The sequence below is a fragment of the Lutra lutra genome, chromosome 9 (assembly GCF_902655055.1).
Source record: "Lutra lutra chromosome 9, mLutLut1.2, whole genome shotgun sequence".
NCBI lineage: Eukaryota > Metazoa > Chordata > Mammalia > Carnivora > Mustelidae > Lutra > Lutra lutra.
In genome coordinates, this window is record NC_062286.1 from 70600086 (window position 1) to 70744264 (window position 144179).

General features: G+C 35.2%; 1 long non-coding RNA gene across 2 annotated transcripts; it reads right to left on the reverse strand.

The window, feature by feature from the left end:
* Nucleotides 1-50241: 50241 nt before the first annotated feature.
* On the reverse strand, nt 50242-98384 carry LOC125110038 (uncharacterized). Of its 2 annotated transcripts, XR_007130424.1 has the most exons (5): nt 98341-98384; nt 95652-95731; nt 64278-64369; nt 54666-54725; nt 50242-50540 (listed from the first exon to the last, which is right to left on the reverse strand). It is a non-coding gene; the product is annotated as an uncharacterized LOC125110038 (long non-coding RNA). The 2 variants fall into 2 exon arrangements; XR_007130423.1 differs by lacking the exon at nt 54666-54725.
* Nucleotides 98385-144179: the final 45795 nt, after the last annotated feature.

Below are 144179 nucleotides of genomic sequence, written 5' to 3' on the forward strand. Positions count from 1 at the left end.
TACCAAACCCTGAAAACAGACAACAACTAGAATATGCTTTTGAGTTATAACTGAGTACCCAAAAGGAATAAAAAAATAAAATGAAAGCAGGGAATAAGAGTTAATTTTGATTACATTCTAAGAAAGATAAAAGCAGCACAAAATGTCAGTGTAAAATTGGACCTTCCTATCTACCACTGAGTTGGGAGCAGATGCCTTTGTGGTGTTCATACCTCCTCACCCCATTCCCATGTGGACACTGCAGTAAATACTGTTTAGCTTAGCAGTCTATCATTTTCCCTGTTCACGTCTCCATTTAGAAAGGTAAGATTTTGCCCCTGGCTTGCTGGACTATTGCCCTACATAAAGATAATTAGATTCTAACAGAACAGAAGCTAATTTGTGGGTTTAATATAGTGCTGCTTTTAGATAGTAATAAAATCCTTTTCTAAAACACTAAGTGCACATCAGCATTAACATAAATCAAGCAGTTTCTAGTCTCACATCTGAAGGGTGTTTTTCATTATTTAAATCCCTAGAGATGGTACAATATCTATGACTACCTAATAATTCTCTGTTAGAAATTCAGATGGCACCACTTTACATTTGAGTTGGAATCCAGAGGGTTTTCATGAATTAGAAAATGTGGACTAACTTGGTTTGTTTGGTCTGTGCTTTTCACTTTTTAGTCTTAACAGAAAGAAGACTACCAAATCATTGGATTTCCAGAATTTAAATTGCCATATTAACTATTGACTTCATTTATCTAAAATTAAGTCACATTTTTCCATAGCAATTAAAGAAATGTTTCTATACTATGAAATGATTTTTATCTGATATGTGGAAGTTATCTTTCATTTGGCATATTTTTGATAATCTAACATTAAAAAAGTGTAAATTCATGTTCCTAATAATATACAAAAAAGATATGTAACATCCATAATACCCACTTACTCCAGATTTGTGACTTCATGACGCTGAACGGTCAGGTCATTCATGGAGTTCTCTATCATGCAAAGAATATAGGTGAATAGTCGCCTGGTGAGGATTATTTTATTTCATTGTATTTTTCTCTTTATACTGCATGGTAAATATACCGAGATTGAACTATGTATTTTGGAATCATGATCAAGATCATTTGCATTCTTTTTTATTTTTATTTATTTTATTTATTTTTTTTAAGATTTTATTTATTTATTTGACAGAGATCACAAGTAGGCAGAGAGGCAGGCAGAGAGAGAGGAAGGGAAGCAGGCTTCCTGCTGAGCAGAGAGCCCAACTCGGGACTCGACCCCAGGACCCTGGGATCATGACCTGAGCGGAAGGCAGCGGCCCAACCCACTGAGCCACCCAGGTGCCCTGCATTCTTTTTTAAATGGCATCATAATTTTACAGCCCATCTACAGGAAAATTCAGATCTCAGATGGAGATAACATTTGAAAAGGATAAGCCCACCACTGGGCTATAATCATAGAATATTACTGTTGGAAACATAATAAATACAATGTGGTCTTACCATGCATCACATTTGGGTCTAACACATTTACCTCAAAATGCTGCATCATCCTATTCCATCTTTGAACATACTTTGTCATCTAACGAGTATTTATTTATTTTTTGCTTTTTGCTTTAACAACTTTATTGAGGTATAACTGAATGCATTTAATATATTCAAAGTATACTTTTGGATAATCTTTGAAATAAGTATACAAGTATTCATGAAACTATAATCACAGTCAACATAATGAGCATATCCATCACCCATTCAAGTTTCTTGTACCACTTTTGGTGATCCCAACCTGTCCTCTTCCCCCTGCCTAGTCTCTAGGCTTGGTTCACTCTCTATCCTTGGGAGAAAGCATTCAATCTTTCAACATGAAATAGCATGTCAGCTGTGTGTTTTCATAAATATTATTTATTGGGATAAGAAAATTTATTTTTACTCTAAGCTTTCTACGAATATTTTTTTTAAATCAAGAATTGATATTACATTGAAATTTCTGTTAAACTGATACTGCATTCCAAAGCATATTTGGTCATGATGTAGTATCACTTTTACAAATTGTTAGATTTTATTTTCTAAAGTGTTGTTAAGAGCTTTGCATCTCGGGGCACCTGGGTAGCTCAGTTTGTTATGTATCTGACTCTTGATTTCAGCTCAGGTCATGATCTCAGGGTTTTGAGATGGAGCCCAGAGTCAGGCTCCATGCTCAGTGGGGCATTGGCTTGAGATTCTGTCTGTCTCCCTCTGCTCCTCCCCCTAATGTCTTTCTAAAATGAATAAATAAATCTTTTTTTAAAAAAATAAAAAGAACTTTGCTCTTATACCTATGAGAGCTATTGGTTTGTAGTTTTCTTATTTGTAATTATGTTTTTTGACCTTGACATCCAAGTAGTACTGATCTCATATAGTGAGTTGTAAAGTTTCCCCTCCTCTTTAATATTCTGAACAGTTTATATTGAATTGATATTATTTCCTCCTAAATGTTGCCTAGATCTCACCAGTGAATTCATCTTGTCCTGGAATTTGATTTATTGGTCCATGGATGAATAGTGGGTTATTTAGTTTCCCAAACTTGTTTTTTCTTCAAGAGACCTATTGTTGATTTTTAATACATACCCATTGTGGTCAGGGAATATACTTTGTATAACTAAATATATTGAGACTTGTAAAATGTCCCCAAATATGGTTTATCTTAGTTAAGCTTCTGTGTCCACTTAAAAATAATGTGTATTCTAGCATTATTGGATGAAATGTTTTTTGAATGTTAATTAGGTCAAATTACATGATAATATTATTTGATATTCTTTATGCTTACTAATACTGTACTTGTTCTATCAATTATCAAGAGAGAAGTATTTAAATTTTTTACTGTAATGTTAGATTGTCTACTTCTTTTAAAGTTCTGTTTTTATCTCCTGTATTTTGAAGCTCTTTTACTAGGTACATAAATATTTAGGCTCTTTGTATTCTTAACAAATTGACCCTTTTATCATTATGAAATGAGCTTCTTTATTCCTATTAATATTCTTTGCCCTTAAATATATTTTCTCTGATATTTTATAGACACTCTTACTTTCTTTTGATTGGTTTCAGTATGGAATATCTTTTTCTGTCTTTTTCTTTTTAACATATTTATATCTTTTTATTTAAAGTGCATTTTTTGTAGTCAACATAGAACTAGGTTTGTTTGTTGTTAATCGAATCTGAGAATCTCCACCTTTTAGCTGGAATATTTAGGTGATTTAATACATTTATAAATATAGTTGGGTTTAAGTCTATAATCTTGCATTTATTTTCTATTTGTCTCATTGGTTCATTGTTCACTTTTTCTTTGTTGCCTGTGTTTTTGGGAATATATTGAATATATTCTATGATTCTGTTTTATCTCTTCAGAAAACTGATTTGCTACACACCTTTGTTATTTATGTAGTTGCTTTAGCATTTTTAAGATGTGTCTTTAACTTACCATGGTCTACCTTCAAGTAGCAGTATACCAGTTCACCTGTAAGAACCATTTTTCCCCTCCATAAAGCTTTGTTATTGCCGTGCATTTTACTTTACATGTGTTAAAAATTCCATGCTACCTTTTCTTTTTTGGTGTTCTTATTTGTTTAAACAGTATATCATCCAGTCTACTGTTTGTCAAACAGTATACCAAGGTGTTAAGCTGGAAAGCTGGAACAATCATAGAACTTCCCTCTTTTGTTTCCTGTGGCTTGAGGACTCCTTCATTGCCTGACGTACCTTTTCTTATAGTACACTGGTTTATAGTTTCTGTAAACTCTTTGGTTTTTTTCAAATGGGAGGGAAAATCTGGTCTCTGTTATTCCATCTAAGCCAGAAATGAAGAGCAGAGACAGTTTTGATTCAGCCACAGATGTTTTAGAACCATTGTATTTCAGAATCATTATGTTTCTCTATGTAACTTCCCCTATTGATTTTGAATTTATCTCCTGATACTATAAAAAGACCTAATCTGTCTTCTATGAACTAGTCTTTTAGTTAAAAAAAAAATGTATATATAGTAGGTCCAGTCTTTCTGTTTTCTACATGTGTCACTTATATAATTGTTTATTGTAGTTTAAATGTGTTTAAGGGGATCATCTGCATTATAACCTAATTTATGAAACTGGATATTTTTCTAGTCTTAAAGATTTATGTTTTAACCACTATAAGTCTAATATTGTGCTGGGTTTGGGGGGTTTTTTGGTATACATTTGTTTAAACAGTCTTCATAATTCTTCAGGTAATTATTCTGTCTTCTTTTTTTAGGAATGTATTTTAGTGACTCGTGCAGTGGATAATCTAAATGCACATCATTAGGAGAAGGTTAAATAAATTATAGCTTAGCCATACAATAAAATACTATGCAGCTATTGAAACTGATGGCAGATTTATTTTTATTGTCAAGGGAAAATATTTATTATGTTTAATCAAAAAAGCAAGTAGGAGAGCAGCATTTTATGCAGATTAAAAGTAAACAGAATATTAGTTTGATTTAAGTCTTGTTACCTAAGGGAAATAGATGAAAATATTTATAACAGTTTTGAGATGCTGTATCTATTTGTGTAGTTCCATACAAAGATGTGCTTGAGACATATTGGCTATACATCAAGTTTTATTTTATTGTTTAGTCTTCTGTTTGTTGTTTGATTGGCTTTTTTTGGTCCATGTGTTTGTAGGCATGTATGTCTGTGTTTCATGAGGGGTGTTCACAGTAAGCACACATGAATTACATAAAAATTATATTAAAAAAACATTGAATCCATTTTCCTTATGTAATTAAAAATTTAAAAAATTGAGTTTAATGGAAATGTATTTAGATAAACACATTCAAACTTTATAATTTAATGCATATTTCAGTTCAATTTTATTCAGTCTTAGTAATAATGACAAAAATAAATTTTAAGAACTACAAGAAATTTTTAATCTGAGTGAACTGTTCTTCCTACTTTTATCTCTTCAACTCAGCCAAATTTTATCTTCCGTATTACAAACCTCAGAGGTTCAGATGGTACAGGTTAATTTTCAATAGCACAGCTGAATATTTTGGGGCTCATCCAAGCTGAGTCTTTGGAGACTCATTGAGCATTGGTGTGTGTTGACCCTGTAGCTCTATTTTCTTCCTCCTTCTCAGCAGTATTCAAAGCTAGACCCATGCAGGCAGAATACTAAATAAGAGTATCCAGCCAACTTTTTAGGTTTTTATGTTACATTTTATACACTTACTTTAGTTTTTAAATATCTTTTATTATTGAAAAAGTTCACACAAAAACAAGGAGTGAGTTTAAAAATAAACTTAGAAAATACAGAAAATTATAAAGAAAATAAAAATTATCTATAAGCTTAATATCAGAGATGATTATAAATACTAGTTTCTGTATTCCTTAGATAGAAAAAATTAAACTAATTTTATTTTTGTTTTTAACCTGCTTTGCTTATTTCCTATCTTGTGATATATTTAACTATGCCACTAAGTTTCAAAAAAAGTTTTTAGGGACCGCTAGAATATTACGTAATTAATTTATTTTCTCTTGTTAAGAAATTAGGTTGTCATTATTATTAAAATAACATTTTGAAAAATAATTGGTATGTGAACCTTTGATGAGTTTTATGATTATTTTTAAGATTGAATATTTAGTACCGGGATTTATGGGCCAAATTATATAAATATTTTAAAGGTTATTATAAAATTACAATAACAATGTACATGTCCTGGAAAGTACTTTTTCTGCTTTACAGTGAATGTATTAATCTTACAAAATGCCCAGAAAATTCTCTGGATTGGTTGTATATGTATGTATGTAGGGGACTGTGACTTTTTCCAATCTTTTCCCTTACCAGAATCTTTGATACACAGAGAATATAATCAGTTTACCAAATACAGAGCTTATCATATACAATCTTGACAATCAAAAAAATTCCAAAATTCATTTTGAGCAAATATGATCGCCTTATATTGTGGGAGTACTGCTTATGTCTAACATCCCCAGCAAGTAGTAATCAATGAAGTCTAACTGTAGTTGATTACATATTCTCAAGATACTAAATGTGTTTTAAGCTAAGAACTGGAAAGTCTACATACTGCCACAGTGTCCACTGTTACTTGGGCATTATCTTCTAACTGAACCCATCCATCTTATTTCCACTTATGATGCTTATTCCAATTATCAGATTATACTATTTAAGAATCAATTTGTCATTTCTTAGTCTTCTTTTGGGGAAAGAAATCCAAGCTTTGAAAATATATATGTATTTTATGTATTTTTTAGAAGATGAGCACTTTTTTTTTTTAAGATTTTATTTATTTATTTGACAGACAGATCACAAGTAGGCAGAGAGGCAGGCAGAGAGAAAGGAAGGGAAGCAGGCTCCCCGCTGAGCAGAGAGCCCAATGTGGGGCTCGATCCCAGGACCCCGGGATCATGACCCAAGCCGAAGGCAGCGGCTTTAACCCACTGAGCCACCCAGGCGCCCCAGAAGATGAGCACTTTATTGTCTTCTTTTGCCCATGAAGGGAATGAGGAAAAAAAATATATACATATACATATATATTCCATTTTTTAATATTCCAATTTTTAATAACCAAAAAAAATCATCAAGAAAGGGGAAGAAAGGAACTATAAATCACCTTTGGATTCTTAATGGTAATGATAAATTTGTATTCTATTCTTTCTATACCAATTTGTTAGAAGTGTTTATAGAGAATCATTCTCAGGTGTCTAAGAAATGTAAATCTCTTTATTCTTCCATATGTGAAATTAGTTTCCATTTAAGCACTTCTCTATAGAGTGATGGCTCTTGATCAAGTTAAGATTCTTCTCTTTTATTTTTCAAGTGATTGGCTCTAATCTTCTGGGCTAAGATGATTTTGAACAATCAATGGAGAGAGGAGGAAGGGCAATGATATTTGGTGTTGTTACCCCATAATTCACATAATTTGGTCTTTTTCATAACTTCAGAGGCTCAACAATGGTAGTTGGATTAATTAATGTATGAATGAATAAATGAATGAGTGAATGGGTTATCATTATCCCTTTTTTAGTATTGATATTAGCATTGAGCATTACTAATTCAATATTCAGAAATTTTTGGTCTCTTTTTAAATATTTAAAGCCTTCTTATACTTATTATTATTTACTCACAAATCTGCCATTGGCATGGAAAAAATTGTATTTGAGTCAATGTCGCCTTTGGTAAAACTCATTTATATCTTTTTCTGAAGGACAATTAATGAGGAATAGGGAAATATCACCTGCAGAAAACTGTTTCAAAAGACTTTAGGCAGAACTTTCAGATCTGATTCTCAGGCAATATTTCAAAGTTAACACACTAAACCACTCATTGCAACACTGGAGATTTGACTTTTGTAACTCTTCAAATGATTCAACAATTGATATTTGACCCAGACATTGTAGAGTATGGTTTGTCTTTATTAAGACTGTGAGTAAGAATATTTACTTATGAAAAAAAGTGAATCATTAAGTTATTACATTCATTTAACTTTTAATGAAGAATTTGTTGTGGCATTTAGCTTATTTTAGTATACTTATATTTTTATATCTGGCTCTTCAAACAAAATACTTTAATCAACTTCTTCAAGATAATATATGAAAATAAATGTAGCACATGGTTAATAATATCAAGTAAAACACAGACATAGGAAAGGCAAACTTTGATGGAAGAAACAGTAGATTAAGTACTGATTTTGCTACCAAACTGCTGTTAAAATGTTTGAGTCTTTTCACTGACTGAACCTCTGTTTCTGTATACCGAAAATGACTTTCAAGTCAGTATAATCTTAAGTTACAGCTAATAGAAAAGGTCACTGAAATTAGATTAAACAACATAGGAAGTTTAGTTCACATACCTGTAAATTTCTGGCTTAGTATAGCTTCATGTAAAGCTTTTAAATAGTTCTGCAATGGCATGAAACAATGGTTTCCTCAACTTTTTCGTGGAAGTATGGATAATAATTCCTTCAGCTCTGTAGAAGTGGTTTTATCTTCTGATTGGGTGTGGTCATAGATTCATAAGGGCAAAGCAGTTTGGGAAGCTCATTCTCTTGCACTACATTGTTTAGAATGGAGGGTTTTTCCTTGTGTTCTAGACAACTTCTTTAGAATCAGATAAATGTGTTTGATTGTACCTGTGGTGAATTAAAGATGCTCATAGATACATGTGACACTGCTTCCATTACAAAATGATAACTCTGTCCTATCCCTTTGAAACCCAAGTGGAAGCTCTGGTACTTCTTTGACCAATAGAATCGCACTAGTGGTATAGAGCCAATCTCTGGGACCAGGCATAAAAATAGAGGCAATTTCTACTTCTTACCACTTGGAACATTCATTCTTAGACCAAGCTGCCAGCTTTGGGTAAGCCAAATTAGCAAAAGGCCTCTATGGCAAAGGTCTGAGGGTAGCTGATATCCTTGACTAATCTACCAGCCAACACCCTAGAAATTTTGCCAACCAGTTGGATGAACCATCTTGGAAATGAATCTTTCAGCCCTGTTAGAGATGCTGTAGCTGATACTTTGAGAAATAATGAAAGCTATCTCTTATAAAATTTACCTAAACTGCAAATCCATGAGTAGAATAAATGATTGGTATTGCTCTAAACACTTAAGTTTTCAAGCATCTTGTTTTATAGCAACACTTTCCAAAATACCACCAAAATACCAAAATCAATGGCACAGGCTGCCGTACTTTTTTTTCCCTAATTCCATGTGCTTCTTCCTGATGTACTATATAATAACTTCCCTGAGTATTGTTGGAATGCCCATTTTAATTGTCAGCTTCAATATTTATTGATACAATGTTTGATAACAGTAGCTTGTTTTATTTTCAGTGAAAGAAACCAAGAGAGTAATTTTTATTTTCACTATGTTTGCTTCAAAATGACATTGTATTCTGTCAAGTTATCTTGAATCTATTATTCAAATGTGTGGAATAAAACATATTGAAAATCGTATAAATGTTTATCAACATAAAACTTAAACTTTAATGGCATATAATCTGGGCTGCCTTTAGAGTATGCTGGACCTGGACAAAATATTCTGTGGCATTCTTTTCTATATAAATGATTTGAGCCACTTAATTAGCTTCTTCAACACCAGACTGGTGGCCTAGTCTCATACGGTTCTGTGAAAGATACTGTTCTACAAAGAGGGCCTGGCTACAGTGCTCTGAGGCAACCCATAAGCATGAATCATGAAGCTGCTAGGAATATCTGGCCAATTTCACACACAAAAGGAAGTGTTGAAGAGCTCTTCAGGGCCCACACTGACCCCAACCCAAATTTGGCACATGCTATCCAGATGGCACCATCAGCTTGACACTGTTCCAGACACCAGAAATAATATCAAGGAAACTATTCCAAAACATGTTGCCCCAGAAACATAAGATCTAAGGCAGAGGCCCTGCCACCTGCGTCCAAGAGCAGAACTGCCTTTAATCCATACAGTATAGTCTTACTTTTAGAGACTATATGGAAGGAAGTATGGTGTTATTATTTTCTTTTTGCTTATATAGTTATTTTGCTATCAAAATCACTGAAGAATTAACAGGTATTGGTAGTGTTATTTCCTGTAAATCCTGGTTGATTTTACCTATTACCAACTTATTTTTTAATCTTTTTTTTTAATGACATGTAATGAATTATTTGCCCCAGGGGTACAGGTCTGTGAATCATCAGGCTTACACATTTCACAGCACTCACCATATCACATACCTTCCCCAATGGCCCTAACCCAGCCACCCTATCCCAAACCCCACCCCCCCAGCAACCCTCAGTTTGTTTCATGAGATTAAGTCTCTTATGGTTTGTTTCCCTCCCGATCCCATCTTGTTTCATTTTTTTCCCTCCCTATCCTCCAGGACCACCCCCACCACTCAAATTCCTTATATTAGAGAAATCATATGATAATTTTCTTTCTCTGATTGACTTATTTTTCTTAGCATAATACCCTCTAATTCCATCCATGTCATTGCAAATGCCAAGATTTCATTTCTTTTGATGGCTGCATAGTATTCTATTGTATATATATACACCACATCTTCTTTATCCATTTACCTATTGGTGGGCATCTAGGTTCTTTCCATAGTTTGGCTATTGTGGACATTGCTGCTATATAAACATTCATTCCGGTACACATGCCCCTTTGGATCACTACATTTGTATCTTTAGAGTAAATACCCAGTAGTGTGATTCCTGGGTGATAGGGTAGCTCTATTTTCAACTTTTTGAGGAACCTCCATGCTATTTTCCAGAGTGGCTGCACCAGCTTCCATTCCCACCAACAGTGTAGGAGGGTTCCCCTTTCTCCCAATCTTTGCCAACATCTGTCATTTCCTGACTTGTTATTTTTAGCCATTCTGACTGTTGTGAGGTGGTATCTCATTGTGGTTTTGATTTGTATTTCCCTGATACCGAGTGATGTGGAACACTTTTTCATGCTTCTGTTGGGCCATCTGGATGTCTTCTTTGCAGAAATGTCTGTTCATGTCTTCTGCCCATTTCTTGATTGGATTATTTGTTCTTTGGGTGTTGAGTTTGATAAGTTATAGGTTTTGGATACCATCTCTTTATCTGATATGTCATTTGTGAATATCTTCTCCCATTCTGTCAGTTGTCTTTTGGTTTTGTTGACTGTTTCCTTTGCTGTGCAAAAGCTTTTGATTTTGATGAAGTCCCAGTAGTTCATTTTTGCCCTTGCTTCCCTTGCCTTTGGCGATATTTCTAGGAAGAAGTTGCTGCGGCTGAGGTCGAAGAGGTTGCTGCCTGTGTTCTCCTCCAGGATTTTGATGGATTCCTGTCTCATATTGAGGTCTTTCATCCATTTTGAGTCTATTTTGTGTGTGGTATAAGGAAATGATCCAGTTTCATTTTTCTGCATTGTGGCTGCCCAATTTTCCCAACACCATTTTATCACCAACTTTTTAAAAGAAATTTGTTTAAGGAGAGAGGGGTGCTTGAGTGGCTCAGTCAGTTGAGCATCCAACTTGGTTTTGGCTCAGGGCATGATCTCAGGGTCATGGAATTGAGCCTTGCATTGGTCTTCACACAAATGGAGAGTCTGCTTGAGATTCTTTCCCTCTGCCCTTCCCCCTACTCACATATGAGTGTGTGTATATGCACACACCCTGCCTCTCTCTCTCTCAAATAAATCTCTTAAAAAATCTTGTTTAAGGAAAATTATTTTATTCACCTATGTTAAATATGTTTTAAAAGTAATTCACTTCACCTGAGATAATATTTACACAAATATATTTATAGATATGTATATATTATTTATATTTACACATAAATGCATATATATGTACATATATATGAAATGCCTGAAACTTTGTATAATATTATCTTATTATAACAAAATGTATTTTTTTTTAATTTTACAACCAATATTCCCATATAATAACCCATATTCCATCCAAGAACATGGAGCTACAGATATACATTAATCTTGCCTGGCATCAGCTGAGCCTAGAACTGAAGACTGGAGCAGTATCCCCACTTGTAGAAATTAGAGTACAGATACATATTCCAACATAAAAAAAAAAAAAAGAAGGCGGAGCTACAACTTCTAATCATTAACCACATGCAAATCATTTAAAATTGTGAGCAGAGATGGCAAAGCATGTTTATTACAAGGATAATATTAACATGAATAAATCCTCTAGCACAAGTAATGCATTCATATTATTCAAATAGGTTAATATTTGCTAAGTGGTATATATCAGGTATATATCAGGTATATATCATTATTATGTTCAAAATATATATATTTACAAAGATAAATTCAAACCACACAGTTTCAGATTGTCCTATATAACCCCTACAGGTTTTAGAATATAATGTGAATTCTTTTGCAAAAGATAATATCAGATCATATCAGCCTCTAAGAAGGCTATTTTCTCCTCTTGATATGTTGAGGGGCACTAGCATGAAAAATCCTCTGATGGGCCTGATCTTCCCACTTGCTGTTCATGTAGAGGGAACACTGATATCTCCATAAAATATCATTCAGAGAAAAATTCTGCAAACTTTAAAAATAGTTCTAATGTCAGAAGTTCTAATTTCTCTTCTAAGTTTCATTATGAATATTGATGAAAATGTCTCAGTTCTGGAAATATTTGTGCCTGAGCAAAATATTGAATTCAATAGCATTCTGATTGTGACTTACAGCAGTTAATAGGAATTATTCTATTTAGATGTTTAAGAGGCTTTTCTCATTTCCTTCATCAGGTTCAATCATAAATGTCTTAATCATTCAGAAGACATTACTGAATTAGATTGCATTAACTGCATAATAACAGAAAAAAAGGGCAATATGGAAACAAACTGAAATGCTATTAGGAAGGAACTAAGCTCATTCCCTTTAATTTCTTTGTTGATTTGTTGAAATTGTGACCTCAATCAGGATTTTTGTTCTGGCTTATTCATCACTTTCTCTTCACTTTAGGAAACATGCATTTATGTTTTTGAGAGAGAATTATAAGGGTTTGATATGTGTTAGATCAGGGAGTCCAGACAACTGTGTGAGTTTAAAACTTACGTCAGATTCAAACTTTGATATAAGGCACAATAAGCAAAAATGAGGTAATATAATAGGAATAGAAATTCTTTGTCTTAACACTAGTCATGAATAGGAAGATACTGTTTTATGGAGAAAGGGAGGGATAGCTAGTGATGAACATTAGTGAGATAAAAAGAAGTGACAGTCTGCAAGGGTGGGCAAAATTAGACAAAAGAGACATCACCATTTTTTTTAAAAAAATACTAGTTTGTACAGTAAGTAATAGTGCATAACTGCTAGACCCATTAGTTATGTTCAGAAATTTAGAGCAGGTAAGTAATGTATAAATCCCCTATCTAATTGCTTATTCTTTTCAGATATGTCTGAAGTTCTAAGGGAAGTTACTTTAAAAATCACTTAGCTTGTTTCCAGTAGAGCCAAACCCATATTCTCAGGTCTTTTTATAGAAATAATACACCTTGCATCTCTGTTTGCTTCTCCAAAACGAATGCCTTACACTTGAGTCATTATCTTATCCAGAGTTACTTTAACATCTATTGCTTGATGCTTACAGGTTGGTTACACCATGAGTCTCATTTCCCTGAGTTCATTTCCCCAACATCATCTTGAAAACTCTCCCTGTGCACTACCTTCTTTATCCACACTAAATACCCTTTGGTTTCACATATTCCCCAGAGTCTTTCCCATCTTTGTTGTTTTCAGAAAAGGGCTCTGTAAATGCTTCTTGTGCTTAGGACATTTCTTTCCTTACTTTGTCCCATTATCCTCTTGCACATTTACTATTCCTTTCAGTAAATTAAAATTAAAGGAGTAGGATGTTTTTCATTCAAAATGCTTCATACATTGGAGTTAAAAAACAGTCTGGAGTGGGCTGTACATCTCTTAAGTTGAGATTTTGAGTAGCCCTTGTCACAGAACTGCTTTTTCTCTTTGCCTTTCAAAATATTATTAATGGGAAGTCCATTTAAGAATATTTACAGCAGGGGCGCCTGGGTGGCTCAGTGGGTTAAGCCGCTGCCTTCGGCTCAGGTCATGATCTCAGGGTCCTGGGATCGAGTCCCACATCGGGCTCTCTGCTCAGCAAGAAGCCTGCTTCCCTCTCTCTCTCTCTCTCTGCCTTCCTCTCCGTCTACTTGTGATCTCTCTCTGTTGAATAAATAAATAAAATCTTTAAAAAAAAAAAAAAGAATATTTACAGCAGAATATAAATCAGTAAACAAATAAGATGATTACAAATTGTGATGAGTACCATGAGTGTAATAAGCAAGGTGCCAAGCTAGAAGGAAACGAGAAGCCACTTTTTATGCATAATCAAGGAATACATTGCTATGGATATAATATTTGAGTTGAGACCTGAAGTTCAGGGTAGATCCAGCAAGGAGAACAGTTAAAGAAAGAGAATTCAAGACAAACAAGTAATAAATGAGTAAACCCCAACAGGAAAAAGGCACTGATACCTTTAAAATGCAGAAAGAAACCCACTGAGGCTGTAGGACAGTGCATGGGGAGACTATTACAAAATGGGGTTTGGTAAGGTAGATTAAGATATCAGATCACATAGATCATTGGGGGGATGAAGAGTTATCAATTTTTTATAAACACCAAAGAATGTTACCATTATATTTTAAACTGTAAAGAAATTACCTGGATTACATTCTTTACTTATTCCAAAGAATAGCTAGATTAAGAATATAACAATTAATGGGCTTTGATGAACCTGAAGAGTAACAGTGAAGTATATAGTATTTATGGGTTGTTTATCATGGTAACTCAGCCTAACAAAAGTATGCAGGGTAACTATTAAGTCTTAAAACTTTGAGATGGGAGAAATTTAGAAAGGGAGGGGTCAACTTGATGTATGGTGGTCTTGTTTACTTCCTGTTAATTTTTAAATAAAACTTCTCTACATATAAAAGTATATATTCATACATGTGTATCTGTGTGTACATAATAGCTGTCTTTCCTATAACCTTTCCTATGGGGTTAGACCAATAGAAATATGTCTGTCCTTCCTGTTTTCTTATTAGAGTGAAAAAGGACATCAGGCAATTCCTAGTTATGAATTTACACAACTTGCATTCCTTCAACTTGTTGATCCAAAATATATGAAACTTTAGCGGTGATAGGTAAAAGTAATCATCTTATATGACAGAGGGAGTTATTTTAAGACAGAAATTGGAATCCATCTAAATCAGCCATACATGAATATAAATGCAAGTGTTTAGGAAACTCTGGGGAACATTAAATATCCCCAATACTAACTTTACCTTGCATTGCCAGCAACCAGTTTTTATTCATAATTCTCTTCCCTGAAACTTTTTTCCCCTATTCTCACTAGTTAATCAGAGTATAGGAGAGTATAATATAATTGTGATGATTTCTTTCACAACAAGAGTCATTGTAATGTCCATGAGGCTGTATGTTGTAAAGACAATCATACCTAATTGTCTTCACTTTCAGTTTTCTCTTTGCTTTGTTTATTCACTAGTTTGGGAGAACAGTTTGTCAATATAAGATAATGAAACAAAAATCCATTTCCTTTTTAGGTATCAGAGGCAGAGTTGTTATTAAGCCAATAGGGCAAGCCACAAGTTTTGTTTTAATTTTCATATTAGTTATTATAGTCAGGAAAGGACCCATTGTTTTACATTCATATAAGTCTTTAACTAAAATAGAAGTTTTATAAATGTATTGATGTAACTGCCAGAAAGTTAAACAGAGGGCAACTCTCCACTGCATCATTTTGATTTCCACATTTATCTCACGACTTATCTTTAGGAATCCTTTGCTAATTTAAATCAGTAATGATCAGTTCAAGACAAATCAACAGCAATTAGTTTAGCACTTTGTTTTGCTTTAGAATCAATGTATATGAAACTTAGAGGACATAATCACATATAACAGAGGTTATCTCATAATTGTTAATCTGCTTTCCTAGTTAATTAAATGGGAGTGTTCTAATAATGCAAGTGAACTCGAATACCTTAGCACATTGAATGTTACATAATATGCTCATCACTCCCTCCTTTCACTCACCTCCTCTTTCCCTCCATTATTTCCTTCTCCTTTCTTATTTAGCTCCTGCCTTCCCTTTCATCTGAAATCTAAGCTGCTTGAGATCAAGGACTTTTACCCAACTGTACAGCCCACAATGTCTAACAGTGCAAATAGTAGGAATTTAGTAACTGCTTGTCCATGGCTTTGGGAAAAAAAAAATATTATCTCTGTATTCAACATAAAACTTTACTTTCTAATTTCCCCACTGAGAAGCACAAAAAGTGACATTTTCTGATTCTCCTTCCGTATCCACTTAAAGTAGTTCAGTCTGTATACTCTAGGATCTCTTCAATCTGAGTCATTCTATATTATGTCTTTATTATACACACTTAACCACAGCCTGACGAAGCTTTTCCTCCTGCTTCTCTTTCCCTCTTTCACTCTTCTTTTAGCTCACAAACTCCAACAGCTCTCTTTATGGGTAATAAAAATGGAAGAAAACCACTCTCTCTCCTATATATTTTTTTTTAATTTGAACATTCAAACTGTCACAGCAATATAACAAAGTTTTTAAAAATAGATGTTTTCTTTATTCACAGCAAGATTTCTATTTGCACACACATAAACACACAGTTGAATGGAAAAATCTCATGAAAAATTAACATGTATGCAGAACTCTAAAAAGCTACGTATACACACAAACAAGAGAAACCCTAAGTACTAAAGTTCAAATTTTAATTTGCAAAAATTCAAATTCAGCCTTTTGAATTTTAACAGCTAGTAGTCAATATGATTTTATGCAGTCATTATTCGTTCATGTTTAGCACTATTTTCCATACTGCTTGCTTTCAGAAGGGACACCATAGAACATAGAAATGGGCTTTGAACTTGACTAGACCTTAGATACAATTATTTAGTTCTTTCAGGTAAAAGATGAAACAATGATATTCAGGGAAGTTGCATGACTTCTACCATTGTAAGATATAAGGCCATACTACAAAGCTATCAAAACATAAGGGGAACACATACACACACCCATATCCATACACACACACACACACACATACACAAAATGTTCAGATACCTTCTAATACATAATGAAACCTATTATTTGGTAAGTTATGTTTTTTAAATTGTGGTAAAAACACTTAACATGAAATCTACCCTTTTAACATATTGTTCAAGCGTACAATACAGTTTTTTTAACTATAGGCACAATATTGCACAGTAGGTCTCTAGAACTTAGTCATATTATATAACTGAAACTTTATACCCCTTGAAAAGCAATACCCTATTTTCCCCTTTCTCCCAACAAAATACTAAGGATTTTATTCTCTTTGATGCTATTAGGATTGTTTCTTGCTTTCCTTTTTGGATAGTCTATTGTTATTGTATGTTGTGTTAATTTTATATCCTGAAACTTTATTTGTTTATTATTTCTGACCTAACACTTGTTATTTTTTTCCCCCTTAGGAGTCTTTAGGGTTTTCTACATATAAGATCAAGTTATTTGCAAATAGAGACAATTTTACTTTTTCCTTTCTGATTTGGATGCCTTCTATTCTTTTTCTTGCCTGGTGACTCTGGTTAGGACCAGTGCTATGTTGCATAGGAGTCATGGAGGTAGGTTGATAAGTTAATATATATGTCAGCTAATGAACTTGTCAGTTTACCTCGTCTCAAGATTTAAAACAATTCTCCAAAGTAAGAATAGTTTTACTTGACCTATTAGGCGACTAAGGTCAAGAGAAAGTGAGATATTTGTGGAAAATCTCCCAGTTAAGAAGTAAGGGAGCTAGATTCAAACCCAGCAGCTAGGTCAGTATCTGAATGTCTCCAAAGTCCATATTTTTATATTACTTAATATTATCTCTCTAAAGAGATGAATTTTTATTGTTGTCAGTTACAAAACAATTTATTTCAGAAGATGTTAACTCTGTGGTGCAGAATAAATTCATGAGAGAAAAAGAAATGGCTTAATTAGTAAATCACGGAGTCATTAGGAAGACTTTCCCCAGAAATGTAATTTTGGAGCTGAGACTTCACTACCTTTTCTTTTACTTTTTTCTTTTTTACTTTTCATTTTGATGGACACCGTTTTAAGGTAGAATTTCATTTCTTATATCTGGTGCACGTCAGTTTGGGGAACATTTTTAAATGCCTCCAAAAAATTACCACTTTTTAAAAATACTTCTTATCAATGTATTTGCTACTTGATAAATTACATACTTTGTCACTTAGGTGGCACCAGTGAGTAATTCCATTGGCACCCAAAGTCTTTCCACAGTTTTGCCATTTGCTGAGATTCAGGGCTTTGTATCTGCTGGTTAATGCAGCAATGGTTTAATGTATTTAATGTAATCAGGGTTAATGTATCTGCTGTAATGCCTGGTTAAGTTTAATTCTGATTCTGTAACTGAACTGAACAGACTATGCTACTGTAGTGAGAAAAGATCTCTGAAACAGTTTATATTCGTGGTGATTCAGTTCAACTTATAACTTAATTCCAGTGTGTCCTTGAGCTAAATTTAATAGACTACCATACTGGTATTCTCCAGCAACATGGATTCAAGAGATAATGTTTAATTCTTGAGGTTGATGCATTTGTATCTCTGTACTTGAAAATCTTTGATTTTCTAGTATTTGTTCCCTTTTCTACATTTCATCTAACCCAGCTTTATTTTATACTCACTGTAGATCTTATACAAATGAGTTAGTTTCCTAAATTATATCTCTGCCTTCAATCCCCAGCTTATCTAATTTGTTCTTTTTTGCAATAGCCAGTGATAATTTTTCTAAAACACAGAAGTCAAAAAACATAATGGGGTTGCCTGGGTGGCTCTGTCAGTTAAGCATCTACCATCAGTTCAGGGCATGGTCTTGGGGTCCTGCAATCAAGACCAATGTTGGATTCCCTATTCATTGGAGAGTCTGCTTCTCCCACTTCCTCTCTCTCTGTACTCATTCTCTCTCTTTCAAGTAAAAAAAAATACACACACACACACACACACACACACACATATATATATATATATGTATATATAATGGTTCCATGGCCAACAAAATAAAGTTATAAAACTACTTTTCAGAAATATTTTCAGCAATATGATTAAGTACATACACAGGTAGACTCTATTTCTGTGAAAACAACTAATTTCTGGGGGGAAAAGTACTGTAAAGAACATTTACATCATTGAACTTAAGAAAGTAAAGCATGTGCAGGATAAAACTGAATGAAGATAGAAAGCCAGATAGATAAATAGGACATGAAAGCCATATTCACTATTGAAAGCATCTTCTGAATCAGGTTAAATGACCTCAAAGGAACAAGAGTGCAAGAGACAACATTCAAGGTGTAGCCAAAATAGGAATTCTGGTTGGAGACCCCCACCAGGAAGGCTAGTAATTTAAAGGTGTCCCAGGGATAAATACTTCTAAGAATAAATCTCTTTCCTATCCCAAGAAACACAAGGAAAATTTCCCATTTAAGAACTTGACACTAAGAATGGAGTGGAGGGGATTAATCTCCCTGTGATTTGAGAATACAGCACCACAATCCAAAGCTCACACAAGTAGTTTCTTTTCTAGCATCTTAATTTCACTATTTTAGCTAATGAGTTTTAAGATTATTTTATCCCTTAATCAGAAACAACATATTTTAACATTTTTAAAGATTTTATTTGGGAGAGAGAAAGAGAGCTAGCACAAGCATGAACCGGGGATAGGGCCAGAGGGAGAAACAGACCCCTGATGAGTGTGGAGCCCAGCGCTGGGCTGGATGTGGGGCTTGATGTGGGGCTTGAAGCGGGGCTCCATCCCAGGACCCTGAGATCATGACCTGAACTGAAGTCAGACACTTACCCAACTGAACCACCCAGGCACTCAACGTATTTTAAAATATAAGTTGAATAACCACTCAACATATTTTAACATAAAAGTTGAATAACTAGTCACACAAATTAAGTAGTGGACATTTATTGACCAGCTTGATCATCATCCATTTCCTATGATTCTGGCCATGCCACTCTGGTTTTTTCCTTAGGAAATTATTTCTCTCCTACTCTCAGTCCTTGTATTTAGGGTGAGACTCCTTTCACATACCCACCAATTCCCATCCCAACTGCAGTTCCAGATTTGGGTAACAAAAAATTTCCATTTTCTACAGTGCTGCTTTATTGTTGTGCATCTCATTTAGTTTGGGGACATAAGTTAGGATAATTAATAAGGTAACAGTCTGTCCCATGGAATTTATCCAGCTCTTACAATACATGCCTTCACATTCAAAGGCTACCAAATGAAGAAAACCTGACAAGAAGCAAAATCGGAGGAAAACAAGACTGAGTGATAAAAACAGACATAACATCCTAATAACAAAGACTGGGGCTCTTTGAATTCAGCATCATTTAAGGACAGGTTCAGGCCTTGAAACTTCAAGTTGCATGCCCTAATATATTCCTATTTCTGTTTAAAAATTTGAGTTGAGTAATTTGTGATGGAAGTAGACAGTTCGGTCTTATTCATGCTACATACCCAACACATGAAACAGTGTGTAGCACAGAGAAGTCTCTAAATATATGTGCATAAATGAACAACTAAATATTGATTGTCTGTGATCATCAGCATCTCCAGAACCCACCTCTGTTTCTTAAACAATTGACAGCTACATCAGGAAGTCAAACTTACCAGTTTTTAACTGAAGCTGTACTCCAGATTAATAGAGTCACTACTTCTCACTCCTCTGGCTGGCTTTATTTCTAAGTCACAGACAATAAAAATGATCAACCATTAACCACCTTCAGAACAATACAGATGTTTCTGAACTTACTTATTTGTGTAATGAATACCGAGTTCATATGGGTATGATACTATATTCTCCTTCAAGTCACCTTTTTAATTTCTTCAGTGATAGTCCTTAAGAAGAAAGGAAAAAGTAATAATTTTATAATTTCATAAATAAAATAGTATAATAGTATATAAATAATAAAATAGTATAAAACAACACTGAAAATGACTTATTCCTGCCCAAAAGAACTAGGCTAGTACAGTGTTTTTAGTGAATGCTGATTATTCTTTTACAGAATTATTTCGATGGATAAACAACCACCAAAATCACCTTAACAGTAGGCATTGGGCCACAAAGTTCATGAATGAATACAGCTCCTAAAGAATCAATAGACCTAATGGCCTAATCCAGTTGAGGTTTTTATTGCTTCTCAGCTTGGTGAGATTAATTTATAATCTTTTCAGTTCAAATTTAGCCGTCACTCACAGCACGGCGTTCAGTTTCACCGAGTAGAAATTACTTGATAGTCAACTTCATCTACATTTTTCTCTTCTCTGGGTTCCACTGTAGCAAATGATTCGTCTTTTGCTTAGCATCCATGCCATCCAAATTGTGATTGAGAGTTCCAGTGGGATTGGTTGTAAATAGAGGCACACAACTGCAGCAGATTGCCATCTTAAATAACAATAGAACCCCTGACTCCCACATGTTCTGTGTACTTGTGGTAAAAAAAGGAAACCTAGTGGGAAAATGGGAGCATAGGTTTGGATGGGAAGAAAATAATCAGTGACATTCTTATTAGGCTAACTATAGACATTAGCTTAGTTCATTCAGGGACTACTTGTGGACAATTCCTATGCCTAATTCATTGCCCTGCTATCTTAAAAGAATGAGCATTCTCCTCTAAAGCAGCATAATAAAAGAAATTTTATGAGAAAGAAATATAAGAAAATGCTTCTCAGGCAAAAGTCCTGTAAAATGTGTTATTTCTGGTTGAGAATTTGATTCAGAGAGGAATATTGTAAAAGATTTATAAAAATACTACTAATATTGGCAACACTGATGACTAGCATTTTATTGAGCACTTTTTTAAAAAAAGATTTTATTTACTTATTTGACAGAGAGAGAGATCACAAGTAGGCAGAGATGCAGAGAGAGAGAGAGGGAGGAGCAGGCTCCCTGCTGAGCAGAGAGCCCGATGGGGCTCAATCCCAAGACCCTGAGATCATGACCTGAGCCGAAGGCAGAGACTTAACACACTGAGCCACCCAGGCGCCCCTACTGAGCACTTTCCATACACCCTTATTCAGAGTTGTTTATGGTTGTTGATTCCATGCACTGGGAATCAGAAAACCTGAATTCTAAGCTGAGATCTTCCATTTACTTTTCAATGACATCTGTCTTCTCATCTTTAAAATGGCAATAAAACCTACTCTGTAAACTTCACAGTGTTCCACTGAGGTTCCAATGGATATAAATGTTAAGTCAGGTTACCAGTAAGAAGAATCATCATAGTCATTATTATATTCCAGATATGCTTCAAGCAGTTGTGGGGTAAGCTCTAAAGAAAAAGGAAATCTGTGTCTCAAATACTGCCCCTCCAAGTACTCCTCTGCAATGATGACAAAAACAAAACAAAACAAATCAAAACAAAACAAAAACCCAAATCTCACAGTATTCACTCCTTATTCCAGAGCCTCCTTCTACAACACTCAATCACCAAATTGTGGTTAGAACAGATTCTCCAGGGGGCCTGTAGTCATACATTTGTAGGATAGAGATGCTTTCATTGGCCAAGCTTAAAGGTATATTATCCTTTATAAATGTTGCCATCAGAGGGCTATTTTTTGCTAAGGTCTTTTGTATCTGCAAATGAGAATGGATTAAGCCATGAGCATTGTCTTTGTTGGCTTGATAAATAATATCAAGAATTATATTCTTTTATCTAAGATTTTACACACACACACACACACACACACACACACACACACACACCCAATCAAGTTAATTCAACCCTGTCTCTAGCTTACTGGAGTATATTTAGTCATCACAGAAATCACTCTGAAAGTGTTCTTTCCTTTTGGATCAGAAATATATTGATATAACTCAATTGCTTCTATCCTGGCATTCTTCATTTCAGTAGCTTCCTGGATTTGTTGTTATTGCTGTTCTGAAAGGTAATGGGGTCCTAAGGGAAGAAAATGTGTGAAGCAGCAAGGATTTCTAGAAACAAGGACTCCAGTTTGCCAAATATGTATGTCGGAGGTAGCTGCAGTTCAGTGTTAGTACTTGGTTGTTTTTGAGTCCTTATAGTGGCTTAGTATAGTGAATTAAGATAAGGTCACCCTAGAGTAGGTTTTGCAGAAATAAAGGATAGTTTTATTGAAGGCCAAGCTGCTTCTTTGCATATTTTACTACAACCCAATACAGCAAGTTTATCATTTCCTTATTTAACAATTTTAGAGGATATATATAGGTTTTTTTTTGTTTGTTTTTGTTTTTTGTTTTTTGGTATTCAGCTGTGTACCACTTGTGAAACAGAATATAAACTTGAATATATTGAAATAATGTAATCAGTAAACTGCAGAGTCAACAACCAACGAAACTGTGATTAGGTTTTTGTTACTGCATTTCTCCAGAGGCTTGCTGACAAGAATTTAAATTTTCTTTATCAGTATCTATAGACAGTTACCAATAAACTTAGCCTAGGAACTATTTATCCTTCAATTTGAGATATATTTAATCTAATTATGTATTCATATTTTTAGACACTTTTTGCCCTCAAGTTATGTGAGAAATCTTTGAGTAAGATATTGTTCAAAAAGTTTTGTTTGGGGAAAGGAGGAAGCTAAAAGAAGTTTCATGATATTCTATTATGTTCAGTCAAATAATCATCTTTTACCACTGTCATACTGAAAAAGTATGGTGATGGGCTATTTGAGTAAGAAATAGATAATAGTGTAAATAGAAGTCTTGTAAAGCTTTCTCTCTAGTTGAAGAACCAGAAAACAGATATAATAAGACCAAAAAGGCCTTGGTATCCCCTTTAGCTTGATTAGATAGTTATGTTTGTGACTATATAAGGTTGTCTTCCTGGCTATATGCTCTTTCCTCAAAACATTTACTTTAGAAAACCTTCTATCCTAAATTATTTCTTAGTCCCTGTGAGACACAAATTTTCTCCCATCCTGTTGCCAGTTTTACAAACAAGGATGTCTTTCCCAAGAACTTAGGAATCAATGCTTTGAAATGTAATCATTAAGAAAAACAGGGCCCTGTTGCCCAGTCTTTGTGGGAGTATAGGCCCCTAACTTTGATAAGCACCAATTAGCAAACCCAGATGGCCTAATCTCAATGACTGACTTCCTCTCTAACTTCCTCTAGTACTTTTCCACTAACTCATACCACTTAAAAATTACAGTTTTTTTTTTTAAGATTTTATTTATTATTTGACAGAGAGACACAGCAAGAGAGGGAACACAAGCAGGGGGAGTGGGAGAGGGTGAAGCAGGTTTCCTGCTGGGCAGGGAGCCCGATGCAGGTCTCCATCCCAGGACCCTGGGGTCATGACCTGAGCCAAAGGCAGACACTTAACGACTGAGCCACTCAAGTGCCCCCAAAATTCCACTTTTTGAATTCAAGCTCTTTCCCCTATTGAAATAGTCTTAAAGTCTTCTTTGCCAGTTTTTGTCCAGTATAATTTTTATTTGACAATATAAAATAGAATATTAAGTGGATGCTTCTCTCTGGCAGTTGCCCAATCTCTGAATTCCTTCTGTTTGGAGAAATATCAAGAAAGAAAGGCAAGGTTTTATCTTCAGTGATGAAAACTTGTAAAGGGATCATATCTTTTGTTTTCTATGTCCTTGACAGATAAAATGCTGGCCTCTGAACTAACCTTATCATGGCCTGCTCCCTGGGATTTTGACTCTGGGAAGATTATGCACATAAGCAGGAGCCAGTCTGAAAACCACTCCAGGAGCTGTAGTGATGGTGGTAGAGCCTGCATGCTATCTGGAGAACAGCAGTGCCACGAATAACCCTATGGCCATAACTATTTCCACAACCGTCAACCGTGGTTATGAAGGAGGGCAGTACTTTGGCAGTTGTTCTGGGTGCCCAATCTCCCTCAACCCCCATTAACTTTTGGACCAGGTTCTTCACCACTCCACCAATTCTGTGCATTTTGGGGTGCCTCTCAAATATCGTCAGTTCTCTGTATATTATCAAAAGTCATCTTATTTTGCTTGTAAGTGGAAGTGTAACTAATTGAGGTGATCAAGGCGGTAAAGACCGAAGTGGTTACATGAGACGTAGCAGATTTATCACTGGAGTTGTGACTCAGAAACCTGAACTCGACTTCTTGTTCTGCAGTTTTCAATTGTATGTGGGGTTGATCATCAGGTTATCCCCTCTATCTCTTTAATCCTCAGTTTCTTTATTTGAAAAATATGATGACAAAGACAGGATTCCACCAATCCCTGGTGTTCTCCGAGTGAGTTAGTGGCATTATTGTAGTGTTCCACGAGGTCAGAAGTAGGAGAAACCACTGAGTGATTTCAAGTAGCTAAAAAAAAAAGTCCCAAGCTTTTGAATCTTTTTCTGGCTAAATACAGAAAATTTTGAAAATATACATATAAGGAAATATTACCTATATATGACTTTTGCATTCAAGTATATTATAGAGGTCAAAGGAGAGGATATGAGTCAGAGCAGTTACCCTGGCAATGGCAGTACAGGCTGAGTTCATGGTTCCAATTATTAATCAATCAATTTTGTTATGAAGAGCCTGCCACAAATAAGACATTATGTAATGGGTGAGATTGGAGATAAGTAATGTTCTCCCTGCCCTTAAGAGATAAATACATGATAATAAATGCTACAACTCAAATTTCTCCCTCTCACCAATGCATATCTCTACCATGTATTTTCTGGGGCCTCAGAAGGAGCCTGATCATAGTCTTACCTCCCCATATGTCCTGATATAAAGGTATTAGCTAAACACATGGCTTTGGATTAGCTGTCATGGTATATTGACTCAGGTCATGAGTCTAGCATTTACAGACATGAATTCCAGTCTCGACCGAACTAATTTCCTAGCTTTTTACTTGAAGTCATTTACTTTTAATGAAACTTCATTTCCTTAACTACAAAAAAGAGAGGATAATCATATTTAGTGTCTAATTGTAGTATAGATCAAATGAATAATGCATATAAAAGACAAAGTTTTTAGTGTTCAATGAGTGTTCAGTGAAGAGTTTAATATTATAATTTTACATTATATATAAATTTTTAAATCATTTCTATGACTCATTAGGTAGCATAAGCTGGGAGTGTCAAAAAGCAAGAAATGAGCTCCTGAGGACCTGTGGAAAATCAGAAGACAACAAATCCTGCTTTAAAATTAATAAATAAAGATCCTTTGAGGAGGCAGGTGGCAAGAGGTAGCGAAGGATGAGAGGGAAATTTCTGATCCTGAAATTCATAGATATTTTAGAATTATCCCCCCCCAAGTTTGAGCTCAAGGAAAGAGAAAATTTACAAGTAAGTCTATATACGCTGTTACCTAGGAAACCAAGTCATGTAACATATGCTACAAATATCAGTTAAAAAAAGAAAAAAAAAAGTCTGGAGTGTGTTTCCCAAACCTGGAAGAACTATAGGATTTAGACGCATGACTTCTCTCATGTACTTCAAGGTAAAGCAAAAATGTGAGAACTTTTCTTTCTAAAAAAATATAAATTGCTAAAAAGTTATGAAACCCATTGATGTGACATTAAAAAGGGATCCAAAAAAAAATAAATTGGCTGTTTTCTTAGGTAAATGAAACTAAGACCTAGAAGGCTATAAGAAGACTAGCCCATAACACCATCCACCACCCCTCTATTCTCTCTTCCCTTTCACTCTTTCCTTTTTCTTGCTCATGTTCTCAGTCTTGCTTCTCTGCTTAACTGCTTTAACTTCTCTGCACACCTATTCATTTTCTTTATAGATGGGCTTTTTCCACTTTTCCATGTATGAAGTATTTCCTCTTTACCTCCATGCGTCAGATTTGCATGACTTAAATCCAAGCAAACTCAGACTGAATTAGTTTTCTTAATTCTAAATTTCTAAGAAAGAGAATCTGACTAGGCTGGTTTGCAGTAGTTATCTAGTCCTGATCAGTCATGGCCAGGAAGAAGACCCCTGTAGAATAACCATAGTTATGTTCTGTTTTACTTTTCTGGAACATAGGAACAGTAAAAGGTTGGGTGGATACATTCTCAGAGGAAAAAGTATTAATAAGACCTGGACCTGGCAGTCACAGCAAATGATGTTTACTTTTTGTAGCTTGAGTGGAATAATCCCATTTTTAATTCTGTTAGGATATTGGGAGGAAATTCAACAAGAAGTCAAATAATTTTTGACACACAAGAATTCTAAATTTACCTGGGAAAATGAAAGAAGACAGACCATAGGAGTAAATCATGGATCTTTACAATTAAAGCCCCAATAAGCATGTAAGAGTGAAATGATTCTTAAAACAAATTTATCAGAAGATGCAATCTTCACTAGCTCTTGCCTACTTTACCCTTATAATCAATATGGTTATCTTGTACTTTCTGCTGATCCATTACCCCAAAGTAGAAAATGAGGCATTTAATATAAATTCTGGACCTATCTTAGAACTTCTGGCTAGTGAAAATTGAATGATGCTGATTTACTCAAAAAGTTAGGTGGAATGTCTCCCTTAGAGATGTATGGAAAAACAAATTCCCTCAAGTCCATGAGGATCAATTAAAAGTGAAGAAAAATTGGTGTGTTTGTTTTTCATTAGACCAAAAAATCAGAAGGAAAAGTAGAAGCCCAATTTTGCAACAATGCTCATTCCTTTTTATAAAAATTAATATTTATTCAAGAAGATTTTTCAGGATCGATTCAGTTATAAAAGCCAGTATAATATATGTTAAGCATAGCCCATAAAAGCTTGGCAAACATTTAGGTTCTATGTGTTATATTTAGTGAGGAGAGCAATTAAAATAGGAAGTAAATAAACTGTGTATACATATCCTTCTATGCATACATACAAATGGATTTATTCCCCATTCTAGAGAAGAGGTTTAAAGGAGACATTCATATAAAAAAAAAATTAGAAAAGCATTGAAGATTATTTCAAAGAACATTTATGTTTCCTTGAAATGATTTCTTAATGGGATTTTCAGAACTCTGTGATGCTGAAGATGATCTAAGGCCTGAGATAGTAATATAATCACAGTGCTACATGCACAGGCCTTTGGTTACAAAGCAGGAAGCAGGATGTCTGTTCAGCACTATCCCTAGTAGGAGGATAATAAGATTTCTGTGAAAGGCCCATTCAAATTACAGCCTCTGTGTGCGGTTTCCTTTCATCACTTATTGATTGGTGTTGTAAGACCCTCATTTCTTTATGATATGTAAAAGACTACTGGAGAGCAAGAATTACAGTTCATATTGTTTCCACTTACACTTACCAAGTGGATTTAATGGACATGAAAGATTGAACACACTATAATAACATATTTCCTCATTGTTTAAACATTAATAATACTTGACAGAACTTCATACATGTTTTAATGTCCCGCTTAAATTTTTAATGATTTGAACATTCTATAAAGATTCAATAGCATCTTAAATAATATTTAACTAAGCATGGGAGAACAGTGTTTACAAAACGAAATACAGAACGCCATGCTATGCTGGCTTCGTACCACATTTTTAATCTTCCTGATCTTTGTTAACTACACAATTCTAATTTAGAATAAATGAGTAGATAGTTCATTTTGGCAAGAATGCAATAGCAGGAGCTGTAAAAGTCTTTTGAAATTCCCAGGGAATAATTATTTTACTATGCTTTCATCTGTAGAAGAGATTTGTACTAAGTTCTAATTGGAACTTGAACCTAAAACCATCTCAGCTTTGAGGTACACAGCAGAGTTATCCTGTGGAAATGGCATAATCAGTAATTTCATATCAGTGAACATCTCTAAACATTCAGTATTGTAAGAGCATAGCAGAGGTGGAAGAAAAACAGGACAGTTTGCAGTAAGGAGTGAAAGGGCATGCCTTTATAAAGACATTGAAGACATAATATACATGTGGACAGTTAACTGAAAAGTCCTAGTGATGATACTTGTTTTGTGAAATAAGCAATTTCCACATGTCCTGAAAGATCAAGGTTAGGCCACACCATTGGATCATTTGGGTATTTTCCTGGTGAGCTTCAAAGCAACACTGTTTCTACATTCACATATGTAATCTCACGGTTTAGCATTTCCTGAACTAAAGTGAGACCCATTTTCAAATAAAAATGCAAATATGCTTAATAGATACAATAGGGTTAAATATTTAAAATATATTTTCATTTTTGTCAACATACTCATGGGAGTACACAGTCAATGTTCTTATGGGAATGCTCGCAACCTCAAAAAATTGGTGTTTCTTCCTAATGGCCAGGTACCATGAAATTTGAACACAGTGCTGATTAGAGTTTAGTCCACTTAGGATTCTGCAAGGGTACTTAACCTGGAGTCCCTGAAATCACAAGAATTCTTTTGATAAAGAATTAAAGAGTTCCTGAACTTGAGGAGGAAAATGCTTACATCATTGTTTTCTGTATATTCCTCATTTCCTAGGTAAATGCTATGTTCCAAGTCTGTAGCATAGAATAAAGCCATAATGATGATGATGGGGTTTACCTCATAGGGTTTGGGGATACCTATAAAAGTATTTTAAAGGCTTGTCACAATGCTTGTTACTATAATGAGAACTCTACAAATGGAACTTATGTTTAATATTATGTTTAATATTTATTATAATGGTAGGCCTATCTGATAACTATTTTGCAAATGCCACACCCAAAATATTCAGATATCTCCATTAGACACCACAGCTACCCAACATGGATTAAGGGATGAAAATACCAGTCAGTGCATTAGTAAGGGAAACTATCATTGTTAACAGTTTACTTCATAACTCAGAGGAATAGGCCACTATCTCCTTGGAAATAGTTACCATCACCACAGAGATAATTCATCTGCAATTATTTCATGCCTTATTCTGCTTGCTGAGGCAGTCACATGAAGGGGCATAAAACCATTCCCAGACTAAATAAAGGTTAACTTTGTGTCAGTATTAGTCTGTGGTGGTATGTACACATAGATTATAAATTTAGCTTTGGCCATAGTTACAGGAAATTCCATAAGTCACTTCTTACATCATTTTATCAGAACAGGTGGTTATTGTCACCAAATCAAATGGATTAGTTTGAAAGTAGCTCTTAACTAAAATGTCATCAGAGACCTTTTCCACATAAATTTAAAAAAATACTAAATAGAATATCCTCTCTTAATTAGTCCTTGTCTTTCTTATCTACACCTACCCCTCCACAACACCAGGAAAAAAAAGGGTCAGAAGTTCTTGTCTCTTTGGGCACTTGCAAAAAAGCTAAGTCTACAATTTTTAAGTAACCGTGCCTTTTATCTTTGATGTTAAATAAATGAAAATTAGAGTTTAAAAGTATTCCCTTTATCAATTATCATGGATCTTACTTGTGGAACATAAAGAATAACATGGAGAGCATTAGAAGAAGGAAAGGAAAAGGAAAGGAGGAGAAATTGGAGGGGGAGATGAACCATGAGGGACTGTGGACTCTGAGAAATAAACTGAGGGTTTTAGAGGGGAGAGGGTGGGGTGATAGGTGAGCCTGGTGGTGGGTATGAAGGAGTGCAGATATTGTATGGAACACTGGGTGTTATATGTAAACAGTGAATCTTGGAATACTACATCAAAAACTAACGATGTATTATATGGTGACTAACATAACATAGTTAAAAAAAAAAAGTATTCCCTTTATTTAGCAGCAGATGCAATCTATATACCTACCTTTGTGTCATCTATCTCAAAAACTATCCATTTGACTTTTCATATGTTTAAAAGTCGTCTGGGGTGCCTGGGTGGCTCATTCAGTTAAAGCATCTACCGTTGGCTCAGGTCATAATCCAGGGGAGTCTCCTTCTCCCTCTGCCCCTCCCCCTGCTCATGAGTTTGCTCCCTTTCTCTCCTTCAAATAAATAAAATCTTTTTAAAAAAAATCTTCTGGTATTGAATACCACTGGATGCCTCTCATGCAAAAAAAGTGCATCTGTAACATATTTTATTAGACATGGTGAAAATCCTTCAGGGCATTATTTTATGTATATATCAACAATTTGAGAGAATATGAATGAAGACACAATTTTCTGGGAACATGTGTCAATATAATAGTCTCTGGGTCCTTTCTTCAGTTTTTATGATTTGCTCTGGTTTTTCAATGTACTTCTTGTGTCTGCATGATAAACACCATGATCACATTGTTCATAAATCATACATATAAGGCAGCCATCCTTAGATAACCTCAATATCAATTTATTTTTAAAAATTTACATACAAATTATTCCACGAGTATGGCTGCTGCGAGTAAGTCATGGATGGAATGTTAATGCTACTTTAGGTTTCCTAATAAAGTGATTTATATCCTGGAGTTCTTTAGTGAAACTTACATGTTCACATGATTACCTTAACATTCCTTCTTTGAAAGGTAAGCATGCATTAAACAATTAATTTCCACTGTTGCCACTCAAAATCCATTTGGAAAAGGAGACAGTCAATGAATTTAAAGGTGCCAGTGAATAATTAAATTTTAGCTTGATATTCTATTATAACATTTCTGTTTTCCTTTTTTTTTTCTTTTAAGATTTTATTTATTTATTTGACAGAGAGAAATCACAAGTAGGCAGAGAGGCAGGCAGAGAGAGAGGAGGAAGCAGGCTCCCCGCTGAGCAGAAAGCCCGATGTGGGGCCTGAACCCGGGACCTGGGATCATGACCTGAGCCGAAGGCAGGGGCTTAACCCACTGAGCCACCCAGGCGCCCCTCTGTTTTCCTTTTTACATTCATATGCAACTTTTATAATAGGTGACATATTCTGGGCCAATGAAATTCCTGCATATTATTATGTAAAATGAATTTGTTCCAAATTTAACATATAAATAACATTTTCAGTATCCTCTAACATAAAATACATACTTGCTAAAGAACTTTATCATGGGGCGCCTGGGTGGCTCAGTGGGTTAAGCCGCTGCCTTCGGCTCAGGTCATGATCTCAGGGTCCTGGGATCGAGTCCCGCATCGGGCTCTCTGCTCAGCAAGAAGCCTGCTTCCCTCTCTCTCTCTCTCTGCCTGCCTCTCCGTCTACTTGTGATCTCTCTCTGTCAAATAAATAATAAATAAAAAATCTTTAAAAAAAAAAGAACTTTATCGTAGTTGTGATTTATTTTAGGTTGAACAAAGTAATGTTTAAGTCCAAAGATCAAGCCCCTGACTTCCTACATTTGAATTTATTTGCTGTCTCTATTGTCTCTATGACCTCAAGGGTGTTGCTTAACTTCTCTGTGCCTCAGTTTTCTATATCTTTAAACTGAGAAAGGAATTGCTACCTACCTCATTTGGATTTTTTAAAATTAAGTGAGTTAATACTTAGGAAGCACACAAGTATATCCTGCTCACCATAAGTACTATGTAGCTATTTGTTAAGTAAATAAATACACTAAGCCTCAAATCAAAGTACCACATTTTATATACAAAAGCTGATTCTAAGAAGAGGTAATTCTGTTATTACATAAGAAACTAGCTGAAATAAATAGCAGATTGCTTTAATTGACAAAATGCCCAAGATCTTATCCATTTTCTTAAGAATGGATGGAGGCTTCAAGCTTATAGCAACTTTATTGTAAAAGGTAATCTCGGAATTTTCTGTTCCTTTTTCCACTAGAGTCATTATCTCATTCACTATCTCACTGCGACTCATCTACTCTTGTCCATTTACACATACCATATTTGAGTCCGCTCTATATGCTACTGAATGGCCACCCAGTCTATGAATAAAAACTTCAGGGTTTGAGATGCCTGGGTGGCTCAGTTGGTTAAGCGGCTGCCTTCGGCTTGGGTCATGATCCTGGCGTCCTGGGATAGAGTCCCACATCAGGCTCCTTGCTCGGCGGGGAGCCTGCTTCTCCCTCTGCCTCTGCCTGCCACTCTGTCTGCCTGTGCTCACGCACTCTCTCTCTCTCTCTCTCTGACAAATAAATAAATAAAATCTTAAAAAAATAAAAATGAAAAAATAAAAACTTTAGGGTTGGAGGGTCACTGTATCTCCAGGCTGTCATTCCACCTTTGCACAGTTCAAGGTTTCTCCCTATTTAGACAAAATGACTTTCTTCACTTCAACAAATACATTTGACATCCTTTCAAATATATGAAAACTGTTATTCAGCACCTTTCATTCCAAGCCTATTGTTTTCTTGACTAAACACACTCAGTGTTTTCAGTTGTTTTCAGATAGCATGCTGTTCATATTCAGTCTATTTTAGTACTAGACAGATCATGGAGGTGGAATATGAATGTCAAAAAATAGGAGAATTACATAGAATTAATAAGCACTGAAAAGCGAGCAATAGAGGAATTCTGGTTAAGATGATACCATGAATTTCCATTTAGATATTTTCCTACCCTATTGCCTACTCCAAATGCACACTAATGACAAATAATACATGGAAAGAGATTTTTAAAGAATGAGCTCAAAGGAATACCTGGGTGGCTCAGTTGTTAAGCATCTGCCTTCAGCTCAGGTCATGATCCCAAGGTCCTGTAATCGAGCCCCACAACAGGCTCCCTGCTCCGTGGGGAGCCTGCTTCTCCCTCTCCCAGTCCCTCTGCTCTGTTCCCTCTCTCTGTCAAATGAATAAATACAATCTTTTAAAAAAAAGAAAAAAAAAAAAGAATGAGCTCAAAAACAAGATAAAAATGTGTTGGGCCAAAACTATACAAAATACAAAATAGATATTAGTTATGATGCTGTGGCATAGTAGATTTGTGTCTGGAATCAGTATTGACCAGGAGGTAAGTTCCCATGGGGTAATATCTACTTCTAGTCAGAGAACCCAAAGGAAACTCACCTCTTGAAGCACTGAGGTAGGATAGAGATTCTAGGCAAAAAAAAAAACAAAAACAAAAACAAAAATATTTTTTTTCCTAAATCAAAATATTCAAACCAAAAAATCTGTTGGCTAACCTATTTTGTTATATCATATTGGAAGCGGTAGATTGAGTAAGGGATCTAGAAGGGGGGGAAAAAAATTACTTCTTGACCAGAAGGTGAACCAAACAGCTCATTGGCTCAATGACTGTGTTTGCAACATCCCACACAGTCATTACTGAACAAGATCTGGAAGCACCGTTAAAGATCTAGTTCAGGTTTGGGCGTTGGTAGGGCCAGTTAGAGGTCATCCTAAAGCTGCTTGGGAGGGCTGAATGAATACAGATGTAGAAACTAAAGTTCACCTTCCAATCCAAAAAACTGAGAGTCTGCAAAGCAAAAGTACAAGACGCATGAACAAATATTTCATCGGAAAAAGGAAGAAATGAAAGAAAAGCAAGCAGGAAACAACAAACGACAAAACACAAAAAATGATTAGAACCTTGCAAATGAAGATGGATATAATGGATATTACTGAAAAGATAGGATAAACTCTAAACAGAACAAGCCTGAAGAGATCATTAGGAAAAGACACACAGAAACAGAAAAATACAGGGGTGCCTGGGTGGCTCAGTTGGTTAAGCCGCTGCCTTTGGCTCAGGTCATGACCCCGAGGTCGTGGAATTGAGCCCGGTGTGGGGCTCTCTCAGTGGGGAACCTGCTTCTCCTTCTCTGTCTGTATTCTCTCTCTCTTGCTGTCTCTCAAGAAAATAAATCCTTTAAAAAATAGAATATACAAAGGAGTAATAAGCATGGTTTCAGAAATTGTGTGTTTATTAGCTCCATTTTCCTGACTGAGGTAACCATTGAACCAAAGTGTTACATAAATGATCTGTAGCCACACAGTTAATGGTTCATCAGAATTTGAATCCAGTCAGTGTGAATCCAAACTTTTTCTCAGGAGAAGCAAGAATAATATAAAAGCAGTATTTGTAGAGATAGTAGCTCTTAATTTTTCAGAACTAAAGAAGAAAATATGCCTCAGATCAAAAGCACTGAAAAATAAATAAACAAACTCAGTTCCTTAGCTGGATACCTTGTAGCGAAACTGCAGAATGGAAAAGGTTGACGAAATCTTAAAAGCCAATGCCACAAAAGAGATTACCTACCAAGGAACAATAGTTAGATTGACACAAACTTCTAGAGAACAAAGGAAGCCAAAGAGAATGGATTGATACCTTCACTTTCACCTTCAGAAGTTAACTGACAATCTGGAGCTTTTACTGAAGTAAATTCTTAATCAAGAATGAGAGCAACAGTGGGTTAAGCCGCTGCCTTCAGCTCAGGTCATGATCTCAGGGTCCTGGGATCGAGTCCCACATCGGGCTCTCTGCTCACCAGGAAGCCTGCTTCCCTTCCTCTCTCTCTGCCTACTTGTAATCTCTCTCTGTCAAATAAATAAATACAATCTTAAAAAAAAAAAAAAGAATGAGAGCAAAATGAAGACACATTCTTGTTTGCCAACATTTTGCATACATTTTTGCAAAAAGCAAAGGGAACTGAAAGAAAGGTTAAAGACGCTTAATATAAAAATAAGAAATTGACAAAACATGAGAAAATAATAGTCTTTATAATAAAAATAAATCTAACAAATACAGGCCATTTGAAAGTTAAATTCTCTAAAATGTGTCAAGTTTAGGAAAAGATGTATTTTCAATAACTATTTTGAGTACCTCAAGAATATAGAGAAGAATTAATCACACTGAATAGATAGGTCATGGCAATCATAGCTATCTGTCTGTACCATGGCCCTTACTCATTTTATATTGCTATTATTTTTTTCTTCTTCTAACCCAACTCCTTCTCCCTTCCTCCACCCCAACATAGTTATTCAAATGAATTTAGTATATCTGATATGTATTATGACATTTAATAATTAATTGCTTTGGTTAGCAAAGAAATACAAAAAAATATAATCTTTTGCTTTCAACTTTGCACAAGTGTAAAAAGTAGAGAGAAAGTGTGAGAAACCTATTAATTGAACATCTTAGTCCAAGAAAGAAATAAAAATATACACAGGGTAAGATTCTAAATAGAAAAAAAAATACTTCTCTGCCTACTTGTGATCTCTCTCTGTCAAATGAATAAATAAAATCTTTAAAAAAAAAAGAAAAAAAATACTAATGTTGAATAAATAAAATATCAATATTTGTAAAAAATATAAATAACTTAATTCATTTATTAAATGACAGATTCAGACTATATTTTAGAAAAAGAAAAAATTTAGTTCTATGCTATTTTCAAATAATATCATACAGAAAAGGATGAAATTAATGATGGAACATATCTTGTCTAGGCCATGCTACCTAAAAGAAAACTGGAACATCAAAATTAGTACTGGAGGAATTGAATTTAAGGCAAAAATATTAATAGGAGAAATCTATAGCATTTATAAATTTGTATGCAGTCCACAAATTAGCCATATAATATTCAAGTAAAATTGATTAGATTAAGTACTCTTTTAGGGTACTTTATTAACCAGTAACATACCCAATCAGTTGCTCTTAATCAAATTTATATTTCTTAAACAAAATATATGACACTGTTGGAAATCTTGCTATCCATATGCCAATCCACATCAACTTCATTTCTCTGATCCAATAATCACACCAAGCTGGATTAAAACTTATAGGAATTTAGCCTATACTGACTCTCAGAAATCCTCCTCTAGTGTTTGCAATATATTCATTTAAATAATCTTTTTTAGTTTATTTTTATTTTTTTATTAACATATAATGTGTTATTTGCCCCAGGGGTACAGGTCTGTGAATCATCAGGCTTACACATTTCACAGCACTCACCATAGCACATACCCACCCCAATGTCCATCACCCAGCCACCCTATCCCTGCCACCCCCATCCCCAGTAACCCTGTTTGTTTCCTAATATTAAGAGTCTCATGGTTTGTCTCTCTTCCAATCCCATCTTGTTTCATTTTTTCCTTCCCTACCCACCTCAACTCCCCGCCCTGCCTCTCAGATTCCTCATATCAGAGAGATCATATGATAATTTAGGGGCACCTGGGTATCTCAGTTGGTTGGGCGTCTGCCTTCAGCTCAGGTCACGATCTCAGGGTCCTGGGATCAAGTCCCACATTGGGCTCCTTGCTCATCGGGGAGCTTTCTTATCCCTCTCCCTCTACCTGCTACTTTCCCTGCATGTACTCTTTCTCTGTCTGTGTCAAATAAATAAAATCTTTTAAAAAAATCTTTTATTGGATTTTGTCTGGGATCTACATTAACCTCAATCATTTAAAATGTTCAGAGACCCCTTCCTCACCTTTATGAAAGTCAAAACTGCCCCTTTGTTTTCAACTGTTCATCCATCTCTCCCAATCTCCAAGATCCTTTAGTAAACAGAAACAGGGGGTTAGTAATTGCATTTCTAAGTACATATATGAGATTAATTTTTCTGGACCAAGAAAAAATTTTTGAGCATTGTATTTTTATTACAAACAATAGAGGAGAGGATAAAGCATATTCTTGTTTATTACAATAAATTTAGAATTTAACAAGGTAAAAAAAAACTTTTCATCACTAATGATGTATTCTTTTTAACGTCTCCTTAATATTTACCCATTAATAATATTCAATGTGAGAGCCTACAGGTAAACATTTTTGATATTACCTTTCTCTCTCCATATGGAGCTTATTTATTTATTTGTTCTAACCAATATTGTTTGACATTTTTCCTCAGATGGCTATATGTTTACTTTTAGGCACACTATGTATAAGTAAGAATAAGAATATAGGCTCTGAATTTAGAAAGAATATGTGCAGAGTGCTAGCTCCACATAATTACCTTCATCTCAGCTAATTACCTCATCTCAGTATATGAGGATTAGGTCAAACCATATATTTATTACACATTAAATTTGTTAACATCTATACGCCTCACTTTATGTATATGCAAAATAAGGATAACCTTTGGGGCGCCTGGTTGTCTCAGTGGATTAAGCGTCTGACTCTTGATTTCAGCTCAGGTCATGATGTCAGGGTCATCGGATCAAGCACCATGTCTTGCTCCACGTGGAGTGTGGAATGTACTTGAGATTCTGCCTCTCCTTTTCTCTCTCTCCCCCCCTTTCTTTCTCCCTCAAGAAATTAATTAATTTATTTATTAATTGTAACCTTCTATGGAGGTAATAAGGGAACATTAAAAAAAAAAATAAAAACCAAACAGAGTGTCTGGATCATAGGAAAATACTACTACAGTATAGTTACTTTCATTCTTTCTTTCACAAAATAGCCACCAGAAGATAAGTGTTTGAGAATTTCTTCTTTCTCTCTGACCATCCCACAAGTATATTCCAGAGAGGCAATTAGTGGATCTGTCCCTAGCTCTATTATTAAAAATCTCATTGCTCCAAACATAACCAAAATATGTCATTCCTTTTTACTGAGTTTTTTTTTTTTTACTATGGATTTATTGCAAAATCATTTCTTTAAATCAAGGGTTATGCATGCAAATGCTTTAGAGGCCAGGCAGATCTAAAGTGGACTTAGTGGCCCACTAGTTGGAATATTCCTACTGAGAAGAAGAGGTCTAGCCAAAGTAGCTCTGTGAAAATAGGTGACCATATTCTCTAGTTTTCTGTTATATTTAGAAGTGATTGACCCAAAGAAAGTACCCAGTAAATATTTGTAGATTAGGAGCACCTGGGTGCTCAGTCAGTTATGCGCCCAACTCTTGATTTCAGCTCAGGCTGTGATCTCAGGGTCATGAGACTGAGCCCCACACCGAGCTCCATGCTGGGTGTGAAGCCTGATTAAGATTCTCTCTCTCCCTCTGCCCCTCACCTCCACCTTACTCATGTGCATGCGGGTGCTCTCTCTTTCTAAAATAAAACATATATATATGTATATACATTTGTAGACTAAATAGACAGATGATATATGAATAAATAGAAAAATGATGGAATATATATTTTAAGTGTGTTTTAGTTTATATTTTAACTATAAATATGAAAAATAAATATGCAGTTCAAAAGTCAGATTATATTAAAACATATGCTACATTTTGCTTTCATTCCTATTCCTTCTACTCTGATCCCTGTCCTCAATGAAGACTGTTTATATAAATTTCCAATTTATCTTTCTGTTGTATTTTCTTTGCTAAGAAACATGTAAGTGTGCACATGTGTGCATGTATGTTTTACCGTCTTTCACACACAAAACATGAACATACTATATGTTGTGCTTTGAAACTTGTTTTCTTCACTTAAAACTGCATCCCTGGAAATCATATTTCTAGACTTTCTCACTATATTTTAAGGTTGCATAATTGAGTATGCCATAATTTATAAAATGTGTTACTTATTAATGTACATATTTGGACTTACTACAAATGTTTTACAAATACTGCTGTTACATTTACAAATGCTGTTACAAATGATAGCATTGTGTATATGTTGTTTCATATTTGTAGAAATGTAACTTCTGGATAGATCACTAGAAGCAGACCTGCTATGTAAGAGTAAATTCATGTACAGGTTTTATAGATACTGGTAAATTACTGACGTTGGGTTTTACTATTTTGTATTTTCAACAACAATATATGAGTCTGTTTTTTAACAGCTGCACCAATGGAGAGTGTGCACACCTTTGTATTTTGTATTTTTCTTATTTCAAGCTGTATTATCTTTTGTATGTTTAAAGAGAATTTCATCTTTGAATGCCCATTTATCTCTTTTTCCCATGTTCTACTAGGTTTTTCTTATTCTCAATCTAAAGAGCTCTTTATATATTTATGAGTTAATTTCTTGTCAGTGATACCAGTTGCAAATATTTTCTTTAGTGTTTTCACTTTGCTTTAAATTTGGTTCATATATTTGTCTGCTTATATTAATGTATTTGAATTCATCATTCCTTTCTTATATTGTTTCTGAATTTGGGTTAAAGAGTTTTCCATATCTCAGGTTACAAAGGAATTTATCCCTGTATTCTGTTAAATATATTTTTTAAATATAATTATATTTGCGAGCCATTTACATGGTACAAGAGATATAAATGACACTTAATACATTTTATGGATGGGTACCTTATTGTCATAATGCCATATATTTTGAATATCTATATTTTCTCCAACAATTGAGATACTACATTTAAAATACACATACAGATTTCCATTTGCTATTAAGGATGATTCTAGACTTTCTACTAGGTTCTATATTTTTATACTAGTATCATAGTGTTTAATTAGACTTCATGGTATGTACTAATAATATCTTATATTGCCTCCCTGATTGCCATATTTTTCAAGTTTTCCCATATATTTCACAGCTGATTGTATTATATCTTAACTCAAACATAATAACACTGTATATACATAAAACATTTTTGTCTTCCTCAGATTTCACTAACGACTTCCTCTCTTCCTCTGTTTCTCATTAAATAAAATGCTGTATTTTGACCAAGGTATAAAAATATAAGTAATATTTTTATAAAATTTTTATAAAAAATATTTTTATTTTATTAAAAATAAAAGTAACTTTGCCATTTTGCATTCCTACCAGCAATAAATGAGAGTTCCTGTTGCTCCATTAGCTCTTATTTTTGACTTATTGCTCTCTTCATTTCTGTCAATTTTTTGCTTCATGGATTTTGTCTCTTATTAGGTGCATATATGTTTATATATATTATATCTCTCTTGTGGATTGACCTTTTATTATTACATAATATCCCTCTTTTTTTCTATTGTTATTTTGTTGTTGTTTAAAGCCATCCCAAGCCTCTCATGTTAGCTATTGCATGGAGTTTTTTTGTTTTTTTGTTTGAGGGTTTTTTTTTTTCCCATTCTTTTTTTTTTTTTCCCCATTCTTTTACTTTCTGGTGTTACTTGCCTTCAACCTGAAGAATTTACTTTAGTAATTTTTGTAAGGAAGGTCTGTTAAGTGACAAATTCTATCCACTGTTAGCCCTCGCTAATTGTTAGCTGATTGTTCTATTGCTTTTGACAATAATTTATCCCTGAGGAATAAATTACTCCGTAGTCTGATTAAATTAAATTTGAGCTCTTTGAGGGGGTAGACTTCGAGGCCAGCCTTTGATGTTGTTCTGAGCCCCAAAAGGCTCATTTTATCTGTCTCTTTTTCTGATTTTCTCCATTAAACTTCTGGTTGCCCTGTGGTTTCACTTGTTGCTGTCACGGAACTGACAATCCTTTCTTAATTGCTTACCATCAATGCCCCCATTGTTTTTGATACTGCCCTTGGTCTTGAACTTCCACATTTCACTGATAATAAAGTCAGTCTCCTTCAAGAGAGCTGTGAACTATGAAGCACTCTGTTATTATTTTCCACTCCCCTGGGAAGAATCTTTGTGTCCCTGTTTTTGAGCAGGGCATGAAGATAGAGTGACAACTCTGATCTATAAGAGGGTCACTGAGTGGGGGCAGTATCCCCTATTCTGAACTCACGTTCTATTATGAAATTCTCTCCTATGACTAAGGTGAGGGTGGATAATTGGGGCACAATATTATCTGCCTCTACTGCATGGAGTAGAACTTCTCAGCTATGATTGGTAGAGGAGTGAAAGAAGTAAACCCTAGACCTGTCAGCTGATTTTTCCTAGAACAGATCTTTCACAACCAATTACTGGCAATATGTAGATGAGAAATGCTGGTAGTCTGCCATTTTGGGAGAGAAACTATAATTCTGTGCTGGGAAATGGGAGAAGAGGGAAGCCTAATTTCTTGGCTACATTTACCCAGAGTGGTACTTCTTTTTCTATGGTTATTTTTCCTTTGTCATGTTCTCTTATATTTATATTTATTTATATTTATCCATTTTTCATTAATTGGGTTGAATAGGGATTTGCTTATTTTAATGATTTTTTAATAAAGCACTGACTTACATTTTCTTATTCTTCCTAAGGCTTTTTGTTTTTACTCATTACTTTCTGCTGTTTTTTCCTCTTATTATAACATTTTTTCCATTTTCCTTCAGCATAGTTTTTTAATATTTTTACTTGAATATTTAATACATTACTTTTCATTCATGGATTTTTATTGACTTAAGTAATTAATGCTGTGAGTTTTCCTATAATGTCTTTTAAATATTATTTTATAAATTCTAGGATGTACTGATTTATATTATTATTGTTTTTTAAATTATTCTTAAAACTTCAACGTGTTTTTCTACTTTGGCCAAGAATTTATTTATTTCAGTGTAGAAAAGACTTTCTGATATTTTACCTTGTTATTAAGGTCTAGTTTTCTTGCAGTGTGATGAGAGATTGTTGTTAGTATTAATCTTGATTTATGAAGCTTATTAAGTTTGCCTTTGCAAGCTAATATATGATCAGTTTTCACAAATGTCCTATGTATATTTTTGAAAACGTGTGTTCATTATTCTCTAGTGCCAATTTCAATATATTATGAGATATACATTGCTACTTATGTTACATATTCTATATCCTCATTTATTTTTGTCTACTTCCCTTATTGGATTGAGAATAGTGTGTGAAAGACTACTAATACTATATATTTCCACTTACTTATTCTTGCATCTCCTGTGATTTCTACTTTTGGAATGAAGTTGCTATGGGATTTTCTGCATAGATGTCTCATTTGATGAATTAGCCAGATAGTGTATTTTATATTCTTGCTTATATAGTTAGCTGTTTTACTCCTTTTTTTAAAAATCCATTTTCAGTGTTTTTTATCTTATTCCCTCAAGTAGGGACCAAAGAATGACACTACATTTGTGTATTCTGTTTTAGGGTTTCCCTAATTAAGGACTAAAATAAATATATATCTATTATTCAATTTGTGCTTTGATTATACTAAAATAATTTCCACAGAAGAGTATGTTATATCTGTCTGGTAATGTCTACACTTAAAATAAGCTCCAAATATTATAGTATTAGTTATTATATGTTTAAACAACTGAACTGTTTGCTAATATAGCCAATTTGACCAACTGTCCAGATAAACCCAAACAATGAGTTTGTTACATCAAAATGCATTGCAAATACGTTTGCTCAGGACTCAAAAGGCACAGACACTGCCAAATTCATTCAGTGCAGAGACTAAAATGAACTTCTGATCTTACTCTTTGAAATATGGGCATTCCACTATAATTACCATCAAAATCATGGCAATAGTTAGATTGACACTTCAAAAGAAATACCTCTAGTTTCTAAAACACTATGCAACAAGCACTTTAAACATAGTGTTTAAACAGAAATCTTGATAGAAAGATTCTCTGCCTCTTGTATTTTAAAGTTAGTTTTTAAAAATTGACTTTTTGGAAGAAACTGAGGTGTCTGACTTTTTAAGCAAAAGATGCAGAGGCAAAAAAAAAGTCACTTTACTTTTATAGATTAAAAAAATTAAACAGTATAAACAACTAACAGATGTTCTGTTGAACATAGTATCAAGGAAAATATCAGGAGATTGTAAGCAGGAAAGACTATATATTGGCTTAGTGTGTTTGTTTTTATAAAACTACATTATTTATGTTCAAGTGTCAACACCTACACAACATGGTTCACTAGAATCACAATATATTTACTAAATGCCACTGGTGATTTTATGAGTACTTTTCTTTATTATTTGGGTTCATTCATACAGGTCATTCATATTAGCAGTCAGAATGTCAGAGTGAACTCATTAAATCTACCACTTATGTAATAACTTGCATTTCTCTGAGTGTCTGTGATAGAGTACTGTCAAGTGTTTTTTCAAGATCCCACTTGTAAATAATCATATTTTTCCTCACAAAATATCTATGTCAAGAATGAATTTTCCTTTCTTATATATGATTTTTATTAATATTCTGTTAAATTAATTTTCATTATTTGATTTACTACCACTTTTTCTTTTTTAAAAAAATATATATTATTTACTTATTGGAGAGAGAGAGTATGAGCAGGAAAGGGGGCAAAGGAAGAAGGAGAAGCAGACTCCCCACTGAGCAGGGAGCCCAATGTGGGGCTGGAACCCAGGACCCGGAGATCATGACCTGAGCAAATGCAGATGCTTAACCAACGGAGCCACCTAGGATCCCCTACCACCATTTTTTCAATCCAACATCTTCTGAACAGGATTAAGTTCAATACCAATGAATTTTTCCTAAATGGTGAGAATGTAGTACCCATACTTAATGCAATAAAGGCTGATGGTTCATCAGGTTATGGTTATAACAACAGCATTTTAAATAATTTGTAATGTAGATTGATGATCATAATAGATCAAGTAGAAAATTATAAGGGACAAGTAAGAGGTAGAAAATAATACTGAGTTGAAGAATATTGAAGAATAAAGATCCTAGTAAAGGTGAAAACATTTCAGCATAAATGAGGAAATGGGATACATGAAATCTTCAATTAAATCCAAACCATCAAATGAACCCATAGTATATTCCAAGTACTTTACAGTAGAGGGATAAAGATCTCTCTCTGTTTTCATTCAACATGTTACTATCACTGTTATTTTTAAGAAACTGCTATATGCTTAGAACCATGCTGGACATAGGCACTGATGAGGCAATGAGGAGCCCACCCTGGCATAACTCATGCATTTGCAGAGCTTACAGTCTGGTTGAGAAGACAAACATTAAACAAAACAGTCACACAAATAGATGTAAAAAAATGACAACAGTGTTAAGAGAGAAAAAGTATGTAATGTAATAAAAAGTAATAAATAAAAAGTATGTAATGCCCAGCGTGCATACAACAGGAGGGTCTGGATTAGTTTGAGTGCAGTAGGACTCAAGGAGAAGATTTCCCTAAGAAAATTTCAACAGAGCAGAGATCTTAATTTTGGCAAGGTTGAGGTAGAGTGTTCTACGTGGTAAGAATAGCATATACAAAGTTCCTCCGGCTAAAGCGAGGAGAATATTGACTACATATAAGTGGCTAAATACAGGCTCAAAGTGGTTAACTGACAGTCTAAGTTAACATGGTCAAAGGGGCAGGTGAAGCAGGAACTTAAAGTCCAGGTTAAGTAATTTACCTCTGTCTTGACTCTGTGTGGGAGTCAGCTTACACTGACTCTCCATGGTGGATTGTTCACATCTTTTGCCAACTCTTCACTCAACGATGTCATATTGCAGGCTTGAAATTGGCTACTATAGGAGTAACCTATGGGAATTTGGAACTCTACAAATTAGGGGTTTTTATCCTCCCCAAATCTTCCCTGCCAACTGATTGCCAAACACTTAACAGCATAACACTGCCTCCATCTTTCTCATAATAATGATAACAAACAAACAAACAAACAAGCAAAAACCTTGCAATCTTTTGAAATGGTGGCAGAGCTAAGGATGTGGGACAGGATCAAATTCATGTTTTGAAAAAGAAAAAGTACTCTGGATGCAGGTTGGAGAATGGACTGAAATGGAGATGTAGGTTCAGAGAAAACCAGTATAAAGCTCTTAGCAGTCTAGCACAAAGTTGGGGGTGGTGATAGGGTTAGAATTAGAAGAGATTTTCAACATTGTCTTATTTTCTGATTAAATCTAGAAAGCTCCAAATGACAGTGGGCACACACAAGGGTGATGATTTTATGGTTTGAAAAGGTGAATTAGAGTAATTTGAAGTGAGTAGATGAAATATGTACGTGATGTTGGGTGAGTTTTCAATACAAGAGCTCATGTTAAACACCAAACTGTCAGATGCTTGAATGGAAATGAAGTAGGTTAAATAGACTCTGAAATTTCCAATAAAAATACAATTCTGTAGGATGATATCAGTAGGGATAGAGAGTTGGATAAGTAAATATCATGGACTTCAAAATTGAAGTAGTGGTTAAATTATGCTAAAGATGTGGAAGCAGGAAACAAAGAGAATGCTGCTTTTCTCTTAATCTATGGAAGTTTTAGAGCAGTTGGAAAAGAAGAGGTGCCATTAAGAAGAAAATGAAAGGGGGGAAATCCTCAGTTCAGACAAAATGTGCATTGGAAGAAAAATATTGAGGGTATCTCCATGGCAGCTAAGTCCCAGCCAGATTCTCCATTTTACTTTGAAGCAAATCCTTTCAGAATCTGTCCAGTGCTTGGCACATTGAGGCCTGGGAAAAGGGACAGCCATTATTGAAAATTGGCTGAAAGGATATGCAGGTGGAGGGAAGAGAGACAAATGAGCAGCTGGAAAACACTAATGAAATGTTTGTAATGAGATGGTGGCTAAAACTCAAGAAATACTGTCCTACATTTCCCCAGATAGTAACTCCAAGAATAAAAAGTGATTACTTTTACTTCTTTTACCATTCCAAGCATTTCTTGCTAGAAGTTCCTTCTATAAACATATCTAACTTGCAGTACTCAGGAATTTTGGTAGAAACTTACCTTAGTATTTGCTTTGGCAGAGTAAAAGATGACACTTGCCATAAGTTAGCAGAGCATTCAGTGTCCTTAGAGTTGGAGATGATATCTGCCCAGTTAACAGAGCATGTGATTCTTACTCTGTTAGAAACACATTTGGGGGCATTTTCCTCTAACTCAGCACATACATCTCTGATTCTGATAAATGAGAATGTTTCTTCAATCATCTAGTTGGGTACTAATTTTTAGTTCAGAAATGTTTCAGACGTTTTAAGATCAAATCACAGAACATAATTGATGTGAATTAAAAAATTGTATTTTTTTAAAGTATGGCTACCCAAAGTCACAAACTATTTAGTTAATATATTTTATAATGTTATACTTGACTCACAAAGTTATCCAGAAATGCAATTTACCATGCATAGACTATAATCATTCTTCCTTTTTAAATATCATGTGTGTATGTATATGTATATATATATGTTTATATATAGACTACAGAAATTTGTGTGTATGTATGAATGTATGTGTGTGTATTTATATATATAGATATATATAAAAATAAAAAATATATATTTTTATGTGTACATATTTATATATAAATATATATAAAATATATATTTTATTGTGTATTTATGTGGAAATATATATGGAGAGAGAGAGAGGACGAGACCTTGACTTTTTTACATTAAAGTCTGCTATGGTTGCCTTAACAAAAGGGAAAACAACTATAATAGACATTTTAAGTATGAGCTATTTCAAAACATCAAGGAAGGTTTACTCCCATGAGTCTTCTAGAAGAATCTTCCTCAGTATATTGCAATACTGTGAAAATTTGAGGATCTTGCAGGAGAATATTTTTGTTTTTTAATTTTTTATTCTTTTTTTCTCTAATAACTATATTGCTTAGTTACTAAAGGGACATTATTAAAGTTTGCTAAACTTGATTAATCTAAATTATTTCTACCTTCCAGGGGTGAATATGAACAAGCCTTTATCTCCCTTCAGATACCTGGCAAATACAAACACAAAATGTTCAATCATGACATAAAATTTCTAACACTTTTCTTTTTTATGAACAAGATTTTTAAATCTGGACAAATAACAGTTGATTTAGAAGAGGGAAACGTCTTGAACATCGATATATTGTGTTTAATAATATTGAATACCAGTTTTGTTTTGTTTTATTTTGTTTTATTGAACACTGTTTTTACTAGATTTCTCTATACATTTTTTCTACTGACATAGATTTTATCCACACATGATGGAGACTTTTCAAGAACATGTCCCTGAAGTATTAAGATGTTACTATAATGTAAAATTACTAGAGTGATTCTTTTTGACAAGATGGTTATATGGTTAATTATTTTTAGCCTTTTTGTTTGATAGTTTTTTCTATAATAAACACTTCTTATTTAATAAACTTTATTAAGTAATAGAATAATTTGACAAATCAGTTAAAATGCCAACTGAAGTTCTTCATGCTGTTTTCTAGAACCACACTTAGTAAGTATACAACTTGTTTCCCATAGCCTTAATTTAAATAAAGTCAGCAGTTATGTAGCTCTTATGTTTTAGTCTTAGTTCTGGCTCAGATATCCATAAACCTTTTATTTTTATTTTTTTTTTATTTTAAAGATTGTATTTATTTAACAGAGAGAGAGAGAGAGATCACAAGTAGGCAGAGAGGCAGGCGGTGGGGGGGAAGCAGGCTCCCTGCTGAACAGAGACCCCCGATGGGGGTGTCGATCCCAGGACCCTGAGACCATGACCTGAGCCGAAGGCAGAGCCACCCAGGTGCCCCCACAAACCTTTTAATCCTAGCATGTGCAAGTGTTTATCAGCCATTCTTAATCATAATATCACCCTGGGGATGTATTAAAATTTAAATTCTTGAGCCATACCATACATTAAAAAATAGTATGTCCAAGAGAAGGCTTCATTTTCAATAATCTTTATAATTAAACTAATTTTAAAATACAAACTTTCAGGATGACCCAGACCACAAACCAATACTGGTTTTCATATATAGTATTTAGAGATCAATATTTTAAGCTTTCTAGACATACAGTGAGTATAATGGGATTTAGACTCAAATAGTCCCTTATTCAGAAACTGGCTTTGCTATTTGCCCTTAGAAAAAATAGCAGCCTTTCCAAGCCTGTGGATTAAATAGGATTCTATATAGGAGGGACTTACCTTGATCCACATTAAGTACTATAATGAAAACTACTTCCAGCATGGTAATAATTTCCTTTCTGTGTCTTAGATATGTGCATATTATTACTTAAATTTTAAATATTGAAATATAATATTAAAAGCATATAATTCAGTGCTTTGTAAGAGGGGTAATAATGAAGGTAATAATTAAGGAAGACTGGAATTCAAAATTTATGCTTCTTTATTTCACTTTAGTCATACCAAACAGCCCATTGCTTACTTTGTTTAGTTATTTTTATTTAAAAAGGAATAAAAATCTAATGCTTATATTTAAGATAACCTAAGCCAACTCTCCTGTCCTGCTTTAGGATCCTCTTAGTCCTTTTGCTGCTGCTGCTGCTGCTGCTGCTGCTGCTGCTGCTGCTGCTTCTTGTTTAAATATAGCTGATGCACAATGTTACATTAGTGCAGGTGAACAACATAGTGATTCATCTTCTTTATATGGTATGCTAATGTTTCTGTGTAATGTCACTTAGAAGATGTTTTTCTGAGGTTTGAAATCATACTTTGGAATTAATAGCAGAACCCGGCAAACTCTGATGAGACATGTTCAACCCTAACAATAATTTCAAGAATGTTTGTGTACAGAATTATCTGCCACTGTGGTTTATAATCCTTGCGTGTTTATTTTTCTAGAAACTGGGACTAACCTTGGAATTCTTGTGTTCTGAACCATTTTTTCCCTCAAAGTTATCAAAGTTTAAGAAATCTCAGGCATGGAGCTTCAGATCTGAGTATCAGTACAGGCTTGGTGTTGGCCACATCTTACTTTTGCATGTGTCACAATAAGACATCTCTGGCTAGTGACCAAATAAATGTTTGCATCTAAACATTACTACCCATTCCTTCTCATCCCCTTTTGTGCAAAAGAGCCACTTGAGTCTTTTGCATATTATCCCATCCTTTCTAGTCTGAGATCTTCTATCTATCTCCTTAATTTAATTCATTTCCAGGAAATGGTGTGTTTTGTCTGATACCTGGCACCTACACTAGTTTTTCTTTTACCCTTATTACCTTCCTTAATTGTCTTCTCTGTGAGGTTTGTAATTGCTGGGTCCAGCTTTCTCTTTATCTGTTCTACTGCCTAGTCATAGGATGTTTCTTGTTGTAAGGGAAGATGAATGTATATCCAAGTCACTCAGGAACTTTTATGCAGGTGTAAGAAACTTATGTCAAAGCGGCCACAAGATTGTTTAATAGGAGACGGACGAATGTAACTCCATGTTTACTGCTAGAAACCAAAGCTTTGTGTGAAATCTTGAATTTTGAATTTATTGGGGGCGTGGTAGGAAAGCTGTCCCTATCTGTTCTTTCCCTGATTCCCTCCCCTCCTTTCTGAACTGCAGGAGACTGAGCCACCTGGGGCTTTAGTGACTCCATCTCTGGGGAGTGTTTATTTGATGGTTGATTTTGCTGTGCCAGATAATTCCTTCCCCACTTGCTATTGTTTTGTAACACACATGCTGACCCTTTTCCCTTCTCTCTTTACCCTGGGAAAATACAATGAATAAATAAAAACTTATTGGTACTGAAAAAAAAAATACCTACTGTATCTAATATTAAAAAAAAAAAAGACAACAAGCCACAACACTGTGCAACATGGATAAGAATTGTGTTTTCCTATTAATTTTATAGTCATTCATCTTTGGCCTAATATATTCCAAGTAATTCTGGGCAAGAGGATACAGAACTGAGTAATTTCAACAAAGTCTGTATTCTCAAGGTGTTTACCAAGTTCTAATAATTTTGAAAAGCAATGAGATAGAGTCAGATGCACCTCAAATTGAGAGTTAGGATACCAGGGGCAAATGATAACTTTACCATTCTGTCTCTTAACCAATGTGGCAACATTTGATGGCCAATATTCCTCTCTCCTAATATTCCTATATTCCTAATCCTATGTATTCACTTTCTTTTAGCCTATATAATAATGCATTTTAAAATTACTTGAGTATTTCGGGGCGCCTGGGTGGCTCAGTGGGTTAAGCCGCTGCCTTCGGCTCAGGTCATGATCTCAGGGTCCTGGGATCGAGCCCCGCATTGGGCTCTCTGCTCAGCAGGGAGCCTGCTTCCTCCTCTCTCTCTGCCTGCCTCTCTGCCTGCTTGTGCTCTCTCTCTGTCAAATAAATAAATAAAAAATCTTTAAAAAAATAAATAAAATAAAATTACTTGAGTATTTTATTGCCTTCTTGCATTATTTTATAAAAATTAATATAAACCACAGACATAAAATTGCTGCTTCTATGATAAAAAGTATTTGAGAGAAAGATGGAAATCATTAAGTAATTTTAAAGTCTCCAACTTTGTTATTTTAAAAATAAAAATATATCACCAATGATTCTAACAGTTTTTAGCATAAGAAATATTGCAGAGATCTTTAAAATTAAGAAATTAAACAGTTATTTAAAATGAAAAGTTCACAAGCCCATTAAGCATTGCATTTGGGAAAGAAGAAATTTATTTCTAAGACCTTTATTAGTTGAGTAAAACTGGTGTTTAAATTTCTTTTACTTTCAGCACACTATTTATATGAAATATAAATTCAGCCTCATTGTCTCTTACTGATTATCTTCCTCATTCGATTGCAAAAGACTTCATCAGCCAGGTCTTCTGATTGTTGTATCAAATTAATTTCTTTCAAATAAGTGTCACTTCAGGCAAGCTGAGGAGTAGAAATTTCATTTTATTGTTTATAATTCAATCCTATAATATGTTTGCAAAAATGATTTATATATTGTGTAATTCTTGGGAAAACACATTTTACACTATCATTAAATATTTTATAGTTCTCTGGGAGCATTCCTGACCCCAACCCATAACATACATCTCTCTCTTGCTTTTTTACATTTCCCTTCAGACATGTTTTCTTTATAGACTGAAAATCCTGGCAATACAAACAAGGCATGTTATAAAAAGTTTCAAGTGTTATACATATATTGGCTGTTATTAAGTAGCTTTTAAATTAAGAACAAACAAAAAGAAATAAAACCTAATGCAGACCATTTAGATAATGTTCTGGACTTGTGTCTGATGTCAAACTGTTTATATCAGTATCTTCGGTAATTATCTGACAAAATGCGCTACTCTTGGGGAATATAAACATTTCTTCCTGTTTAGTATTCCTGTAAATGTATTTTGTATAATTTTGTGTATATAAAATCAGCCAAGCACAATGGAATATATTCCAATGTAGCATGAACCTAAATGTTACCTCATTTTACACAGAAATGAATCCTTTCCCTTTTCCACCCCCTTAGAGAAATTGTCACATTGTGATGAAAAGATCTAAATGTTTCTTCCCTGCAGTTGAGATCAGGGAGAAGATAACTATTCTGATCACTGCTGGTTCCAGCCCACTTCCCTCACCACCACACATTCAGACTCACAGGACTGAAGTGATGCTGGGAACTTCTGCCCACAGCCCACCTGCACCCTCCCTCCCTCACACATTAGCGTGTGTGGGCCCAAGCCATTTGAGTCATAAAAAGGGAGACAAATACATGGTCTGCAAGTCTTGTTCCATTATTTGTCCTTGGGGATTGTCTATCTCCTTGTGCAAAGGGAAAATCCTGTAGTGTGTGCAGTTACTTCCACCTTGTTCTGTCCTCCACCTCACTTCCTTAGGGCTGTAGGGGATTATTTCAGTTTGGACCAGCATAGCTCTCACATCACAATGGCTCAGAAGGATGAGAAAAGGTCTCCATCCCCCTGCTTTGCCTGTTGGCTTGTGCCTCTGTTGACTTAATGCCTCATAAGGTTAAATGTGCAAGTTTACATTAAACACAAGACCTCAGTTTTTCTGCTTTTCAACAATGTTTTCTTGAGTGGACCTAAGCCCAAGAAGATGTTTCTATATTCATCATGAAGGGCTGTGTTATATCTCCAAATATAAATTCATATATTAAATATTGATATGCTGGGTGAAGTGAGTTCAGTGGTGAAAACTGAAAACCTGCATCCTCGTTGCTTCCTTATGGCAACTAAGATCAGAGACCCTACATCAACACTTCTCTACTATTTGTTCTAGGAAATTTTTGCCCAAGAACATAAGGCTGTAAGTCAGTAAATACTTTTGTTAGTCTTAGGAACTCCCCCAAATTCTATTAATTCGAACAGTAGATTGTTAAACCAGTTTACTTAGGAGAGTAGCTTATACGTCTGGGTAGAGCTCTTCTTGAGACAGCTCTACTGAGCTAATTTACTTGCTTATCAAACAGCTGTTTATTCATTGAAACTATGTCTTCACTGTGTCCATCAGTTGATAAACTGTTATAATACAGTGTTTGGCCAATGCCAATGCTAATGCCAGTGAAATTGAATATGGAAAGACTCAGCTTAAACTATTACCACCCAACACTCTAAACCCTATCATTACCCACCCTTAATCTCCCCTTCTGAGCAAATACTAACACTCTGTCAAGGGGGTGGGGGGAGTGTTCCCTTACTGCAGAAATAAACTAGACCTTGCTTGATCAACAGATTATTCTGGTTGGTATTGGTGAGGAAATCAGTACATTAATTTTCTAGATCATGTGAATTTGGTAGTATAAGCAACTATCCTTAAGCTAGTCCTAAATAATAACAGTTAGCTGATTTTTGACATTCTAAAATTTAAATCTCAATTTTGAAGAATCCAGGAAAAAGATAAATGATAACCCTATACATATGACCCTACTCCAAGCCAGATCTCTCAGGCTGGTTTATGTGATCATAGACTTATCTTGTCTTTCTAGAGCAGATAAGGGGAAGAAAAAATATATATATAGATAGATGTATGTATATATTTATATATTTATGTATAATATACATACATATATTTATGTATATATTTTCCCATATTTTCCCATATATATATATGAACTTAGATAAGATTTTATAAAAGTGTTTTCTAAATGTTAGTGAAGCCTAACTGAAACAGAATAAGTATAGGCAATGTGTGAAAACAAAGCTGCTATTTTGCATTGAGGGAAATCTTGCCAATAGATGGAAAATGACTCCTAGACATCCTTTCTTGACCTAGGATTTTTTTTTTCATGTACAGCTCATGAACATGGGCCATTCATTGGATTAATTGAATTAGCAGCTCTAACTCATATTCTAAACTTTATCTCCAATAGATTTTGAAGATGGTTTGACAGTTTGATAGTTTATTTGTATCAGCCTGAGGTTCTTTACATAGATTCTGATATTATAAAACAAATGCCACAGCAAAATCAATTTCTCCCTTAATATCTCAGCTCTTTGAGTATTCTATTTCTTGTACTGTCCTAGAGACTTATTGTTTAGTGTTTCCCTGGGTAATAAAAATGCATTTTTACTGTGTGTGTGTGTGTGTGTGTGTGTGCGTGGGCGTGGGCGTGCATGGACTCTCTAACAGGCTAGAATCCTGTGCTTTCCAAATATAAAATATCTGTATTAGGGGTGCTCTTGTGAATGATATGAGAAGCAGCTTGTTTGTTTGTTTGTTTGTTTAATTTTATTTTCAAATATTCCCTTATGTTAAGTAAGCTGTGGTCTCATGCTCTGTTTTATCTTAAAAAAAAAAAAGTTTTCCTTATGTCTTTTTTGAGTAATTTTCCTTGCCAAAAAAAGTAAATATTTTTATTTATTTTTTAATCTTCTCTGGAAAACTAAAATGATCAGAGTGTGGAGACTCAAACAAAATACATGATTAACTTTGTATCACCATTGATTTAATTATCTAATAAATTACTAGAAATATTTGGACTTCTTAATGAGTTTTACATATCGATCAGTTTACATAAGTACTGTTTTGTTGTTTTGCTAGAATAATGTTGTGGTCTCAGAGTCTGTTGCTAGGAATTCACAGTTTCTACCATCTGCTTCTGTCTTCTGCATATAAAAACAATCACGTCTGGTTGTGTGAGTATGTGTGAGCGTGTGCATGCATGTGTGTGCCTCCGTCTCTGTGTATGTGTGTCTGTCTGTGTTTAATTCTAGAGGATGGGGGGAATCTATTCCAAATCTTTATAAATCGATGCTTAGCATTTGAAATGAAAAAGTTCACAATAATTTTCACACATATGCACTACCATTTTATTAAATGTATTCTGAAATGTTATTCAAAAGAATAGTAAGCATTGGGACTTCATTTCTTTTTCCACTTGTTAATTAAAATTTGGAACTTTAGTCCCTATATAAGGTAGTATGTTTCTTCTAGGATTGCCCTTTAAAAAAAACAACTAAATAAACCCCAGTATTCCTAGGCATCCGTAAAGAGGCTTATTCTGTTCTCCCCACAGTTGTTGTCTTATGATTCCAGCTTTCTTCTTAGTTCAGTTTGAGATCATGTCCTGATATTTTGTCATTGCTGTTATCCTTCTGTCATGATAGGTTATCTTTAAATACCTAAATTATTTCCCTCCTGTGATCTCTCCTATATCTCAGGAGCTAGAAGCCTGGTAATTCTGTATCTCAGGATCCCTGAGGGAAAGGTTCTAGGTTCCATATTACCAGTGAGAGACATTCAGGAGAATTCTAGCAAGTAGGGGAGAAGTAGAAGGAGTGACTGTGGCATGAAGCAGCAGCAGGTGTAGGAATTTACAGACCATAAACAAGAGATTTCCCCAGCACATTCTGATTTCCTGAATCAGTTTCTCTGGCCTTCACTCTGGCAGGCCTTCCTATTTCTTCATACTTAATGTTTTCATCCATTTAGAACTCTGCATAGTTTTGTTTTTCTGAGGGACCCCAAATGCTACAAATGTTCCTGGAGAGGCAAATTTTGCCATCTATAGTGATTTCATTATCCAAACAATTGACATACCTTGGCCTTGATTTCTGCTGAATAATCAGAGGCAAGTCTAAGACTATATCAAACATTCTGCTGAACTGGGCAATTAAAAAAAATTTTTTTTAATCCAATGGCATCTAAGTAAAATTCTGCCATATATTTTTTTTTCATGTAGAACTTTACATATACATTTAAGTATTGTTATGGAATATGAAACACTTTTTTGTTATAGAATATTAAAACAAAATTGAACAAAAATTAAAAATTCAATAGAGCTATCAGGAATATATCTTAGAGTTTAGTCCACAAGTAGATTCTGTTGCATTTATAACTGATGATAAATTAATGAACAGTGAAAATCCTTCCTGTTTTTTTCCTTTTACACAATGGTATTACTAGAGTAATTGTGCCTGCAGTTTGCTTAATGTTCATATTAAGCATTATTTTGTTCAAATTTTTTTCAATTTGTGGAGAAGAAATTAAAAATAGAAGAACTAATTAACACTTACTATTGGGCACCTCCATTTGTCACAGGTCCTGTGTTTCACATATCTTTAAATGTTTAATCTAGATAAATGACTTACATAGACAGCTGCTATCATCTGATTTCACAAATACAGAAACAGATTAAAATAGATAACTGATTTTCTCCATGTCAAAAAGCTAATTGGAATTAGAACCAGTATTTGAGCCAAGTTCTGTCTACTCTTTAACATGCCTTCCTTCTACTATGACAATATGCTCTCTCCTATGGTTTTATATGATATTTTGCCATAGAGTTTGGAAAGAATGATTAATATGTTAATTGGTCTGTTATAATCTCTGGATTCTTAAGTACAAAATATTACTCTAATCTTGGACAGAGAATATTTATTATAATTGTTTTTAAATTCAGGCAGGAAAATGAAAATATCTAGTCTTTAGTTCCTAAATCCTGAATTCCTCCAGAATAGGATATGAAGTCACTGGGTTATATGACTGAGAAAATTAGTGAAGATGCATGTATACTCAGAGCCATGGGATTTCATGATTGCATAATAACTACATAGCTGATACCCTGAGGGTTAAGTGGCACTAGTCACCTTAATCATAAAGAGTGCAGTAGACAAGGTACTTCTACTGGGAAATTCACAGCCTTCTAAGTCCTACATTAGGGACTCAAGGTACATTAGGATTCATTCTACCCAGAGGCTAAAGAGATGGATATTAAAGAATAGGCTTGAGGGGTGTCTGGGTGGCTCAGTCAGTTAAGCATCTGTCTTAGGCTCAGGTCATCATCCTAAGGTCCTGGGGTGGAGACCCATGTCAGGCTCTCTGCTCCACAAGGGGTCTGCATCTCCCTCTACCCACACCCCATGCTCTCTCTCTCTTGCTATCTCAAATAAATCTTAAAAAAAAAAAATAGGCTTGAGAGGAGGCAGATTCTTTAATCAGGAAGGAGTTCTGGAGAAATGTATGTGTGTGTATATATATAAATGAATGAGTTATTTATAAACAGACTTGGGATGAGAGCAATCGTAGTGTATTCTTGACTTTCTTTTCATCTATTTCTCAGTCATATGATAAATTTATTCCAGGTAGGTGAATAAATACCAGATGATTTCTCTGAGATTCCTGACAAATCATTTTATTTCACTTGGACTCAGTTTTTCTGTGAACTGAGAGAATTAAAATGTATGGTGTCTAAGTTTCTCCCAGTTATAAAAATTCTGTGGCTTTATGGTTATGTTAAAAAAATTATATCATTGTATGTCTTCCCTTTTGGACTAAGTATAAAGATGTGGGAAAAAAGACTATTTATTTGTTTGTTTTCCTGAGTAGTCATGTTTTACATATAGTAGGAACACAATGCCTGTATTTTGGAATTGAATCGAATTTCATTTTCTTGGAAACTAAGTTTAATTTGAAATCCATTCCATTCATTGAAGCCTGGGCTGTGAGCCAGAGAACTGGGCGAGCCTCTTCCTATTATCCTATCTGTGTTTCCTGCTCTCTCTCTCTCTGCCATACACACACGCAGGTACACACACACACACACACACACACCCCTCCAAGAGCCCTCTCTAGTTTCCTCATCCCCATATCTTATTCAAAGACCTTAATTATGTCACACTGGATAGAGGTATCATTCTCCTAAAATATTCTTTATTCCAAAATTTCTTGCTCCATTTTGTCCCATCAGTCAAAACTTCCAAGCAAATTTACTGAAGAAGTGAAGGGGAATAATCTCATTCGATAAATCAACTCTGTGCAATGAGTGAAAACCCTTTAATCTCTAGAATGTATTTAATTATGGAAATAAACCTTGTTAACCTCAGTAATGTGAACCTGAGATTGGTGACAACCCTACTATATAACAAAATAAGCTGACAAATGTCCTGAAATATAGTAAAAATTGGAGGATAATCTGGGTGCCTAGGTTCAGAGTTGGCTTCGGTAATAAGATCCTATCCCCATCTCACTTCCATCTTCTTCCCTCTTCAGTCTGAATCCACAAACTCTAAAAATGCCCTAAGTTTGACAGTGCGTTTCAAACTCAAAGTAAGCATTGTGTTAGGATGGCATCACCTGGCTGGGGATGATGTTTTTAAGTAATTATTTTTATGATTCATATACTTATGAGTGTGGAGAGCTTCTGTTTTTAGGAGTATCTCTGTAGAACACAACTATGCAAAGAGGAGGGTTTTTTTGAATGCTTATTCACACTTCAAAGCAGCCAATTTCTGTGTTATTTCATATTTTTAAAAAAAGTTATTTATCAGGATAAAAGATTGATAATATGAAAATATAAGCATTACCATTCTGTGAAATAAAACTAAATGATTTTGAAGTTCAAAAATGTTTTAACTGTAAGCAAAATCTACTTAGATAGATGGCAGCATAAAAAAAACCTAAAACATTAGACATTTGCAACCTAAAATATTAAAAAATCACATATGGGACACATAGGTGGCTCATTCAGTATCTACCTTCTGCTCAGATCATGATCCCAGGGTCCTGAGACCCAGTCCTGTATCAGGCTCCCTGCTCAGTAGGGTGTCTGCTTCTCTCTTTCTCTCTGCCCCTCCCCACTCATGCTCACTCTTTCTCTCTCTCTTGCACTCTCTCCTCACACAAATAAAATATTTTAAAATTTTTTTCCAAAATAAATAAATAAAAATGAAAATCACATATAAAGTAAAATGAGATTTAAATATACTAAGGATGGCATATGGAACACTTCAAGTGCTGAAGATAAATGAAACATTTTATATGTTGTGCTATTTTACTGGATACAAACCAAAATGCAATATTATGAATTATTTTTAAAGTCTGTGAATGAATCATCTGCCTTTAGGATGAAACCATGATTGTCTGGTGATTTTGCTAAATTTTAATAGTGTATTTGTTTTGTTTCATTTTTGTTTTTGTATTTGAGAAAGAATTTTTTCAGTATTGACTAAATTCACATCCCTGATATGAGGAAGTAGAGATGCAACATGGGGGTATAAGGGGGTAGGAGAAGAATAAATGAAACAAGATGGGATTGGGAGGGAGACAAACCATAAGTGACTCTTAATCTCACAAAACAAACTGAGGGTTGCTGGGGGGAGGGGGGTTGGGAGGAGGGGGGTGGGGGTTATGGACATTGGGGAGGGTATGTGCTATGGTGAGTGCTGTGAAGTGTGTAAACCTGGCGATTCACAGACCTGTACCCCTGGAGATAAAAATATATGTTTATAAAAAATTAAAAATAAATTTTAAAAAACGGTAATATGAGCCATTGGAAAGATCACTGAGGTTCAAATCGTGAACATAGTTTGCAAGTCAATACCTCCCCACTAAAAATCAGGATGACTTTAATAAGTTACTTAAACTTTCTATACCTCAATTTTCTTTCCTATAAAATAAGAAAATCAGTCTAAATGATTTATAAAAGCTCTATTGGAACAAAATGTCATTGATCAACATCACTTTAAGATGACTCAAGAGAACAACTTATTTGACAGTAGATCTGGACACTAAATATTGGAACATCTTTCAAGGAAAGAATAGTGATTCAGAGCTCAGACTTTAAATTTTAATCCATTTTTTAACTCTCTTTGTGGGGCTTTAGATAGTCAAACTTCAAGATAAATAAATTTAAATGAATTCGAAATATTTTCAACAACCCCAACTTTTTGAACAAGTGGAAATTAGAATTACCTGGGAAGTTTGTTAGAAATACAGACTGAGTCTTGAAGCCCAGCCCAAGAGTCTGATCTGGTAAGTCTTTTGAGAGGCCAAGGCATTTTAACAGTTATCCTCAGATATTCTGACCCAGATAGCAAACGGACACCACTTTGACAAACATTCTTCTAAACCATTGTTAGAGCAGCATCTGTATAAATTCATAATGGGAAAACAATGAATGATCATGGAACCATTACTAATACTAATCTTGTTTTAATTTCTGGTTCAATGCCAATCTCCAAAAACTATAATGACTCATGATGAGTCCAGGGAAGAAAAATGGTAGCTACCATTTCTGAACTTATCTCTCTACCCTTACCTAATATATATTTGACAAGAAACATTCTTCTGATTTATGGATTCTTAATTTTATTTCACCCAGTTTCTGACTCCACCTGTGTAATAAACAAAAGCCTTGTTTTTTTAAATTCTTTGTGAGAAAAAAGAATCAGTGTTTGGGGAATAAATCCCAGATCTAGGCTAAGGGATATAAAAATATGTCTGTAGAATATGAATTGGGACTTTAAAAAAAATTTATGTATTTGAGAGAGAGACAGAGATAGCAAGAAGAGAGCGTAAGTGGGGAGGAGAGAGAGAAGCAGGCTTCCACTGAGCAGGGAGCCTGACATAGGGCTCAATCCCAGGACCCTGGGATCTAACCTGAGCCAAAGGCAGACACTCAACAGACTGAGCCACCCAGGCATCCCTGTGTTGATACTTTTGTCTGCATTCAAAATTGTCACTTTTTTTTTTTTATTTGGGTAGTAGCACTCATTAATGACAATTGCAGAATAAGCTCGAGGAGGTTTCCTAACAGGAAAGTGGTAGACATAGTAAACAGTTTAAGCCAAACAGAAGTATTTCAGATCTACTTTATTGAGTATTCTAGCAATGGGAAACATTGAAAGACAGGTAGGCAGAATTTTACATTGGTTGTCTAAAATGCCCTCCCCTTGATGTGCATAAATGTTTAGACTGCTATTCAATCCAACACTCATCTAGATGCTGCTATGAAGAGATTTTGAAAATGTCATTAAGTTTTCAAACCAACTGACCTTAAAACAGAGAGATTATCCTGGGTAAGTCTGAAGTAATCAGGTGAGCCTTTAAAAGGAAATGTGAGACTTAACATTGAAGATGGAGGTAGCCACATGGCAAGGAATGCAGATAGGCTCTTGGAGCTGAAAGCAGCCCCTAGCTCATCATCGATAAGGAAATGAGCACTTTAGTTCTACAACTGTGAGAAACTGAGTAATGCCAGCCACCTGACTGCTTTAAAACACTCTTCCTTGGCCAAGCCTTCAGATGAAAATCCAGTCACACCAAACCCAGACTTCTGACCTATAGAACTTTGAACTAAAAAAGTTGTGTTGTTTGAAGTTGCTAACTTGTGGTCTTTTGTTACAGAAGCAACAGCGCATTCATACAATTGAGGAGTTGTTCAATGTTAAATCACATTATCCATTAAGGATTGCAAATTCATGATAAACTCCCAGGTCACAAGTTTGATATTTCATTGTGATTTTAGTGATAACTATCTTTCACCACCTTCTAACTTTTTGAAAATGTATAACTTGCCTGAAAATAGCTATGTTAAATGTATTAAAATGAATAGTTAATTAACTGAATTGGCCTATCATCTGGCCTTATTGTTATTAACCACTGTCACTTATATATGTAAGATCTTATTTAACATTTATAACAACATTGTGAAAAAAGTATTATTCCTATTACACATAAGAGGAAACTGAAATTCAGCAAGGATAAGTGAATTGTGTTCCACAGTCTTGCAACAAGTTAATGAAAGAATTTGGATTCAGAATATATCTTTTGATTCTAATTTCAAGACACTCTGTACTTTTCTACAGCTATGGCACACCCCAGCTATTTCAGAGCTGGAATTGTGAAGCTCTTTTATGGACTTGTTTAAGATGAAATGATTGATGTGTAATGTATGAGCCTCTTTACTGTATGCTCTGGAAATTTAAAAAAGAAACTCTGAACTCAGTTTATATTCATTGATATTCTTGGGATTAGAACAGAAGCTTGTTAGCAAAGAAATTTAAGTGAGATTATTTTTTGTAGCTTCTTACCTTATTCTGATCTCATTTGCTGAACTCACCCCTAACCCTTAGAAACACAACACAGACAACAGTCGACCATCCTAATTTTCTTCACCTTTATTGCTTCGAAAATTACCATCATTTGCACCAAAACAGTAGATGGAAATTCTAGTCACTGAGCACATCTCAACTAGTTTCTTTTTTTTTTTTTCCAAGATTTTATTTGACAGAGAGAGATCACAAGTAGACAGAGAGGCAGGCAGAGAAAGAGAGGGTGGGGGGGGAAGCAGGCTCCCTGCTGAGCAGAGAGCCCGATGCGGGACTTGATCCCAGGACCCTGAGATCATGACCTGAGCCAAAGGCAGCAGCTTAACCCACTGAGCCACCCAGGTGCCCCTCTCAACTAGTTTCTAACTAAACCTCACAGCAGTTAAGTATGTGGACATCGGACAGCATGGATAACCAAAGTTTGAATGTGAGCTCTGAAGTTTACTAGCTACAGAAACTTTAGCAGTTTAGTTAAAATTCTCTCTCCTTCATTTTTCTTCCCTGTGAGTGGGATGACAATATATCTATTGGCTAAGGTTATTATGAGTATTAAAATATTTAGTACATATAATACACTCAGAAAGTTGCATATACACAGTAAGTACTAGATATGTGTTAACCATTGTATTATTATTACTATTATTATTATCTAGCACTTAGGGGAAAGCTTAATTACTTATTTATATATTTAATGTGCTGATTTTTTCAGTGCTCTCCAGAATTTGAAATAAAAATCTGTTGAGGAGGTAATAATAATTCTCATACTGTGATTTTAATAAACCATTGAGAATTACCCTCTAAATGGAGATCATCTCATTTCAACCTCAGATCACCTTGTGAGGTATGTTACATATGTAAAGTTGAATTTAATTTACAAAGCTCTTCTTAAAGGATCAGGTTTGTTATAATTCATATTGTGGTTCATGATGTTATGGGACAAAATTTCCTGATTCTTTGGATTCAACTATATATTTTATGTAGACCAATCTATGTTAGCAAAGTACATAGACACAAGGATGCCTCTACATTGTACCTTGTAAGTAAAGTGAAAGAGATCTAAGTATCCTTTCAAATAGCTGGAAAATTATCAGCATCCAATCTGATGTTGTCTGAATTCTGAATTTCCAGTCTTCTGATTTCTTTTTTTTTTTTTTAAGATTTTATTTATTTATTTGACAGAGAGAGATCACAAATAGGCAGGGAGGCAGGCAGAGAGAGAGGAGGAAGCAGGCTCCCTGCTGAGCAGAGAGCCCCATATGGGGCTCAATCCCAGGACCCAAGCCGACAGGACCCGAGCCGAAGGCAGAGGCTTTAACCCACTGAGCCACCCAGGCGCCCCCCAGTCTCCTAATTTCTAAAAGGTGTATTCACAGATGTGATTCATCTTATTAGCTATATTTTAGAATACATCATTGTCAAGATTTTCTGGACTTGGATTCCCTAGGTCATCCTGACTCTCTGTTTCTTTCTGTCCTGAATCTTTGTCAGTGGGGATAAAAAAAAAGTTTGGTAAAGAGAAGAAAAGAGAAAAGAAAAGTCTTTTGATAGTGAAAGGTTTAAAATGGATTAAAAGATTTTTATTGGAATGTCTATTCATTAAGTGCATTAGGGGAAGGCACTGAAAAAAAAATCGATGTTTGACTTTTACTTTAACCTTAAAATGTCATTAAATTCCACACATGAAAAGGTTGATGCAAAAACCATTTTTACTTAATTGACAACACTTCCATTCTCTGTAGCATTTTGTTAAAGAAAGGGAGCCTATGTAAAAGGTGTATGATAGGTCAGACTGCAACTTGAAATATTTAGTGTTTAGGTAGGAGGTCTTTATGAGTGCAGACAGATTTAATAATTAATTTTTCCACTTTTTCCATGTAACTCATCATTGTTTTTTTCAGGGGCATTCAGATGAATACTTTTTATAGATTAAGCTGCATAATTTATGTTTGGGCATTATGACACTGTCCAGCCACTAATGGTTATTCAGTTACCTTTCACCTGTTTTCACCATGGTGCTAACCTGGGAGAAGTAATGATTTTGTCTTGTATTATTTTTGTTATTAATATGCCTCCTTGTCATAGTTATTAATAATGCAGAAGAAGTTGGCTTGTGGACAGAACATTAATTCAATTAGTCACATTTGCATACTTAGCAAAGGATATAACTTAATCCTTACAGCTGTGAAAAAATAAATCCTACTTTTAGAGGTGTCTATTAAAAAAGAATCCAATACTCTATTTCCCGTCAATGTTATGTGACTTCTGCTAAGTAAATAGGCATTAAGTTCAAGCTTTGTCTTAACCGCACTAGTTCCTAAGGTGATTTTTAATTTTCAGTTGGGCATTTAAAAATCTAACTCCAATAGATTTTGTTGGCAACATACTGCAAGGATACGTTTACATTCTAAAAATATACTTCTCTATTTTTGTTCGAATGTCAGAAGATAGACTATGATACCAAGTTCCCTTTTAGATGTGCTAAAAAGCTAAATTTTGCCATTTACCAAATCTACAAATATCCTGTGAAATTGCGGTTGGCATTTGTAACAGCAGTTTTCTGCTTGCCAATTTCATGAGCACGTAAGACATTTCATACCATACAAGAATGCATGGATTAAAATCAGACCCAGGGCTCCAAAATCTATGATACTTCCTGGGGGTAGGGAAAAACTGACATGGAAAATGGGAGAAAAAAAAAAATCATGGGCTTTGCAATCAGGAAGTTGTGGTTTCAAAACCCCGCCCTACCAATTCCTATTTTTGTAAAACTTGCCAAGGTATTTAGTCTCTCTGAATCTTAGTTTTCTCCACTGTAAAAGGGTATAAATGTCCTCAGAATTAGTGAAGATTTTAAGAATGATTTCACAAACGGTATAAGATGGAATATATACAATAAAACTCCAAGTGGTAAACAGCATATACTCAGTGAAGGTAGATTTTCATGTATTCCCTAGTCATCAAATTAAAATGGAAAATTATGTTACATTAAAAAGATATACTGTTAGACAAGTAGATTAGAAAAGGAGTTGTTTTTTCAGTGTCAAATATGCATATGGTATAATTGACTTATGACATTGTATTAATCACAGATGTATAACATAATGATTCCATTTTTTATATATTGCCAAATGATCACCACGATAAGTAAAATTAACAATCATCACCATTCATAGTTAGAAAATATTTGTCTCTTGTGATGAGCATTTTTAAGATCTACTTCCTTAACAACTTCCAAATTTGCAATACAGTATCATTAACTATAGTCATCATGCTGCACATTATATCCCCATGACTTACTTATTTTATAACTGGAAGTTTGTACCCTTTGACAGGAAATTTTTGATGGCCGAGAAGAATGAAGATTACCAGGACCCCTGATAGGTCTGGGCTGGAGAGTTGAAGAAATCAGATTATCTGCAGAGTTTGAGAAAAGTAAAGAATAACTGAAAGGTATGCAAAGAATATTCTGACCATCTTTGGTTTTACCTATTATAAAATACCATTTATAAGCAAAAAGCATAAAACAAGGTCTCTTTTTTTTCTTAGGCCATAGTAAAAGAATCTCTCTGTAGAGTAAATTCATGGAAAAATAGAGGTTGCAGGTGTTGTATTATAGAAGGTTGGAGAAAGATAGCTATAATATCTAAAACAGAGAATTTCTTTCACCTCAAAATCTAACAACTCACTACAAGTAGGGAATAATAACATGGAAGCTCTCCAGCGATGAAAAACTATTAGCAGAGAGTGAGTGTCTACTTACATTTCTTTCCCTGCTAGATGGGACGTGCAAATATGCACTTACCTCATAAATCAATCCTAAACTTCTCTTTTCCTTTGACAGTACACACTGGGAAAATACAGTGGAAATGGGTTATTAATGAGTGTATCCTTTCTACTCTTTCAAGTTCTTCGCTGGCCCAACTTGCTTATTAGAAAATATTACTCTAGGCAGCTCAATATCTGGCTATGTCAGAAGAGTGTACAAAAATCATCTGATCCAAATTAATTGGAATAAATTGTTTAAACACACTAGAGACTTAGAAAGCTAATTATGGTAGGAAGCAGAAAAAGAGAGGGGGGAGAAAACTTAATTGAAATTCAGAGGTTGCCAATATATACCATAGGAGATGAACAGAAGAGGAGAGGTAGAGTAGCCTAGCTGTCACATTATATTACTTGGACAAAGAAATCAATTACATATTTAAAAACCAATAATCACTGAATTTCTTATACTCCATAATGCCAAATATTTTACTTTTCTAACCTGATTGTTTCACTTTTAAATTTGAAGTTTTGGCCAAATTGGAATTTGTTTTATTGAATATATTGTACTCATTTTAAAAGAGAAAATCACTTATTTTGCATGCTAGGTAAATGCAAAAACAAGCAAATGGACCCAGAAGCAATTTTTCATATTCTATTGCCAAGACACTGATAACATATGTTAACATAGGTTAAGAGAAATGTAAGAAACACATCAACCAAATTCAGTGAATACTTTTTAAAAGGAGGACAAGAGAAAAGCAGGGAGGACATAGAAGCTATTTATAGGCCAATCAGGAAAATGGAGGCACTTATTGTTCATGTGCGGCTATTAAAGAATTTATTTTGATTTCTGAGTAGGATGATGGTATTGTGATTATATTCCAAAAGTAGAATCTGTGTCTTAGAATGAAATGTATTGAATTTCACAGGAGCTGAAGGATGTTTGGAATTTGATTTAAAATAATCCTGTAGCAGGGACACCTGGGTGGCTCAGCTGGTTAAGTAGCTGACTCTTGATTTTGGCTCAGGTCATGAACCTTGGGTCCTGGGATCAAGCCCTGCATCAGGCTTCACGCTCTACAGTGAGTCTGCCTGTGGATTCTCTCTCCCTCTGCGCCTTTCCCTGCTCATGTGTTTTCTCTCTTTCTGTCTCTCTAAAATAAATACATAAAATGAAATAACAATCCAGCAACAGAAAGAACTGGATATAGAAGAAACAAAATTAGTAATGAATTAATAATTGTGGAATCTTGGCAATAATCATGAATATCAGATTGCTTTCTAAAAGAATTCTCATAGTTTACACCACCATCGGCTTCATTCATTTCAGAAAGCACATCTTTACTGGTATACAGTATTCTCATTTTTTCATACCTTCCTGAAATATTGGTGTTTTTAGTTTACCAACTCCCCAGCTTATCCATCATAGTCACTAACCATGCAAATGTCAGATTAGCAATCTTAGCCTTGGACTGGGGGAGGTAAGCGATGGGCGACAAAAGGAGTAAATTTGCCAAATCTATATTGTTGAAAAATAAACAGTAGAATTTGGTGGACAGCTGCTATAGCTCCATGAGATCTGAGTCCAAGATTTAAAACTATTACATGAAAGGCCTTCAACATACATTTGTAAAAATTGACAATTATATGATCTTACTATGTTTCAGTCTTGGACTTTGCAATTAGTGATGTATAAGGTGAGAAAGAGCAAAGTGATAGCTGCATCTTTTATTTTTCAGGACATCCTCTTTCTATATTCAACAATGTATAATCAAATTCCTCAGCTGTTTCATATACTATTTGGCCTTATCTGATGTTGGGAAGCTAGTAAATTGCGTGATATGCTAAAAAATAATTAAATTTCTTTGACAATAGCTGCCCCATTTTATAAAATATCTTGTAATGGAAAAATATTAAGGAAAGAAACTTATATTCATAGATATAAGAGGCATTTTATCAATATCTACAGAAGTATCACTAAGTCTGAAAAGTAATTTAGATTTCTTTCCATGTTAGGGAGTCTTTTTGTGAGAATGTGTGAAGTCTCATGAATATTTGTTAAAGAAACTAATTAACATATAGGTGAAGCAATTTGAAAGGTGAAATAATTTATCTCATGGCAAGAAAATACTTTTTAAAGTAATGTTACCTTTTATTCTGTGGCACACACCACTCTGGTTGTGGTTACAAAAATGGCAGGTGTTCTTTATTCTGAATTATTCCATCCATAATGCTAAAGTAACCATAACACAAGCATATTCAAAGATCATAAAGAGATCTAATTTTATAAGAATTGTGGTTGTCTTTATTAAAAGTGGAACCCTAGGGAATAGTTTTAAACATTAAACCCATTTAACATCAAAGGAAGAACTTTTCTATAAGACTGTCATTTATTTTCTCTAGATAGTAAAGAGTCACCTATCTGTATTGATTTATCTGTAGTCCCAACAAAACATCGACAGTAGTTCCTACTTGAGAGAAAAAAGAAGGTGAATCCTGAATCAAAATAATGCTCCTTCACCAGTATCAACATGCAATGTTAGTTAAATTATAGCATTCTTAGACTATTATACCCACCCCATCATTGTAATCATTGTACAGATTAGTAAAAAGATTCAAGGAGATGGAGTTCCTTTTTTTTTTTTTTAAGATTTTATTTATCCATCTGACAGAAATCACAAGTAGGCAGAGAGGCAGGCAGAGAGAGAGAGAGGAGGAAGCAGGCTCCCCGAAGAGCAGAGAGCCTGATGTGGGGCTCGATCCCAGGACCCTGAGATCATGACCTGAGCCGAAGGTAGAGGCTTTAACCTACTGAGCCACCCAGGCGCCCCAAGGAGATGGAGTTCTAATATGAGACACAGTTAGAGCAAAACCTAGAATTTAGAAGTCAAGATATTCCATATGATATTCTTTCCAAAATATTTGGCTAAAGTAAATTAACATCCCTTTTATGTTAGTTATAATGATTTTAGTTTAAAGTATGAACATATTTGCATAGATATTATCAAAACATTATGCACATTTGAGCATGCTCATGATTCTTAAGTCTTATATAGACATGGAATTTTGAATTTTTAAGTTGGAAGGCATTTAACTTCCTCATGCAACATAAACTGAGGGTATAATATATAAATAGCATTTTTCTAGGATCTGGGGATATAGCAGGAACAGACAAGATCCATGTCATTATGGAGCTTACTTTCTAGTGAGAAACAGATAACAAATCAATGCGCATGTAAAGAAGAAAAGAAATTGATAAATATTATGTGGAGATTAAAGTGAACTGTGCTACTGACTACGTGACTGTTTTTTACTTGATGACTAGAGAAGACCTCACTTTGTGAGAGCTCCCCTTTAAACTGAAGTCAGAGTGATAATAAGATTCCAGCTGGGTGAGATCCTGAGGAAAGAGACTTTCAGGCAGAATAAATAGTAATTTCAAAATCTCTCTATCTCAATGTCTATACCTTTAATCACACCTGCAAATCTTTGTTTCAAAGATAACATATTTATAGATTCCGGGGATTAAGAGATATATATATTTGGGGAGAACATTATTCTCCCCATGTGAGAAGGGAAGAAATGAGAGTAAATAGGGTTAGAGGGAGAGATTGGGTTAAGGAAGTTTTTTTTTATTTTATATTGGAAATGTTAGAGTCAACTAGAGTATATCTAGTATTCAATAAATAAAATGTAAGCATATTTGAATATGTTTGAATACATAGTGTTTGGTATTCAAGATATTGGAGTGCCTGGGTGGCTCAATCAGTTAAGCATCTATCTTCTGCTCAGGTCATGATCTTAGGGTCCTGGGATAGAACCCCACATCCTGTTGGTTGGGCTCCTTGCTCAGTGTACTCAGTGGAGAATCTGCTTCTGCCTCCCTCTCCCCCTACCCTCTCCCCATGCTCACATGTGTTCTCTCTTTCTCTTTCAAATATGTAAATAAAATATTAAAAAAGATATTTGAGATGTCATGTCACTCTTACCTCTCCTCCTTTTATTTGCCTTCTCTTCTTTGACACAGATTTTTTTATTTTAGTAAGTTAAATTTTTATCAAAGTACTATTTATGTCCTTCTAAAAATGCATTTTTCTTAATGTTCAATAAAGCAATTAAAAGAGTAGAAAACATAATTTACCTGCCTTACACCTCCTCATCCCGCAATAACATGAGGGGGAAAAAGTAGTAAAAGAAGAGAAAGCTAATCACAGACCACTATTTGGTTTACTAATGAATAGTATTTTTATATTAATTATAATATATAGGGTAAATGTTGATTTAATTTTTTAAAAATCACGATTTATACTTTGAGAGGATAGCAAAAGCCAGTACATAATACCTAAAATACTCATTGCAACATGGTTTATACTGGTCAAAAGTTTAAATGATGTGAAAGTCTATTAAAAGAAAAAATAAGGGCACCTGGGTGGTGCAGTTGGTTAACCAACTGCCTTTGGCCTGGGTCATGATTCTGGAGTCCCAGGATTGAGTCCCACATTGGGCTCCCAGCTCCGCAGGGTGTCTGCTTCTCCCTCTGACCTTCCCCCCTCTCATGCTCTCACTCTCTCTCTCTCAAATAAATAAATAAAATCTTTAAATATATATATATTTTAAAAAAGAAAAAAGAATGGGTAAATTTAAATAATTTTACACAGCTGACATAATAGTAAAATAAAAATAAATGTGGATAAAGGTAAAAACAATTTTAGGGAAAAATGTTGCAGAAGATATGATAACAGTTTACATTTTAAAATATGCAAAATAATATAAAAATAGTTTCATGAATAGAAGTAATATAATTCATAATGATTACTTCTTGGATAAGAAGGAAAGAAATGGGATCATGGAAAGTTACCCAAAGGACTTAGATTTTATCTGAAATATTTAAGCATGTTGCAGTTGTTCATTATACGATTGTCTATGCTTTTACATGTCAGTAGTATTTAATGAAAGTAATTTTTGAATAAGATTAAGCAACAAGCAAACAAATTCTATGACAAAGGAGTGATGAGAATATTTATACCACAAACTCTCAGGAGGGAAAATATAAAGTACCATGCTAAAAAGACCTACATAATGCCTAGCACATATTAGACACACAATAAATATTTTCCTTTTAAGGAGTTCTTTAAATGCAAAGGAACAGCAGAGGAGGGATATATGGATAGAGCTGCTATTAGAGGTAGTGTGACTTCATAAGAGGAGGAAGCTAAGAAAGGGTGTTCTCTAAGCTGGTCATCCACTTGGGCCTTGCATAATTATGACTTAAATAATTCCCAATTTGTGATGCCAGAGGTCTTAAAACTGCTTAATCTAGTTCCATTTTCCTTTCCCATAAGAAAGAGTGAGAGAATTTTTCCAACTTGAAAGCATGTTGAGTTGCTGTCCAAAAGCAGCTACAGCATTTAAAGTGATTAGGTTTTCCTTTATTTTAATATACTTTGTCTTACAGTACACTCTCTGGAAGAAAAGAGGAAGACCTCTTAAGGAAAGAGGGTTAAAATTCATAAAACTTGTTTTTTCAGAAATAATCTTTTATCACATTACTTTGTCTTAGAATTTAGTACAAAAGTTATTCTTTTTATATTCAGACTCTTTTATCTCATTAAGATGTCTGAAATATTTATTTGTAGTACTATGACTCATCTCATTTATTGTGAAATATTTACCTTCTCCTAGCAGCAACTATCCTACATCTGTTGGAATTCTTTTCAAATACCAAAACATTGAGATAGTCAACTTTTTCAAATAATACTCCCTATAATGGTAAATATTTTATTTTAAAAAAATTTTTAATAAATACATTAAGCTATTTTCATCCTTTTACTATGAAATAATCTGTCATTATTCTAATTTTTTCTTTCTGTTTTGTTATTGATGTGTGATACATTACAACTGATGTTTTATGCTAGATGATTGTGGCAGATATTATTTTACAAATACCTGTGTAATACTATCATCCTATCACTCATGGACTCTTTACTCGGTGACTTTGCTTCTTCTCCATCTTACAAAAAAAGCTGATGTTCTCTTCCCTTGAGTCTAGGTGGAATGTTGCTATACCACTTACTGGTAGAGTGTAGTGGAAATGATGCTGTCTGATTTCTGAGGCTAGGTCATACAGACAATCTGCTTTCTCTTTCTTGTAGAACTTGCTTTTGGAATCTAGTCACTATAAGGCAAGAAAATCTAGGCCACATTGTGAAAGCAGGCAGATTCTGGGCGACAACTATCATCAACTGTCAGATAAGTAAGAAAGCTTTAAAGATGACTCCCGACCCAATGATTATCTGATGACAACTGCATGAGAGACCCCTAAGGAGAACTGCCTAGCTAAGCAGAGTCAGTTCCCAAACCCATGGGAAATACTACGAATAAATGTTGTTGTTATACTTCACTAACTTTGAGATACAGTTTTATTCATCTGTTGTATCCAGATCAGAGGGATGCACTATACTAAAACCTAAAATATGTGGCTTTCCTTTTGGGAAAGGATGATGAGCAAAATCCATGAGGCTGTTTAGCAGAAGCCTAAAGAACCCTGAGAAAAGTATCTTTGAAGACCCAAAGGAAAGTCGGGAAAATGCAAGTGAATGATGGAAGATAAAAGACTCATATATGGGCAGGGGCACCTGAGTGGCTCAGTGGGTTAAATCTCTGCCTTCAGCTCGGGTCATGATCCCAGGGTCCTGGGATCGAGCCCCACATCGGGCTCTCTGTTCAGCAGGGAGACTGCTTCCTCACCCCCCACTCCACCTATTTGTGATCTCTGTCTGTTAAATAAATAAGTAAATAAAATCTTAAAAAAAAAAAAAAAAAAAAGAGGCCTCGGCAGAGCGTCCTCCCCTCAGGTGAGACTTCCAGCTGACCATCTGCAGGAGGGCCCTATTTAAAAAAAAAAAAAAAAAAAAAAAAAAAAAAAAAAAAAAAAGACTCATATATGGGCAGAAAATTAAATAACAAACAATATTACCTGTGAAAATATAGAAAATAAACCTAATGAATTCTATAATTTAATGAAGAAGATTTTCAAGTAAAATGTTGCATGACACGCTTAACTTCTTATAGCTACAATTAATAAAATGGGGAGGGGGAGCTTAAGAGGAATGATGTCGTCAAGATGGAAACTTGGATGCTCCTGACTTTCCCTCCTCACACGGAGTCCCCAAATACACATCTACACACACATCAGTTCCCTCTGAGAGAAATCCAGAAACGAATTGAGTTACTCTTACCTATCAGGTGACAGACAATACAGATTCAGTGCAATTACTATTAAATTCCAATGGCATTTTTCACAGAAATAGGGGGAAAAAACTAAATTTTATGCAAAACTACAAAGACCTGAAAACCAAAGCAATCTTGAGAAAGAACAAAGCTATAGACATCACACATCCTGACTTGAAACTATATTACAAAGCTATAGCAAAAGCAAAACAGTATGGTATTGGCATACAAACAGACAAATAGATCAGTGGAACAGAACTGAGAGCTCAGAAATAAATCCATGCATATATAGTGAATTAATTTTTGACAAAGGTGCCAAAATTATAGAAAGAAAAAGGATTTTTTTTTCAATAAATGGTGTTGGGAAAACTGAGCATCCATGTACAAAAGAATGGAAATAGACTTCTATATTACACCATACTCCAAAATCAACTCAAAACGGATTAAAGACTTGAATGTAAGACCTGAAACATTAACATTTCTGGAAGAAAACATAAGGAGTTATCTTTCTGACAACATCAGGGAAATGCAAATCAAACCACAGGTATTACTTCACATCTATTAGGATGACTAGCATCAAAAAGACAAGATAACAAATGTTGGTGAGGATGTGAAGAAAAGGGAACCCTTATGCAGTGTTTGTGGGAATATGAACTGGTACAGTCACTACCAAAAACAGTATGGAGATTCCTTAAGAAATTAAAACCTCTTGTGTACGCAAACCTGGTTTTCATGAGATCATGGGTTTTTAACTTGAAGCAATGGGATTAAATTTGGATATGCATGAGAGGAGATAAGTGTATTTTTCATGTTGCCGGAATGTGAACTCTTGTGGTCAGAAGAAGGATTGTGGCAAATTTTATTTTCCAAAGAGGCTGTAACAATATCTCCCAGCCCACATTCACTACTTAAATTGTGACCTTGCCATTGGAACACTAGTGCATCAACCAGCTTAACCTTCCATTTAATTATACAGTAAAATACTACTTTCTAATATGAAGGAAAGCATCTTGAATATCTATTTGCAGACTTTGGTTCTACTGCTGATCTTGTATGTCTGGCCTTGGATATTTTTACCTCTCCAGACCTAAATTTCTTCAAATTGAAATGAAGGATTTGAATTTGGTCAGGGACATTTAAACAAGGGCTTCTTGACTTGCAGCAAATTCCATCGCTATCACCACAGGAGTTGAGCTCTAAGGCTTGCACCTCATTTCAATCAGAGCATCTCTCCTTTTATCTGTTTTACACTTTGGACTTCTGCACAAATTTTCATTTGAAAAAAGAAACACAGCTTAAAAAATAAAACTTGAAGATCCTGTCTTTGCTGATCCATATTGCCTCTTTCAACTGTGAAATTCTATAATTCTTTTGTTTTGCCAAATAAATCATCTAATCCAATGACTTCAAACTTATGCTTTCTCCTACTAACCTATTAAGGAAGGTTAAAGAAGTCAATCAGTTGCCTGAAGAGGAGTAGTGGAAAGAGTCATTTGGGATAATTCGGGTTATTCAAAATTATTCTCTGAATTTACTGAAGACAAATATGAAAAAAGCTGTGGAAGGAAGGAAGGAATTGAAATAATTTCCAAGAAATGAGAATTGTATTGTAATATTTTAAAAGGTGTTATTTCTCTCTGTGAAATATTGATAAAATTTTACTGGATTTATTTGATATTAATTTGTTTTTGGATTATATAATTCTTAAAGTTCAGCAGAATGGATAAACTTCCATTAGATTGATTACTGAAACAATACCAAGTGATGATGATACTTGTTTTGTGAGGGTTTAAGGAAATTTGTTGTCATGATGAAAAGGTAAGGGATGTCAGTGACTCAGTGAGAACTCCAGATGATCTCAAAAGCAGTAAGCAACGAGGTGTACTTTCACTTAGAATGAGTCTGTGACAAACTCTCATTCTTTTTTTTTTTTTAAGATTTTATTTATTTTGGATAGAGAGAAACACAGGGAGAGAGGGAACACAAGCATGGGGCATGGGATCCTGCTTTGGGGCTCAATCCCAGGACACTGGGATCATGACGTGAGCTGAAGGCAGACACTTAACTGACTGAGCCACACAGGTGCCTCAACTCTCATTCTTAATTATTTTAGCTGTTATGTGTTAGCTAATCGTCACCCATGTATTAAAATCAATAAAATAAATATTCCAAAGCAAAATGCAGTTTTGTAGCCTCTTCTACCATTTGCATTCTTTGGCCAGTTTGACAATGGGTAGTAACCTTCTTTCCTTGCTTTCAGGAATAATGGGCAACAATAGTAGATGAGTTATAATTCAAGAGGTACACTTTATGAATATAATCTTTGTTTTGTCTTGTTTTTGCTGTTGTATCTTTAGTGCTGAGGACACTACATTATCTGATACATAATACATGCTTAATAAATATTAGTTGCATAAATAATAATAAACAATAACACTTATTTACCCCAAACTATGTGCCAAGTAATATCCTATAATACATGCAGACACACACACACAACCTAATCTTACCAACAACCATGTTAGGCAGATAGTATTACCATCCTCATTTAATCTAATTTAACTTTTTTTTTTTTTTTACCAAGTCACACAGCTAGAAAACAAAAGAGCTAATTATTACTTTTTTAATCCAAGAAAAATCTGTTCTACAGTGCTGTAACATTTTATTATCCTGCCTCTATAAGTGGAACAAAGCTTTTCTGTCATAAAACATTTCCTGCTAAGAAACTGTAATTTGGTTCATAGAGAGAGAGAAATACTAAATATAAATAAATAAGTATTGGGGTAGGCAGTGAAGGAACATATTGACCCCCAGGCCACCAGATTTTCAATATATACAGTGTTCAGTATCATCAGAGCATTTTCAAAAAAAAAAAAAAAATAGTAAACACCATGAAGAAACTCAATAGTATAAGAGGGATGGATACAAACGTATGGACAGAATAACTCCTAAGGGAACTGTAGAAGAGGTGACATTTGCCTTTTTTCCTGCAATCTTCCACTAGTTCTGGTATTTTTCAAGGCTTTTTCACTTGTGAGAAGACAGGTAATACTCTCTTGTATTCAGATCCTAAGACAACAACAAAATCCACCTTCAAGATTTAGCCAGTTAGATTAAATAATTACTTCAGATGCCAGGAATAATTCAATTTTAAAAAATAAATAAGGATAAACAAGCTAATGACAGAGAACTTGGGAAACTGTGACTTGTGGAAGTATTTCCAACAGCATCAGACTGCCACTGGGCCATGTATACACCAGGGCCTTTCAAATACCCCTCATATTACATCTTGCTGGCACTTATTGATTTCTCCCTATTTTCAAAGAAGGCCTTCATCTATGGTTCACAAGAAGCCAATGATCAGTCATATTGATTTTTTTGTCGTTGTTGTTAAGAACATCATATTGTATGCAGCTCTGTCTACTTTATTCTAACTTTCTATTTACAGAAAGAACCAAGGATTTATTAATGGTCTTCAAATACCATGTTCTAGCCAAATCATGACTAAAATATGACTTCTCTAAAATGAGATTAGGCCACTCAATGCCCTTTCCAAATACCACCACAGATAGTGGCTGTTTAAAAATAAAAATTGAAATTCTTTATTTGTATTATTAGTGGATCCTTAGAAAAGAAAATAAAACAATGTCTAATCTCTGTATGTCTATTGCTGCACAGCATTCAGAGGCCCCAAGTGATATAAAAGTAATTTATAGACTAAACAAAATCTCAATAGAAAGTGGAGGTGAGAAAATAAAATACTATATTTAGGTCTAGTCTAAAATATAGGATATTATTAAAGAAATGTCATTAATAGTAGACAAGATAATATTTTCTCTCTCTTCAATAAATAGGCTTATGGAGTCTATAACATTCCACTTTTATTCCCAGTTCTTAGTTATTCACCTCACAAAGAATGTTATTTAATACAAAGCTTGATTTCTTCATGTCCCTCTCAAAGCAGAACAAGACAGGGTAATAGTTCCAAATTAGATTATAACATATTGCCCTGCAATAGACATTTTCATTAGAGAATCTCAAATCCATCACTAATAATAATTAAGTAGAAATATCAAGTCACTTTGAGAGGACTTGGTGGGGTTTCCTGACTGCTGCACTGGAGGAAATTAAATGGCTGCCAGAGACTACCCTGTGTCCATTGGTAAGCTGGATGAAGAACACAAGCATCCTAGGTCTTCAGCCATATTGAGGAAAAAATAAAGTAAGGGGACAGAAGAAACAGTTCAGGGGAAGTGTCTAAAACTAGTGGAAATACATGTGAAAAATAGTAATTGAGGCATGTGCTATTGCTCTTTTTAGAGGAAGCCAAGGTGCCATGTTTTAGGTACCATGTTGAGAAATTGAAGTAACAGCTTATGTATTTGTTGATGGATAATCCTTTTCATTCTCACTTAGGCATAATTTTATATAACTCAAAGAGAGAATGATATAAAGGCACACCATTGAGGATATTAAGAAGAATTTGTTTTATATGTATGTACATATGTAGTGGCTGTGAATTTTAGCCTTCAATCTCAAGTATGCAAGAAACAACATATTTATTTATTTTCCTTATTTTTTAAGGATTTTATTTATTTATTTGAAAGAGAGAGTGTAAGCAGGGGTGGAGGGACAGAGGGAGAGGGAGAAGCAGGCTCCCAGCTAAGCAGATAGCCCCACATGGGGCTCAATCCCAGGACCTTGGGATTGTGACCTGAGCCAAAGGCAGATGCTGAAGCTACTGAGCCACCCAGGCATCCCTATTTATTTTTTTTAAATCGAACTAACTCCAGCTATAAACCTCTTTGATACTAGAATAGAGGAATATTTCTTCTCTGGAATTAATTGGAGAACTAGTTCCTTCCTTAAAGTTGCCCTGAAACCAGAGAGGCCTAAGTAGTGCTTGACAAAAGAAAGAAGGGCCTCTATTCTTCAGTCATCATGGTCACCACTAATCACTGCATTGTCTGAGCCAAGATACGTCCTAGATATTCAACAGCTGGACTGCTCCTATTCTGTGCTTAATGTACATGCATCGTTGCTGAGTTTGTGTACCTGGGTCTGCCTATAGTTATGCCATTTCCTCTGAGCTCCTCTGGGGCTCCTGGGCTACTGGGAAATGAGAACCCCGACTAAGGCAACTTCTAGGGCCTTAATTTCCTTCCTACGCTCAGGGAGTTTTCAGTTCACTCTCTCTTAAATCAAAGGGCTCACCTCTCCCCCATCACTTACAGGAAGGCAGAATGACTTTGAGTATCTTCTATTTTTGATCCTGAATAACAGCTTTCCCCTGACACAGGAAAATCCAAATGTCTGGCCACCTGTGTGGAGTTGGGGGTGTAAAGGTAAGGAGGGAGGCTGGAAGGAATATTGAAGGCAGAAAAAAAGAAGACATTAATATTCCAGTAATTGAATCTTTTAAATAGGCATGCATAATGCATCTAACGTCTAAACATATGTAGTATTTGCATAACCGTGTAGGTTTTTTTCTTAGAGGGAACATTATGCAAATGAACTATATTCCAAAAGATTGTCCCACTTTGCTCAGATACAGGAAAAGTTTCAAATTATTCACATCAGCAGTGTGATACTATTGAATTACTAACAAAGGCTCATTACTAAGTCATTCAAAACTCTGTGGACAAGAGTGCATCTAATATATCTTCCATTTTCAATGTCATGAGGAACTAAAGCATTTAGATTCTATGAAGTTTGGATGGTTTCACCTATAGAGCAACAATAAAATACTTTTTCAATGGATGAACTCTAAGACATCCTGATTTAACCTCAGCATCCCAATGCAGCATTAAAGTAAAGGAATAAAGGGAGGCTGGCCAGCTCCAGTCAGTAGAACTATGATCAGGACACACCTCCAAAATTATTTCAAGTTTGGCTTCAGAGGTCTTAAATTTCATAAAATCTAGAAATAGAGAGTTCTGAACAGAATTACAGCTTGTGAAATCTTTTTTATTTCTTATCAGTAAAATAGAGATTAAATAGGAGAGAGATCATAGGATTATTGTGAGAATTATGTTAATATATTTATAAAATATTTAAAACAGACCTAGGACAAAATGGTATTCAATAAATCTTTGTTGTTTATTGATATTATCATTATACTTGTCATTATTGTTTTAATAAATATATTGAACGTAATGAGATTATTTTATAGCTGGGCATGGCCAGTGAGAACGCATGCAATGTCTCAGGTTCGATACTCTAACATGAAAGACCTAAAGAAGCAAGTTTTACCACTGAGAATATAAAGTTGCAACATAGCATAATAGGTTACAACAGTGTCTTAATTTGTTCTTACCTAGATGAAGCTCCTTTTATATTCAGAATATCCAAACACGATACCCAAATACAACTCAGACTCTTGTTTTCAACTGAATTGAGAATTCTGGGTCCTAGGTGAATATATATTGAACAGTAACCAATGGAAGATTAAGACTGTTCCTTTTAGAGCAGCATCAGATTAAGCATAAAAGAAGAAATTAAATATCAGCTCAAAGTATTAAAATAACCAAGCAGACAAAATTGTTTTGCTCCATTTCAGCTACTGGCAGAATAAGGAGTAGAAATTCTGTTACACTTCACCCCTGTCCCCACATACTTACACTCTACATACACTTATAACTTCTAGACTGGAGGTTGACACACTTGTTCACTAAAGAGTCCGATCTTAAACATTTTCAGCTTTGCCAGCTGAACTATCTTTGTACACAACTCTTGCCAATGTAGCACAAAAGCAGCTATAGACAATATGTAAATGAATGCATTTAGCTGTGGTACAATAAAACTCCACTTATAGACTCTGAAATTTGAATTTATTATTATTGTCATTTGTCACAAATATTATTTTTTTCAAATGTGGTTGATTTCAACCTTTTAAATAGTAAAAACTAATTTTAGCTCACAGGCTTTGCAGAAACAGATGGCTGACTGGAGTTGACCAGTGCCCTGTAGTTTGCCCTCATCTTCTCTAGACCATGGACTATTTATATGATAAGAAACTGGGTTAAAGGGCACCTGGGTGGCTCAGTGGGTTAAGCCGCTGCCTTCGGCTCAGGTCATGATCTCAGGGTCCTGGGATCGAGTCCCACATCGGGCTCTCTGCTCAGCAGGAAGCCTGCTTCCCTCTCTCTCTCTCTCTCTCTCTCTCTCTCTGCCTGCCTCTCCGTCTACTTGTGATCTCTCTCTGTCAAATAAATAAATAAAATCTTTAAAAAAAAAAAAAAAAGAAACTGGGTTAAAATTTGTTAAGTAAGCAACATCTATTATGTGGGACAATCTATGACATAATCACTTCTCATGAAGTGAGTTCTCAATGAAAGCAGTTGTAGTTGAAGTTCCCCCTTAAAAGCAGTCTGTTCTCTTTAATTTGCCAAAAATCAGCATAAAGCAGCTCAATTGTTTAGTAGACTTTAAATTCATGGTGACACAAACATTCGTATTAAAAAAGTCAGCTGCCTAATCAAGCAATTTTTCCACCTTGCTCTCATTAACTGGCCTTCTAAATGACAGGGTTTCCTTTTCTGAGTGTTCATTTAACATCTGAAAATTGATTGCTCATTATTGTGATTAACACATTATTATAAGTAAATGATGCATCAGTATGTTGGCAATCTGAACAGTTTCTAAACAGATGGAAGATAAATATAGGTGAAGTAGCTTTTTTTCTCATTTTAAGATTCTGACCTTACCTAATATAGTCTAAATTAACTAGCTTCCACACTGCAGTTTGTAATTTCACCTTGGGTATTGCCAATTTAAAATATTAACATTGTAATATTTTACATAGATTTGAAGATAAATAAAAAAATTTTAAACAGATTATGAGAAACACATCCATTCAGACCAAGGATAATTACCATAGCTCCTTCTTTAGGAGGCTCATTACCTGGCAGTCATCTGTGTAAATGAGTGACATGCAACTTGGTCATTAACATTATGCCACTATATAATAGGCCAGGAACACAGACTATTAGCATGTGAAATGTTAAACATCTCATAGTTTTGAGAACATAATCTATCCTTGACCTTAGCCCATACTCTTGCAAATGAGACCAGTTTAAAAATACATATGTAAGAACAGAGGAAGTTACATATAGGACTTACTATACCAAAATATCAGGATTTGATGAAAAATTCAAAATTCATACAATGATATAGTGAATAGGCACCTTCCGTACATGAATCTGAAAATTTCAATAGTTGAACTCAGTTCTATATATAAATAATTTCATTCTTTAACTTAGAAGTTTCTTACCTAAGAATTTAATACTCTCTTTCCAAAATATCAATCCCTGGTTTAAAAAAAAAAAATGTCAACAATGTGTCTAGTCACAGAAGAACATTAAAGATTTTGGGCACCTGAGTGGCTCAGCTGGTTAACATCTGCCTTTGACTCAGGTCATGATGCCAGGGTCCTGGGATCAGGCCCCATATTTGGTTCCCCACTCAGTGAGAAGCCTGCTTCTCCCTCTTCTTCTGCCTGCTGTTCCCCCTACTTGCGCTCAATCTCTCTCTGTCAAATAAATAAATAAATAAAATCTTTTTAAAAATCAAGATTTTATTTAGTTTCCTTTGTGCTTGTGGAATTCTGTGCCCATCACATTATTTAACTTTCACTAGATTTGAAAAGGAAAGCAAAGAGAATGTCAACTATATGACAGATATGGACCCAAGCATTATGCATTTTATTTCATTAAATCTTTCCAACCACCATTTAGGATAAGTACTCTTAGCTCTACTTCATATATCAAAGAGAAAACTGTGGCTCCAGATGTTTTAATACCTGGCTAAAATTTACCCAATACAGTGCCAGGGCTAGAATTTAAACCCAGGACTCTGTACTTTCAGACTGTAAGCTCTGTTGGAACAGGAACCATCATTTTCTATGTTTTGCACCATGCCCAAAGTAAACTACAGTATAAAAATACATATACATATAAATATATATTTTCATCATTTAAAGAATATTTACTGTAATTTACTGTGATTTATATATTTTTTTATATTTTTTTTCATCATTTAAAGAATATTTACTGTCCTTTCTCAAGGACTTCCTTGACTTAGATTTATGTTTTTCTACCTTCCTATCTCTTCTCTAATTTCCTTGAGCACCACTTCTCATGTGTTGGTCTATTCCATTTCCTTTTTACAACCAGGAAAAAATAGATTCTGGTCTAAGTTTTTATCTTTTTAAGTTGTTTTTCTATTCTGTGTACAACATTGTACATAGATTACAGCACTTACACTTACTATCTCCACAGGCCTCCACAATTCTACAAAATCCTCAAGGTAAGTTTAGAGAAAAAGCACTGTGTGTGTGTTTATGGGTTGAGGAAAGATCTGAAAATAATACATCCAAATGAAAACAGAGTTCCTTATATAAGGAGTTCTACATCCTCCCTCTCCTGTAGAAATACACAGAATATTAATTAATTTGTAGCTTAAAGTTCCTTGGACACTTCTAGAAAACTAAAGAAAAATGAAAAAATAAAAGTTGTCTACATATAAATCTTAAGTGTAGTTTCTAGAGCAAATAAAATGACATTTCCTGAACTGGTTATGGCTAGACCATAGGCCTAAACTAAATAAAAAAAGAATTCTGTGATTCATGTTTTAAAGCAAGGCAAATTAATAAAACCATCATGCTTTGATCAAAGTTTAAAAAAAATGTTACCCTGGAGGCCAAGTGATAACATTATTATAAATTATATTGATGTTACAGTCAAAATAATGTGGTGTTCTAAAAGATACAAAACAGAAGCCAGTAGTATAATGTACACAGAGCTCTAAAAATCAATATATAAGTATTAAGTGTTATTTAAATTATTGTTGTAATGGAAGCAGAGAAGATTAGAACCTTTGCCAGTAAAGCTATGAGGTTCTGAATCCTGAGCTTGGTCAGGTTTTTAGACTTGAGTCAAGCTAGTTCATGATGTCCTTATAAGCGTTTCTGCTCATCTTTGGAAAAATATCTATCATTTAAAGAACTAAACAAAGACAAGGATGTTCAATGGGTTTATGTTGGATGTCTTCATCTAATAAGACTAGTGTCTTATCAGAAAAGGGAAAAGAAATACAGGAAAGAGAGAAAACCACGTAATAATGGAGGCAGAGATTAGACTATTAAGGATTGCCAGCAATACCAGAAGCTAAAAGAAAGGCATGGGTTGGATTCTAGTCTTCATGATAATATGGTCCTTCTAACAACTTGATTTTGGACCTCTAGCCTCCAAAACAGTAAGAAAAAGAATTCTCTTGTTTTAAGCAACTTTGTTATTATAATCCTAGGAACATAATGCAGCATAAGGCAGGATTTAGAGTGCTTCAAAGGGATTAAGCTAAAATGCTTCCTATGACTAAAGCTATCATAATTTTGTCAGCCAACAGTTTTCCTTTAGTAAGCCAATGTAAGATTTTGTAGCTGTTATTATATTTATTTGTTAGTTTTGTTACTTGCAATCAGAAATTTCCCAAATACTATATTTCTTTTCTTGTCACTATCTATGTTCTTGTCAAGCACGTGGTTCAAGCACTCAGAGAATAGAGCAGTCTGATTGACTTGCCCAGTGCTATTGAAGGTAAAGACCTAGCCTGAGTGCGTAGATGTCACATCCCCATGGTACTGGTCAGGGTTCTCCAGAGAAACAAAACCGATATATATTTACAAATATATAAATATATGTAATATATATATATATGTATATACATATACATATATGCATTCATAAAGTCAATTTCACTTTAAAGTGGTAGTTAATTGCATTGTACTAGAATGAATTTTTTTCTTTTTATTTTAAAGAGATACTTTTTTAACTTGAGGAATCAAATCTTTTTTTTTTTTTTTTTTTTTGACAGAAAGCACAAGCAGGGAGAGCAGCAGGTGGAGATGGAAAAGTAGGTTCCCCACTGAGCAGGAAGCCCTATGCGGGACTGGATCCCCAGGACCCTGGGATCATGACCTGAGCCAAAGGCAGATGCTTAACTGACTGAGCCACCCAGGTACCCCTCATGTTTTTAAATCCTATAGTGTATATGAATGAGATTCATAAGGTATTTAGACTAAAACATAGAATATTTTCTTACTCTTCTTTACATAAAATGCACTCAAAATTGAGTAGAAAAAATATTCTTCCTAGTAGGAAATTATAGTCTATTCAAAAAATTATTATTGCTATTTTGCTATCTTAAGGAGCACTTGAAAATTGCTATAGCCACTCACTCACTAACTCATTCATTTATTCATTATTAAAAAAAGAAAAAGGGTTGAGCTAAGTGAAACAAGTTTACAAATGAATAAATACTAATCCCTCTAGTTAATGGATATTTCCTCAAAACATCTATAACAGAATGTATAAGCCCCTCAACCAGCCACCGTTTCCAGTCTCTCAACTCCAATCCTCTATAATGGAATTTACCTTCACAATCACTGTGGCCAATTATGGTTAATTTATAAAGTTACATGGTCTTATTAATCATTATAATCACACTCAACTTAGATCCATAAGAATGTAATTTAATGTAAAAATGCAATTTGGTCAAGAAATTGAATTGAAAATGAATCCCAGCTGAATGGTGAATTAATTTTAGTTGCAACTGTACAGAACAAATTGATTAAAATAAGAACAACAACCACTTCAACACTGAATGATGCAACTGGTTAAAACATGGAGAGTTTCAAGTATTCCTTTGTGTCGTGTTGATGGAGGCTGGCTGAGCCCTAAGACCCAAGGGGGATTTCACAGGACCAGACAAGAATGCTTTTGGCTTCTTGCAGATAGAAATCAAATACAAAGCAGAGAGGAAGTGAGAGCAGAGTTTATTGAATAGCATAAGTGATAGAATATAACAGATGGAATGTCTGGAAGACTCAGAAAGGAACAGAGAGAGTCTCATCTTTGCTTGGGTTCTCGAGTTTTATTAAGGATGGTGGTCTGGTGTTCATGTCCTTTCAGCATCTAGGAACCAGTCAAAACAAGGATGAGTGCTCAGGTGTCCTCCATAAATCACTTATGCCCTTGATCCAGGTGTCTTGGTGTCAAGATGTCCAGAGTCACTGGCCTTGGAAAATACACATAATAACCTCGCCTGTTTAGTCCTTAGATATTATCTGTTGTGCTCGAAGGCTCCAAATAAATTATTAGCTCTTTGACGTTTATAAAGAGGGCATACATTAAGGCATGTATAAAGTGTGGGTGCAGGTCCTAACAAGAATAGATACAGCAAAAAGCAGTTGTTCACAGGATCCCTTCAGTTTTCTTTTCTCAAAGTAAAAGGAGGAAAAATACACTTAAATGACCTTGTCCTCCAAGCATTGTGAAGAATTTCGCCAGGTGCAGGGATCAGGAGAAAGATACTTATTCTTCCCCTTCCCTAATATTTTAAATGTGTTCAAGATCCTAATTATAACAAGTTATGACTACTAATTATTATCAACTCTGCTATTACTTTTCACCCCCGCATTATGAAAAAAAAAATAGAAAGTTAGTATATGCTTACTTTATTTTATTTTTATTATGTTAGTTCCCAAAGTGGGTGAAAATAAACATACTTTTTTTAGCTGACTTCATCCCTAATTGATACTTGATGTAATCCTAAATAATCACTTACTTAATGTTGAAGAAAATGTCAGTTATCCTATATAGTGGATAAGGTGAGGGTTTCAAAAGAAAAAAAAATCACCTTATAGTAGAGCTATTTACACTTTTAACTAAGTAGAACTGGCTAACTCTGAGACACTGGGGTAGACTAAAAGCTCATAGATGAGTAATTGGCTTCAAAGAGCATTCATCAAAAGTGATATATTAAGCAAACTAAACTCTCCACACTACTGTTAACCAAAACTGGGTTCACCTTTTGGTGAATGTGAAGCCAAAAGACAAAACAAAGAATAGGAAACGTCAAGACATTGAATTGAAAATGAATCCCAAGTGAATGATGAATTAATTTTAGTTGTAAAATGTACAGAACAAATTGATTAAATTAACAACGACAAAAGTCCACCACCTCAACACTGAATACTGTAACTGGTTCAAACAAGGAGCATTTCAAGCATTCCTTTAAATCATGTTGACAGATGCTGGCTGGGTCCTAGGGCGTACATTACCCAGTCAAAACTGGGTTCACCTCTTGGGGAATGTTCAGCCAAAGATACCATGAAACCAAAGGATAGGAAAAGGAAGGGTTTTCCTTGCAACCGATAAAGGAGAAGAGTAGGGATCTTTTCCCAAGTGAAGTCTCTCCAAACAACAAAATTGGGGAAGTTTTAAGCTAAGAGTATATACATATTCATGAAGAGGCTTGTGCAGTGGGGAATACGGCATGGACCTGGGGCAAGAGTCATCTTGAGGTGATAGAGTCCAAGTCGAAGTCACAAGAGTCGGCAGTGGTCAGCATCATTAATTCTCTGGCTTTCCAGGATCCTGTATCTGAGTGCCCAAAGGGGTTTAGATCCTGCAAAGATAGCTCAAGAATGTGTGTAGTGTCGGTCTGCACTTTTGGGTGTGTTTTGGCTAGCTCCTGGCCAGATAGTGGCTGTTTGTTCTTAACATTTTTCACAAGATGGTTGAAGGCCTGCCTAAACTGACTTTTCTTAGGTCAAGAAAAGTCTTATGTCTGTCTTTTTCGGGGGACCTCTAATTCTTTCTGCTTATACTACCCCATTTCAATATTTTAGTGAAGATTAAAACAAGTTAAAGTAAACATCATGGATTATTTCAAAGGGTGTCTTAGCTCAGGCTGCTATAACAAAAATACCACACTGAGCAGCTTGAACAGCAGGAATTTATTTCTCACAGTCCTAGAGCCTGGGAAGTCCAAGATTAAGGAGCCAGCATTGACAGATCTTTGTAAGGGCCCTTTTTCTGGTTTGCAGATGGCTATCTTTGTTTGTTGTAAGGCACTGGGAGAGAGAGAGAGAGAGAGAGAGAGAGAGAGAGAGAAAGCTCTAGTCTCTCTTCTTAGCAGGACAATGATCCCGTCAAGCAGTTTCCATTCACACAATCTCTTCTAAACCTAATTACCTCCTTCAGGCCCCACCTTCTAATACCAAGCCCTTAGTGTTAGGGTTTCAACATATGAATGGGGGAGGATGCACTACATAATAAAGGAGAACAGGCATTCACTAATATGAATTCCTAAGGGATCTATAAAAGAGGATAAATCCAGCCCTCCCAATTTAGGCATCCTCCTGGAGGACAGGGACCCAGTCTATTTTATTGACTGATGTAAAACTGTTAGTTAACATATAAATGGTCAATAAGTAATAAGTAATTGTTTAATGGATAAATGAATACATCAGCAGACCAGTCAGTGATATGATCTGATTGCTTATTTATAATTTTTTCCTCTTTTTAGCCTCACTTAGTAAACTGACCTCATCTTCTAGTGGCAAACCCACTCCGTCTCCCCATTCTGCTACCCACTTTTTTTTTCCTTTGTTCACTTTTTTCTATAATTCAGAGTTATAATAATGCTGCCTATACTTCATTGTATTGTTGACTTTTAAGTCAGGGGCATTGTCCTTCCTATTTATGCTTATATTACTGATTTCCTGAAAAATATGTAAAAAGTTCACAGAGAATGAGAAAACACAAAGTTTCTTAGAAAGTTTAACAACAAAATAATCTTTTTGCCATACCCTAAAGTTGTGGATTTTCATGGACTTCAGAGTTGAACTAAGATACTTTAGAGAAAGTTGAGACATCTTTTTCCAAGGTTCCCATATGTACTGCACATTCAGTTTTTCTTTAACAGAGATGGAACCATAACTCCAGGAGCTAAGAATTCGGGTTAAAAAGATCTCTACAAAAACATGTTTCTGAGAATTTTTGTGCCAAACTTCAAAGTATCCCATGTGTGCACTGCATATAAGCAGAATTTCTCCTGTCTCTGACTGGCAGCATGACAGGTTAAAAAGTTATCCTTTCCAGTAACTTGTAACAATTTCTAAATAAGACTAAAAAAACTTATTGTGAATGAATATGTCTAAAAAGAAAGCAGAAACTAATTTTTACTGAATATTTAATGTATGACGTGACTCTGCAAGGTGCTTCTATATCTGTCTGTCAATCTATCATCTATCTAGAGTACTTACCTTGTGCCAAGCATTGATAACATAACAGTGAACAAAACAGACAAATATCTCTGCCATATCTCACTTAATTCTCATATTAAGCATGCAAAATTTTATTATGTTCTCCCACATTACAGATGAGAAAAGTAAGGTCCTAGCGTGTTTAATGACTTACTTATGTCTCTTAAGTCGTATAGTCAGGATTTGAACCTAGGTCTACTTAAGCCTAATTGTTACAGTCTAACTATTTTTTTTTTAAGATTTTATTTATTTATTTGACATAGAGAGAGATCACAAGTAGGCAGAGAGGCAGGCAGAGAGAGAGGGGGAAGCAGGCTCCCAGCTGAGCAGAAAGCCCAATGCAGGGCTCTATCCCAGGACCCTGAGATCATGACCTGAGCCAAAGGCAGAGACTTAACCCACTGAGCCACCCAGGTGCCCCACAGTCTTATTACTATCTTTATGCTAACTCTTCAAATATTTTATTTTTGAATGTTTGAATACCAATCCTTTGATTAAAAAAAAGAGAGAGAGAAAGTTTTGGAGCTGAATTATATTAAGTTAAAAACCACATTATCTTTAATTGCCAAAATATGTTTTCTACAAGATAATGTTCCACCCCACTTATTGTGAGAAAAATTTAATTTTGCGGAGAGGTAAACATTTGAATGAGAATAAATCAGTGTTGTTTGTAAAATGTAGAGATTCTATGAGAATTTGTGCAGATATACGTACAGCAACACTAGATTTTTAGAAGTTAAGAAAACATGGAGAATAAGACAAAAATGTGGCTGTTAGAGGAAGATGGAGCTACATTAGTACACAACATATTTAATGTAGTGACACTATGCTGGTGGTAGGCATCAAGTTTTTGATTAAACATGTTCTCCTTACCAAAGCAAGGAAGGAAGCCTATCATAAATAAATTCACATTGCCTGGGAAATTTGTTAAATGACTTACACAGTGCAAGTTTTATTAAATATCAGGGGTTAGCAAACTTTTTTTTTTTTCTGTAAAGGGCCTATAGGAAATAATTTAAACTTCGTAAGCCATATAATCTCTGTAGCAACTACTCAGCTCTGCCACTGTAGCATGAAAAAATCCATAGACAAGATATAAATAAATAGGCATGGCTGGATTACAATAAAATTTTATTTACAAAAACAAGCCATGGGCTGAATTTGGACCCTTGGCTGTGGTTTGTTAATCCAGCTCAGAGCCATTACAAAGAGGCCACTGCAGAGTGTAAAAGGTTGCTACCTTATGAATTTTTCTACAGGAAAAATAGTATTTTTTTTGGTATCTTATGTCTTATTTTGGTATCTTATGTCTCCTCAGTCTAGTCTAATGTTATATCAGGCATAAATAATTCTATATAATTCCTCTATGTCTAGAGGAATCCATTCCAGGTACATCCCTACCTGGTGACCTTATCCAAGAAGCAGCTAGAAAAGAGAATGGGTCCTAAATTCTTAAGGCAGTCTTTTAAAAATGTATCTTAAAGCAAACTATTAATTAGGTTGCTGAGATCAAGTTTATATTTATCATCACAAAATTTAAATTTTGTGTATACTCTGTATTCTATATTAAATTTTGTGTATATTGCATATATTCTATATTTTTTATCCTCTGCTATAAGAAAGAGGACATGGTAAAAATTAATGGATTCTGATGCAAAACGATTGATGAGTAGTGATTATCTGAAAGTAGAGCTTCTTAAAAGTATAGGAAAATCTTGCAATGTTAACATACTAACTGTAAGCCTATGAATTTACATATCAAAATTTACATATCAAAAAAAATGTTGATCTGCATATAGTCAACCAACAATTGCCAGCACCAAAAGGTAAATAAATAGTCTGGCTTACTCTCATATTTATAATTTTGCTACAGATGGATATCCTAGTTCTGGACAAAACTAGCCAATACCATTTATTTTTTGGCTGTATATTAAAAGAATTTTTATTTGTATCAGTGATAATATTTTACATTTGTACATTTAAATATTTGATTTTTTTTTCATATCCATTTTAACCTAATGTCTAATTATGCACATTTGCTTAAGATTTAGCCGAAGATATAGGTACTTGTTAGGGTGTTGGAATAAAGCAAATATAAAAGCTCCATTCAAGAGTTGAACTCATGACTCCTGTATTACGAGCAGCACGAACATCTATTTCAGCTAGTAAATAAACTCTGATAATAAATTACACATAGTAAATCCTAACCAAACCTTAAAAGTTCTTCCTGGATCAATATTATAGGTTAGTAAATATTCAATTTATAGAAAGGAGGTAAGTAGGGAAGCTAAAAATACACTGAGAGAATTTTTAGCAATTTCCCCATCCTACACCCTTTATCATACATTGCACAAAGAAACACTTAACAAATTGTCTTTTAAAATAAAGATTATGGTGACCTTACTTTGCAGAATACTATTACTTTGATGAATGTATTTTTTTTTTTTATAAAATGCATATCTCTCACATATCCCCAAAATTTAGTGGTGGTTTTCAATTAAAAAGACCAAGTCAGAAGCACTAGAGATCATCAAAATTAAATAGGAAGTAAGGAAATGGGGAAAAAATATGTGGTACATCAAAGTATGAGTGACTGAATATTAATTTACACCAAGCTTTCTAGAAACCAAGGAGAATGGAGAATTGGGGTAAAATTCTAATTTTTCTATCCAATTAAAATATAATGTTAATATTTTTTCTTATGTCAAATATAATGGCAGTTTATTTTGAAAATCTTTACAAGCAAGAATTGAAAAAAATAATGCATACTGTTATTAATAGTAAGATTATAGAAGAAATGCTTGTGATAAACCTGTTTCTTATGTCATCCTTATTAAAGGCCAAGAGCATAGCGTTAATATTAAAGTATAGGCTAACAAAGAACATTTCAGAAAGAATCAAAGCCAACAAAGTTTAGGTTTATAATACTCTGTGGTATGATTTGATTCAAAGAAAGACATCTGGCAGATGGAATCAAATCTATCTTAATTAGTATCACTAACTCTTTAATGGAGTTAGAAAATACTGGTTGAATCCTCAAGTATGGTACTGGTGTTTAGCTAATGTGTATTGCTGATAGTAGGGAAATCCAAATGCTGAGGATACCATTTATCAAAGCAGAATAGATGGTATTAAGATTGAAATAGGATTATAAATTCCATTTTTATTTAAGGAAGTATTGACTCATGTCTGAACTACTATAGGCTCAGAGGAATTCTCTTAGAACCTCCATTTCCCCCTTGTTGGGTCTGCTCAAGTAAACTTATCTGATCCCAACATGCTCTCCTTGAATTAAGTAGAGCTGAACTTCGGGAAGAAAACTGAATGGTAGTGTTGAAGCATTATTGGATAGACGTATTCTTTGTCTTTTTTTTTTTTTATGTTTTCTTTTTTTTTAATTGTGCTATGCTAGCCACCATACAGTACATGATTAGTTTTTGATGTAGTGTTCCAAGATTCAATGCTTATGTACAACACCCAGTGCTCTATTAATACCCACCACCAGGCTCACCCGTGCTCCCACCTCCTCCCCTCTAAAACCCTCAGTTTGTTTGTTCAGAATCCACAGTCTCTCATGGTTCTTCTTTGAAGGGCTTATCTTTCATGGTTTTCTCTGACAATTCAGTAGAGGCACAACTTCCATTTGGAGCTCTGTTGTCAAGTCTAAGGGTTTATAAAAATGAAATCAATTTGCAAGACCTTTTATAACCCATTATTTCAAAAGAATTAAAATATTATTTTTAAGGAATGTACCAAAAGTATGTGTTCTACTAGGCCTTCCTAAATTAGATTCAGTCCCAATGGTCTCATCCCAGGAAAATAATAAAATTAAACTCTTTATCCATTGTATCCTAGATGACTAATAGAACCTAATGAGACAATTTGACAGCAAATTGCCTCATTACTCAAAAAATGAAAGCTGTACTCATTGAAGGTCAGTGTCCACTTTTTGATGCATATTAAGCGAGGAAATGTGAAATCATCAACTTTAGCTTTTTCAGAGACAACTACCTTTCCTGCTGATAACTGAACCTACTTTATCCGTAAGGAAATAGCAGCTCTATCTGTTTCTGCATAAACAAAAGGAGTTCCATGCTTTGCGGAGATTCTAGGTTCTAAACCCCTAGAGCAAAGGGGAAGACTCATTTTGCCACCTGCAAGCAAAAATAGTCCAAATGAGAATCCTGTTACTTACTGAGCAATGGCTCTGGAAATACACTCCAGATGTGTTGAATCCCTATCCCCAAACCTCTGCTTTCTGGTTTTATAGTTCAGCTGTGTATTATTACCTGCCCTAAGCTGTCTGAATTAGATGGTTTCCATTTCAAAAATGTTATGTGGTGACTGAACTCAGACCTACTTAGTATAAGTAAGTCTATACATTGAGGTTTGTGATCTTTCAAAAAAAAAAAAGGTTTTATTTATCTTCTAATGGTTTTGACCCTTTCTCTAAACAGTATCTTACCAAAATCCATAGAGTTCCATTCCTTAGAGTTAAGCATTTCTTTCTTTCATTGTATTAGCCCATGTAGTAGCCCATGAATACTTTAAATTCATAGATACTTAGAGTGAATTGATTTACTCTCTGGTTTTCTTTCACATGAACCCAGAGCAGCAGGAAAGCACATAGAGTCTACCCCTGCTGAATCTGATGTTTCTAATCACGTACAGATATAAAGCAATATGTTGGAATATTTAGTTATCAGGACAGCAAGGAAAATGATCATCCAATATGGTAGAAAAAACTGGGACAAGATAATTTATTGGCACATTAATTCATGTGTGTTATTTTTCTATTCCCTCACCTCCAAAACATACAAATTCTAAGCAGGTAGCTAAACACTTATAGATTTCTTCCCTTGGAGATTTGTACACAAGGAGGAAAACAGAAGCTTTATTTACCTTTGGTAAAATTTTAATTTTATTACTCCCATGATCTAGCAGTTGGAATGGGGTTCAAGGAGGAAAGAAAAGCAGAAAAAGGAACATGCTTGAAAGGAAGAAGAAAATAAGTTTTTTTTTCTCTCAGACTGTGAAGATAACAGAGATGTTAGGACAAATGTAATAATGGAATTGTCTTTAGTTTCTTTTTCCCTTTTTTTTTTCTTTAGATGCGGGCTTACCATAATCTACAATTTACAAAAGAAACTGTGAATTTACTACCTTATAAAATGGAAAACATGATTTTTCAATATCTTAAGTTAAAGAGTACTTTCACATGCATTTCTCTTCCAATCATTCATTTTAAAATAAGTTGATTGGCATTCTCCAGTAAAGGATAAAACTCTGTTCCAGGACTGGAGCAAGTAAGTAAAAGAATTCTCTTGGAACATCTCCTTGCACAAGAAAGAAAGAAAGTGCTAAGAGAATAATGGGGACCTATCAGAAGGACATGAAAGGGTAATTTGAGCATCACATTATATAATGAATGATGATTTATAATGTATTCAGTAAAATAAGATTCCATTCTGAAAATATATTAACAATTCTTAAATTCTTATATTTTTTGGAGTAGAAAAAAATAGAAATGGTGAACCAATGGATATTAAATATTGGGAAAATTAACATCATGTGCCTCTTGATATAAGGCAGTAAGAAATACACTATATAACTTTGTGGTATTACTGCCAAAAGTAATACATAATCTTTATCTTACCATGAGGAAACCTCAGACAAACCCAAACTGAGGTGACTTCAACTAGCTCATACATTTGAAAAAAAGTATTTTAGATACAAAAAGAAAGCCTAAAGTATCGATTCTAGATTAAAAAGACTACAGAAAGGGCACGGGGTCAGTCAGTCAGTTAAGTATCTGCCTTCAGGTCAGGTCATGATCTCAGGTTCCTGGGAATGAGCCCACATCAGGCTCCTTGCTCAGCTGGGAGGCTGCTTCTCACTCTCCCTCTGCCTGCCATTCCCCCTACTTGTATACTCTCCCTCTATCTCGGTCAAATAAATAAATAAAATCTTAAAAAAAAAAAAAAGACTAAAGAAACAGGATAAACAACTAGATACAATATGTGATTCTGAGGCAAGTTCAAAAGTAGGAACAGGGGTGCCCGGATGCCTCAGTGGTTAAGCGTCTGCCTTTGGCTCAGGTCATGATCCCAGGATCCTGAGATCCAGACCTGCATTGGGTTCCCTGCTAGATGGGAAGCCTGCTTCTCGCTCTCCCACTTCCCCTGCTTGTGTTCCCTCTCTCACTGTGTCTCTCTGTGTCAAATAAATAAATAAAATCTTTTAAAACACACACATACACACACACACATACACACACTCACACACACACTAAAAGTTCCTAAAAGTAGAAACAAAATAACTATAAAATAAAATTGGGACTATAGATGAAATTTGAATATAAACTATAGATTAGGTAACAATTATATCAATATTAAATTGTCTACTTTTGATAATAGTAATATGGTTATATAGATAATGCCCTTGTCTTAGGAGATACAAATGAATTACTAAGATGTAAAGAACACAATATCTCCAACTTATTCTCAAATAATTCTTATCAACAATGATAAATGAAACAAAATATAATTTTTAGATTATAATTTTTAGATTTAGAGATAAATAAAAGTTAGTATATAATCAGTACAAATTTTCTCATATTTGAAATTACATAAAAATTAAAAGTCATAAAAATATAGTGAGTTGAGTTTAATAATCCTTAAAAAGTTTACTTCCTTAAAACTTAAAATTTTAGGAATTAGTTTCATCATGAAAATTTGTCCAGCATTTCTCCAGGAAAAAAAATCACTCCTTCATCTGAATTTGTACTGTTGCAGCTGTCATCAAATTCCATTAATTCATGATTTCAATAATTAATTCACCAATTTTTTTATTGAGTACTTAGTATAAGTGAACTGAAATAGACACTAGGACTACATTATAAGCAAGAAACAAAATTTTATAGAGTTATAGCCTATCTTACTATATTTTGAATACATAAGTATTATTTCCTTACCAGAATTCTAAAATCTTTTAGAACCTTATCACTCTTGAGCAAGTTTAATATTTATATGTGAATTAAAATGACAGTTGAAATATACTCTATGTTAATTAATTGAATTTAAATTAAACAAATAAAATGACAATTGACTATCTAGAATGTCAGTTGTATGTGTGTATGTATTTACTTATTTTAATACGTATCATGCCTAATGTGGGGCTCAAACTCATGACCCTGATATCAAGAGTCGCATGCTTTACTGACTGAGCCAGACAGGCACCCCAATTTAATCCACTAAACCCACATTTAAACATACTTGATATGGAAATTAAGACCATGTGATAAATTTATTTTACAAGTAAAGACAAAATTTTTGAAAAATTATTGAGAATCTGCAATATAATATTATAAAGGAAGAAAAGATGTCATATGTTAGGAAGAAAATAAGAAAACTAATATTTATTTATTTATTAAGATTTTATTTATTTATTTGACAGAGAGAGAAACAGTGAGAGAGGGAACACAAGCAAGGTGAGTGGGAGAGGGAGAAGCAGGCTTTCCCCTGAGCAGAGAACCCAATGAGGGGCTCGATCCCAGGACCCTTGGATCTTGACCTGAGCTGAAGGCAAACGCTTAATGACTGAGCCACCCAGGTGCCCCAAAAACTAATCTTTATTGACAATATATTGAGTTCTACAAATTGTGTTCAGAAGCATATACCAATTATTTCATCTATGCGACAGTTCCATGAAATAGGTATTATTAGCTCCTTTTTACAAATCAAGAAACTGAGACTCAGTACATTTAAGAGGCTTATGTAGATTTATTCTTGTTTGTTTGAAGATTGTTTTGAATCCAGGACTGTTGAACTCTAGATCATTCTACCATTATCCATTCTGACAACTTTTGGCCAGTCATCACATTTTCCCCTTGGAATTGAGGGAAAAAAGATGATATGTAAAAGGAGAGGTCAAAGGAATGAACAAGTGTTCAGTTCGCTTAATAGATTTTTATGTTGTTGTTCTCAGTTATTTTTAATCCATTTACATTTTGCATTTATTTCTTCAGGAAAGCATAATTGGTGCATGAATGTATGTTTGTCAAAGTATATTCAATGACTGGTTATCATGATCAAAATAGATTGTATAGTTATTTCTTTTTGGAATAAAGGACAGAGACCTGGAAGTGTCAAGAAAATCTATAAATATAGTAACTCTTACATTTGTTAGCTTCCAACATGTAAATGATTTTCAAATGAGGTTTTCTACAGATTTCAAATTCTGAAATCCATATATTTTTTCATATAAGAATAAATCATGAATTAATTAACATTAGATGAGTAAATTTTTACAATATTAGTCTCTCAAAATTTCCAACAATTTTTTGAAAGAGCAGATATCTTACTTAGCTCCTGGATATGTGCAGAATTAGGTGCTTAAAAACAGACAATGAGTGAAAATTAGTGATAGCTAAAACTGGAGGATAGAGGGAAAAAAAAAGATTCTACCTTCGCTAGGAAAAGAAAACTGAACAGATGGCATATTTCTCACTTTCCCACAACCAGATCAACCTTCCATCTCACAGAGAGTAAGAAGGCAGTAGATGAGTAATGATGGCAAAGGAAACTGTCTTACATGTGGAATCACCTGATTCTCCTGTCCTGGATATAGTCAAAGAAGGTCTGGATGTGAAGTAGACAAATAGTCTTGAATTTCTAGAATAAATGCAAAATGTAATTAAGATGTGTTTTAATTTCTTTGAGGCAGATATATTTGTGAGAAAGTATTTTATAACTTAAATTATAACCATAAAAATACATATATAATGTATCTCTCTTTTTACATATTTATATTTGATATAAAATTATGCATAAGAGTAGAAATAGTGGGTGCCTGGGTGGCTCAGTCGTTAAGCATCTGCCTTCAGCTTAGGTCATGATCCCAGAGTCCTGGGATTGAGCCCACATGGAGCCCCACATCGGGCTCCCTGCTCAGCAGGGAGTCTGCTTTTCTGCCTCTCCCCTGGCTCATTCTCTCTCTCTCTCAAACAAATAAATAAATAAGATTTAAAAAAAAAAAGAGTAGAAATAGTAATGATCAAGGGACAGAAAACCTGGAATATTATTTTTGGTCTATCAAAAATATTGGTGATTATAAGCAAGTCACTTAAATCTACCTCACCATACTTTATGAAAATGAAAGAAACAGAATAAAAAATCTCTGTGTCTTCAAATTATTTGGCTTTATTTTACCAAATTGAGATCTCTGTGCCAACTGGTGTGTTTATCCTTAGGAAAAATTAAAAGATATGTAGAAAGTTTTATGAATCAGATGAGAGAAAAACAACAAAACTAAGGCTAAGAATAATTTTGCACTGAGGTGATTTTTTAAGTCTAGGACCAACAATAAAAATTATCACTTACTGAAATCTTTTTACGTCCCAGGGATTGATCCATGGACTTTCCATATATTTCCCATGTAATTATCATTCAAAAAATAAGCATGTAATTTTGTTTCTGTTTATTGATCAAGAGACTGAGGCTTATAGAGGTTATTTTGATGTCACCCGGATAACAAGTGATGGAGCCATATTTTTAATGGTAACTTTGAAACCCTTCTTATCTTTGGACTACTACACTTAATGTGGACTCTAGTTCCCAGGAAAGAGTTTTTTAGGGCAGATAAACTTGGCAAGACTTTAAAGGACTTAAGTAAGAAGGGAGCAAAAGAAAAAGGAAGAAAAGAATTGGAGTAGCTTTTATATTTTTATGTGTACTAAAGTCCAAGCTATGTTTAGACCCTACATAAACAAACACAGAGACACATAATCATACACACATGTATTTACTTAAATATATAGTGCATATTATGTATAATGAGTCTTTCAGTGGTATTCATTCTTACTACAATTCTTGAAACAAATATTAGTTGCATTAACATTGTGAAATCAGCCTTTATATCTTTTCTGAATATCATTCTTTTATATTCCTCTATAGCTTTTTCCAACTTGAAAAATTCATAGCGGTTGCTCATACATGCAAAAGGAGTAAAATTTTCTAATTGGCCGCCTCCCTTCCCAGGCATGATGTATTTATAACAAATACCATAATAAGTTTGTGTTTCATTTCCAACAAAAGTATGCCCATTAACTTTTCTTCAGTATTCACATATCTGTTAACTTGGGTGTTTGACTTTGTACTGGAGTGGTTACTGCCAATTATCTTTTTACTAAAGTTTGTTTAGAACTATTCTTTCTATCATTGCATTTGTATATTGAGACATAATGATATTAATCATGATTGTAGCATTAAATGATTCTCAGTGGAGGTAGAGTTATTTACCAATTATATGGCAAGCTTCAAAATATTTTTCATAAAAATATAAAATATGAAATTATACCTAGTATTTTCTCAAAAAGAGAAAAAAGGGGGTTGTTTTAATCACATTCATTCAGGCCCAGAGCTATATATTTATATAAGTAAACATTTACATTTGGGGGGTGTCCATATTCAGATTCTATAGACACTGTGAGCATTAGATTGTTGCCAATTGAGTTGTGAGTACAGCGGTTTCATATATTTTAATGATATAAATTATATCATTGGACAGCCAGGAAACAACAGTGTGTATTATTTCAGATGCATTATGTGTACGTAAGAAGAGACTATACACACATGTGCTCACACACACACACACACACACACACATTGAATAAAATTAGCTAAAATTCTCAATATAATATATTGTGTTGTTTGTGAAGTAGGTTCTATTATTACATAATTGTTATTAATGAGAACAGTGAGACTTAGTCCTAAATGATATGACTAGTAAATGCCTGAGTAGAAAATATATTAATTCTACAGAGTTTCTACTCTTAAATATTGCCCTGTCCTTCCTCTCAGGAGCAGCATAAAAGTCTGATTTCACCCAATTCCCTGAATCTTAATTTCTGACTCCTTAATGTCAAGTTTGTTTCCTTGCTATAAACCTCCTACCCAACAATGTTTTCATAGTTTCCATAATACATGCTCATTCAACAAGATGAAATCATTCTAAAAGATCAAATGTTAGCAGTAAGAATTTCACCACCTTAAGTTAGAATGCTCGTGTTCCAGGTAATGCAAAATCACTAATCCATACCAAATTACATAAAATAAGATATTACTACTGATATTTTGACCAAGACACCAACATAGAGAGATACATGAAATTTCAGAGTGAGAACTCTATATGTATAATTTACAAAGGAAATTATTTCTAGTCACTGTCTCAACTCTTAGACTTCTTAGTCCAATTAAAGACATAAAAGGGGTGAGAGACTTACGGTGAATTATTGCCGTGGTAAGAGTGTGATGAAGTGAGCTTCAGATGGACCAGTAAGAAAACTTCCTAAGCATTTCTTAGATATACAGAAATTGTATACCAGTGCCTGACTCATAACCTGAGAATCTAAAGTAGCTTGTGGCTGAATGGTAGAGATGTCTCTATTGGGATAAGCCAGAGCTCCCAGAATGTGTTAGCACAAGGAATATGCATGTTTTTTCCTATGGACTAGGTGTAGTAAAGAAGGAGGTAGCCTGGAGCTAACTGAAGTCCTATCCAAAAGGACTTTTCCAGAAAGTGGGAACCTCAGTTTTATGTGCATAGGGCAGACCATCAGAGAAACAAAAGCTGAAAGGGAAGAAAAAGAGCCTGCTAGAGAAAATGTAAATTTTCTATAACACAGGGAGATTCAATCAATAATCTTCGGTAGTAGGAACGTTTCAGAAATCTTTGAACTCTTGTGTTCTCCAGAAAGTATAGAAACAACTTAAAATTTCACTGATTCAAGGGAGACAATTTTATTTTCTTGCCCAACTCCTCTCTCCCCACTCATCTCACACTGCAGGGGTTGGACCCTAATGCTGATGCTAGAGAACCAAGAAAAATTTTCTCTAATGCCAGAGAAATCAATCAGATTCTACCTTTATTCAACCTGAAGCAAGATGATTTCATAATGCAGCAATTTTATTTCTTTATTTCCCATTTGACACACACATTAACAAACCAATAAGAAGGGGAATTATATCTTACTTTAAAGCCTAAACAAGATTTTTTTAGTCATTCTTGATACTTCACAAATCATAATTCTCTTAATTTTTCTGCTAACATGACTATTCTTAATAACCTTTATTTTGAAATTAAACTTAGAGTCAAAAGAAAAAAACAGCAATGAATACAAACTCCTAGATAATAAATTTATCTTAGCCATTTTTCCTAATTTGCATAGTTCATAGAAAGCAACTCATGATTATGTAGGAAGGCTTACTCAGAGCTTTAATTTCAGAGTAATAGAGAACTTTAATTTAGAAGGCAGTGTTAGGTATGTATTTCTGATAAAAAGAAATCCATTAATTGATGTAGGAGAGATGTTAGGGTTTGACGCTGACAACCAAGAAAGAATTCTTGAGATGTCTTTGGTGCAAAAAGGTGATTTTATTAAAGCACAGGACAAGACCCTTGGGCAGAAGAGTTACACTGGGGTCATGAAGAGTGGCCCATTACATTCTTCCAAGTTAGGAGTAGGTTAGGAATAGTGTTAAGTCTCTAAGGAATTTGGAAGCAAGGTTTCCAGGACCTTGAGGGGCTAGCTATTGTTGGGAAAGTGTCATTTATTACTGTTTCACATAACCTGAGCCATGAGACCCTTCAGATGTATATCAGTGAGCGTATGTTTGGGGGATGATTGCCAACATGTATCTTGGGTTGTAGAGATAAAGGAAGTTTCCAAAAAAATTTGTATATGTTAAAGTAGACTTACAGGAACCTTGGTAGTGGTGGTGGGGGCGGGGGTTGGATTGCCTTTTGCTTTTCTCTATTTTAATCTCTTCCCAAAATTTTGGTAGGCCATAAAGAAACTCTAACCATCAGTGCCATATCAATAAGATATCTAATTGCTGTAAACTCAAATGTCAGCGTGCTAATGAATACATTTCAAATTCTGATTTCTCACAACATACAAATGTGCTTTGAATCCAGCCAGTTAGATTATATTTTGCTTGGCTGGGTTAATCAGGTAATTAACATGTTTTTGTTAAGGGCCTACTATGTAAAACAATAAGTTACTTTCTCATTAGAATAATTTGCATGATAATATCAACTAAGACTACCTGAGATGATTGTCTTCTCCTTAAGCAATTTTATTTTGCAACATAAAAGCAAGATCCCATTCAGAAAGAGCCAATATCAATGCCAATTAGTTCTTGCTGCTGTTAGGGGTAGTGGTTAGGGAAAGAAAATTTTTAAAATCTAGGACAGTGATGATTACAGTTTACCTTTAGTTTTAAGAAAATATTTGAATAACTGATATTTAGTTTTCCTTTTGAATTGCCTATGGAAGTTACAGAAAATGTATTAAGTTCTTTCTGCTTGTGGTAGGTACTTTGCTTATGTTGTTTGATTCTTCACAATTTGGTGAGATTGGTGCCCTTATCCTTAATTTACAGGTGAAACTACTGAAATTCAGAGAGGTTAAGAACTGAAGTATTAAGAACTGAAATATTTTATGCAAAATCAAGCAGGTTGGTACATAGCAGATAAAAGATTAAAACTAATGTCTTTCATAAGTCCTTATGAGCAAAGAATTCAGAGTTTCTATAGCATGGCACTGCCTACCTAAATATATGTTATGGTCATGTTCAAATTAAACACAACTTAGGATAATTTTGCTGCAAATTTCAGTATTATCAGAGATTTGGAAATGTTGCAAATCAAATCTTTTTTTTTAATATTACTGGATTGTGATTATTTCTAAGTATGATATAAAGTACTGTCTGTGCCCCATCACCAGCATGATAGAATATTTGGTCCTATTTTAAAAGTTTTTGTTTATTTATTTATTAAATAAATAAGAGAGAGAGAGAGAGATCACAAGTAGGCAGAGCAGCAGGCAGCAAGAGAGAGAGAAGCAGGCCCCCATGCTTAGCAGAGAGCCCGATATGGGGCTTGATCCCAGGACCCTGGGATCATGACCTGAGCTGAAGGCAGAGGCTTAACCCACTGACCCACCCAGGCACCCCATTTTAAATGGAAAAAAAAAAAAAAAACTAAGAAATAGTGCAACATCGGTAACCTTGTCCGAGGTGACAAAACAGGTATGCCCTGGAGGCAAGTTTAGATCTTATTCCCATTTTCCAAAAGATATGACTGTATCCTGTTTCCATGAAGATACAGAATATAGCAATAAAGCTTTTGCTGTGTCAGCTTTGATTTGGCACATTTTGACATTTGGCCATTTACATTCTTTGTTCTTTTCTTTGTTTCCTTGGGTGTATTAAATTTCTCCTTCATGTCTTAGAAGAGAGCTACTTTAAAAAAAAAAAAGCTTAATAGTTTAATAACTCATTCAAGTAAATGCTTTTTTGTTTGAATTTGTGACATTCTATTTAAACAAATTTGCTGTTTTGTTTACCTAAATGTGGTATTGTTAAAATACACAGCTGTCTTTGTTTCAGTGTGGGATGTTTTAGATACGCTGCCTGTCCAAGTATATTTATATTCTCGTATATTTGAGACCTCACACCTCACTTCACACTTAACAGCTTATAGAAACAGCATCCTACTCATGTGGGATGTCAGATATAATAGTTCTTCACAACAATGTTGTCTATGATTATTAATTTAATACCACTTATTTAATTAACTATGTCTTGTTTAAGAGGTCTTAGTCCTCTTGGAAACCAGTTTGCCATTTTAAAACATAGCATCTTTGTGTCTTCAGAATCTTTTAAATCATTGCTCAATTGCTTGCTCCTTAAAAAAACAAAATTATTTTCTGTTCTGATAAATATTTATATCTTCCTCTCCGAAGGGACGTATCAGTTGAATTATTGCTGCCCTCCACCACTAAAGAGTAGAAGGAAGGAGAGGAAGATTTTAGGGGGAACATAGAATTACTAGTGCCTACAAATCGAGCCTGTTAATGGAAAAGACTTCTCATCCATAGCTACAGTCCCACTAGCATAACAACATAATTAGCTTTGGAGTTTTAGTAATTACCAACCGGATTCCCAAGGAAAACAGTCTTGAAATTACTGCTGTGTAATCACAAAGAAAATTGTAGTTTCCTGTTTAAATTTATTTCAGCTCATAAACAGAAATATTTGCCAAAGATCTTATGATAAGGGATAGGCTTGGACAAAAAAAAAATCTCTAATTTCAGAAATCTTTGAGAGGTTTCTCTATATAGCTTCAATTAAATAATTCTTTATCCCAATATCCTCTCACCATTTGCAGCCACATTTGGAACATTGGGGCCATTAAATTAAACAAACTCAATCTGCTCAACCCTGTCCCTTTCCATGACTCATTTTGACATGTGCCTCTGGTCTGAGATTCAATCTCCTGCCTTCCTTATCCTTGTTTTCATAATTACTACCCTGGGTTCAAACTTCAAGGTGTTTCATTCTATACTAAGAAGTATAGTACAAAAATAAGTATATTTTTATTAGTATATATACACACGCTCACATGTGCATATTTTAATCCAAAAGAATGAAGTTACTTAGGTTAGCTTTTACTTGCTGTGTGACCATGGTTACATAATGTAACCTCTCTTAACCTGAGTTTTATTTTCCAAATTCCAAGGATATACTCCTTGTTTTATAAAATGTATTCTGTAAACTGTATTAGTCATAATATTGATCAGCTGTGACTGTAAGTAAATTCACCCATCCTGTTTTCTCTCATACCACATTATCTCTGGTAAATTTACCCTTTCCCTAATGAGAAGAAACTCTACCATATTCTCAGTCATTTTTTTCTTCCTTCCTTAAACCGAAGCCCCAAAGTCCTTGATGACATTATTTACTTCAAACTACTGCCTAAGATCTTATTTTCCTATATGCCAAACCCACATTTTGTACTGTGCTTCTAATTAACAGAACAAGGAGGAAAGTTTAGCAGTTTTGTTCCTTTCTGAAAGACAAACTGACAATTCTCAAACATCTTTATCAGAAATCAATGAACTTTCTCCTTATTATTCCCCTTATTGATTTATTTTTTGTTACTATTATCAAAAAAATGTAATGGACATTATTGTAGGCCACCTCCATTAATCTTCAGGACCAAGGCATTCATTTCTTCAGCTGCCCAGAATGTCAGTTACCGGTGGCTCATGGCTGAGTCCCTCTGCAGGAATAGCTTACATTGTCAGAAAGTGGCCTCAAAAATTCTGCTTGTAACAACTCTTTATGGTATGGGTACTGTGTCCCTTGACTTTATTAGAAACTCTAAAGGGCCAGGTCTAGTACTTTCCAGGGGATCAGTTGTGGCCATGTTTGCACCTATACCTCAATTCAACCACTCCTTCTACCTGGTTCTGCACACTGCATGTCTGATAGATGTTATTATTGGGATCACATCCCAGTAAGCACCCCTACCACACACACACACATACAAATATCAGAGCCCCTGAGTCTATTTTCCATTGAATGAGATTCATGATAGTAGGTACCAGGAGTGATCCTAGGAATAGACTCAAAGGTAGGATGTTGGCTCTGTGTCACTCACTGGCTATCTGTTAATGAGGATATCATCACACATTTCAGTGGAGCACTGATTGCCCATAGCATAAGTTTGTAATGCAATGTTAGTAAGTTCATGAGCTGTGAACTAGGATGGAATCCTGGAAGATGGAGATGCACTGATAAGTATAACATTAGAGTTGTTAGAGAGCTCTGAAGAAAATAGTAGGTATGCATACAAAGGAGTCACTGATGAATATTTTAACCCAAAAGATTGAAGGAGTCACTGATGTGAAAACATACACACACACACACACACACACACACACACACACACACACACAAGCGTGGGGTCACCAGTACAAGACTAGATGTGAACATGGAAGGGCTCCTTGAAGATTTTATGAAGTCTCTTTGCTCTGCAGCTAAGGGGCAAAAAAGCTAAGGATCAGTTCCAGAAAATAATGAATTTTTAAACCTGGCCTGTCTCCTATGCTGAAGTTAGGACATAGATTGGGAAGGAGTGGGACCATGAGACTTTCAATGGGGATATTTGAAGCAATGCACCTGAAAATCATTAGTCCTTATATTCTTGTCTGGGGCTCTGGAAATAGTTCATCCATCTTGTAAAAGGCTAGAGCTTCCTCCACTTGTTTAAAAATAATACAGAGGACCCTGTTTTCTAAGAATATATGTACTTCTAAGATTTACTGTCACTTTTCCTTCTGGCCACCAGACTAATAATTAGGATCAAGTTACAATCATCCAGCCAGAAAAATATTGAACCTTCTAAGAGAGAAGGTGGTTATTTGCTGAAAGGGCTACAGGACCCATCCAACACGTATCAGCAGCAACCAGTAGAGCGCATATGAGTCTGGATGTAAGGATGCTGGATAAAGGAAAATAATAGAAATTTAAATATGAATGATAATATCATTTCAGAGATATAGTATTTAAAATACTGAAAAGGAGCCTGAAGAAGATACTAATAAATACGCTTCTTGTTGCTTCTTGCACATTTGGAAAATTCAATGACTTACCTTAAATAAGATACAGGTGCCAGAAAAACTGTTAAAAACAATGGAAAGGGAATACAAATTCTTAAAGAATTGGACTTGATGGAATGAATATACTATATAGTGACCAAAGATCTTCCTGGGCAACTGTTTTGAGATAGGTCCGTGAATGTGCTACATTTACCAAAGCAATAAGAAATGCTCTGATAAAAAAGAAGCACTCATATTTTTAAAAGACTCACTGGTGCTCATTTTGTATAAGCAAGGGTTAGACTACGTGATATGGTTATAGACCTAGCTTTCTAATAATAGTGGGAATGTTAGGATTTCAAAATTATATAAGTCACTTGGTGGTACTTAATAATAGGAAGCAAGATAGGTGCAATTATTGTTTTGAACAGTAGGTCAGAGTAGAAATCAGAAGGGCCTCACTTGAAAGGGGCTATAAAAATTGTAACAGAATGATGCATTCCTTGTGGCAAGGTAGATGGGTAGTCAACTAGGTTATTGATCCATTTATAAACCATTAATAAATCAATGATTGGTCATCAGGAGCCTGGAGACCGCTGCTCCAATAGTCATGATCCCTTTCCCAGGTTCCAGACATGAACAAGCTTTCAGAATTCATTGACTAATAGGGAGGGAAGGACCTGCGTAAACACAGCAGGTATATACATAATAATTTCTTCCTTCTCCATAGTGTCACACAGATTTATACTAATATACCCATAATATTAGAGGTCAGCATCTCCCAGAGATTTTGAAGAACACAGACACAGAATCTGAGCTGCCATCAATAGCTGAAAATATAAGACCTCATCATAGAAACCTTGTCAGAGTGGAGGAATATGGAGTCCAAGTAAAAAATGGAGTCTAAGGGGCGCCTGGGTGGCTCGGTGGGTTAGAGCCTCTGCCTTCGGCTCAGGTATGATCCCAGGATTCTGGGATAGAGCCCCGCATCGGGCTCTCTGCTCACCAGGGAGCCTGCTTTCCCCTCTTTCTCTGCCTACTTGTGATCTCTGTCTGTCAAATAAATAAATAAAATATTTTAAAAAAGAATTCAGTCTAAGCTGAGGTCTAAGTCACACTGGGTTGACGGTGGTCATTTTCAAGGCACCTGAAAAGAATGGACATATTTGGAAGTTGGTTAAACAAACCTTCACTTTGTTGCTGTTTTTTGTTTTTGTTTTTAAGATTTTATTTATTTAAGAGAGAGAAAGAGAGAGCATGAGCAAGGGGAAAAGGGAAAAGCAGGCTCCCCACTGAGCAGGGGGCTGATGTAGGGCTTCATTTTAAATAAAAACCAGGGTTATATCCCAACCAAATAATGGGCTCAATTGCAGCTATAATCCAGATATCTTTGTGAGAGTTTATGAATACAACTTTAGGTGCATGGTATATTGCTACTGATCTGGTAAATGTACTCTTTTCCATACTTATTAAAATAAGAACCACAAGTAGTTCATTTTATATGGGAAAGGCAAGAAATATATATTTCTGGTCTTGTTCTTGGCTCCTACACTCTCTCAAAATGTAATTCAAGAAAGTAGTAGTAGTCAGATCTTTTGCAGAATGACATATTGGTCAACAATATTGAAGACATTATGTTAACCAAGCCAGGTGCTCAAAAAGTGACAAATACACTGGAAGGTTTGATAAGAAACATGAGTTCCAGAAGGTGGTCTCCCTCATCAGTGGAAATTTTTAAGAGTCCTTAGTCAAGGTCTCCTAGGACATCCACTCCATAGTAAAAGACAAATTTTTTGATCTCTCAATTCCCACCAGTAAGGAGAAAGCACATCACCCATTAGACTTTTTCAGGGTCTGTGGAGAGAACTTGAATAATATTGCCCAGACTCATTTACTGAAAGCCAAGGAAGGCTGTCAGTTTGGTGGGCAAGAGGTGAAGAAGGAAACAGTCTAGCAGTAGGTTCATGCTATGACACAAGCAGCCCTGCCACTTGGTGTACATTGTGTGTACATTGTGTACATTGTGGCAATTGTGTGGTATAGTCTTAGACATCTCTGTGCTAAGTGGAGTCTATTAACTCCAAAACTACATTATAACTTAAAACTCAATAGTTCTGTAGGAAATATATTTTGTCTACTTGGGCCCAAGTGAGACAGAGCCTCTGGTCATGGAGAATCAAACAGTCAGATAGAGCTATTCATTTTGAGCTAAGTTGTAAATATAGTCAGGCGCAAAATAACCCATCATAAGATGGAAGTGAGACACTGTTATCAAAACCCAAGTTTGGCTGTTTGCCACTTGAAAGCCAGTACTCAAGAGACAATTGTTAGTTGGAAAGGAAAGGTAGCTTTCTTTATTCAGGAGACTAGCAACCTGGGGAAACATTGGACTAATGTCCAAAGACCACCTCAGGTTCTGTGTAAAGGAGCAGATTTTTAAAATGGGAAATTCAGGGTAAATTACATGCATATTCATGAAAAGGGCAAGGAAATGTGAGTATTCATGAGGAAAGAGAGAGCAGTGTGTGCATTGAGCAAACATACACATAACATGCATCCCATATTTACTTTGAGATGAAGACTTGACAACAAAACAAGGCAAAATTCAGCCCTTGATAGCAAGAGGTTCTCTTAGGACAAGGAGAAGGAGCTATGGCATGCTCTGAGAGCCAATATAAACCAGATCCCATCGTGGGCTCATTATCTTGGCTAAAGAATTCAGGGCCTTGCTTGTTCATAGGCTGGAGCCATATCAGTTGACGTTGAGTCCAGGGTTCTGAAGAGGCAACTAGTGGGTTTATTAGTGGGGTTTGAAAAGACACAATAGCTGATTAGAGAGGAAACAGTTCTCTGAAAAATCAAACTTTAAACTTCCTGCTAGTTTTCAACCTCATTAACCCTTGGGGCATGGTTTCAGTTTCTCCCAGAGTTATAAACATTCCTCAGTCTTGAAGAATTGGGATGATGACCCTCTGGTGACTCCCTTATCTTCTCCAGTGAGGTGGGTTTCATATAAAGAGCAGTTTTTCCAAATCATAGTTGTAAGCAAAATTCCTTTGATGAAGGAACATGCCTACATGCAAGACTAAGCAGCAGTTTCTAACCTGTTGGTCGAGAAATAGAAATAATATGGAATCAGACATGCTAAGTTTCTTTCCTGTTATAACACCAAGAATGAGACATGAGCAGAATCAGAAGTAGGCTGCACAGGATAAGAGCCCAAATACCCATGTCACCCACTGCTTTTGCTCCAGTGTCTCCCCATCAGCTCACTTATTGCAGTCACAAGCTAACTGAGAGGGAAAATTCCAAGTGTAATTTGTGGATGACTCGGCATGCTAAGTATATGTATGTCAAACTTATACTGCTGCTATACTCTGGTCCCACTCAGTGGTGGCCCTTAAAAACACTGGTGAGGGGCAAGCCCCTTATTCTGCTGAACTTGAAGTTAGTATCTACATATCTAAAGGAGACATATGGACAGTAGCTAAGGATTTGGCAGATTTGTCTGAGGCTTAGAAAGCGAGAGACTGGAAGTTTGAGGACAAGAAGATCTACTACAGTCACTCCCTCAGAAAGAGCCTCAATCCAAGAAGCAAAGAAGAAAATCTAAAATCTGAAATATATCTATCTGCAGATAATGAGTCAACAATAGGACTAATTTAGGAATTCCTTCTTGGTGACTATGATATAAAAAATGGTTAAAATGTACAAATATCTGAGAGGAAGCTAATGTAAATCCTTAAGGCAATCCCAGGAATTTTTATTTATTTTTTTTTATTTTTTTTTTAAGATTTTATTTATTTATTTGACAGAGAGAAATCACAAGTAGGCAGAGAGGTAGGCAGAGAGAGAGGAGGAAGCAGGCTCCCTGCTGAGCAGAAAGCCCGATGTGGGGCTCGAACCCAGGACCTGGGATCATGACCTGAGCCGAAGGCAGCGGCTTAACCCACTGAGCCACCCAGGCGCCCCAATCCCAGGAATTTTTACAAGATGAGGATCTTAGTTGAAGAAGCCAGAACAGCTGTGACAATAAAATAATACATCTAGGAACGAATAGTTTTAAGACCCTAAGGAACGGTATAAAGAAGAAGAAATGAGCTAATGGGAAAGGAGGGTCCTAATAAATTAAGTATAAACCTGCATTAAATGTTGACTTGATAATAGACTATTTTTGTCATAGATATGTTCTTGTTAGAATAGTGAGAATTGGGGTGCCTGGGTGGCTCAGTGGGTTAAGCCTCTGCCTTCCACTCAGATCATGATCTCAGGGTCCTGGGCTCAAGCCCTGCATCATGCTCTCTGCTTGGCAGGGAGCTTGCTTCCCCTTACCCCTCTGCCTGCCTCTCTGCCTACTTGTGATCTCTCACTGTCAAATAAATAAATAAAATCTTTAAAACAAAAAAAAGTGAGAATTGACAGTCCTAGATAGTTTATGCTTTAAGCAAGGGCAGATAGCTAGGAATTTATGTCTCTTATTACAAGACTCTTTTGGGAAATAATTGAAATAGCTGTGATAGGAAAACCAAACCCAAGAGCAAAGAGTCTTAAATTGACAGATGGTAGAAAACAAACTGACATAGAGTTGAGTAATTTTCAAACCTAAGGTTTTGTTTTGCCTTGTTTGAAAGATTTGTTTACTTATTTTAGAGAGAGAGAGAGAGAGAGAGCAGTGGGGAGGGGTAGAGGGAGAGAATCTCAAGCAGGCTGCAAGCCTACCACAGAGACTGATGAGAGGCTTGATCTCATGACCCTGAGATCATGACCTGAGCTGAAATCAAGAGTTGGACACTTAGCTGACTGAGCCTCCCAGGTGCCCCCAAACCTAAGTTTGGATGCTTGAAGGACATTTGGCAACAACATATAAAAATTGTGAAATATCATTTTTACTTGTGTGAGAAGGGTTAGTACTTAGATTTTTAGTTTGTTAAGATTTCTAAAATTTTGTATTTAATGGAAAGCTATTCCCATCTGTTTTGCTTAGCATTGTGTACCCTCCAAATTCATATTGTTGAAGGCTCAATCCCCAGTACTCAGAATGCGACTATATTTGCAAATAGGTCTTTTGAATAGGTAATTAAGATCAAATGAAGTTAAACGGGTGGGCCCTAAGACAGTCTTACTGGCATCCTTGTAGGAAGAGGAAATTTGGACACACAAAGACAGCAGGTATTTACAAGCACAAGAAAAAGTCTATGTGATCACTCAATGAGCAGTGAGAGGGTGACCATTTTTAACCAAGAAGAGAGGCCAAAAAGAAACAAAGATGCCCATACCTTGGTCTTGGAATTCTAGCCTCCAGAACTCAAGAAAATAAATTTCTGTTGTTTAAGGCACCCAGTTTGTGGTATCATGTTATGGCAGCCTTAGAAAATTAGTATGTTATACTGGTGGAAAACAGTCTAGTGTAAAGCTGCTGAAGATGACTGTGCCAGTAGTGTGAGTGAGATCCTTCTGACAACTTAATTCAATAAGAAATTCAGAGTGGACTGACAGACATTTGCAGCTCAATTTTTTTGGACTTCAATATTTGTGAGGAAAGGAAACATGGAGCATTCTTCAATATATTAGATATGTAGATCCGTTGTGCTCATTTGATTACATCTAGTGAGCTATGTTGAGCAACACTGGTGGGTTTTCTTTGAGATGGGTACTAGAATGGCAGTTTTCCAAACTTGTAATGCAATTAAATAGTATGATTAAGGCCCATTTCTTTGTTGTTTTTTTTTAAAGATTTTTATTTATTTGACAGACAGTGATCATCAGTAGGCAGAGAGGCAGGCAGAGGGGGGCGGGAAGCAGGCTCCCCACTGAGCAGAGAGCCCCACTCAGTACTCAGTCCCAGGACCCTGAGATCATGACCTGAGTTGAAGGAGAGGCTCAATCCACTGAGCCCCTAATGCCCATTTCAAAGACTTCTGTCTTCGAATATACTGGACACAAGAGAACCAGTTACCATTATGAAGAGAACATCCTTTAAGCATAAAAGTCTTCCCCTGATATGTTTTCATCTCTTCCACAAAGGAAGGCATCATATCCTTGAACAATTATAGACCTGGTGCTTGGTGAGTATTAAGCTAATAATTTAAAAATAGGGAAATATCTAGAAGATGACACTGTAACCACAACAGGAATCTTTTATTTTTGCCTACCCCCTTTCCAACATCTCTCCTCCAAGAGAAAAATAAATGTACTTAATCACAATTTTAGGCTCTCTGCTGGGCCATATTAACTAATACTGGGCTCATTCCAATTCACTTGACTTTTATTGTAGACTTTTTCTTCCTGATTCTTTGTAGTAAATATAATAGGAAAGGCCAATGCCTAAGAGGAAGTTAGCTATCTTTTTTCTCCAGCTCCTACCTCTTTTTTCTCTCTTTTCTTCCTTCACTCTTCTATCTCACATGGCTTTTTCTTTGTCTCACTATAGCTAGCTTGCTAGCTAATTATCTTTTTCTGTGCTGATAAAAGAAGATACAAAGTGTTCTCTTCTTGATTGGACAAGTGGGGTCTGGGTATGATCATCAGAATGGCTCCAGCCATCTTAAAGACATGAGGGACATGAAAGATGTCAGTTGATCTGCTGCTATGACAGAATGTAGAAATAGAAGAATCTTGAAGTCTTGATAATACTAATTATGAGATGATAAATAACTTTATTTTTTACCCTAGGTGAGTTAATATTTTCTCTTTCTGCAACTAAATCATTGTCACTGATATGAAATATACCATTAACTCAGTTGTTCTTTTCCTCTATAATTTGTCTGACTTGGGAATATACCATTTTCAAGAGAACCACCTCCTTTGCCATTGTTTCTCCTTGACAATTTAGTCCCATTAATAGAAATTTGTTTTCATGAAGTAGTTAAAGATGTAGGGACAGATGTGCATGAATATGTTCATTTCAGAATTATTTATAATAATTTCTAATAAGAATCAACTTAAATGTTTATCAATACAGAAGACATTAAAATATGATACATTCGTACCTTAGACAATAAAAAGTCATTAAAAAGAAAGTTAAAAAAATCAGTTGATGTAGAAAAATATCCATAGCTTATTACTGAGAGAGAAATTTCTGAGCATGAACAAAATAATCTTATGTTTATGAAAATGTCATGGAATATTTATTTGACATTTATACATGTAGATAATAATACTACAAACAATAGTGACCCCTAATATTTATTGAATATCTGCTCAGAGCCAGGAAGCATGCTACATGATTTACATATATGTTAGTAATTAATCTGTAGCTCAAATAATGTAGATATTATTATTATCATTTATAGATAAGTTAAGGAAGTAAAAAATTTTGCTACCTAGTCATTGAGCAATAAGATCAAGGTTCATATCCAAGTCTGTATACCAGCTTATTATGTTGTAATTTAACTTTTATATCATAACATTTATACTATAGTATTCATTTACATATTATATTGCATTATATATTTATTATATCTTACTATATTATAGATATCTAGAATAATTACTTCCAAAAGGACAATAATAATTGCCTTTGGGCAGTAGGATAATTTTTTCTTCATCACACTTTTCTATATCATTACATTTTCTACAGCAAACATATATTATTTCATTTTTCTTTAAACATATATCACTTTAAATAAAAAGAAAGGAAATAAATATATGGCATATGCAGTTATAAATTATAATAAACATCAATCAAACAGTGCCTTTCCTATCTCTTTTTGCATAGGTATCAGGAGGAGTATTTCTAGCTCCACATCTACTTGGCTCTGTAACTTTAGGAAGTCATTGAACCTCTTAATTTCCTCTCATGCAAAGTAGATATAATGTTACTTAGCTCTCCTTCAAACAGTTGTCATAAAGATTTAATGAGGTAGTGGACATCAAAGAGCTTGGGAAGTTTTAAAGCATGCTAAAACTCTTCCAGGGTATTATTATTCTTTATTTTCTTCATATTAAAACATATTTTAAATGTGTATTTTGGTTTAAGAAGTTCAGTGTCTTGAAATCAGAATATAGCTTATGTCTTTGTTTCCTAATTTAGATAGTGGGATGATAATATTGACCTTTTAAGTTACTGTGGGAGTACGTAGATATACCAGACATAAATTATCTTGCACCATAAATTCTAACACAATGTGGGCCACATATAGAGGTGTGTGTGTGTGTGTGTGTGTGTGTGTGTGTGCGCACGCTTGAGTGTTTTAAACTAAAAAGTCCCAGTGGAAAGTAAGCTTCTGTTCGGAATTCTGTTCTAATATAAACTCGTATTTGTGCTCAAAGGAACAATAACAGGAACAATAAATGTGCAACCTGGTTCCCTAAGGAAAAGCAAATCCATATTTAAGAGCTTTCATCACAGGCTCTAATACACTATCTAGTTTGTCAGAGGGGATATATTTATTAGCATAATAAAAGAGTACCAGGAAATTGCATAATAGTAACTAATTGTCTGCCCTGCCTTCCTTCTTGGAAACAAAAATGTCATGAAAGTTCATGAACACACATGAGACCATTTCATCCTGTTGTTTCTAGGTTTGCTTTTTTCCACTACTCTTCTATTGTGAATCTGAGAAGGAATTGCCTTCTAAAAGAGGAAGAAAACATGGTTCAAAGGGCTGATTTTCTACTATTTGCTATATCCTAGAGAACCATGTAATCTGCTGAAACATGTAATCCTCCATCCCTTGATTACATTTTTATTTTATTTTATTTTTTAAAAGGTTTTATTTTTTTATTTACTTGACAGAGAGAGAGTTGGAGAGGGAGAAGCAGGCTCTCCACTGAGCAGGGAGCCTGATTCAGGGCTTGATCTAGAGACTCCAGGATCATGACCTGGGCTGAAGGCAGATGCTTAACTGACTGAGCTACCCAGACACCCCTAATTTTTATTTTAATTCCAGTTAGTTAACATAAGGTGTAATATTTGTTTTGGGAGTACAATACAGTGATTCAAACTTGCATACGTCACCCAGTGCTCAGCTGCAACAAGTGCAGTCCTTAATCCCAATCACCTATTTAACATAATACACTTTCCCTCTGGGAACCATCAGTCTATTCTCTGTAATTAAGAATCTAGTTTTTTTGGTTTGTCTCTCTCTGTCTTTTTTTCCCTCTCTCATTTGTTTTATTTCTTAAATTCCACATAATAGGAAATCATATTGTATTTGTCTTTCTCTGATGACTTATTTTGCTTAGCATAATACTCTCTAGCTCATCCACATCATTCCAAATGGCAAGATTTCCTTCTTTTTTATGGCTGAATAATATTCCATTGTATGTATATATACATTCCATTGTATGTGTGTGTATATATATATAAATATATGTATTTATATATATATAAAATGGAAGTGATATATATGTAATATATATATATATATACACATATTATATATCCATTCATCAATCAATGGACTCTTAGGCTCCTTCCATATCTTGGCTATTGTAAATAATGCTGCTATAAACATAGGGGTGCACGTATCCTTTTGAATTAGTGTTCTTGTATTCTTTGGGTAAATAGCCAATAGTACAATTGCTGGATCATAAGTTAGTTCTAACTTTTTGAGGAATGGTGCATACTGTTTTCCATAGTGACTGCTCCAGTTTGCATTCCCACCAGCAGTGCACAAGTGTTCCTTTTTCTCCACATCTTTGCCAACCTTTGTTTTTCTTGTGTTGCTGATTTTCTGACAAGTGCAAAGTGGTATCTCATTGTAGTTTTGATTTGCATTTCTGGATGGTAAGTGATGATGAACATCTTTTCATGTGTCTGTTGACCATCTGGATATCTTCTTTGGAGAAAGAAGATATTCATGACTTCTGCCCATTTTTAAATTGGATTATTTGGTTTTGGGGTGTTGAATTTGATAAGTTGTTTAGATATTTTGGATACTAATCCTTTATTAGATATTATATATGTCATTTGCAAATATCTTCTCCCATTCCATAGGTTGCCTTTTGGTTTTGTTGAATCTTTCCTTCACTGTGCAGAAGCTTTATATTTATGCAGTCTCAAAAGTTTATCTTTGATTTTGTTTCTCTTGCCTCAGAAGACAAACCTAGAAAAAAGTTGCTAGAGCTGATGTCAAAGAGACTACTGTCTGTGTTCTCTTCTAGGATTTTTATGGTTTCAGGTTTCACATTTAGGTCTTTAGTCCATTTTGAATTTACTTTTGTATATGGTGTAAAAAAGTGGTCCAGTTTCTTTCTTTTGAATGTTGTCCAGTTTTCCCAGAACCATTTATTGAAGAGACTCTCCTCTTCCCATTGGATATTCTTTCCTGCTTTGTGGAAGATTAATTGGCCATATGGTCATGAGTTTATTTCTAGGTTTTCTATGCTGTTCCATTGATCTGTGTGTTTATTTGTGTGTTTACAATACTGTTTTGCCCACTAAAGCTTTGCAAAATAACTTGAAGTCTATAATTGTGATGCCTCCAGCTTTGCTTTTTAATCTTTAAATTTTTTTAATTTTAATTTCTTGGGGATTGTTTTGTCCATTTGGGGTCTTTGTAGTTCCATACAAATTTTAGAATTGTTCTAGTTCTATGAAAAATGCTGTTGGTATTTTGGTAAGGATTGAGTAAAATGTAGACTGCTTTGAGTAGCATTCATATTTTAATAATATTTATTCTTCCAATCCATGAGTATAAAAAATGTCATGTCTTTACATTTTTTTGTGTTATCTTCATTTCTTGCAAGTGTCTTATAGTTTTCAGAGTATAGGTCTTTCACCTCTTTGGTTAGGTTTATTCCTAAGTATCTTATTTTTGGTGCAATTGTAAATGGGGTTGTTTTCTCAGTTTCTCTTTCTGCTGTTTCATTATTGGTGCATAGAAAAGCATCAGATTTCTGTACAGTGATTTTGTATCCTGTGATTTTACTGCATTTGTTTATCAGTTCTAGCAGTTTTTTTGATGGAGTCTTTGGATTTTCTATATAGGGTATGTCATCTGCAAATAATGGAAGTTTCACTTCTTCCTTACCTGTTTGGATGCCTTTTTTTCTTTTTGTAGTCTGATTTCTGTGGCTAGAACTTCTAGTATTATGTTAAATAAAAGTGGTGAGAGGGAACATCCTTGTCTTGTTCCTGAACTTAGGGTAAAAGCTTTTACTTTTTCACCGTTAAGTATGATATTAGCTGTGTTTTTTTCATATGTGGACTTTATTATGTTGAGGTATATTTCCTCTAAACCTACTTTGTTGTCTCTTTTATCATGAATTAATATTGTATTTACTCAAAGTATTTTTCTGCATCTATTGAAATTATCATATGGTTCTTATCCTTTCTCTTACTGATATAATGTATCACATTGATTGATTCACAAATATTGAACCACCCTTGTAACCCAGGAATAAATTCTACTTGATCATGGTAAATGATTCTTTTAATGTACTATTGAATTTAGTTTGCTAATATTTTATTGAGGATTTTTGCATCCATATTCATCAGGGATATTGGCCTGTAGTTCTTTTTCTTGGTGGTGTCTTCATCCAGTGTTTCTATTAGGATGATGTTGTCTTCATAGAATAAACTTTTAAGTTTTTCTACCTTTTCTATATTTTGGAATAGTTTAAGACAGATAGTTATTAACTCTTCTTTGATCCTTTCATAGAATTCACTTGTGAGGCCATCTGGTCCTGGACTTTTGTTTGTTAGGAATTATTTAATTACTGGTTCAATTTCTTTGCTATTATTGGTGTTCAAATTTTCTGTTTCTTCCTTTTTCAGTTTTGGTAATTTATTTGTTTCTAGGAATTTAACCATTTCTTCTAGGTTGCCCAATTTGTTGGCAGATAGTTTTTTCTTTTTTATAATATTCCTTTATAATTGTTTGTATTTTCATGGTGTTGGTTCTTACTTCTCCTCTCTCATTTGTGATTTTATTTGAGTCCATTGTCTGTTTTTTGTGGTAAATCTGGCTAAAATTTTATCAGTTTTATTGATTTTTTCAAAGAACCAGCTCCTGGTTTCATTGATCTGCTCTATTGTGTTTTTGTTTTACATATTTGTTGTGGTTTTTTCCTCTACCATTTATTTTTGCTTTAATCTTTATTTCCTTCCTTCTGCAGGTTTTAGATTTTGTTTGTTACTCTTTTTCTAGTTCCTTTAGGTATAAGATTAGCTTGTTTATTTGAGATTTTTCTTGCCCTTGTGATAGGCCTATATTGCTATAGACTTCCCACTTAGACCCACTTTTGTTGCATCCCAAAGGTTTTAGAATATTGCGTTTCATTTTCAGTTGTTTCCATGTACTTTTTTATTTCTTTATTTTAATTTCCTGGTTCACCCCTTCATTGTTTAATAACATGTTATTTAACCTCCATGTATTTGTGGTCTTTTCAGATTATTTCTTATGATTGGCTTCTAGTTTCATAGCATTGTAGTTCAGAAGAGATGTGTGGTATGACTTTGATCTTGAATTTGTTGAGGCTGGTTTTGTGGACTAATGCATGATCTATTCTGGAGAATGTTCCAAGTGCACTTGAAAATAATGCATATTCTGCTATTTTAGGATGGAATGTTCTGAATATATCTGTTAAATCCAACTAGTCCAGTGTGTCATTCGGAGCCATTGTTTCCTTGTTAGTGTTCTATTTAGATGATCTGTCCATTGATGTAAGTGGGATGTTAAAGTCCCTTACTATTGTTGTGTTGTTGTCAATTAGTTTCTTTATGTTTGTTATTAATAGTTTTATGTATTTGGGTGCTCCTATGTTGTGTGTATGAATATTTACAGTTGTTATATCTTTTTGTTGGATTGTCTTCTGTATAATTATACAGTGTATTTTCTTTTTCTTTTTTTCTTTTTTTTTTTTTTTTGGTCTCTTGTTACAGTCTTTGTTTTAAAGTTCATTTTAGGGGCGCCTGGGTGGCTCAGTGGGTTAAGCCGCTGCCTTCGGCTCAGGTCATGATCTCAGGGTCCTGGGATCAAGTCCCGCGTCGGGCTCTCTGCTCAGCAGGGAGCCTGCTTCCCTCTCTCTCTCTCTCTCTCTCTGCCTGCCTCTCTGTCTACTTGTGATCTCTCTCTCTCAAATAAATAAATAAAATCTTAAAAAAAAATAAAATAAATAATAAAGTTCATTTTATCCAATATAAGTATTGTTACTCTGGCTCTTTTGACATCCCTTTGTATAATAGGTATTTCTCCCCTCACTTTGAATCTGCAGGTGTCCTAAGGGCTAAAATGAGCCTTTTGTATGCAGCATATGATGGGTCTTGGGTTTTTTTGTTTTGTTTTGTTTTGTTTTGTTTTTAAGATTTTATTTATTTATTTGACAGACAGATCACAAGTAGGCAAAGAGGCAGGCAGAAAAGGGTGGGGTAGGCTCCCTGCCTAACAGACAGCCTGATGCGGGGCCTGATCCCAGGACCCTAGAATCATGACCTGAGCTGAAGGCAGAGGCTTTAACTCACTGAGCCACCCAGGCACCCCAACCCTATACTTTTGATTGGAACATTTGGTCCATTTATATTCAAAGTAATTATTGTTAGATATGTATTTATTGCCATTTTATTACTTGTTTTTTGGTTATTTCTGAAGATTTCTGTGATCCTTTCTTGTGTTTCTCTCTGTCATGTTTTGCTGTTTTTCTTTAGGGAAAGATTTCTTTCTCTTTATTGTTTGCATGTTTTTTAGTAGTTTTTGATATATAGTTACTGTTGAGCTTGGATATAAACTCTTCTGCATATAGCAGTCTATGTTAAGTTGATTGTTGCTTAAGTTTGAACCCATTCTTTTCTCCTCTTCTCCCCATATTTTCAGTATATGTTATTTTATTTTATATCCTTTGTGTGTGTGTTTGAGTTCCCTGCATTTTTATCACTTTTGTGTTTCCTACCTTTATTCTGTCAATTTTGGCCTCTTTTTTCCATTCAAAGTGTCCCCTTTAGTATTTCTTGCAGGGCTGATTTAGTGGTCACAAACTCCTTTAGTTCTTGTTTGTTTAAGAAACTCTTTATCTCTCATTCTATTATGAATGATAACTTTGCTGGATAGAGTATCCCTGACTACAGACTTTTTTCCTATTCAGCACTTTGAATAGATCATGCCATTACCGTCTAGCTTGGAAAGTTTCTGTTGAAAAATCTCCTGCAAGCATTATGGGTTTTCCCCCGTAAGTTACTGACTTCTTTTGTTTTGCTGCTTTTAAGATTTTTTCTTTATCATATATTATACAAATTTAATTACAATATGTCTTGATGTGGGTCTGCTTTTGTTGATTTTGATGGGAGTTCTCTGTGCCTCCTCAATCAAGATACCTGTTTCCATCCCCACATCAGAGAAGTTTTCAGCTATTATTTCTTCAAATTAATTTTCTACCCCCTTTTCTTTTTACTTCTTCTGGGCTCCCATAATATAAGTGTTATTATGTTTGATGGAGTCACAGCTCTCTAACTCTACTCTCATTTTGTATAATTCTTTTTTCTCTCTTTTGTTCAGCCTGCTTACTTTCCATTACCCTGCTTTCTAGGTTAGTAATTCATTCCTCTGCTTCTTCCATCCTGCTGTTCATTATACCAACTGTGTTTCTTTATTCTGTTTACTGAGCCCATTATCTGCGCTGTGTTATTCCTTATCTCTCAGCTAAGGATCTCACTCATGTCTTCCACTCTTTTCTCAAGCCCAGTGAGTATCCTTACTAACATTACTTTAAATTCTCTATCAGTCTTGTTACTTACATCTGTTTCACTAAGATCTCTGGGCTTGGCTTTATCCTGTTCTTCATTTGGGATACATTTCTCTGTCTTTTCCTTTTGTCTGCCTCTCTGTGCCTGTTTCCCTGTGTTACAAAAGTAATTTATGGGTGTCTGGGTGGCTCAGTTGGTTAAGGCTCTGTCTTCGGCTCAGGTCATGATCTCAGGGTCCTGGGATCGAGCCCCACATTGGGCTCTCTGCTTGGTGGGGAGCCTGCTTTACCCTCTCTCTCTGCCTGCCTCTCTGCCTGCTTGTGATCTCTCTCTCTCTCTCTCTGTCAAATAAAAAAAAAAAAATCTTAAAAAAAAAAGTAAGTCAGCTATGTATTCTGCTGTTGAAAGTAGTGACTTTATGAAGAGGAGGTCCTGGAGTGCCCTGCAGTCCCCTGTTCCCTTTCACCAGACCTGGCACTTCAGGAGAGTATCCTATATGTGTTGTTTATATCCTGATGTTGTATCTGAGTTACTTTCCTTTCAGTGAAGTCATGTGCATTGACTCTCTCTGCCTGTTTTGGGCTGTGTTTGCTCTCTGTAGTGTTAGTGGGACAGATCAGCTCTGAGGGGGCATGTCCACCAGGGAACTTAGAAGCAGGGCAGTGATATTACAAAATTCACCATGGGCCACTAGTCCTATTTCAGATTCCCCAAACTGCTGGTGTGGCAGAGGGCAGCAAGACTGAATGCATCTGGGTACAGCTGAGCATGGTGTGCATAGGTGGCTGGGGGCTCATAGGTGGGCACTGTGCTGTGTCTGGGCAGGGCCCGTGTATAGCTTTAATATTTGCCCTGAGCTTTGCACCCAGACTACAAGTGTCTGTGTAGCCAGGCTTACCTCCCACAGGTGACTCTGTGTTTATGTTGAGGGGCAGGGGAAGAAAATGGTACCTGCCAGTTCTCTTGTTTTCAGAGAAGTCCCCCAGCATGCTCAGAAGCCAGTATGAGCAAATCTGTCTCCTGTTTGATCCCAGTGTTGTGTAAACTGTCATTTTTATGTTGCCTCTCTGTGCAGGCTGCTGTCTCTTTAAGGGCAATGACCCAGCTCTCACTAGCCCTCCTGGCTCAACTGGTGCTGAGTCAGCTGACTTTTAAAGCCCCTTGCTCCAGTCCCACTGGTTTTATGAATTCACAGAATCCAGCCCCTGTGGTTTTTTAAAGCCAAGCATTATGGGGATTCTTCTTCTCCATGTGAGCTTCCTGATGAGAAGGCCCATTTCTTTGCCCTCTCCACACGCAGCTCCCTCCCTCCTGCAGGCAGCCTTTCTGCACCTTTTTGACCTTCCTAAACTTTCAGATGCAGCTTCTCTATGTTTAGTTGTGAAGTTTGTTCTGCTAGTCTTTGGATTGTTTTCTAGTTTATTGACTTGGATGTGGATGATACCCAGTTGTGAACACGGGACAGGGTGAGCAGAGGGTCCTTCTACTACACAATCTTCCTATGCTCCTCCACATTTCTAGTTTTTGAATCAAATCTTCAGCTGGGAAAACAGATTATGAAATCCTATGGAGAGAATCTAATAGCTTATTTACAGTAGAAACCTTAAATGATATTTCCTCATTACCAGCACCCTCATAAAAGAGTATTTATTTTGCATTTATATGCTTAGCTTACCTGTAGAAAATTGTTCATTATTTCTTCTTTTTCTAGTCCTTCTGTTCCTTAACTGATAACTGAGCTGCTGAGTGAGCACAGAAGTCAAATAAGCTATGAACAAAGAGGGTTCCCAAACAATATCTCATTCTCTGAACATTTTTGATGCTCTTTGATGCCATTCAAATCTCCCTTTCCTATGTCCTAAGGATCAGCTTTTTGTGGCCTGACAATTAGAAAATCTGATAAACTAAAATCTAATAGTGAACTAATACTTCTTAATGGGTAATGTTACTCCTTCCAGGAAATTTATATTCAATATAAACAGGTCATTTGAAAACAAAATTTCTAATTATTTAGTTCCAGTCATATGTGTTTATGTCAGTGGCATCATGCCCATTTTGGGCTGCCTTTGAGGGTAGACCTGAGCTCATTTTAAGGGAGGTTAATTTTCATGATGCTAAGAACTTCAAGTACTCAGACAAGAAGGCTGATTGGAATTCCCATGCTCTGTAATGGAAAAGGACTTGTCAAAAGACATCTAATTAAAATAAAAAAAAATCAGTGGCATCTCTTGAGAGATTTTTCTCTTTCTGGCTATGCACAAAAGGGGACTATTGTACATCGATTGGCACACTGATATTCTCAACATAGTCAAGAGGCTGAAAGGCGAGTCCTAGGGGATGTTCTGAGGTCTAGAGACCCATGCACATTTTTCAGAATTAATATTTAGTTTCTAATTTCTGGTCTACATTTTACCCAATGAAAAGAATCTTAAATCTTCTCTTCTGGGTCCCTAATTGGCACCTCTGCAAGTTTATATCTATGTACATCTCCTGAGAGTTATAGAACTTGTTTGATTTGATTTTTAAAAGCTCCAGAAGCCTCATTATAGCACAGATCCCCTTTCAGCACTAGCTTTAAAGTCCATACTGCTTTCTTTAACTCACCTTCCTATGGATTAAAGAAATAACAATAAGAAATAAGCTTTTGACACCATTCATAACAACTGAGTCTGACTTCCAAAAAAGTTATTTCTAGCAAAAATAGGGAGGGTTTGTTCTGGGTCCTACCTTTTAGCAAAAACCAGCCGTGTAAGAGAAACAACTGCAGGAGGAATGTGTTATATTCCCAGAAGTAAAGAGGGGTGTTTAGTTTATAGAAAAGGAGGCATGCTGTGGACAGATCATTTCTTATATTCTTGAGAAGTATGTCAAGTAGATGAGGAGATAAGAATCAATGCAAGAAACTACAGGGAGACATATTTCAGTTCAGTATAAAGGCTAACTGTCTAAAATGATTGTCCCAGTTGTCCTGGGTGACATAAATGTCCTCAGAAAGTGAAAAACTCCCTGTCAGTGGAACATTTGAATTGTTGCAAACTAGGTTCAAGCACTAGATAGAGCTGGTAAATGATTTTTAAGATATCTTTTTAAACCTGCAGATTTTATCTTTACCTTCTTTCCCCCAATTTCTTTTCTCCAAGCTTTTATGTCTCTTCTCTATTCAACATTTTATTTCCTCCAAACCTTTTTATTCATGTCATCATACTGTAAGCTGGGAATATATATTTACAGTAAGGAACCCATGACTTGATATGTTACTTTTCTCAGGAATATTTGCAATTCAAAAGAAGAAAGCATAGGGTGCCTGGGTGGCTCAGTGGGTTAAAGCCTCTGCCTTTGGCTCAGGTCATGATCCCAAGGTCGTAGGATGGAGCCCCTCATCAGGCTCTCTACTCAGCAGGGAGCCTGCTTCCCTTCCTCTCTCTCTGCCTCCCTCTCTGCCTGCTTGCAATCTCTGTCTGTCAAATAAATAAATAAATAAATAAAATCTTAAAAAAAAAAAGAATAAAGCAGAGAGAGGATGAAAGAAATGGATCACTATTCCTGAAAATTAGGAGGTGACATAAGCATGCCAAGAAGGAAGTTTTAAGCTAAAAGGGATACTGAAAAGTATTCTTCAACAGAAAACATAATTGTGATTGTTGACTTTGTACAGATATGAAATGAACCTTAGAAGACTTAGCTATGTTTTCTAAAAATCTAACAAACATTTACAAATATGAAATGAGATCTTAGAAAACCTAGGTATGTTTTCTAATAATCTAAAAAATATTTACAAATATGAAATAAAACCTTAGAAAACTTAAATATGTTTTCTAATAATCTAACAAATATTTGCTCTTTACAAAATACTTAAAAACATAGTATTTACATCAAACAAACAATTTCTAGTTTAACATTATAAAAAAAATAAAATGAAATTGTCAGAACTGTTGTCAGCAAATTTTGATACAGTGTGATAGAGTAAAAAATATATATATATATGAATTAGAAGCTGACACAATCTAGGTCCTAATTCTGGTTTTCACATTAACAATCTGGGTCTCCTTAAGCAAAGTGCCATATTCTGTGGGATACCATGTTCCAACCTTTATGATGGGAGAGTTAAAATTATCACTAGGGTACCTTCTAGCTTGAGATCACATGTTCTAAGAGTACTCTGAGCTAGAGGTTAAGGAACCTCCTCCTCTTCTGAACTATAAGCCAATGGTGAACACTAACAGAAGTATCCTGCGTTATGGAAAATACATTCACTCAGAATCAGGTTAAATCCTTTGAGAGTCACATAAGTGAAACATGTTTTTTTTTTAAAGATTTTGTTTATTTATTTGACAGACAGAGATCATAAGTAGGCAGAGAGGCAGGCAGAGAGAGAGAGAGGAGGAAGCAGGCTCCCTGCTGAGCAGAAAGCCCGATGCGGGGCTCGATCCCAGAACCCTGGGATCATGACCTGAGCCGAAGGCAGAGGCTTAACCCACTGAGCCACCCAGGCACCCTGTGAAACATGTTTCTAAGCCATGGGCACAAGGAGGTAGACACAAATGATTTCTACTTTTACAAATAAAAGTCACTATATTATTGCCATTAACTTTTTGATCCCCGTTTTGTCATTTAAATTCTTTAAAACAAGATGGCAACTCAGTGACCATGCTAACAGGTCCTGCCCATGTAAATTTTAATCCTGAACTCATTAATGAATCATGTGCTTCATGAAAGAAATCAAATTATGAGCAACAAGTAGAAGAAAGAAATATAACTGAAACACTATGCTAAGCACAATACAGTAAAAACGATTATAGATTCCTTTCTCTCTTCCCCATGGATTTGTCCTATAATGGTAAAGAAAAATAAATTTAAATACTACCATGATGCACAACCTCTTATTCAAGTCAAAATATAGCATCCATAGACAAAACGTGAGTATGTTTGTGTTCCAATAAAACTTTATGTACAGAAAGAGACAGTGGGTCATATTTGGCACTGAGAGCTATGATTTGCTCACACCTATATTAGAATGTACTTTATTAGGTCTATATTATATTTGGGTAAAGCTAGAGTAGGATAATATTTGAATTACAGAGCCAGATATATTAAAAAATGACTGATTTTTCAAAGCCACTTTCCATATCACTGTAATTAGCAAGTCCCTTGCTTGCAAACTGCTCCTGTCTCCTGAATTTCAGTGATGTCTAAAACAGATTTATCAAGTCAGGGAACCTAAAGAAAAATATCTGCGGGTTTAAAAGAAAAGAAAGGAAACATTATCAGCATAGTTAAAAAGTCTGTAGAACTTAATATTTAGCATTTCAATCTACATAATGGAAGTAGAAAGCAACATTTAGAAAGGGAGACAGCACTGCACTCAAGAATGGTGTCTATTATAATGAAATGTCAGTCACTTTAGCCTCCGTTTCTCCAATGCATGGCATGCGATGTTAGAAGCCTAAGCATACATGTTTGATGCCCCAGAAAGCAAGGCTACATTGTAAAAACTTATATTCAAAGCATAGGAAACTCTTGTGAAATGTTAGTCTCAGAGGATGTGGTCACTGTATTCTAAACAAATGATAAGTTGATTCCAAAATGGAGGAGATAGACCAGTACAGTGGGAGAAGAGAAATGAGGCTAAATTCAATATGAAGGAGAATGCAAGAAGAGAGAGCAAGTTCTATTCCAAGGTAATTTATATAGTAGACATACTATGTTAAGTTACCTTTTTTACTTTTATGCAGGTTAACATTTTGGTGACTTACATTCCTATTGACAAAGAATCAGATTTTTTTTTTGGTTTTCTATTTGGCCACCTTCTCAGAATATCAGTACTATCTCTTCTTCTACAAAAAAATTATTTTCTCTGGGCGCCTGGGTGGCTCAGTGGGTTAAGCCGCTGCCTTCGGCTCAGGTCATGATCCCAGGTCCTGGGTTCGAGCCCCACATCGGGCTTTCTGCTCAGCAGGGAGCCTGCTTCCTCCTCTCTCTCTGCCTGCCTCTCCGCCTACTTGTGATTTCTCTCTGTCAAATAAATAAATAAAATCTTTAAAAAAAAAAAAAATTTATTTTCTCAAAGTCTGACTCAAAAAGGCCATGGGAGGAAGGTGTTATTTTTCAAATAAAAGAAATTTTCCAATATAAACATCTCCTATAAATAAGACTGAAATAATTGATGACCTAACTAGTTGTGTTTCCCATTCAATATGGTCTTGAAAGCTATCATTGGGCTTGAAATTTATCTTATTGGGTGATTTTTGCAACTCTTTTCTCTCCTTATGACCTTTACTAATAGAAGATTGGATCACTGATAATGGCTGCATGCCAGAATAATTAGTGTGTCACTCCAGTTTCTCAAAAGACTTTGTTTATTTCACTCCATCATTTAAAGCTGTGCTTAGTCAAGTGCCATCAACATTAACTCAAGGGAAAAGACATATAGTTGATTGGTTATAGCTGCATAAGAACAACTCCTAGATAAGTAGGCAGAAATTTTTTCTATGGACCTTGAATGGAGAAACATTTGATCAAATTACTTAACTTTCTGCATATTAGTTTCTTTTCCTATAAAATAAGGAAAATATTAATCACCTTGCCTACCTTATGGCTTCTAAATAATAGGTGTCCCCTTTAATTCCTTTGGGAAGCACAAATGACCACATATATATTTTATAATTATTTTTTGTAATTTTGGCCAAGAAAATAAAAATTATAATAAAAATGTAAAATGAAAATATAGTAATATGTAAGATGCCAATAAAAATTACATTTTCTCTTTGTCTTTGCTTTCTCTAAGAAAGTGGAGACTGAGACAAGGGCTTGAGTTTATCTCGGAAGAGGAGAGGAAAACCAATGCAAGACGGCATTTTCACATTGGTTACAATGAACCACAATCATGCTGGATCTTTCTGGGAGCTATATAGAATGTGCCTCAAAATTATTTTTCTGCAGGCTGGAAGAAGGGAACACTTATCTTTTGGCTGCCCCTCCCCACTGGTCTGGGATTACCAAAGGGGTGATTACCTTCCTAGCACATTTATGTTGTGCAGGCAGTGAGTGATTAGGATTCCTTCAGGTTTCCACATTGAGTATCAAAGAAGCCCCAGGTAAGAGCCTGCTGCTGAGGTGAGGTGCTGCCCAGAAATATGTACCTGAAAACAGCTGTTGAAGAAATGGCTGATAGAAAAGGTATTCTAAGAGAACATGAGTCAGTACACAAGAGGAACTCAGGATACTATTTGAAAGTAGTATTAAATAGACCTTCCTGGCTCTGCTAACAAACTGGGCATGTTCTCTCCTCGTGGCATTTTATGTTGTTTTTCCCCACTTTGCTTGGAATCTTTTATCACCTGTGAACACCATATATGATCTCCTTCACATTTTTAATCATTATTCATCTACAGATATTTAATGAGCACAGACCATGGGCCAGATACTATCCAAGGTATAGATGGTTGGATCTAGCATCTCTGGTTATTACTGAGGTGGAGCTTCTTTTCATAAACTTACTGTCCACTTTATTTTATAGCATTTTTCTCAAAAAAATAAATGGATATGTAAATATTGAAGGTAGGTATCTCTCAGGCATAATTCCCAAAGTTGATATAAATACTTGTCAGGGAGGTGGAGCATAAATTCCCACTCCTTAAATATGGGCTGCACATAATGACATCCTTTCAAAAAGCACTTATGAATAGTCTGGGGAAGGAGTACCTTAATGGTGGAGGAACCTGACAAACCTACCTCAGCTAGGTGATCAAGCTTAACAACGGTGATAACACATCTTCAGACACATGCTGTTGATATGAGGTGTTGTGAACTACATTTGTCTCCTGTGGTCTTACTTCCCAGTAACATACCTCCAGGCTCATAATAAGAGAAATATCAGGTAAAACCCAATTGGAGAACATTCTACAAAATTCATTACAAGCACTCTAGAAATTACCAAGGTCATCAAAAACAAGTAATGCCTCAGAAACTCTAACCAAGGGAGTCTTAAGGAGACACAAACACTAAATATAATGAAGTATTCTGAATGGGATCTTAGAGGTGAAAAATGTAAAACAGAAAATCTGAAAAAAGAATGAACCGTAATTAATAGCAATGTATCATCATTGGTCCATGAATTATAATAATGTATATAACAATACAAGATGGTAATAAGATAGGAAACCGACCCAGTCTACTTGTGCAATCCTGCTCAATCTCTGCAAATTTTCTGAAATTCTGAAACTTTTTAAAAATAAAAATGTAGGGGCGCCTGGGTGGCTCAGTGGGTTGAAGCCTCTGCCTTCAGCTCGGGTCATGATCCCAGGGTCCTGGGATCGAGCCCCACATCAGGCTCTCTGCTCAGCAGGGACCCCGCTTCCATCTCTCTCTCGGCCTGCTTCTCTGCATACTTGTGATCTTTGTCTGTCAAATAAATAAATTAAATCTTTAAAAAATAAAATAAAATAAAAATGTATTAAGGGGCAACTGGGTGGCTCAGTCAGTTGAACATATGCCTTTTGGTTTCAGCTCAGGTTGTTGATCTCAGGGTTGTGGAATCAAGCCCCAACTCAGGCTCTGTGAGCCTGCTTGGGATTCTCTCTCTCCCTCTCTCTCTGTCCCTCCCCCATCCCACCATGCTCTCTCTCTTTCTAAAAAAATAAAAAATATATTAAGCAACATTTTTCTATTTTAACACACTCTATTTTTGAAATATTTACCAAAATTACTGTTAATTCCCTCATCACCTGGTTCTATTGTTTTGTTTCTTCAAGATAGGATTTATGACAGAGAGAAGTAAATAACCCAAGACAATACATAATTTACACCTATTTTATAGACAAAATTAATGTAAATTATGTAAATTAATGTACTTAATGTAAGTTAATAATGCACATATGTATTTACTTATTATATAAAATGTCATTTGGTAGGTGGGGTTATTTTGTTGTTGTTTATTTTTGTTTTGGTTTCTCTTGTATTATTGGTATAGTTGTGTCCTGGGTTCACTTTCTAAAAAGCTTGTAACCACAGATGCAGTTCAGGATTTAGACTTTAGTGAGTTAATTTCACTTCATGGTTGAATATATTCAGAAGACCAGTCTCTGAAAATAATAAATAGGAAGGTAAGTAGATGGATATAGTTTTAAATACAAGTATTTTGCTTTTGAAATTATTGAGCAAACCATCAAAGATATTTAATTACCTCCCAAGTCTTAACAAAGTATTTTCTTTTACCTTAATAAGAAGTTATGCCAAAAATTGAAGGAAGATTTTTTTTTAATTTTATTTATTTATTTGACAAACAGATATCACAAGTAGGTAGAGAGGCAGGCAGAGAGAGAGAGGGAAGCAGGCTCCCCGCTGAGCAGAGAGGCCCATGCGGGGCTTGATCCCAGCACCCTGGGATCATGACCTGAACCAAAGGCAGAGGCTTAACCCACTGAGCCCCCCAGATGCCCCTGAAGGAAGATTTTTAAGCGTTGGGATAAAAACATGCCCTACCATAAACTTTAAGAAAAAAATAGGAGGGGTAACTGGAAGGCTCAGTTGGTTAAGCATCTCTCAGGTATTGATCTCAGGAGCATGACTTCAAGCCCCACATTGGGCTCCATGCTAGGTAGGGAGGTTACTTAAAAAAAAAAAAAAAAAAAAAGGAAACAAAGGCAATATTCTTGGATATCAGGTGATTTTTATAAAGTCCCTACATCAAACATTATTATGTTAAGATCATTATTATGTTAAGACAATGAAATATATAAGATTTAAAAATTGAAATAAAATGTTGACTTTTTGACCATCAATGATTGACACGAAAATAAGTATGACAAATGTATCCTGACCATTTTAAAAATATAATAATGCTAAAACCTCTACATGTGACATCATCATTCATTGTAGTTCACCAAAAATGAATTAACTGAATATTAAAAGGAATTAAATTTTAAGTAACAGGAATAACTTTCTGGCTATGAGAGTGAAAGTATGAAGTTTGTTACTGAGCGAAGTTGAACAGTCTTACTTATCCGGAGATACTCCTCATCTATATGCCCTGCTTCTTGTCCTTTATTATGGGGAACTGTGCCCCACAAGTTAAAATTTCTAGGCTTCCTTGAAAACCGATTTCTCAATAGAGTCAGCCAATGGGAGAGTTTTAAGAGATTGGAAGGCAAGAAGGGGTATCTCAGAGAATTTCTTCCCCACAGCAGTTCCTCTCTTCATGATTCTACTTTCCTCCAGGTGATTCCAATCATAGGATGTGACTCACTGTTTCCCTCCAACCCTAGGAAAAACAGTGACTTTTTGCCAGTGCTGATTCCTAGGTTGCCTCAGCTTTTCAAGTCTCACTTTCAGTTTTTCCAATACCTTCATAAACAAATTCCCTTAATTAAATTCTGTTATAATGCCTGTCATGCGTAGGCTCCATTTTCTTCCTAGACTCTGCCTGACATAGTACTCCCTGCCTTGCAGTAACATAGTTTATGCTGCATTACTGCTATAATGATGGCTCATTTAGTTAGTGAATTTTGGGTGAGTTTCAGTGTACAGTTGCAAGAGACAATATGCTCCTAGGGATTATAGCAGACTGTGTGTGTTGAGGGATGGGGTGGGATGTATATTTTTAAAAAGAATGCTCAAATGAGCCTGGAATCCCCTCCTTGGCATATGCCCTTATTCCTGTGGGTGACATTCTTTGAATAAAATATTTTAGGGCTCTTCAAGATATTCTATTCTTCAGTCATAATGTCACCTGCTTGTATGAGCAACCTCTAATTTTGACAAGCAATCGTGTCTCTAATTTCTCCCTGAGAGGAAAAAAGAATATAAGCAGGAATGTGATGCATCTCTGGGATAAGAAGGTTTGAATTATCTAATAGAATTTTCAGATGCTTGCAACTGAGGTGAAAAAATCCACCTGTTCACCTGAATACAGAATCAACATACTCCTTCTGATTTAGGCTGAAAGAAAGATTAGCAGCACCTAGCATCCTGAGAGTAGATTTTAGTGCTCAAAACAACCCTAGGGTGTGGCCTAGGAAAAGCACAGTGGGTGAAATCTGACTTGAGCTAGCATCTCATTTATGGTTCAAAGAAGGTAGTTGCTCCTAAGAGAGTAAAGCAAGGTTTCCACAACCCCCAAACATCTATGGGAAATAATGGTAGAAAGTACCTGAATGTTTGTTCCAGGAATCAAATAAGCACACTAATGAACCAAGTGTTCTGCAACCAAGTGTTGCAGAAAATGATGAGTAAGATGGAAATTATTATTTTTTCTTTCACTGAATAAAATTTAGGTGAGAGTAAAGATAAGCTCTGAAGTCTAACTCTCTGCATTTGATTCCAAATTGTACTGTTTCCGTGCTCGCTTCTGCAGCACATATACCAAATTGTACTGTTTCCTGGTTGTGTGACCTCGGACTACTTCACCTCTCTACACCTCAGTTTGCACATTTATAAAATGGAGTAAGAGTAAAAGCTTTAACTTAATATTTAAGAGAATTGAATGAAATAGTCTATATAAGGGGCGCCTGGGTGGCTCAGTGGGTTAAGCCGCTGCCTTCGGCTCAGGTCATGATCCCAGGTCCTGGGTTCGAGCCCCACATCGGGCTTACTGCTCAGCAAGGAGCCTGCTTCCTCCTCTCTCTCTGCCTGCCTCTCTGCTTACTTGTGATTTCTCTCTGTCAAATAAATAAATAAAAAATCTTTAAAAAAAAAAAAGAAATAGTCTATATAAATTAGCACATAGTGTGTGCTCAGTAAGAGATCACTGGGGGCATTATTTTCTGGAATAAGGTATTTTTTATTCAGACTCCTCCAGAACATAACACAGAGAAAAAATTGGGCTACTAAAAGGAATGTGTTGCCTTTTTGTACTAGATCATTTGCTAACTGGATAGGATGTAACACTTGTGGAAGAAGTTCTCTCATTCTAAAAATGATACCAGAGCAACTTTTCTGGCAAGTGGTGTCATTCTGCCAAGTAGTTGAGGTGGTTAAACCTTGGAACACAGTCTTGTTTTTTGTCATGAACATTTGTTTTCCTCTCTAGCTTCCATTTCCCCTTCATTATGCAATTGCTTCAAATTCAAAAACAAGGGGAAAAACCACTTTCTTCTTATTTTCAGGTCATGGAGTGGGTCTGAGTGGGATTCCATTTGCAGTTTTAGGAGCTTCTGAGGAGCATACTTATGCCAATCCAAGCATCACATTCCCTTGAAGGTAGTTATTGAGATAGGATAATTTTACTTATTCATCTCCTACTGATGGACATTTAAGATGCTTCCAAATTTTCATGATGGATTCTAGCATTCCTTCTCCCATAAGCTAGTTGTGAAAAATTAGGCAAGCTGTGTTTTCAGTCTTAGCCTCTGTTTTCTCACCTATAAAATGAGAAATTTGGGTTAAATGATCTCCAATTTTCTTTTCTGTGCCAAAACCTTATGCTCCAAATTCTCTGAATACTGACATATCTCATTAAGTAGCCAGTCCCTGTCAGTACATGTGTGTTGGGCTTTCTCATCTTCTAGGTGTCTGTGAGTAACCTGAACTCAGGGTGCTCAGAGGAGTGGTATGCAACACACTGCTTGACTTCCCCAGACTCCATTAAGCTCATATTGCAGTCCATTCCTCCTGGCCCTTCCCATTGTTCTGATATGCCACTATAGCAACATCTGTGCTGCCTGCTGCAGACTTCACCTTAGGGAAATCTTCACCACTACAGGAAGACAGGCTTTACCTTATAGAGCCTTTTGGTTGTTTGGGAAACAAACGTGTTCTTCCAGATGGGTTAGCAGAGCGTTTCAGAACTGATTCCATGTTGGCTTTTCTCCAGGAATCTCAGCAAAGAAGCTGCAAGAGAATAAGTTTGGGAAAAATCTGATCCCCATAGCTTACCTATACTTTGTGCATGTTCTGAGGCATATGTCCTTTCTCTTCCACAAACCATACATTTCAGCAAGGCCTCCTAATCTGATAACACAACATGTTGGAGAAAGAAAACCCAAAAGAAACAAAATATACTCTCTATAATTAAAAAAAAAGTTAGTATATTTACTACTACTGGCAAAAACTTGATGCAGTGATTTTTTTTTTTTTTTAATGAAGCAGTTTAGTTTTTCAGGCCATAAGAACTATGGCAGTTCATTTTAAGAACATGGATACTGTGTATTGGAATAGAAAGTTATGATAGATAAATACTCCAGAGTTTCTAGTCAATTACTCTTAGTTACTAAAACTAAACAGGTATTTAAAATGATGAGTTTTAAACTACAGTTGTGAAAAATAACCATTAGGAAGTAAAAGACACATCTTTCTAAATATCAGGCTTCTGATTTCCTTTCTGCCATGAAAAGTTATGGTGTGGAGGCCAAGAAAAACAAGGCTGTGCCCACCTTGAGTCTAGCCCTGACATAAGTACAGCCATCTTGACAAAGCAAAAGCTGGCACCTTGCACCCCCTCTCCACCCGCTCCCCTCCCCTCGGTAGTATGTGTGACAATGCTCAGCCACCCTTGGCTGCCCTAAAAGAAAAACAAATAGTTAACTTGTAGAGATCACAATCCTGCAAGACAGGAGTCTCCCTTCGTTTACAAATGTCCTAGAGATTTAACAATAATGTCACCCTCCCCACCATAAAACTAAAGGAGGCTGAGGTAGAAGGTAATGTAAATAGAGTTAAATTTCTTCTAAACCTAAATCTCACTAAGAAGGACGCTTGATAGGAGAAATGTGAAACTTTATCTCTAAACCTCCAAGATAGTGTCAGCAATCATTCCCAAGCATATGACCCACTGATATACATCTAAAGGGTCTCACGAGAAGATTTTTATTACTGGTAGTGAATAACCTTTTCCCCAGACAATAGCTAGCCCCTCAAGATCCTGGAGATCTTGCTTCCAAAATTCCTTAGAGACTAACATCATTCCCTTTGTCCTCACCCACCGCCGAGTCCACCCCTGCTCTGCCTTTAAAAACTCTGACTGTAATCTGGTTCGGGGTCCAAGTCCCTCCTCCGCTGTGTCGGGTATACTTGGGCCCAAGCTTAAGCTTGTCAAATAAACCCTCGTGTGATTGCATCAGTGTTGGCTCCTTGGTGGTCTCTCGGACGCGAAAACTAGGGCATAACAATGGTTAAGTTTAATCTGGAGCTTAGACATGGTAAAGCATGATGTTTTCATGCTCCTGTGACAGGACACTGCTACAAGATTGCTCCTCTTTCCTTTGGTCCTATATAGAATGGATGATGACAATGTGAAGTCGAAGGTGAGCTTAGCATGCACTTATGTTCATAGCATGCTGATAATGTCAGTGCAGAAATGGCCCCTTAACCTTCAGTTCTATTGGTGATAAGCAAAAAAGCTGTAAGGCCTTGCAATATCAAGTGATCCTAAAGTCTCAGAACTAAAAATCTTTCTGGATGCATCAGACCAAGATTAAAAATAGAGTGTTTTGATTAAATATGCAAATAAGGTCACATTCATATTAGGTGATAATTGCTAATACTAAGGATCCGTGAGAATTTTATCAAATTATACTTGAAAGGTTTTCTTTACAAATTTGTTTTTTTAAAGTATATTTGAAATCTTAACATGATGTTAAGAAATTAGTAAGAATAGACCTTCTAAAACATTAAATTAAGAATAGAAATTGATTAATGGTACCTATCTTGATTTTGAGGTAAGCATACTTTATGTTGTTATCTGGTGGCTTAAACCTCTTAACCAAGATATATAATTAATAGTATTTGAGGTGTAATTGTATTTTTTTCTTTCTTCTCTTTTCTCCTTCATTTCTTCCCTTCTTCCTTCCTTTCTGTGTTAGTCAGTTATCTTCAAAATGAATCCATAATCTTAAATATTTGAAGTTATAATCACATTGTCACCATGCATGTAAAAGCAATTATCCATACAGTCAAATTAACTGGTGGTTGTAATGGGCTAGGCAATCTTGTTGAGGAGATAACTCTACCATTAACTAGTAACAAATGTGAAACATATTAATAAAGTGAATCCTTGAGCAATAATAATAATTAAGATAATAATAATGAACATGCTAACTATCATATACCATGTCCGTGCTTTAAAAAATATTATCTTAGTTGCATAAACCTCTCAGGTGGGTATAATTTGACCCAAATTTCAGATGAGGAATATTTAGGGAACATTTACTGCCTACCCCCATGTTTGCATGTTGAGATACCCCTATTGGAGTAATTGCTGGGTATTTTTTCACATTTTTACAATCTCACCCCTATGGAAGTAATTTCAATTGTTAAATTTTGAAGACATATTTGGACATGCCTGTTTCAGCTTTTTTTTCTCTCACCCCTCCTTTGGGATCTGGTTGCCTACAGGTAGGCTCCTTAGCTCTTTTGGCCGTGGACTCAATTCTCCTTGAGGGCTCAGCCCCTAAACTGTAGGCTTGCTATCCAGTTTTACATCTGACTGAGTGGGTCTAATCCAACAATTACAGATGGTTGGAGGGCACAGGGATCACAATCACCATTTGCTTGCTCCTAAACTTTGTCCTGCAAACAACTTTAATGGTAATCTAAGGCCTTTTTGATGTCTATCTGCATAACATCAGTTTCTATCTAGTATTTGGATGGGAAATGAGTGGTGGGATTTATTGATATCCTTATTTTTTAAATTCTAAAACTTGAAGCCTCAGAAGAACCTTTTTCCCCAGTCATGTAAGAGTACGTGACAGAACAACTGTAGCAGCAAAGGCTATACATGTTTTATAGAGATTCTAGGTAGAGAATGATTGACCTGGGCCACACTGCAGTGGTTATCAAATGGGGTCCAACACAGTTCCAAGATGTAACAGTAGCATTTTAATGTCTCCTGGAAGTAGGGAAAGGACTAGAGGGAAGGGAACAGGGCCGTGGATCCTCTTTGCTATATATATTACATATGCAGTATTTTTTTTATTATAGATAATATTTATTTTCAAAACAAAGGATTTGCCATTTCAAAAACCACTTTTTAAAAAATTAACATATAATGTATTACTTGCCCCAGGGGAACAGGTCTGTGCATCATCAGGCTTACATATTTCATAGCACTCACCATAGCACATACCCTCTCCAGTGGCCCTAACCCAGCCACCCTATCCCTACCCCTCTACCCCTCAGCAACCCTCAATTCGTTTCATGAGATTAAGAGTGTCTTATGGTTTGTCTCCCTCCCAATCCCAACTTGTTTCATTTTTTCCTTCCCTACCCTCCAATCCCCCCCCCTGCCTCTCAAATTCCTCCTATCAGAGAGATCATATGATAATTGTCTTTCTCTGATTGACTTATTTTGCTTAGCATAATGCCCTCTAGTTCCATACACATCATTGCAAATGGCAAGATTTGGGGGGGGTTGATGGCTGCATAGTATTCCATTGTGTGTGTGTGTGTGTGTGTGTGTGTGTGTGTGTGTGTGTATAAATGTATATACCACTTCTTCTTTATCCATTCATCTGTTGATGGACATCTAGGTTCTTTCCATGGTTTGTCTCTTGTGGACATTGCTGCTATAAACATTTGGGTGCACATGCCCCTTTGGACCACTACATTTGTATCTTTAAGGTAAATACCCAGTAGTAAGATTGCTGGGTTGTGGGGTAGCTCTATTTTCAACTTTTTGAGGAACCTCCATACTGTTCAACATCACTTGGTCAAAAACCACTTTTAAAAAACTACTCAACTAGAGTAATTAACATTTTTGGAATAAAGAAGGGCATAGTGACCCCTGAGTGCTCCTTGTTTTTCAGGATTCACTTATAATTTATATATATTGTTAACAGTCATTATCGAAGCCCTGGAAACAATGGGATCTATCTAGACAATATGTCCATCTTCAAGAAGTCACTGTCCAGATAAAGTACAAGCATGAGTACCACTTACCTTACATCTGTAAGCATTTTTAAAAATATCAACAAGAATTGAATATAGAAACACTTAAGAAGGACCTGCAGCATAGTATTACTGTATGAAGGAAGCCTTGGCTCTTTACTTTTTCTCTTATTTTATTACTTAATTTCTTTTGTTTTTACTGTTTAGCTTTAAGTATATACTCACAACTTTCTAGTAAGCAGTAACTATAGGTTATATTATTGACATTTTCCATACCACCCTTGCATTATGGATATATGAATACCAGTTAAATCATATTCCTTGACATTCATGGTTTTAGACCCAGAATCTCTGCTATCACAAGTGTTCTACCCTCTTCTCTATGTCAGTTGACTGATACTTCATTCTACCTAGATCCTACACATCTATAGTCACCCACCCCCCAAACTGTTAAACCTTGGGACCATTTGGGATGGGAAGGGCTGAAACTAGAAGCCAGCAATACGAAGTTCTTTTTCTTCACCTGTAATTTCTAGAGTTAGGTGATATTTTGGTCCCTTTGTGACCACCAGACTCCTAGTATAACTTTCTGACATACATGTGCAAAAAAAATAGTTAAAATAAGGCTGCTAAGCTCTTGGACTGGATTAGGCATTTTGTGGGTATCTTTCTTTTTTTCTTTAGCAAAATAAACCTGTAAGATGTTGAAGGAATGTGATTAAAGTAGACGGGGAAAGGTAATCCCAGATCCACATCCATGTGGTAGAAATGCTCAGTGGCAGACCAATCCAATCTGCACTGTTTCTTTGCCCACATTTTGGCATTTGCTTTACCAAAAGAGAGAAAAAAAAATCATCTCTATTTCTTATACACAAAGCCTCAAATGCAGTATCTATATTGAGAGTACAGGCATTTTCAGTCCCCTTTCATCTCTGGCTATATCTGTTCATGATCTAAGCATTTTTTCCCCGTCATTTGTATGCTAAGAAAACACAAATACAACACTGGGTTGGGAATATTTCACCCACACTTGGCCAGTGTGTTGAAAGGAAAACCAGAAGATAGAATGATATTGAAAGAGCACAAAATTTAATGAGAAAAGCACACCTCAATTGTCCTTTTGCCTTTTTAAAAAAATCCTTCCCATAGTTCCCTATGGAAAAAAAAAAAACGTGGTCTATACTTGACTTCTAGTCTTTCTGAGAAAAAGAGCGGGGAAGAAAGGGCATGGCAACAGGTCATAATAACAAGAATTAGTAGAACTGGAATATGCTATGATTAGAGAAGGGAACATGTAGTACCTCCTTGATTCATTTCACATTTTGTTTTGCAGTTTAAATTCTTTGAGAATGAAAGTCAAAAGCGATATGTAATTTATAATTAATATCTAAATAATTAGTGCAAGGATGGAAAAATATTCTTTTTTTTTAAAGATTTTATTTATTTATTTGAGAGAGAGGAAATAAGAGAGAGCATGAGAGAATAGAAGGTCGGAGGGAAAAGCAAACTCCCTGCAGAGCTGGGAGCCTGATGCGGGGCTAGATCCCAGAACTCTGGGATCATGACCTGAGCTGAAGGCAGTCGCTTAACCGACCGAGCCACCCAGGCACCTAAGGAAAAAGATACTTTTTGGCAAATGTGAAACCATAAGAGAGTTGATTTAAGAGAAACAGATTATGTTTAAGTATATTTAATTTAATTCTGAGAATGAAATTAGAAAATAAAGTTATTGAGCACCTGGGTGGCTCAGTGGGTTAGGCCTCTCTCTGCCTTTAGTCAGGTCATGATCTCAGGGTCCTGGGATCGAGCCTGGCATCAGGCTCTCTTCTCTGCGGGGAGCCTGCTTCCCCACCGTCCCCCGCCCTGCCTGCCTCTCTGCTTACTTGTGATTTCTCTCTCTCTCTCTCTTGTCAAAAAATTAATGAAATCTTAAAAAAAAAGAAAAGAAAAGAAAAGAAAGTTATTAATAGAAGAGAAAAATATGAAGGTGAGAGAATCTAATAGAACAAATAAAGAAGGAAGTCATTATTACAGAGAGTTTAAAATGATAGATTAAGATGGATGGCTAAAAATTATTTTAACTCAACAAAATAAAATATATCTTAGGAAAATATACTTTATTAAAAACCTATAATAAACTTGAATAAATCTTTATAGGAAGCGTTTTGGTTTTTTTTTTCAAAAGTTTTAAAGGATTTTCTACGGTGTAGGGCACAAGTCTAGATTGCCTTGTAGGCATATTGACTTATTTATTTATTCAACAAGTACTAATTAAATCAGACACATCTCTAAAGAACTTTCAAGTAAAGGTAATTCTCATACTTTAGAAGTTATATAAGTTGTTCTAGAGAACCTCCTCCTTTCTGTTAGAAATATTTATCTCCTCCAAATAGCATTAAGCCCATACCTTCTGTGCTTTTCAGCACAATCTAGACTCAATCACAAGTTAGTAGACTCAGCTATGGTGGGTTATTTGCAAAAATGTTTGCAATCATTTCATCCACCCCAATTTATACTCCCTTTTTGCAATGTGACTATCCTGCCTTTTGAGTTTAGTCCTTTGATTTTCTCTGGCTGACCAAATATGACAGAAGTGAAGTTACATGAATTCTTTGCCTAAACTTTAAGTATCCTTGAAACTATCATTCTCACTTTCTCACTGCTGCCACCATGTGAACAATCCTGTGTTAGCCTACTGGAGACACTTGGCCCAGTGTTGAAAAGCCTTATCAGACCTGTGAACAAGACCAATTTAGATTATAAACTGTAGGATTTGAATTCTAAGATAGCTGCAGTCACCTGAGTAAGTCCACCCATCACAACATGGGACGTAGACAAGTCATCCTACCTGAGGTCTTGCTAAACTGCTCATCTGTTTTAAGTCTGAATTTTGGAGTGGTTTACTACATAGCAAGAAACCGTTGAGAGAGGAATTGGATCCAGATAAGAGGTACTGCCTTAATAAACACCTAAACTTGTGACACTGGCCTTCAGATTAGGTAGAGGAGGCAGACGCAGAAATAGCAGCAAGAAGGCTGCTCTAGGAGGTATGAAGAAGTACAGTCTGTGTAATGTAGCTGTGTTAACAGTTATCACCACTGCTGCTTGGAGTAGCTTGGAGGATCAAATATCTATGACAGTTGATCTTCATATATGCTCAGATACATCTTCCTTTGCTAGTGACTAGTAGTTCACTTATTTTTTTTTTTTAGATTTTATTTCTTTATTTGTCAGAGAGAATGGGAGAGAGAGCAAGCACAGGCAGACAGAATGGCAGGCAGAGGCAGAGGGAGAAGCAGGCTCCCTGATGAGCAAGGAGCCCGATGTGGGACTCGATCCCAGGACGCTGGGAACATGACCTGAGCCGAAGGCAGCTGCTTAACCAACTGAGCCACCCAGGCGTCCCAGTAGTTCACTTATTGAATGGTGAAATGGATGTATAGTTGCATGGAAATGAAAAATTAATGGAAAGGGGAGGTGAGTAATTCACATTGAAGAGGACATTTGAATTGGACTTGGATGCTGGGGATCTTTTTGTTTGTTTGTTTGTTCCTAGTAGGTAAGAGCATTCTTATGGAGGATGTAGCAGGTTGAGCATGAACAAAGCTGTGAAACTCTAAAATATCTAAGCATGTTAAGAATAAGCATGTTAAAAATTAGCAGGAAATGAGATTAGAAAAATAATTTAGCATTTGAGATGATCCTTGAATGTCACACTATATAATTTGAGTTTTGTGTTTTAGTTGGTAGGTATATATATATATTACTATTTCATTGGAATGGCTTATGACACTTGCACATTTGGCATTGCTGTTGTGTTACTACCTGTATTCAACAATTATCTATTTAGCACATACATGTACCTTAGATAATAATAGGCATCCTGAGAGATTTGTTTTATTTTTAATTCTAAAATTTTGTTCTAGCTTGAGAGCACTTGTAGTTGTATTAAGGAGGCACAGATAAGAGGCACTTGGGTGGCTCAGTTGGTTACGTGTCTGACTTTTGATTTTGGCTCAGGTCATGATCTCAGGGTTGTGAGACTGAGCCTTACATCCAGCCCTGTATCAGATTCCTGGGGAGCCTGCTCAAGATTCTTTCTCTCCCCTTCCCTCTGCCCACCTCATCTCAAGAAAGAAAGAAAGAAAGAAAGAGAGAGAAAAAAGAAAAGAGGCACAGATAAATAATTTTATTCATTTCAATATCATATCATAAATTTTTTAAGGTTTTATTTAAGAGGGAAAGAGAGAGAGAGCTCAAGCAGGGGGAGGGGCAAAGGGAGAATCTCAAGCAGACTCCCTGCCGAGCACAGAGCCACACTTCAGGCTCGAACTCTTGACCCCGAGATCATGACCTGAACTGAAATCTAGAGTTGGATGCCTAACTGCTGAGCCACCCAGGCACCCCTATCATAGCATATCATATTTTTAAACTATTTTGCATCCATCCTCAGTTGATACTCATAAAAGGTAATTATCCAATAAGTAGAACAGGTATAATTACTACACATTGTTAACAAATAATCTGAGGCCTCAAGGGATTTAAGGATTTGACCCTGGTTAGATAGTAGAGTAGATTCAGAGATAACACCAGCCCCTGATTTCCTCTTCGGTGTTCTTCACATCCTAATAACAAAGTAGCAAGGAATACCTGTTAATGTCTGTAGTACTTTAAAGATGCATTACTACTGTCTCCATGAGTCATCTAGTTATGTGTTTATAGCTATATTGTCTATTTTAGACTATACACTACAAGAGGATAGGGAATATATTTTTGGAAATTATTTTTAAGACATTAAAAATTTTAATAATTTACTTGTAATAGTTACTTTCCACAAAGCAAAATAGTTTTAAAATTGAAGAAACTCTTTTGTTCTAGTTAACAAAACAAAAATTAAAGTTTGTATCCCATTATACCATTTCTGCTTACATTCCAGAAGCTTACTGAAAGAAATAAAGGAAGGAAACAAGGAAAGAAGGAAGGAAGGAAGGCCAGCCAGCCTCAGCAAAAATGATAATACTACATGCAGTAGGCCTTGAATATTTTAGTATCAAATGATCTTTGCATTTCATTAACAAATGGTTCCATCCATTTAATGCAATTATAGCTAAGCAGATAAAGCTTGTTGACTTAGCTGAATGCATCCAAGGGCTATGCTAATGTTTTTCCAAATCCAAGTGACATATCCTGTTTCTCAATGGCTTCTTTTTCAAATTTCACAAACAAACATTATTTACGGTGCTTTGACTATTCCTAATAATTTTATACCACATTAAGAGACAGCATATTATTCAAGACCAAACTGTGATGACATTTCCCAAATTATTGTTAAAAGAATACAATTCTTTTTAGTTTCATCTAACCAGACATGTGACATTTTAAAAGCTCCCTTTTTTCTGCCACTTGAAGAGAAAACCATACAGCAATAAATAAATAAACAAACAAACAAATAACTTAGGAATCTACAGGACAAGTGAATTAAATGATGTACTTTTCTTTTTTTTTTTAAGATTTTATTTGAGAGAAAACTAGAGAAAGAGAGATCACAGAGGGAGAGGGAAAGGGAGAAGCAGACTGTCCACTAAACAGGGAGCCCGATGAGAGCCTCATTCCCAGGACCCTGAGATCACAACCTGAGTCAAAGGCAGACACTTAACATCCTTAGCTACCCAGGTGCCCCTAAATGAAGTTATTTTCAAAATAATTATTGAAAAAGTAGTACTTAATAAAATGGAAATGTATATCTGCAGTTTAAATAAAGAAGATAACTAGTCATTTGTGACTTCAGATTACTCTTACATTATTTTCTTAGATCACAATCCAAATCTAGGCACTAGAAAATATAGAAAAAATATCTGTAAAATATGAGTATTATTAATAAGAGTAATATGCCATTTTAATAACAGCCACCATTTATTGAAAACTTAGTATCCTAGAAATTATGCTAAATTTTATAAAGGTAATTAGCTTCTAAGAGCAATAATACTCTGACCTGTGGAGTACATGTGGCATGTAGAAGCAGTCAGATGTGTAATTATTAAATTTGCGTAAAATGCTTTCATACGCTCAACCTCCTTCATTGTCTCAATCATACTATGTGGCAGACAGAGAAAATAGTATTTATTTTAATTTACACCGTAGATCACAGATATGAAATGATGATATAAGATCCAAGTAATGTTTCTTAAACTCCTGTAATACAACAAATATTTTCCTATTTCTTTTTTTTTTTTTTAAGATTTTATTTTATTTATTTGACAGAGATCACAAGTAGGCAGAGAGGCAGGCAGAGAGAGAGAGAGGAGGAAGCAGGCTCCTTGTTGAGCAGAGAGCCCAATACAGGGCTTGATCCCAGGACTCTGGGATCATGACCCGAGCTGAAGGCGGAGGCTCTAACCCGCTGAGCCACCCAGGCTCCCTCCTAATTCTTTTTACAAGTACTACAGCATCTTAAAAGTAGCCCTTTTGGTTCAATTCAAAGATTTTTATAGCTTCCTCAATGTGTCATGACTCTAAAACTTATACAGTCTGTTCTTAAACTTAGAACTTCTGATTATAGATTGATAAATAGACCCCTGTGTTCATGACATTGTCAACAATGAGCATAGCTGGTTATTTGCATAGGTGCTGAATAGGTTAGAACCTCACTTTCTCTGAATATGTGTACTTAGATTAAGTACCACATGATGATAATGAAGATAATCATATAAAAACTGAAGTCTGAACTTTTTTAATATGATATTGTGGGAGTATGTGAATGATTGTCAATGTGTTAGTTTTTTGCCTCCAGAGAATCTAGTCAATCCCATTGCAAACCCTTTTTTTCTTGGCTTTTCATTGGACGAATGAGTCAATGGGTTCTCCAAAGTGAGCAGCTTTACTTCTTGAGTACTCAATGACTACATGATTACTAATTTGCTCATTATTACTTTGGTGCACTAAGTGATACTTTGTTGGCTTGAAATAGTTAATGATTCTGCTAATTGCCTAATTTACTCCTGGGGAACACACTTTACTAGGAGGAGCTGGCTGAATACAAAATACCATGTGCCAGATGCTTTAACGCTCTTCACTGAAAACACCTAGGGAACTGCAGAAAGATTTTCCCCTTGTCCTCACTTACCCTGAGGGAATTACAGGACAGCAACAATATTCAAAACCACTAGATCTGACTCCACACAATACTGCTGTTATTCCTTTATCTGGCTTTTGGCAGGGATGAAATAGCCATAGAACAATAAATACAGTTACACATGGAAAGTTCAAACTGGAGCCCATCTTATTTGAAGTTAAACGATGCAAATATTTTGAAAATGAACTACATGTTTCTTTGACTTATTAATGAAAATACAATAAGCAACTTTGTTATCTACCTCAGACTTATCTAGCAGAAGACAGTAATTGATGTACAAAATTATTTTAGACAAGGCTAGCATGTAGGACAATTTCTTCACATGTCTAATCACCTAGAGAGTGCAGATAACTTAATAATTTTTTAAAGATTTTATTTATTTATTTGACAGAGATCACAAGTAGGCAAAGAGGCAGGCAGAGAAAGAGGGGGAAACAGGGTCCCTGCTGAGTAGAGAGCCCGATGCAGGGCTCAATCCTAGGACCTTGAGATCATGACCTGAGCCGAAAGCAGAGGTTTAACCCACTGAGCCACCCAGGCACCACTAATAATTTTTTTTTTTTTTTGCCCATTCTTATCCCTCCAGCATACCCTCAGTTATAATATGTTGCATGCTATATTATTTTTAGAAAATGAAGTTAGAAAAGTAAAGTCAAAACCAAGCTTATAAAATAAACTTGTATTAAATTTTATTTTATTATGTGGGAAATGTGGAGAAAACACACATTTTTGAAATGTGAAGTTAGAAATTCTGACCCAGATGTTGGATATATGGTCGCCAAAGTAGCTAATAGAGCATTGAAATTTATTACTAGAACTGCAGGAGCTAATCTCAACTGTAAAAGTGAGAACCCTTTCTATATTATTGAGGCAACAATGACAAATTCTAGATACCACAGAGGGCATTGGGCAGAAAGGTGAAGGTAAGTGAAACCAAGCCATATGAGGAAAGTTGAAGAAACTCAGAGACCTACAGCTCAAGTGAGATTGGGACCAAAAAATAGAAACAAACAAACAAACAAATAATATTTTGAGGAATATCTTCCTTTACAAGGTAACAGAAAGAAAGATCGAACATTTATGGGTAGGGTTGAAAAAAAA